This window comes from Macaca nemestrina, chromosome 13 (assembly GCF_043159975.1).
Source record: "Macaca nemestrina isolate mMacNem1 chromosome 13, mMacNem.hap1, whole genome shotgun sequence".
NCBI lineage: Eukaryota > Metazoa > Chordata > Mammalia > Primates > Cercopithecidae > Macaca > Macaca nemestrina.
In genome coordinates this window covers 68,736,797-68,880,975 of record NC_092137.1, presented here as the reverse complement: position 1 = coordinate 68,880,975, position 144,179 = coordinate 68,736,797, and the positions used below count along the sequence as shown (strand labels likewise).

Below are 144,179 nucleotides of genomic sequence, written 5' to 3'. Positions count from 1 at the left end.
CCAAATAAAAATAGTGAGAGGATTAAGCTCAAAAGAAATACCTTGAATAAAAAAAGATAGATTTTAATTAATTTAGGACTAAGTTATTAGATCTTGAAGATGTTAGAACATCTCAATAGGATGACATTTTGTTTTCTTGTTCATAATTTCTTGAATCAGGAATGGTTGTCTAGGTGTCCATCAACAGTTATATTTAGAGCTGTGTTTTGTTTTGTTTTTTTTCCCGTCGTCAATTCAATCATTCTTTTGAATGCATGCCATTTGAAAACCTGCCGCTTTTAAAAGTCACATCAAGAAGAAAAGGTTAAATTCAACAAAAAATTTAACAAACAGTTTATTGACTACTTGACATATGCAAAACCCCATGTTAGGCAGTGCAAGTCTTGAAAGAAGGAAAAGGGAGACAGAGGCAGGGAGAGCATTTCAGGAAAAGAGGATAGCTTATCTAACAGTACAGAAAAACAAAGTGATTGTTCAGAAAGGTTCTGCTAGATTTTTTTGAAGTTAGGTGATTCATTTATTTATTCCAAATATGGTTATTGAGTACATTTTTTTTTCTGTTCCCGCATCTCCTGAAGTAAATTGACTTTTACTTATTTTTTTCCATAAGTTATTGGGGTACAGGCAGTATTTGGTTACATGAGTAAGTTCTTTAGTGGTGATCTGTGAGATTTTGGTGCACCCATCACCTGAGCAGCATACACTGCACCACATTTGTAGTCTTCTATCCCTCACCCCCTCCCACTCTTCCTCTCAGGTCCCCAAGGTCCATTGCATCATTCTTATGCCTTTGCATCCTCATTGCTTAGCTCCCACATATCAGTGAGAACATACGATGTTTCGCTTTCCATTCCTGAGTTACTGCACTTAAAATAATAGTCTCCAGTCTCACCCAGGTAACTGCAAATGCCTTTAATTCATTCCTTTTCATGGCTACCTGGTATTCAATCGTATATATATACACCACAGTTTCTTAATCCACTTGCTGATGGGCATTTCGGTTGGTTCCATGTTTTTGCAGTTGTGAGTTGTGCTGCTATAAACATATGTGTGCAAGTATCTTTTTCAAATAATGACTTCATTTTCTCTGGGTAGATACCCAGTAGTGGGATTACTGGATCAAACGGTAGTTCCACTTTTAGTTCTTTAAGGAATCTCCACACTGTTTTCCATAACAGTTGTACTAGTTGACATTCCCACCAGCAGTGTAGAAGTGTTCCCTGTTCACCACATCCATGCCAGCATTCTCTGTTTTTGATTTCTTGATTATGGCCATTCTTGCAGGACTGAGATGGTATCATATTGTGGTTTTGATTTGCATGTCCCTGATCATTAGTGATGTTGAACATTTTTTCATATATTTGTTGGCCATTTGTATAACCTCGTTTGAGAAATGTCTATTCATGTTCCTAGTCCACTTTTTGATGCAATTGTTTGTTTTTTTCTTACTGATTTGTTTGACTTTGTTGTAGATTCTGGATATTAGTCTTTTGTCAGATGTATAGATTGTGAGGATTTTCTCCCACTCTGTGGGTTGTCTGTTTACTCTGCTGACTGTTCCTTTCGCTGTGCAAAAGCTCTTTAGTTTAATTAGGTCCCAGCTATTTATCTTTGTTTTTATTGCATTTGCTTTTGGGTTCTTGGTCATGAAATCCTTGCCTAAGCCAGTGTCTAGAAGGGTTTTTACAATGTTATCTTCTAAAATTTTTATAGTTTCAAGTCTTAGTTTTAAGTCCTTAATCCATCTTGAGTTGATTTTTGTATAAAGTGAGAGATGAGGATCCAGTTATTCTCCTATATGTGACTAGCCAATTATCCCAGCACCATTTGTTGAAAAGGGTATCCTTTCCCCATTTTATGTTTTCATTTGCTTTGTTGAGGATCAGATGGCTGTATTTGGGTTTATTTCTGGGTTCTCTATTCTGTTCCATTGTGCCTATTTTTGTACCAGGACCATGCTATTTTGGTGACTATGGTCTTATAGTATAGTTTGAAATCAGGTAGTGTGATGCCTCCAGATTTGTTCTTTTTGCTTAGTCTTGCTTTGGCTCTGCGGCCTCTTTTTTGGTTCCATATGAATTTTAGAATCGTTTTTTCCTAATTCTGTGAAGAACGATGGTGGTATTTTGATGCAGATTGCATTGAATTTGTAGATTGGTTTTGGCAGTATGGTCGTTTTCACAATATTGATTCTACCCATCCCACATGAGCATGGGATGTGTTTCCATTGGTTCATGTCGCCCGTGATTTCTTTTAGCAGTGTTTTGTAGTTTTCCTTGTAGAGGTCTCTCCACTCCTTGGTTAGGTATATTCCTAAGGTTTTTGTTTGTTTGTTTGTTTTTGCAGCTATTGTGAGAGGGGTTGAGTTCTCAATTTGATTCTCTGCTTGGTCACTGTTGGTGTACAGAAGAGCTACTGATTTGTGTACATTAATCTTGTATCCAGAAACTTTGCTGAATTCTTTTATCAGTTCAAGGAGCTTTCTGGAGAACTCCTTAGGATTTTCAAGGTAAACAATTGTATCATCAGGAAACAGTGACAGTCTGACTTCCTCTTTACCACTTTGGAAGCCCTTGATTTCTTTCTCTTGTCTGACTGCTCTGGCTAGGATTTCCAGTACTACGTTGAAGAGGAGTGGTGAGAGTGGACATCCTGTCTTGTTCCAGTTCTTAAGAGGGAATGCTTTCACCTTCTCACCTGTGGGTTTGTCATAGATGACTTTTATTACATTAACATATGTTCCTTGTATGCCAATTTTGCTGAGAGTTTTAATAATAAAGGGATACTGGATTTTGTCTAATGCTTTTTCTGCATCTATTGAAATGATTATGTGATTTTTGTTTTTAAGTCTGTTTAGGTGGTGTATCACACTTATTGACTTGCATATGTTGAACCATCCGTGCATCCCTGGTATGAAACCCACTTGATCATGGTGGATTACCTTTTTGTTATGTGCTGGGTTCAGTTAGTAAAATAATTTGTTAAGGATCTTAGCATCTATGTTCAGCAAGGATATCAGTCTGTAGTTTTCTTTTTTGGTTATGTCCTTTCCTGGTTTTGGTATTAGGGTGATGCTGGCTTCATAGAATGAATTAGGGAGGGTTTCTTCTTTCTCTATCTTGTGGAACAGTGTCAAAAGGATGAGCACCAATTCTTTGAATGCCTAGCAGAATTCTGCTGTGAATCCATCTGGTCCTGGCCTTTTTTCATCGGTAATTTTTAAATTACCATTTCAATCTCACTGCTTGTTATTGGTCTGTTAAGGGTATCTAATTCTTCCTGATTTAAGCTTGTATTTTTCCAGGAATGTATCCATCTTTTCTAGATTTTCTAGTTTATGTGTGTAAAGGTGTTCATAGTAGCCTTGAGTGATCTTTTGTATTTCAGTGGTGTCATTTGTAGTATCTTCTGTTTCTGTTTCATTTCTTAGTGACATTATTTGGATTTTCTGTCTTCTGTTCTTGGTTAATCTTGCCAATGGTCTACCACTTTTATTTATCTTTTCAAAGAACCAGCTTTTTGTTTCATTTATCTTTTGTATTTTTTCGTTTCAATTTCTTTTAGTTCTGCTCTAATCTTGGTTATTTCTTTTCTTCTGCTGGGTTTGGGTTTGGTTTGTTGTTGTTTCTCTGGTTCCTTGAGTTGTGACATTAGAATGGCAGTTTGTGATCTTGCAGTCTTTTTGATGTAGGCGTTTAGGGCTGTGAAATTTCCTCTTAGCGCCACCTTTGCTGTACCCCAGAGGTTTTGATAGGTTGTGTCATTATTGTCATTCAGCTTGAAGAATATTTAAATTTCCATCTTGATTTTGTTTTTGACCCAATGCTCATTCAGGAGCAGGTTATTTAATTTCAATGTATTTGCATAGCTTTGAACGTCCCTTTTGGAATTGATTTCCATTTTTATTCCACTGTGGTCTGAGACAGTGCTTGATATAATTTCAATTTTGTTAAACTTACTGAGGCTCATTTTATGGCCTATCATATGGTCTATCTTGGAGAAAGTTCCATGCACTGTTGAATAGAATGTATATTCTGCAGTTGTTGGATGAAATGTTCTGTATATATCTGTTTAGTTCATTTGTTCCAAGGTATAGTTTAAATCCATTGTTTCTTTGTTGACTTTCTGTCTTGATGACCTGTCTAGTGCTGTCAGTGGAGTACTGAAGTCCCCCACTGTTATTGTGTTGCTGTCTATCTCATTTCTCTGTCTATTAGTAATCATTTTATAAACTTGGGAGCTCCAGTGTTGGTGCATATATGTTTAGAACTGTGATATTTTCCCACTGGACAAGGCCTTTTACCATTACATAATGTCCCTCTTTGTCTCTTTTAACTGCTGTTGCCTTAAAGTTCGTTTTGTCTGATACAAGAATAGCTACCTCTGCTCACTTTTGGTGTCCATTTGCATGAAATGCCTTTTTCCACCCCTTTATTTTAAGTTTATGTGAATCCTTATGTGGGAGGTGAGTCTCCTGAAGGCAGCAGATAGTCGGTTGGTGAGTTCTTACCCATTCTGCAGTTCTGTATCTTTTAAGTGGAGCATTTAGGCCATTTACATTCAATGTTAGTATTGAAATGTGAGGTACCATTCCATTCATCATGCTCTTTGTTGCTTGTGTACTTCTGTTTTTTGTTTTTGCTTTTTAACTTGTATTTTTGTTTTATAGGTCATGTGTGATTTATGCTTTAAAGAGGTTCTGTTATGATGTGTTTCCAGGATTTGTTTCAAGACTTAGAGCTCCTTTTAGCAGTTCTTGTAGTGGTGGCTTGGTAATGGCAAATTCTCTCAGCATTTGTTTGTCTAAAAAAGACTGTATCTTTTCTTCATATACAATGTTTAGTTTCACTGGATACAAAATTCTTGGCTGATAATTGTTTCGTTTGAGGAGGCTGAAGATAGGGCCCCAATCCCTTCTAGTTTGTAGGGTTTCTGCTAAGAAATCTGCTGTTAATCTGATAGGTTTTCCCTTATTGGTTACCTGGTGCTTCTGTCTCACAGCTCTTAAGATTCTTTCCTTTGTCTTAACTTTGGATAACCTGATGACAATGTGCCTAGGTGAAGATCTTTTTGCAATGAATTTCCCGGGTGTTCTTTGTGCATATTGTATTTGGATGTCTAGGACTCTAGCAAGGCCAGGGAAATTTTCCTCAATCATTCCCCCAAATATGTTTTCTAAGCTTTTAGAATTCTCTTCTTCCTCAGGAACACCAATTATTGTTAGGTTTGGCCATTTAATATAATCTCAGAGTTCTTGGAGGCTTTGTTCATATTTTCATATTCTTTTTTCTTTGTCTTTGTTGTGTTTGGTTAATTCAAGAATCTTGTCTTTGAGCTCTGAATTTCTTTCTTCTATTTGTTCAATTCTATTGCTGAGACTTTCCAGAGCATTTTGCATTTTTAAAAGTGTGTGTAAAGTTTCCTAAACTTTTTATTGTTTTTTCTTTAAGCTATCTACTTCCTTGAATATTTCTCCCTTCACTTCTTTTATCATTTTTTGGATTTCCTTACATTGGGCTTTGCCTTTCTCTGGTCCCTCCCTGATTAGCTTAATAACTAACCTCCTAAATTATTTTTCAGGTAAATCTTGGTTTGGATCTATTGTGGTCAACTAGTGTGATTTTTGGGGGGATGTTGAAGAGCCTTGCTTTGTCATATTACCAGGGTTGGTTTTCTGGTTCTTTCTCATTTGGGTAGGGGGTTTGTCAGAGGGGAGGTATAGGGCTGAAGGCTGTTGTTCAGATTCTTTTGTCCCTTGGGGTGTTCCTTTGATGTAGTACTCTCCCCCTTTTCCCATGGATGTAGCTTTGGGTGAGTCAAACTGCAGTGATTGTTGTCTGTCTTCTGAGTCTAGCCACCCAGCGAGTCTACCCAGCTCTGGGCTGGTACTGGGGGTGGTGTGCACAGAGTCCTTGATGTGAACCGTCTATGGATCTCTCAGCCATAGATACCAGCGCCCCAGCGCCTGTTCTGGTGGAGGTGGGAGAGGATACAATGAACTCTATGAGGGTTCTTATCTTTGGTGGTTTAATGTTCTATTTTTTGGCTGGTTGGCCTCCTGCCAGTAGGTGGTGCTTTGCAGAGAGCATCAGTTGTGTTATTATGGGGAGGAACCAGTGGTGGGCAGGGCCCTAGAACTCCCAAGATTATATGCCCTTTGTCTTCCCTTACCAGAGTGGGTAGGAAAGGACCATTAGGTGGGGGCGTGGCTAGGAGTGTCTGAGCTCAGACTCTCCTTGGGCAGGTGTTGCTGCAGCTGCTGTGTGGGTTGGGGATGAGATTCTCAGGTCACTGGAGTTGTGTACCTAGGATTACGGCTGCCTCTGCTGAGTCATGCAGGTTGTCAGGGAAGTTGGGGAAAGCCAGCAGGCACAGCCCTCACCCAACTCCCATACAAACCGAAGGGCCAGTCTCACTTCCACCGCCCTTGAAAACCTGCCCTAGGCTATCTACCTCCTAGCTGTGAAAGAAAAGGGCTTGGTTCTTCCCCAGCCTGTGGAATCTGCACACCGGATTTGCACCCTCCCCTGCGTTCTGCTTCTCACCCCTTTCAAATTGTTAAAAAGGTCAGCTATAGCTTTGCTTCTCCCTGTGTAGTTTTACCCACTGCTCCTCTCCCATTGGATCCCTGTGGTGCCAGGCAGGAGTGGCCTGCTAGGGGACCCAGTGAGCTCTCAGGGCCTTTCTGCTGCTTCCTCTACTCCTGTTTTTCACTTGGCTCTCCAAAATTGACTCAGCTCCAGGTAAAGTTGGAAACTTCTCCTGCAAACAGACCTTCAGCTTCTCCAGTGGGGGTATATGTTAGGGAGAGAAGGGTCTCCCTTTCCCACTTCCACAGTTGGGGCACTCACAGTTTTTTGGCAGGGGGTCTCCTCAGTCTTACAAGAGCAATCCGCTTCCTTCAGAGGGTCTGTGGGTCCTCTCAGGACTGCTGGTGTGTTCTTGCAGTTGATCTGGAGCTAAAATTCACAATGTGAATCGCTGCCTGCTGCTCTTTCCTGGGGCTGCGGTCTAGTCCTGCCTCCCATCCACCATGATCTCCCTGGATTTTGATTATAAAATATATGATCAAGTATATATTTGTGTCATTAAAAAAACTCACAATGCTTCTTTCAAGCATGGTGCTGTGAGTAAATTGTATTACTTGTTAGTAATTCTTTGTTCATACCTGTCTATAGGTAGAGTATACTTTTCTAACCCCTCTAGCCTCGCTCCTCAGCCAACTTTGGGATTAATCATACAATTCACTTTGGCCAAGCAAAAGAGTGAACATCCTCTATGTGACCACTTGCATGGCTTGGCTTGACCATATGAATTCCTTCCTTCCGCTTGAGAACAACATGTCTCAGAATGGCTGCTTCTTCAGTCTTGGTCCGTTCAACACTCTCCTGGGACTTCTGGACAATTTAATGCAACAAGAAAAAGAAATTAAGTTCAAGTATTGAAAATGAATAAGCAAAACGGCATTGTTTGCAGAAAATATTATCTAACTAGAAAGCATCTCAGAGGCAGAAAATGAACAAAAAAATATGTGGATTTAAATTCAACAGTTGACAAATTGGACTTAACATACATCTACAGAATACTCCCCACATCAACCACAGAACATGCAGTCTTCTCATCAGCACACAAGACATACTCTAAGATTAACCACATGCTCAGCCATAAAGCAAGTTTCAATAAATTCAAAAAAATCGAAATCATACCAACCAGATTCTCAGACCACCTTGGAATAAATATAGAAATCAATTATAAGATCTCTCAAAACCACACAAATACATGGAAATTAAACAACTTGCTCCTACAAGACTTTCAGATAAACAATGAAATTAAAGAAAATGTCAAAAAATTCTTTGAAATAAATGAAAATAGAAATATAAGATACCAAAATATCTAGAATGCAGCAAAAGCAGTGTTAAAACGGAATTTTATAGAGCTAAATGCTTACATCGAGAAGTTAGAAAGATCTCAAATTAATGATCTAACATCACACCTAGAGGAACTAGAAAAACAAGAACAGACTAACCCTAAAGCTAGCAGAAGAAAAGAAATAATTAAAATTAAACCAGAACTGGCCAGGTGCAGTGGCTCATGCCTGTAATCCCAGCACTTTGGGAAGCTGAGGTGGATGGATCACGAGGTCAGGAGTTCAAGACCAGCCTGGCCAAGATGGTGAAACCCAGTCTCTACTAAAAAATACAAAAATTAACTGGGTGCGGTGGTGGGCGCCTATAATCCCAGCTACTCAGGAGGCTGAGGCAGGAGAATCACTTGAACCCAGGAGGCGGAGTCTGCAGTGAGCCGAGATCATGCCACTGCACTCTAGCCTGGGCAACAGAGCAAGACTCTGTCTCAAAAAAAAATTATTTTTTAAAATAAATAAAATAAAATAAAACCAGAACTGAATGAAATTGAGACCCAAAAATCCACACAAAGGATCAATGTGACCGAAAGTTGGTTCTTTCAAAAGATAAACAAGATCAATGGCTAGCTAGATTTAAAAAGGAAAAAAGAGAGAAGATGCAAATGAGCACAATCAGAAATAAGGGTGACATTGCAGCCAATCCCACAGAAATACAAAAGATTCTTGGAATCTATTATGAGCACCTCTACACACATAAACTAGAAAATCTAGAGGGAATGAAAAAGTTCTTAGAAACATACAACCTCCCAAGATTGAATCAGGAAGAAATTGAAACCCTGAATAGATCAATATTGAGTACTGTGCTTGAGTAAATTTTTAAAAAGTGCTAACCAAGGAAAGCCCTGGACCAGATAGATTCACAACTGAATTCTACCAGAAATACAAAAAAGAGCTGGTACCAATTCTACTGAAACTATTCCAAAAAATTGAGTTGAAGTGATGTCTCCCTAGCTTATTTTATAAAGCTACTGTCACTCTGAAACCAAAATCTGAAAAAAACACAATGAAAAAAGAAAACTACAGGCTAATATCCCTGATGAACACAGATGCAAAAATCTTCAACAAAATTGAACAAAATGTGCTGCATATTGAATCCAGCAGCACATGAAAAAGTTAATTCACTATGATCAAGCAGGCTTTACTCCTGGGATGCAAGGTTGGTTTAACATATGAAAATTAATAAATGTGATTCACCACATAAACAAAATTAAAAACTGGCTGGGTGCGGTGGCTCACACCTGTAATCCCAGCACTTTGGGAAGCCAAGGCGGGCAGATCATGAGGTCAGAAGATCAAGACCATCCTGGCTAACATAGTGAAACCCCGTCTCTACTAAAAATACAAAAACATTAGCCGGTCTTAGTGGCAGGTGCCTGTAGTCCCAGCTACTCGGGTAGTTGAAGCAGAAGAATGGCATGAACCCGGGAGGTGGAGCTTGCAGTGAGACAAGATCACGCTACTGCAGAGAGCGAGACTTCGACTCAAAAAGAAAATTAAAAACAAAAACCCTATGATTATCTCAATAGATGCAGGAAACGTTTTTGATAAAATCCAACATCCCTTTATAATAAGAATGCTCAACAGACTAAGCATCAAAGGAACATATCTCAAAATAATTAGAGCCATCTATGATAAACCCACCGCCAACATCATACTGGATGGGCAAAAGCTGAATGTATTCCCCTTAAGAACAGGAACAAGACAAGGATGCCCTCTCTCACCACTCCTATTCAACATAGTAATAGTCCTAGCCAGAGTAATAAGAGAAAGAAATAAAAAGCATCCAAATAGAAAAAGAAGTCAAAATATGTCTCTTTGCTGATGATATGATTCTATACCTAAAAAATTCTAAAGATTCCACCAAAAAGTTCCTAGAATTGATAAATGACTTCAGTAAAATTTCAGGCTACAAAATCAATTTCAACAATCCTTAGCATTTTAGACAACAATGATGTTCAAACTGAGAGCCAAAAAAAGAATACCATCTCATTTACAATAGCCACACAAAAATAAAATACCTAGAAATACATCTAACCAAGGAGATAAAATATATCTACAAGGAGGAATACAAAACACTGCTGAAAGAAATCACAGATGACACTATCAAAAGGAAAGACATTCCATGCTCATGGATTGAAAGAATATCGTTAAAATGGTCCAACTGCACAAAGCAATCTACAGAGTCAACACTATTCCTATCAAACTACCAATGTTATTTTTCACAGAATTAGAAAAAAAACTATCTAAAATTCATATGGAACCAAAACAGAGCCTCAATAGCCAAGATAATCCTAAGCAAAAAGAACAAAGCTGAAGGCATCACATTACCCAACTTCAAAGTATATAAGGCTATAGAAACCAAAACAGCATGGTACTGATACAAAACAGCCACATAAACTACCAAAATATCTGGAATGCAACAAAAACAAAAACAGTGTTAAGAGAGAAGTTTATAGTGCTAAATGCTTACATCAAGAAGTTAGAAAGATCTCAAATTTGGAATAGAGAACCCAGTCAAAAAGCTGCATACCTACAGCCATCTAATCTTTGACAAAGCTGATAAAAATAAACAATGGGAAAATGACTTCCCATTCAACAAATAGTGCTGGGATACCTGGCTAGCCATAGGTAGAAGAATGAAACTGGACACTTACCTTTCACCATATACAAAAATAAACTGAAGATGGATTAATGATTTAAGTGTAAGACCACAAACTATAAAAATTCTGGAAGAAAACCTACGAAATACCATTCTGAACATGGGCCTTGGGAAGGAATTTATGACTAAGTCCTCAAAAGCAGTTGCAACAAAACCAAAAATTGACAGTTAAACTAAAGAGCTTCTGTAAAGCAAAAGAAACTATCAACAGTGCAAGTAGACCACCTACATAATAGGAGAAAATATTTGCAAATTATGCTTCTGGCAAAGGTGGAATATCCAGAATCTATAAGGAATTTTAGCAATTCAATGAGCAAAAAGCAAATAAAATAACCCAATTTAAAAATGTGCGAAAGACATGAACAATCACTTCTCAAAAGAAGACATACAAGTGGCCAATAAATATATTTTAAAATGCTCATCATTACTCATCACCTGACAAATGCAAATTGAAGCAACAACAAGATACCATCTCACACCAGTCAGAATGCCTATTATTAAAAAGTCAAAAAACAACAGATGCTGGTGAGGCTGGGACTAATGTCTCTATTATTGTTATAAATCAACAGCCCCAGCACTGGCCTAAGCAAAAGGCATCCATTAGTATTGTTGGAGTAGGAGCTGCCTCGGAAGTTTTTCAAAGTTCTTCGATTTTACCACGTCCAGGGCTGGATAGTCAGGAAGGGACCATTTGGCCTATCGTTACACCTATTCCTCTCAATTTATGGGGTAGAGACTTATTGCAACAATGGGATGCTGAAATATCTGTTCCTACAGATCAATATAGTAGTAATAGTAGATAAATGATGAAAAATATGGGATATCACCCAGGGAAAGAACTAGAAAAAGATTAAAATGGCCAATCAGAATCTTTAGAATTAAAAGGGCAAACAGATCGGACGGGATAAGAGTGTCATTTTTAGGAGTGGCCATTGTTGAGCCTCTGTCTCCCATTCCTCTTGTTTGATGAACTGCCAAACTGGTTTGGATGGAGCAATGGCCGCTGAAACAGGAAAAACTGGAGGCTTTAAAAGAACTGGTGCAGCAACAATTGCAAAAAGGACATATAGAGCCTACTTTCTCCACTTGGAATTCTCCTGTATTTTTCATTAAGAAAAAATCAGGGAAATGGAGAATGTTAACAGATTTAAAGTCTGTTAATGCTGTGATTCAACCCATGGGCATGCTACAACCAGGGCTGCCGTCCCCAACAATGATCCCAAAATACTGGTTTCTCATAGTGATAGATGTAAAGGATTGCTTTTTTACCGTTCCTTTAGCTGCCCAAAATTATGAAAAATTTGCTTTTACTGTTCCCGCCATAAATAAACCTTAAATGATTTCCAAAAATTATTAAGAGACATTAATTAGATTCGTCCAACTTTAGGCATTCCTACCTATGCTATGTCTCACCTCTTTTAAAGGAAAAGTCTCCTTTGCAGGACCTCAACAGCAGGTTTTTCAAGCTGACTTTACTTCTGCTCAAAGAGCTGAACTTATGGCTGTGATAATGGTGTTAAAAACTTTTAAACAGTCAGTAAACATTGTTTCTGATTCAGCCTATGTAGTGCAAGTCATGCAAAATATTGAATGTACCTTAATTTGAAATGTGACTGATGAACAACTTAATCTTTTATCTCATTCTTTATAGCAAGCAGTACAATGAAGGCATTCACCTTTCTATATCACTCATATGGGAGTACATACTAACCTCCCTGGCCCTTTAACTAAACTTAATCAAAGGGCAGATGCATTGGTGTCTGTGGTCTTTGCTGATGCACAAACATTTCACTCTTTAACCCATCTTAATGCCACAGGCCTTAGAAAAAGATATGGTCTGTCATGGAAACAAGCTAAAGAAATTGTGCAACACTGTTCTGCCTGCCAAGTCGTGCATCTGCCACATCAAGGAACAGGAGTTAGCCCTAGAGGTTTATCTCCAAATTCCATCTGGCAGATGGATATAACACATATTCCTGCTTTTGAAAATTGTCCTTTGTTCATGTTTCAGTAGATACCTATTCACATTTTATCTGGGCCACATGTCAAACAGGGGAGGCTACAGCTCATGTTAAAAGACATCTTTTATTTGCTTTTCAGTTATGGGAATCCCAGAAAATATCAAAACTGATAACAGCCCAGGATACTGTAGTAAAGCCATGGCAACATTTTTTCAATAGTGGAATATTACCCATACTACAGGTGTTCCATATAACTCGCAAGGACAGGCAATAGTGGAAAGAGCTAATCATACTTTAAAAACTCAAATACAAAAGCAAAAGGGAGGGGACTAGTAATGTAAGACACTGCACATACAATTGCATTTAGCTTTATTAACATTAAATTTTTTAAATTTACAAAAAGATCAGCCCATGACTGCAGCTGGAAAACACCTGACAGGACAAAAGGAAAATAAAAAGACTGGACAAGATATATGGTGAGGGATGCACATACAAAGAGCTGGGGTAAAGGACAGATAATTTTATGGGGAAGAGGATTTGCTTATGTCTCTCCAGGTGACAATCAGGTGACTGTGTGGGTGCCCACCAAACATCTGAAGATCTGTCATAAACCACGGCATCTAATGGACCCACTTGTACAGTGCAAATTGAAGGTTTGAGGATTGCTTTTAAGCTTGAATTTGCTTTCTCTGTGCCTTCTGTTAGAAGGCGCCTGCTTCTCATTATCAACGGTAAGTTTTACACTGCGGTAATCAACCAAAGAGGCAGAAGCTGAGTTACAAATGCTTCAGCAATGGCATGCCTCCCGGCTACAGCCATGAAAGTTTTTGCTTCTGTTTCAGTAGATTTACTAACACGGGGGTGAGGGTATGCTTGTGTTTTTGCAGGAGATGAACAAACCATGTGGGTACCCTCAAGACGTGTATGACCATGGAACCGGAGACTGGAAGGACCCGTGGATCCCAACCATGGACTGGGTTCCCCCAGTACGAGCCATGCTGAGAAACTGCTGGAGCACCAGGGTTCTACCTATAGGTGCTTAATGGACCAATGCTTTCTGACTGAACTCCTCTCTACCCTGAATACAAGAGACCCTAACAGGTAGGCAGGAGTATCATCGCCCCTATTCAGCATGAAGAAGTTACAGAAGATGGACCTTCATCCTTCTGCAACCCCTAGGATTAAGGGTCCTCTTGTAAAAGGGAAAGGGGAGATATGTGGGAAGCATTCAAACCAGAGCGACTCCATTTTGAATAAGGCTTAAGAAAATTGAAGCTGAATCACCAACCAGCAATTAAGGGCTGCACAGCCTGCAATTACTTTGCTCAATTAATTTTAAAAAGAGGCCACCTTATGCTAGTAATAATGATAGCTGTGGCGATTTTACAAAAAAGAGAAAGGGGCATGTTGGGAGAAAAGCTGAGTGTTGGGAGAGAAGCTGAGGCAGGGCTTACATGTCTGCTAGACTTGCTGGCTCCTTGCTTCTAGCACTCCCATTATCTCAAGCAGCCATGTTTCTCATTCACTTGATACACCATTTCCTTTCAACCCACACATCCTCACCACCTGTTTCTTTGTTTGAGCAGCAATAAATAGCCTGGGCTCCCAGAACTTGGGGTCTTCACAGCCTCCACACTCGTGATGGCCCCCTGGTTCCCACTTTCTCTCTCAAACTGCCTTTTTCTCGTTCCTTTGACTCTGCCAGACTTCATCACCCCCATGATCTGGTGTTGGGTCTGATCACCCCAACACATTGGAATCAGACAAATGTAGGTGCACATTCTATGCTGTCATTTAGTACTTTTAACTTCCACTGCAGGAAGGGGAGCATCACTTTACTTTCATTACAGGTACTTGAGAAAGTAAGTAGATGCATATTAGAGGTATTTGAAATCACCTAGAGAAACCCACTAGAAACAAATATTCACCTTAACAAGTCTGGATGCCATAAAACATTTTAGAACCAGGAGTTTCAAACCTACATGTCTGCCTAGAAGGCAATGTAAATAGGTTAAGCAGTAAGAGATAACTAGACTTGAGGTTTATCAAATGCCTCAGGTCTTCTGGTGAGGGTAGAAGTATTTAGTGTTGGTGTTTATGGTGACTAAAGCATCTTCTACCATTGGAAGTGGCAAATTGGACACAGTCATGATGTGTCCATGATGATCTAAATGACTTTTCATTTAGATCAAATAACCATTCTTTTAAGTTAATTAAACTCTGCTTTAATTTAAAGTTTTTTGGTGTGTGCAAAAAATAAAACAATAGCTATTAATGTATTGGCTTCATTTATAAAAGAAAAATTCTTTATAAACATTTTATATTGGTGTCCTCAAATGAGTCCAACTGAAATTCAGTTGAGCTGATTCCAACAAAGGTTTAATCTTTTTTTTTCCACATTCAGAATTACAGTAAATTTTTTGGAAGTTTATTCTAGCAAAGGAAAACATTTGACATTATTGTAAATGCTATTATAAATCCAAGTAATAAGTTAAACACTGAAAATAGAAGTACTTGTTGTGTGTGTCCATCTAAATTTTAATGAAGCTTAGTATTATGGTGAAAACAATGTTCTTATTAAGTTAAGAAACTTATGGAGCAGAAACATACAAAATTAGGTTTTTACACACAAATTCATAATTATAATCAAACTTGCAATATTCTACAAAACAAATAGAAGCCATAGTTGGCACCATTTATAAATATTACATGTATACACAGAATAACATAACTACAACATCTTTACATTGATAATATCATTCAGTTAAAAAAAAACTCTTTAGGTTGGCATCAGGTACTTTTTCTCTTTGCTTTCTGTTATTAATCAGATTTTAGAAATGTTTGTGCCTTTGAAAAACTACTTTATAAATCAGTTTGTCTCAGAAATGTATTAGAATTTTTAATACTTCCTCTAAATTTTGATTGCATTTTGAGCATAAACAATTTGAAGTCTAATTATTCAATGACTATTACACCAAAAGAATTTAAATTTTGAAACTTTTTGCAACATGGAACAAGTCCTAAGAAGGGGAATTTGGTAATATATAATGAAATTACATTTTCCCCTTAACCTAGCAATCCCACATCTAGAAATTTACCCTCAAGGCATGCTTTCATAATTATGAAATAATACATGTATGAGGTTACTTTTGTGGAATTATTTTTAATAAAAACTAGAAGCATCTGACATATCCACCAATAAACTTATTGAGTAAATTATCAAAAAAAATTTTTGAGACCTTTAGAAAATTCCAATTATTGAAAATAAATCTCCTAAACAGAAATGTTGACATTTATTTCTTTCAAAGCTGGAGAAATGGAAAAATTAAATGAGAGCTTTAACTCTGATAGTGCTTTGGAATATTTCTACATGTGAGAAGAATCTTTTTATTTTTTTAACTGTGGAAAAAACACATAAAATAAAATTTACCATCTTAATGTTTAAGTGTACAGCCTCAGTAATGTTAAGTATATCTAAATTGTTTTGCATCTAATCTCCAGATCTTTTTCAGCTTGCAAAATTGAAATTCCATACTCATTAAACAACTCCCCATTTTCCTACTAGCCTTATCCTGTGAAACCGCTATTCTTTTTTAATTTGACTACATTAGCTACCTTATATAAGTAGAATCATGCAATTGTTTTGTGACGGGCTTATTGTACATAAAATGATGTCTTCAAGGGTTATTTATGTTACAGCATGTGTAAGAATTCCTTTTGTTTTGAGGCCGAATAATATTCCATCAAATGTATATGACACGTTGTTTATCCAATCATCTGTCAATTAACATGAGCTGCTTCCACTTCTTGACTAATGAATAGTGACACTATAAACATGAGTGTACAAATACCTCTTTGAGATCCTGCTTTCAATACTTTTGGAAATATGCCCAGAAGTGGTATTGTTGAATTATACAATAATTCCATTTTTAATTTTTTGAGAAGCTTTTTTTTTATAGCATAGTGTTTTCCATAGCAGTTGCACCATTTTACTTTCCTATCAACAGTGCACAGGGTTTCCAATTTTTCCACATCCTCATCAATGCTTATTATTTTCTGTTTTATTTGGTTTTGATAGTAGCCATCCTAATAGATATGAGGTTTTGATTTGCATTTCCCTAATGAGTAGTGATTCTGAGCATCTTTTCATATGCTTGTTGATCATTTGTATATCTTCTTTAGTAAAATGTTTATTCAAGTCGGTTGCCTGCTTTTGAATGGTTAATTGTATTTTTGTTGTTGAGTTGTAGGCATTCTTTATATATTCTGAATATTAAACCCTCATCAGATATAAGATTTGCAAATATTTTCTACCATTCTGTAGGTTGCTTTTGTGTTCTGTTGATTACATCCTTTTGTGCATAGAAGATTTTTTATTTTGATGCAGTCCAATTTGTCTCTTTTTACTTTTGTGGCTTGTGCTTTGGTGTCATATTCAAGAAATTATTCCCAAATCTAATGGCATGAAATTTTGTCCTTATGTTTTCTCCTAAGAGTCTTACAGTTGCAGGTTTTGTGTTTAGGTTCTTTAAATCATTTTAAGTGAATTTTTGAATATGGTATGAAGTAGGCATCCAACTTCATTACATTGCATTTTTCCAGCACTATTTGTTGAAAAAACTATTCTTTCTCCATTGAATTGTCTTGACACTGTTGTTGAAAATTATATGACCATATATATGATAATTTATTTCTGAGCTCTCTAGTCTATTACATTGGTCTGTATGTCTGTGTTATGCCATTTCCACACTATCTGGATTACTGTAGCTTCGTAATAAGTTTTGAAATCAGAAAGTGTGAAACTTCCAGCCTTGATCTTTTTCAAGATTGTTTTGGCCATCTGAGATGCTTTGAGAATTGAAATATATGAATTTTAGGATGGATTTTTCTATTTCTGAAAAAAATATCATTGATATTTTGACAAGGATTGCATTAAATTTGTAGATCCCTTTGGGAGTGTTGGCATCTTGATGATATTAAGTCTTCCAATCCATGAACACAGAATATTTTCCCATTTATTTTTGTCCTCTTTAATTTTTCTCAGCATTTATTTTTTCTCTTTAATTTTTCTCAGTGTTTACTTCTTTAAGTTTATTCTTAAATATTTTATTCTTTTTTATGCTGTTGTACATGGAATTGTTTTCTTAATTTTGTTTTCAGATTGTGTATTGTTACTGTATAGAAATACAACTGATTTTTGTGTGTTGATTTTATATCCTACAACTTTGCCAAACTTACTCATTAGTTCTAATAGTTTTTGTGGCATCTTTAGGGTTTTCTACATGTAAGATCATATTGACTGTAAACATAGATAATTTTACTTCTTCTTTCTTTCCAATTTTGATGCTTTTTAAAAACTTGCCTGATTACTCCAGTTAGGACTTCCAGTACTATGTTACAGAAGTACTAAAAACAAGTATTTTTATTTTGTTCCTGTTCTTAGAGGAAAAGCTTTTGGTCTTTCACCACTGAGTATGATGTTAGCTGTGTGGTTTTCATTTATGACCATTATATGTTAAGGTAGTTTTCTTCTGTTCCTATTTTGTTGAGTGTTTTGTTCATTAAAGGGTGTTGAATTTTGTCAAATGCTTTTTCTGCATCCGTCTTCATCAGGGATCCTAGCCTGTAGTTTTCTTTTCTTGTAGTGTCTTTGTCTGGCTTTGGTACCAAAATGAGTTTGGAAGTGGCCCTTCCTCTTCAACGTATTGGAAGAGGTTGAGGAGGATTGGTGTCAATTCTTCTTTAAATGTTTGGTAGAATTCGCCAGTGAAGGCATCTGGTCCTGGGATTTTCTTTGTTGGCAGGTTTTTTATTACTGACTCAATCTCCTTTACTAGTTATGAGTCGGTTCACAATTTCTGTTTCTTCGTGATTCAGTCTTGGTAGGCTGTGTGCTTCTAGGAACTTATTCATTTATTCTGGTTACAAAATTTGTTAATGTACAAGTGTTTATAGTATTATCTCATAATCCTTATTGTTGTAAAATTGGCTGTAATGGCCCCTGTTTTATTTTTTATTTTAGTTGGGTCTTCTCTCGTTTTTTCTTAGTTAAGCTGAAGTTTTGTCCTTCGCTATTAATTTCTAATTTCATTCCATTGTAATTGGAAAAGATACTTTGTATGATTTAAATTTTCTTAAATTTGTTACGACTTATTTTGTGGACTAATATATGGTCTGTTGTGGAGAATGCGCACCTGAGAAAAATGTGTATCTTATTCTTGTGGGTCGATGGTCTGTATATGTCTGTTAGTACCAATAGTTCTATAGTGTTGTTCATGTCCTTTAGTTTGCTTATTGATCTTTTATAAGCTGTTCTCTCCATTACCGAAATGGAGATATTGAAGTTTCCTACTATTATTGTAGATCTGTCTATTTCTCCTTTCAATTCTTTCAGTGTTTGTTTTGTATATTTAGGAGCTCTGATGTTGGTGCATATATATTTATAATTGTTATATCCTCTTGGATATCTTTTTATCATTAACAGTGTTCTTTTTCTCTCTTGTAACAGTCTTTGACTTAAAGTCTACTCTGTGTGATATTAGTAGTATGCTATTCCATCACTCTTGGTTACAATTTGCAAGGAATATATTTTTCCATGTGTTTAATTTCAACCTATGCATGTCCTTAAATCTAAAGTGAGTCTTTTTTGTCTCTAAAGTGAGACAGTATATAGTAGAATCATGGTTTGTTATTAATTCAGCCAATCTATGTATTTTGATTGGAGAGTTTAACCACTTACATTTAATATAATTATGGATAGGGAAGAATTTACTATTGCTATTTTGTTAATTGTTTTCTGTATGTCTTATAGCTTTTTGGTTCCTCAGAAAAGAATGTTCTGATGGAGCTCCTACTTATAATTAGATAATTGTATACTCTGTGCTGGAATGAAATGAAATTGAATAGGCCTATGATTTTTATAACATCTGAAACTCTGCTAAAAGACTCCAAAAGCGTATACAGACAACTTATATTTGATGCGTCTGTCATGTAAAAACATTCCTTAAGAAAAGATATTCTGAATACAGGTAAAAGACAGTACCTCTAAAAATGCTGGGGTTGACATATTGTTTCATTTCAACAAAAAACCAAATAGATTTGGGAATAGCCTCCATTTAGAAAAATTTTCTTTAAGCTTACTGGGTACTTCAATATCTATACTGACAGTATTTTCTCCATTAATGATATTACGTTCTGCAGAGAAGAAACAAATAAAGGCATAAACAATTTCAAATTGATCAACCATAAATGACAACTGTGAACAAGACCAGATAATTTTATGAAAAAATTAAAAATTAGATAATATTTTTAAAAATACATTATTTAGTAAAATGCTACTGTCACAGAATTAGAGACAAATATGGTTAAGAAACTGATCCAAGTACAAGAATATGTATGAAGAATAAATATTCTGCTTATATATTTTTAAAAATTAAAAACATAATGAAATTTTAAATTTTGGTTAATTTTAGACACAGATGTATTTATATTTTTAAAAACATTTCATTTTTGTAAAATGATTTGAATAAAACTATTTTGCAGGTCTGCTAATACAACAAAAACAATTTGTTGTTTAATAAATAAATATTTTAAAAGCATTTTAAAAGATTGTAGTGTTCTCTTTCATTTTTGAAAGTGTTCCAATGTGGTGTTGAATTACACGGTCACCCTCACTATACGTGACATATCTGCACATCCCTAAACATAGGCTAAACATAGGCTTGTCCTTACCTTGTCCTTAGACTCAGAAATTTTATTTAAAGATGAGGCTGCCTCCTATAGGCAGCTGTATTATTGCACCCTCCACTAACATGGGAGGACTGGAGAAAATCCAAGGTAGGTACCAACCAGACAATAAAAGAACCCCAGCATGTTCTGCAACAGCCAAACTGATCCTAATAAGGAAGGGAAATTTCCTCCCAAGCAATTGGTTCTCTTTGAAAGATCTGAGAAAAGGACGCTGGGATTTCAAAGAAGAGGTCAACCTGCAGAGCCCATAAAGTAGGGGAAAGAAAGGTCACAAAGGCGACTTTGGTACATAAGAAAATAACAGCTGCACTATTCACAATAGCAAAGGCATGGAATCAACCCAAATGCCCATCAATGATAGACTGGATAAAGAAAATGTGGTATATATACACCATGGAATTCTATGCAGCCATAAAAAAGAATGAGATAATGTCCTTTGCAGGGACACGGATGGAGCTGGAAGCTGTTATCCTCAGCAAACTAATGCAGAAAGAGAAAACCAAACACCACATGTTCTCACTTATAAGTAGGAGCTGAATGATGAGAACACATGGACACATGGGGTCGGTGGGGAACGACATACACTGGGGCCTGTCGAGAGGGAGAGCATCAGGAAGAACAGTTAATGGGTGCTGGGCTTAATACCTAGGTGATGGGTTGGTCTGTGCAGCAAACCACCATGGCACACGTTTACCTATGTAACAAACCTGCATATCCCACACATGTACCCTGGAACTTAAAATAAACGTTGATAAATAAAAATAAATAAATGCTGATGAACTTGAAAAAAAGAGAAAAAGAAAATAACAGCTGCAGTTACATGTATTTAGTGCCACCACACCATGTGCTAAGCATTTGATGGGCACACTACATACATCTTTTCTCCTCATCCTTTCAACATTTCTACAAGATGTCCCCATTTTCCAGATAAAAATCTGAAGCTCACCCACGTCTGGGAGCTCTTCGCTGCTACACCACCCCGTCTGCCCCGGTAGAGGGCGGTGGAAAGCACATAAGAAAACAAAAAGAAAACAAAATGAAAAGCACTTAAGTAAAGAAAGGCAAGGAAATCAAGGTTACAACTAGAAAGAATGATTTGTTCTTATAAGCAAGAATGACTAAAGACCTTGACAGACTATGAAAACCCTAGATGTTCAAAATAAATTGGCTTTGGATACACTTGAGAAAAGTGGACTGCTAGAGACCTTATTAAGTCTACCAGAAACAAATATGCCCTCTTTTGGGTGACACATGTGCAGGGAACCAAAGCTGGGTATTAATTACCGAGTGACTTCAACTACCAGCCATCCTCTAGAAGTCCGCTGTGAAGTGGAATGTGAAATAGCACAGGTAATCACAGACACGGGTTGCTGGAAATGATGCAAACACATTATTCTCCCCCAAATTAAAACACTCTACTCATATCCAGAGCTCGAAAATTTGTTTCTCGGTAAAGGTCAAGAAAAGCAAGCACTGCTTGAATTTAATTATTAAGCCAGCTGTCAGTCACTGGCAGTGACACAAGCAGGAAGACATTTCAAGGCAGGAAATCAGCTGCAGTTAGCATGACAGGGTCCTTGCATCTTTAATCAGGAACTCCTCTGTCAGAATATTTTATTTATCATGGAAAGAATAATGCCAAGTTGGCATCTATTTTATGCCCTTACTGTATCTTGTTTTTGTTGTTGGTGTTGTTTTTAATAGCAAATCTAGCAAACAAGACGCTAGTTTACTAAGCTTTGATGGATTTCAGTACGGCTAATAATTGTATTAATTTGTCATTAACGGTCCACATTCTAAAGTAGTGCCCTGAAGCAAGACCAAAACATGAGATACCAATGGCAATTCATTTTGTTTATAAGTTTAGGCATGAGAGTGACTGGTCCAGACAGAAGAACTGGTTTTATACCCTGAATCCTCACTGCCAACTAGCAGTGGCTTCCAAAATTAAAAGAGTGTATGGGCAGAAAACAAGATTGGTAGATGGGAAGGGAGTACTTGGATTGATAGAGAGTGAATGAGGAAGAGGCCTCAAACACCTACCATTGCCTCTAGAACAACCACTGCAACTAATTTTTCCTCTGTAACTTTGGTGAATTCACATAAACTCTTGAATCTTTAATTTACTAGTTGCAAAACAGGAATAGGACACTCAAAAAGGAAGCTACTAGTAATGGTTTGAAGGTGGTGGTGGTTATCAGTAGTTACAAGTGATTTTTATATTGTTCTTTCTGCTTTTCTGTTTTCTGGTTTTTCCAAAATAGAATTTAAAGCATGTTATAAAATTTAAATATTCTTTGATTTTTATACATCAAAGTTTCCTTAAGACTGAGTTGTGGACTAGCTACTGATGAATGTTTTGATGAAAAATCCATGTTTACACATGGGTTTATAATAGGGGAAGGAATTCATCATTGACTCAAATTGTAGTCAATGTTCATCTACAGTCTACATTGCTTCTCAATGAATTCTAAAGCTTCTTCCAGCAGGAAAATTAAATGATTATGATACCTTTACTACTTTCTTCCAATACATATTTTCCAGTGACCATCATGGTACAGAAATACCATCAGGGCTTAATGCCTGACATGGGGTTAATGAACAACATAGAAAAGTTCATCAATTCAAGAGACTACTTAAAGGTCATGATTAATTACATTTTGAATAGTCTTTAATTTTTTTTCAGGACAATGATTGTCATAAAGAAAAAAATGATTTTTAAAATTATATTAAATTAAATTAAAATGATATAACTAAAAACGGAAAACAAAGATGCAAATGTATACCTAATACCAAAGAAAGTCTTATTTTTAAGTTTCTATCTCTCCTCAGCATATGTAATGACACATTTCATTAACATGCATGCACAATCTTCATCATTTCCACTTGGAGTTCTTCTTAAACTTTTGAATAATTTGAGTGCTATTAATGGTTATGATAGAAATGTTTATGCTTCCCACGTATGGATTTATTATTCAGCTGACATGGGCTTGGATTTTGTTGGCTATAGTGTAACTCACTTTCTCTTCTAGAATATTCTAGAATATTCATTTTCTCAAAGTCACAAGATATACATTTAGTTTAGTAGAACAAATATTTACAGATAACCAGACTTGTATACAGCACTGGGCTAGGTATTATGTGAGAAAAAGAGAACACAGCCCATTCCCTCAAGAAAAGTAGACCATCAGTGACACTTCTAACATGACCACTTCTTCCCTATTGAGATAGGGCTGTCAGCTAGAAGTAAGGGAGCCCCAAAGAGCTCTAGATGTCCTTGATAATACTTCCTTTTCCCCACCTTCCGGATGCCACAAGCCTTGGCTGCCCACGGACAAATCCAGGTTGGAAGCTGCAATGAGAGCTCAGTAGTACCCTGTATCACAACTTATCCCAACATGCTGTCACCCCTGTTTGCTTCAGTCACCACCAGAATCCAAGATGCCAGTTCACTTATTCCTCATCTAGTATCTTATACCTGTGTGTTCAACAGTTATAAAAATATGACTCAGTTTTTCACTCCTTCACAACCCTAAACTCTTGCCCTTTGTAACTCACAGCCTGTCATTTGCAAAATCCCTTAAATGCTCACCTCTTCTCTGAACATTCCCATGATCTGGCCCTATACAATCTGGCTCCTGCCTACTTTTGCTAGAGGGAGCCCTCTCCCACCCCTCCTCTACACCTTGATCCTTCTACTGAAAGCACTGTAGTTTTCCTGCTGTTTCTGGAACTCCACAAGCTCCTTCTTGCCTATGGCCTTTGTACTTGTCAGCTCCGTTTGGTATACTCTCTTCCTACACCTTCTCCTGGCCACTGCCTTGTTCATTCAGGTCTGTACTCACATGTCACTCCTCAGGGAGGCCTTTCCTGACCAAGGATTTAAAACAGCCACCACCCCTTACACCCACCACAAGCTCCCACCCCACCATTCTCTATGCTTTTTCCCTGCTGTATTTCTATAGTACTTATTACACATATCATAGTCTCTATTTTGTTGGTGTATTTCCTGTTATTCTGTTGTACTATAAACTCCATTTGTGTTCCATTCTTCATCTATTTCTTTTTCATCTTGTGTATTTCTGCAAGCTGCCTTGGTTCCTTAATGGAATGAGGCAGGAATGTAAATCCACAGAGCAATAGAGTGTTTGTAGGCATAGGAAGACGCAGGCGTGTGTTGACATACTTATTTGTCTGTCTTGAAAAGTTTAATCCTCAGAGCTGAAGGTCATGAAGCACTGCACCATACTGGGTAATGACATGCCATTTCCATTGGCATTTAATGGTAAATTGCATTGCCTTTCACAGTACTAAAACTGTTGTAGAAGAAAGAAACATTTTGGATTTTAGAAATCAAAGCAAATGGGAGAAATAATGTAAACCACCTTATCTATTGGAGGCCAAAGTTGTGAGCTTGTATTCTGGCTAGAACTCTCAGCATTAGCCTAGTGCTGCCCAAACCCATCTGATTTCCAGTCCTCAATTTGCTCGTCCTGAGAAGGAAGGTGGAATGCTTTAAGAATTGCGATCTTTCCCTGAACGTGTTTTAAAATTGAGGACCAGGGAAAAGAAGAAATAAAATGAGTATCAGAAACTTTGCAATTAGCTACTTAAGAGAAATACATCTTAAGTAAGGAGGAGCTAACGGAGTCTTTTGTAGCCTACATAGCTCTGAGCTGACTCCCAAGTTCAGCTCCAGGTATTATCAGCTGTCGACAGGTCAAGAAAGAAGACATGAGAAGAGCTGGCCCCTGCGTACAGAGAACACTAGCCTTGTCTTCCATGCTCATGTGTCTCATCTGCTTGAGAACTTCATTTCTGCCTGTCTTTGGGCTGTTTACCCCCTAAAAGCCCAACTTTGCTATTCTGAGTCTTAGATCCTTGCCCAAGAGACTAGCTATTGCATTTGTGTACATGGCAGGGTTGAAAAACAAAAGTTGTGGGAGGAAAGACAACCAACCATCCTCCCACAAACATGACTTTAGATCTTGGTTTGAACAAATCATACGCTAGAAGGAACAAATTCATACACTAGAAGGAAGTTCCTGGATGGCCTGGATTTCTGTCATCCCAGTACCTGGAGCAGAGCTTAGCAGTAAGCAGGAGCTCAATAAATATTTATTTGTTGAACAAATGAGTGGATGCTAGGAGTTACATAGGCCAGTACAACTTCATAGCATTGGTGTTTAATGGTCACAGATCACAAAGGCACAGATCACGTCCTGTGCTGAAAATGAGTTAACAAATTCAAACAGGCTCAAGCTGAGCTGTCCCCTATTGTCCAGAGCTCCCAAATACCAATTGCTTTCCTTCCTTTGCAGCATTGGGAGGCATTCAGTGACTTAGAAGACGATGTTAGAATGTGAGAGGTCGCACAAAGATATGAGGCTTCTGAGTGTTCAGCTGACACCCCCACCCCACTGACCAGGACGAAGGTTGAATTGCCCCTCTCTGTTTCTACTCCCTGTTTTTTTTTTTGAATCAGGGTCTTCCTCTGTCGCTCAGATGGAGTGAAGCGGCACCATCTTCTCTGCTCACGGCAACTTTCATCTTCTGGGTTCAAGCAATCCTCCTGTCTCAGCTTCCCAAATAGCTGGGATTAAAGCGGGCACCACCACACTTGGCTAACTTTTGTATTTTTAGTACAGACGGGATTTCACCATGTTGGTGAACAGGCTGGTCTTGAACTCCTGATGTCAAGTGATCCACCCACTTTGGTCTCCCAAAATACTGGATTACAGGTGTAAGCTGCTGTACCCCACGTTCTGAGAGTTCTGCTTGAGGCTTCTCCTCTGCAAAGTTACCTCCAACCTTGTCTTTGGCCCTGTTTCTCCTCATGGAGCCAATGTGGGAAGTGGTGGGCAGGGAGCACGTCCTGCCCCCAGTCCCTAGGAAGGTCCCAGGCTGCTCTGCCTCATCTGTCCCTCTCATGCTGTAGGAACTGCCAAGGACAACCTTGAGAAAAGGTTACGGAGCTCCTCAGCCTGCCAGTGGGTGTGACCTGTGTAGCCCTTGCTCTGCTTCCCAGCTTTGGTGGTGTCATTTCTTTACCTATAATGTGTGTTCAACCTAAAACTCCATTCCCAGCTGCTGCAGTTTAAAGCTATATTTAACTGTCTAATAATAAGCTAATATACGTTGGTGCGACACGTTGCACTCTGTGGTCCGAAGATCTGAAGAACATTTTTTTTAGTCCCTATATGTATTTGAGCTCAGGAAGCATTTATATAGCACCTGTATAACAGAATAGACTCATTTCTTGGCACAATGCCAGAATTTCATGTTCCAGCCTTGTTAGACTTTTAAAAGACAAACATTAACTTTGCAACATTTCTATGTCGGCCTGACTCCTTAATTACTAACTTTTGGAGGAAGAACAGGAAAAGAAAGATCTTAATAAGCGATGACCAAAATTTCCTTAATGAAATGACAACTGTAGTGTTCATTATATAGCTTAATCTTAATCTAAACTCTAGTGTAATAACTAAAAGTTGGTTTGTTTCTCCTTATGCTCTATGTAACAGACAGGTCTGACTAGCTTAAGGGAAATATGAAAAGCTGCTGGGGTCGTTTGATGAAAGGAAGAGTTGACCAGTCAGAGAACCAGACAGCTCTGAGGCCTCAGCAATGGAGGCCTGGGGACCTGCTCTCCGAGTGCTGTGGTAGAGAGCGCCTCTGATACGACTCTTTGTCCCTGTCCTTATCCAATAAAAAACAAACAAACAAACAAAAGACCCTAGAAAAAGCACCCGACTGGCCCTGCTAGCCTAAGGGGTCACCCCAAACCAGTTGCTGAGGCCAGACGGGTAAGGTCGTGGGCCTGGGCCATGGCCCCTGGAGGCCTTCTTCTGTGCACCGGCACTGTCTCCAGAGAGCGAATCAGCCAGTGAGGCAGCTCCCCAGGGTCTCCACCAAGGGAAGCGCAAATGTTCTTTAAAATGAACCAACTAGGTGGGGTGCAATGGCTCACGCCTGTAATTCCAGTACTTTGGGAGGCCAAGGTGGCAGGATCTCTTGATCCCAGGAGTTTGAGACCAGCCTAGGCAACACAGGGAAACACCATGTCTACAAAAAAAAAAATTGTTTTTAATTAGCTGGCCATGGTGGTGCATGCCTGTAGTCCCAGCTGCTTGGGACGCTGAGGCAGGACTGCTTGAGCCCAGGAATTTGAGACTCCCGTGAATTGTGATTGTACCACTGCACTCTGGCCTAGGTGACAGAGCCAAACCCTGTCTTAAAAAAATTAAATTAAATTAAATTAAAAAGAATAAAATGAACCAATGGTGGCTTCTGTTGGTGTAATGTCGTGTTGAGAGGAGATGCAGGGAATATCATTAATTCAACACTGTCACTCCAAAAGGCTTGATCTCTCTATGTTGTTAACATTTCTAAGGTGAAGTGCCAATGATTTGTATTGGTTTAGGAGGACAATAGTCAGTGTGCCAGTTTGAAAAAAAAAGTTTGGGGAAAACAAACCTGTATCCTTCCTTAGGGAATATCTACATAAACATTCAGGCTGCTAATTCTACACAGATGTTTATTTCACAGGCCAGGAAGCCTGCTAAGTCAAAAAATGGACATCTCCTTAGCAGGAGACATGCGTTAGTATTTAGGTATGGATGACTAATGCCATTTTGAGATGTCAACCACTAATTAAAAATAACAAGTGCTATATCTAAGAATAAAATAACAGGCAGATTGATCTGTGGCTATTAATTAGACCTACCAAGCAACATGATTTGATCTTCTGTCAGTTAGCTCTTAGTAATCAACATTGTCAAAGGAAAGTGACTTTTATCAGTATGGAATTAAGGGTGCTGGGCATACAGTTTGCTTAATCTCAGTTTTGGAACAACAAATTTCTCTTTCAAAATAAAAGAGATGAATTCCAATGCTATACTTTCCTTAAGCTAGCACTAACACAATCAGGAAGATTCTGGACCTCCCACTTAAGCACTGAGGTGAGGGGGGCAGAGGTTGTTTGGAGTCCTAATTAGCTCAAGTTCTTCAACCCACATTTCTTATCCAGTGATGAGAACCATGAGGAGAAAGCCTCCTGGCTTCTGACTTTTTGGTGCTCTGCTAACAGAACAGAAACAATCCTGAGAGTTCACCTGCTGAGCTAATGATGCCAACACAGTGAAGAGTCCAAGCACTAAGATATCCAGGAGAACTGGATCATGCAATGTTTATGGTGAATGCTGAATATCACAGAATGTCAGCAGTTGTCCAGAAGAGGGTGAGAAGGTGAAGAGTGATGATGTGGCACCGAGCTGGTTCATCCGATTTTACCTTATAATCATCCTGCACCTGCGTCATCCATAAACTCCCTACCCAACATTGCCTTACAGGGTTAAGTTGGTAAATGCCTGGAATTTGGAGGATACTGGGAAAGTTCAACCATCAGATTTGGACTAGGGCATTCATTGCTTAACACCCATGGCATGGGATATGCCTCAAATCCATAAAATCTAAGATTCTACCTGTTAAATTGTTTTAGTTCTAATTTATGTTTTGGAAAAACGCCATGGGACATGGCCTTAGCTAAGAGGACTAGTGCTGGTCACCAAAATAGTTTTCATTGACAGAAATGTTACTGATAGTATCAGAAATAACACAAGGATTGTCTACCAGGCCTCTGTGAGATTCATCTTGAGACTACATCCGGTCTCTTTCACTGCGAGCCTCAATCGTATCTCTAGCAATGTTTGTTTTGACACAGGCGGTACCTGAATACATTCTCGTTAAAAGATTCAGGCCATACATTACAGTGTGATTGAATTTGACAGTCCACCCTTCCTCCCCTTTCCTTCCTCACATTTATTCACATTCTCACATTAAGTTCTATAACAGTTATCTCTGTACCCTCCCAGTGATTTTTCTATTCGCAGGTAAATAAATACACGTTGATACTTCTTTTTTGTGTAAACAGAATCATACTAAGATCATTATTCAATTATTTCCTTTTTTAAAAAATGTGTTTCTTGCCAATCTTTTCACACCAGCATATAAGTCAACCTCATTTTTCTTCAGGATGGCATAATATTCCACACTATGGATGCAACATGTTTACTTCCCCATGATGGAAATCTGGGTTCTTTTTTTTTTTTTTTTAATTTTTCTTTCTCCTCTTATTACAGACACAGCTGGACTTCCCAGTATATTCTTTACACTGATTCACAAATGTTTCTATAGGACAGTTTCCTAAAATAGAAACAACCAGGTCAAAGGGCATGCGCCTTAAATATTGATAGCTATGCCTCAGTTACCTTCCGGGAAGGTTTGACCAGTGAACACTTCCTTGTTATCACTGAAAATTATAAACATTTTAGATTTCTAAACTTGATGGTCAAGAAATATTTCTTCATTTTAATTTGTACCTATGGTTACAAGAGGGGCTGAACTTGTTTTTACATATACATTGGCAAACTGTTTATCTTCTATGAATTGTTCTACGAAAAGAGAAAAATTACCTCTCATCCATTTTTCTTTTACATTTTTAGGAGCTTTTTATATGTATATATTATATGTGCTGCAAATATTTTCTCCCAGTCTGTTGCTTCATTAAAACAAAAGTTCCTTAATTTTTATAAATGAAATACGTCCATTTTTCTTCTTCTTCTTCTTGTTTTTTGAGACAGGGTCTCGCTCTGTCACCCAGGCTGGAGTGCAGTGGCGCAATGATTCACTGCAGCCTCATCCTCCCAGGCTTGAGCGATCCTCCAGCCTCAGCTACCCAAGTAGTTGAAACTACAGGTGTGCACCACCAGGCCTGGATAATGTTTTTACTTTTAATTTTTCTTCTAAAGAGATGAGATCTCACTATGTTGCCCAGGCTGGTCTCAAACTCCTGGGCCCAAGGGATCCACCGCCCTGGCCTCTCAAAGTACTGAGATTACAGAGGTGAGTCACCACGCCTGGCCAATTTTTTTTCTTTATAGATTTTGAGGTGTATACTTTACTTAAAAGCACTTTCCTCAACATTAGGTTAGGGAGCACTTCCTTCCCATATTTTAATTTTTCCTCATGTTTGCTTTTTAATTCACCTAAATTTTATTTTTCAGAATATGAGGCAAGAATATAATTTCATTATTTTTTGAATTGTCCCAATTGGTTTAAAATTGCATTTTTATCCTATATAGAACTGGGTCTGCTTCTGGAGTCTCTCTTCTGTTTTATTTATTTGTCTTTTTCTGCACCAATATCCCTTTTTTTTTAAAAAAAAAAGCACATATAGCTCTATTGTTTTGATATAGACATTTTAACAAGGTAGGCAAGTCTCCCCAATGTTCTTGTTCGAAGATTATTGATTTGCCTAGTGCATTTTTCTTTAAAATGAACTTTAGAATTAGATCATAAAACTTTATATATAAATAATCCATTTGGAATTTTGAGCAACACTGCATGAAATTTATAATTTGGGGAGAATCTGTATCTTTCAACATTGCATTTTTCTATCTAGAAATATGGTGTGTGCATCTCCATTTGTGTCAGGCCCTCATGTCCGTTAAAGTTTTAATGTTTTAATTGTGTAGGTCTTGTACAATTGAGGCAGGGGAATAGGGTCTGGAGGCAGGGAACCTAAGGCCAATTCACACTGACTTCCTAGAACTAAATCAAAAGGAAAACCCCAACTTTCCATGCCTAAGTAACAAAAGGACCAGAGGCTACTCCCTTTGCAAACCCCCACCTTTTCTGGCAGCAGATGGAAAATTGAAAGTATCTCTGATTCGTTGCAGAAAGTATCTCTGATTGGTTTGCATAGAAGTGTAACTTTGTAACTTCACTTCAGCTTCTGATTAGTTGCTGTCTGCAAGCAATCAGACTGAGGTCTGCTGTTCACAACCAGTCAGACTGATTGCTGGCCAAGTCTTTGTTTGCATAGACATGCAACTTTTTAACTTCACTTTAGCCTCTGATTGGTTGCAGGAAGCAACCAGTGTTTGCATAGGAATTCGCATAGGAGTGTGACACTTGTAACTTTACTTCAGCCTCTGATTGGTTGCTTTTCACAACCAATCAGACTGATTGCGGGCCACCATTTCATTTACATGAGGCGAACACCAAGTGACCAATGGGAAACCTCTAGGGGGTATTTGGACAGAAGATTCTGTATCTGGGGTCTTTGAGCCTGCTGCTCAGCCAGCTCCCACACTGTGGAGTGTACTTTCGTTTTCAACTAACCTCTGCTTTTGTTGCTTCATTCTTTCCTTGCTTTTTTGTTTGTGCATTTTGTCCAGTTCTTTGTTCAAAATGCCAAGAACCTGGACACCCTCCACCAGTAACAGTTAGGGTTATTACTAGGCATTTTGGGTTGTGGATTGTCTATATAAGATCTTTATTCTTTACATTTTTCTGACCATTTATTGCTGATATACAGGGAAACTTAATTTGGGGTGACCTTGTATTTAGCCAATTTTTTTAAAAAAAATCTTGTTTTAATAATTTTTCAGTTGATATTCTTGTGTTTCTTTGTTAAATATGTTATGCATAGTACCAGGGTCTTTTTTTTTTTTTTTTTTTTCCTATTCAATACATAATTTCTTAAGGATTTCAGAAGAAAACAAAAGAGTAGAGATGATAGTGGACATCTTTGTCTTGTGTCAGACATCACTGGGAACACTTCTAATCTTTCCCTGTGAGCTTAGAAGCTTACTGTGGATTTCTGAAAGGTACTCATCAAGTCAAAACAATTTCACTCTACTCTTATCACGAGTTTTCTTTTTATTAGTTTGTGTTTTGAAGGGGAACAATACAGAATTATCAATACCTTTTTTGGCCTTTCATGAGATCATAAGTCATTCCTTTAATTTGCTGATGTGATGAATTGCAACAATAGATTTATTGACACTGAACTACCCTTACACTCTCAACAGAAACCCTTCTAGGTCAGGATATCTTAGTGCATTGTTAAAGTCAATTGAGTAGTTATTTAGGATTTTAATATCCATGTTCATATTGAGGTTACTTTGTAAGTTTTCTTTGGCTAATTTAAAGAATTGGAGTTTCCATGTTTTTCCATATTCTACAGTAATTCTTGTAACAGGGAAATTGTTTGCTGAATAAAAGTTTTATATAATTCATTTGTAATTCCCAATGTTTAGTACTATCCTAGGAGTAGAAATGTGAATACTTTCCATTTCCTCTGTGGCTGTTAATCTGTTCACCCTTTTTAATGTTTTATAAAGTATACTTTGGAAAGCTATTTTTTTAGAAAGTCATACATTCATCTAAATTTTCAAATTAACATGAAGTTGTACATACTCTCTTACAAAATTTTAAAACATCCCTTTTTGTAGTTCTAACCCTTATTTTTAATTTTTTTTTTTTTTTTTTTTTTTTTTTTGCTAAGAGTTCTCTTTATTTTTTGTCTTATTGATCAAGTCTGTTGGGTTTTCTTTTTTTAGTCTTTTATCTCAAGATTTTACTTTACTAATTCTGTCCTATCCCTGGCTAATTGTGATGCTCTGCTTTTGTCTAGCTCTAAAATACTCAGTTGATTTATTATTAGTCTTTTTTCTAATATATACATGTAAGACAATATTATTTTTCTTCAAATATATTACTTGCTACATAATAGTAACATAATACTCTGATTGTTGCTTATTTTTAAACAGTTTACAAGTTCAACCTGATGCCTTTTTTTCCAGAGGTGTGATTTTAATCTATTCAGAAGGATGGATTAAAATGTCACATCCATTAGATTTATATTTCCTGTCCTTTGGTGGTTTGTTTCTAATTTCATTACACCATAGGAAGTTTCCACTGTGGGCTCCACAGACAAAATGACACCCATGGCACATACAAGGAAGTTTCCTGACAGTGTAGTTAGCACCAATGTGAGCTGCTAAACTCACAGCTAATGAAGGCTAAAATCTCAAGAATAATGTGTGTCACTGATGGAATTACTGTGTGTATAATTTTATGGTTTCGAAGAGTATTGGCTAATTCTATTCTTGACTTTCCATCTTTTATGCTTTATGAAAAATGAAAATCTCACAGATTAATCCCAAACTTCAGAATGATTAATTTTCTTCTGAGGTGTCACAAACTCTGCTTGCTTTTCATTGTTGGGGCTGGACTGAACTGCTCACTAGAGATATATAAAGTGGGCTTATACTGCCTGCTTTCCAAAGCTGTCCTTCAACAGCATCTAATCCATGAAACAGAGTGTGTGTGTGTGTGCACGTGTGTGTGTATGTGTGCATATTTTAGTACTAATACTAGTGCCCCATCTGAGAGATTGACTCAGTCGGTCTCTCAGGAAACCCAGTACCTATTTTTTTTTAAAAAAGAACTTCACAGGGGATTCTGATGCACAGCTAGTTTAAGGATCACTGTATTAATAAATTTAACTAATACAAAAATGCTACCAGAAGTACAAGTACCCATTCCTTAACTTTCACAACATTGTAATCTCTCTCTGTAGATTCCTTCTTTCTGCCTGTAAAACATGCTCTGTGCTCCCACCGTAAAAACAATGCCACACAAAACAAACCTCTACTGATTTTATCATCTCTAAACTTCCCTGGAGTGATTGCAATCAATATATTTATTTCTTCTCCACCATTTCTTCCTGAACACCCTGACATCTTGCTTGTTTCAAATGTTGAGGAAAGGTTGAGAAGGATGAGGGCTAAGAAATGACCATAGGATTCAGGAGAGTGGAAATCACTGATGCACCTGACAAAAGCAGTTTCAATGGAAAGGTGGTAGGAAAGGCTTGATTTTGTAACCAAGTTCAAACTCATCCTGCGCACCGCACAACAGCCAGTAAGTAGGGAGACAAGGAGTTGGAGCAAGGAAAGCAACTTAATTTTGGAAAGGCAGTAAACTGAGAATATGGCAGACTAACGTCCTAAAATACCATCTTAAATCAGAACAAATTTCAGGCTGTTTTTATGTTAAGGGCAAAAGGAAGAGGAGAGGGTTGGGACCAAAAGGTGACCAATGAGTACAAATATCTGGGCACCAGTAAGGGTCCAAGGGGGTTGGGAACTTCTTTGTGCTTGGTCAGGTCACCATACACCTATAAATCTTTAATAAAATATAGTTGTTTACATATATAATCCCAGAATTAGTTTCAAAAACTACATCATTCCGGTTTTTACATTTAATGTCAGTGCTCTGAAATCCCAGCCTATGTGTAGCAATTGGTAAAGGCCCCTTAAATGAAAATGGAATTAGTTATGTTAGTTCTTTTGATGTTTTTCTGTTACAATTTGAAGGACTTAAAGAATAGGCACTGGTGACAGCGAGTATAGACAACACTTTTGAGGAATTTTGCTGTTAAGGGGAGAAGATAAATAGGGTAGTAAAGCTGTTGGGGGAGTGAATTAAGGAAGTTTTTTGTTTTTTTTTTTTAAGATGTAAGAAATACCATTAAGTTTACATGGTGATGGGAATGAATCAGTACATAGGAAAAAACTGATGAGATGGGAGAGGGGGAGGAATTACCAGTATAAAGTCCTTAAGCACGTAAGAGATGCCTGGATCTACGGAAATGGTTTTAAATAAAACAATAAACAATTTATCTATAATACCAGGGGAGAAGATAAAGAATTTGAGAATAGCTGGTAGGTGGGTAGATGCAGGTGAGAGTTTGTAAAAGTTCTCATCGAAGAGCTTCAATTATCTCGGTGAAGTAGGAAGCTAAATCTAATCTCAGTTCTTAGGCGTGTAACCATTCTATAGCAACTGACAATATTGACTACTTCTTCCTTCTTAATATTCATTCTACTTTCAGCTCCTGTGACACAGAAAGTTCCTAACATTCCTCTTCTTCTAATTCCTCTGAAGAATCTTTTTATTTATCTTCCTATTCCTTAAATTATGACACACTCAAGATCTTGTCCTCAACTCTCTTTTACCACTTACTCCTTTGGCGACGGTGGTAGACATTACTAGTGTCCACTCTGTTTCTCATCTTTACTGGACACCCATAAGACTGTACTTCCCATGCCCCTTCTAGTGGATAAAGCCATGTAACTACTTCTGGCCAATGGGCCGCAAACAGAAGTGATGTCCCTTCAGCCTGAAGCCTTTAATTACACTATAACCCTCTACTTTCTGTATTCCCCTTGCAGTCATGATTACGAAGGTCTCATGATCCAGATGACACAACTACAAGAAGGCAGAGACTCTAAAATGCTGGAATCCTGAGTTGCTACATGGAAGACAGTGCCCTAGAGGGTCACCCAACACAGAAAATCTTGGTATAAGAAAACGTTCCTTGTGTTAAGGCACTGAAATTTTGGGGTTATCCTAGCATAACTAGTCCAACTGAATGCTACAGTGACCTACTGGAGTGGTTCTCAAAATTTTCAGCCTCAGGACTCTTTTCACTCTTAAAAATTACTGAGAAACCCAAAAAGCTTTTGTTTATGAGGGTCGTACTTGTAGACAGTTACCATACTGGAGACTATAATTGAGAAATTTTAAAAATATTTAGTAATTCACTTAAAAAGAAGAGTAAACCCATTACACACTAACACAAACATATATTTTATTTAAAAATTATGTATTTTAAAGAATTTAGTGAGATGAATGGCACTGTGTTAAATTTTTGCAAATCTCTTTAATGTCTGTCTTCTCTAGAAGACATGTAGATTCCTATGTCTGCTCTCATACGTTGTTTTGCTTGAAGTACATGGAGAAAACCAGGCCTTACACAGATATGTAGTTGAAAAGGAAGGAATATTTTAATAGGTTTTTCAGAATAATGTTCCTATCGACATTGTGTGCAGTTTTTATATGGAAATGTTTTCAATTCCTGTGGGTATATACCTAGGAGTAGATTAAGTAACTCTTCAAGGATTAAGTTAGTGACAGAGATGAAAATAAGTTAAATATTACATTCATAGACTTGTTATACTACCAAGGTTTAAGGGACATTATAAGGGGAAAAATAGTTCCCAAATAACAATAAGAGATAAAATCAGAATAATAGGTAATAGTCTAGAGAAATGTTTATCTTATTCTTGTTCCAGTTTAAGTAAATATTAAGTATTATACAATTACTGGGAGATACATTTAAAAGCACTGAGAAATAATATTATAAATATGTTTTGCTCTTTTAAAATATAAATTTTTAAGTTCCTTTAGAGTAGAAAATATTCGTATTTAACAAAGACTCTTTTGGCTTAGTGATTTATGATTTCAATAAATATCTCCTGCTCTGTGTATGCAACCCAACTGTTATTAAAGATTCTAAACTACATTTTAACAATTCAAAGTCACTTAAAATGAAGAGCATTATAGGGCTTAAAGTAGTTTTAGAACAGAAATATAGAAAGATACGTCATGAAACTGAAGAATAAGTGGTTTCTTCTTGATATGGGAGGCCAGAATCTTGAACTTTCAACTGGTAAACAACTTGCTACTTTCATCAGAGGTCAAAAAAACTAAGGCAAAATTCACGCCATTTGAGAAAGCTATGTCATTTCTCTATTCTTAATATAAAGACAGCACATTGAGAGTTAAAATAATCAGGTAGGACTTTAGTTTGAAAAAAAAAGGTCAAATTCTTTGAGTTTTTTGACTTTTAAATTCAAACATACAGTAAATTGCAGATGTGGAACACAAAATAACATTCCCTGCATGGTGAACATTTCTCTTCTGCAGCCTAGTTGAACCTATTTTCAGTATCCATTTGGAACCAATCTTCCCAAGTTTTGAAGGACAAAAGTAGTAAGTGAAATTGCAAAGCTCACATCTAAGGTACTAGAAAAAAAAAGCCATTAAGTAATGGCTGCATTTTAAAAATCCTGTTCTCTTTGGGAGGCCGAGACGGGCGGATCACGAGGTCAGGAGATCGAGACCATCCTGGCTAACACAATGAAACCCCGTCTCTACTAAAAATACAAAAAAATTAGCCAGGCGAGGTGGCGGGCGCCTGTAGTCCCAGCTACTCGGGAGGCTGAGGCAGGAGAATGGCGTAAACCCGGGAGGCGGAGCTTGCAGTGAGCCGAGATAGCGCCACTGCACTCCAGCCTGGGCAACAGAGCGAGACTCCGTCTCAAAAAAAAAAAAAAAAAAAAAAAATCCTGTTCTGCTTACAGAATTACTTCAGTAACAATGAAAAGAGGCATGTTTTCATGTAATTTGCCTGGTTATACTTGCAGAGTACTCCATAAAGATAATCTTTGGAAAAAAACTTACAAAGACCAAAGTTTTGCGCAACCTATGGCTTTTACTTTTTATTACCAATATACAAAGTACATCAAAAATATCCATTTTTACTCTACCTTCTCTGTCTTCCTATTTCCAGATGCTTTATGTAGGAAAGAAAAGGCAAGGCAACAAAAAATTCCATCTATTATACTGAAGGCTGACGTTTCAATGTCTCACTTGTAAAGAGTCAGTAGTAGAAGTCATTAACTATCAAAAGAAGGAAATAACTGTCACTTAAGTACCTCCTTAGTTCATAAATGTTTTCCCACAAAGAAAAAGTAAATGTAAGGCACACATGACTACAGAAGTTAGTTACTATTTTCTTTTCATAAACTGTTTTGCTTCTTTCAAAAGCTCTTCCACGTCTTCCTTCTCTTCATCTTCCTTTCCTGGTTCCCAGTCAGAATCTTCATCTGTTGGCTCATAGTCTTCTTCCTCATCATCTAGAAAGCTGTCGTTCAGGTCATACTCACTGGGTTGCCCAACATTATCATTATCTTCATCTAAAACATTTCTCACTGAAAAACAGAAGATTGGTACAACACATCAATCGCCACTCAACCTGGGATGACAGACATCTACCTATAAAATGTCTTTCTGCATCCAGAGAATTAATTTTATTAATGCATAGCTTATCACTACAGATTTCTGGAAAGGGCACTAAAATGATGCTTTGTTATTTATTATTCTAACTTTTCCTACCATGAGGTTCCTGAAACTAAAATGGCCCATGAGATTAGTAATAATGGTTCCTTAATCTCATAATCATATTCACAACATCCCATCTTCCCATGTGGTAGAATGTATTTTTGTCCCAGTTATTCACTGCCCCTTCCTGTGATATGATTATACTTCCTCACTTCTCAGTGATTGCCCAAAGAAATGTGAGTGGAAATAGTGTGTGTCACTTCCAAAAGGATGCTTTAAGACTCTTTCTCTGGTTCTGCTATTGCCATTTCCCCTCTGCCACAAGAAGCATGTCCCAGATAGAGGCTGATCCCTCAGTCTGGATTCCAGGATGAGAATACACATGGCACACGGCCACAGCCAATTCACAGCTGCAATAAGGAGAAATACACTGAAATAAGTGTATTTATTGTTATAAGGCACTGAAATTTAGAAATGTTTGTTATTACAGCAAACCTAGCAAAAGCTTATTGACACATCAGGGCGTTAGCTTAGATACTTTGGAAAGTTTAGTTTTATAGGTCTAAGATATTCTTACAGTTCATGTTTCAATAAGACTAGGATTGCCATCATAACAGACATTGTAATTTACTGATTTCTAAGTAATATTATAATACTAGAATTATTCTGTCTCCAAATTCATTTCTTCCCTCATCCTACTCCTTCCACAGTGAGCTACAGAGTTGCTTTAAAATAAAGCAGTGAAAGACTCTAGGACAGTGTGGAACATTCAAGAAACAATTAAGAAGACTGTATCTAGAAATCTGAATGGCAGAGGACAGTCCCTGATGAACAGCAAATGTATACGTTAAAAACATTAATGTATGTACTTTAGTATATACTTTGGTTAATATCTTTCTAAAATGTTCACATGCAACATATAGTTATAATTTTAAAAATAAAGTCAATGAATTGGGAAAAATGAGAAAAATGACAAAGGAAGTAACATATCTGTCCTTTTAACCTTTATAGCCCAATACATTTATATTTTTCTTTTTTCTTTTTCTTTTTTTTTTTTTTTGAGACGGAGTCTCGCTCTGTAGCCCAGGCTGGAGTGCAGTGGCCGGATCTCAGCTCACTGCAAGCTCTGCCTCCCGGGTTTACGCCATTCTCCTGCCTCAGCCTCCCGAGTAGCTGGGACTACAGGCGCCCGCCGCCTCGCCCGGCTAGTTTTTATATTTTTAGTAGAGACGGGGTTTCACTGTGTTAGCCAGGATGGTCTCAATCTCCTGACCTCGTGATCCGCCCATCTCGGCCTCCCAAAGTGCTGGGATTACAGGCTTGGGCCACCACGCCTGGCCACATTTATATTTTTCTTAGTATCAGTACTCATTCCAGAAAGGATTTGAGACAGTTTATAATAATAAAATGCTAATAAAGGTAGAAATCAAAAACATAAAAAGCAGAATACACATATGATAATCTCAATTTTTAACACAATTGTTAAAAATAGAGCATCAAATTTATCCCCAAGATTCTTGGTAGCCACGGCTAAAAAGGCAATATAATAACTTGCACAATTCTCATTATAGTAGGAAGCTCACCAGTTCCTTAAGGAAAATCTTGCATTACATTTATCTGTATACACAGCTCCTGTAAACATCTTGAGGGCATGTTTTATGTCTAATCTCAGTTACCCATATTTTTAAAAATAATAACATGCATTTTTTAAAAATTGGAAGGCAGTTTACAGTTGGGAAAGGGAATGAGAAGGAAAGAACATCAATATCTCTATTTTTGTCAATTTTCCTCTTGGAAGTACCTTATACACATAACTTTCTTTTCTAAGATGTGAATGCACATTATCACATAACATGTCCTAATGATATCTCAATAAACAGTTTCCTTTCAGATTCAGAAATCACTTAGCAGCTTTACAAGAAAAACAGATACAAAGCTGAAACAACTCCAGGTTCTCTGCTCACTTCATTGGCTGCTCCTTCTCAGTTTTCTTTGCTGGATTTTCCTCATCATCCTAATCTCTAACTTTTTAGAGCTGGAACTTTTTTTCTCTAACTCACTCCTTAGATGATTTCATCCAGTCTTATGTCCTAAATTCCCAAATTCACATCTTAAGCCCTGACCTACTGCCCTGAATTCCAGACTCATTTATCTGGATACCTAAGCATTATCTGTACTTGGATGACTTACAGGCACCTGGAATATAACATTTCCAGAACATAACTCTTTAGTTGCTTCAGCCAGATCTGGTCATTCTATTTATCAGTCTTGAATATATGACTTCTCTAATCATCCAACCATCTAGTTGTTTTAGCAAGAAATCTTGTAGTCATCCTTGAATATCCCTTACCGAGAACCCAACATCTAATACCTCAAGAGATCCTGTTAGCTTTACCTGCAAAGTAAATCCACCACTTCTCATCACATCCACTCTAATGCCCTGGCCCCAGTACTACCACTTTATTCCTGGATACAATATCCTCCTAACTGTCTCCCTTGCTTCCATTCTAGTCTATTCTTCACAAAAAAAGTCAGAAAACCTTCCAATAGCTGTCTCACTCTAAATAAAATCTAAAGTCTTTATTTACAGGTCTCAGCTTTGAAGACTGTACTCAACTAGCCCACTAGTAGTTTTCTGATCTCATCCTATGCCATTCTGTTTACTTGCACTGTTCCAATTGTATTTGCTCTTTGCTATTCCTACAGTACAAACATGGTCATCACCAGGGATTTTAAACTCATGATTCCCAATGCCTGGCATATTCTTCCTTAGATAATCACCTGGCTTGCTCCCTCCTCCAAGCTTTGGCTCTAATGTCAAATTATCAGAGTGCTTCTTTTACCATCCTATCTGACATGGCACTCCCCATACCATGTACAGACCCTTGCTATTCTGTCCTCCTACACAGTTTATTTTTCTTCTAATTATCAACACATGACATCAAATAATTGCTTATGTGTGCACTGCCCATCTGTGTACAATTCTGCAAGAGCAGGGCTTTGTTTCTATTGTGTCCTTAGCTCAGACAACAGTGCTTAACATGTGGGAGCACTTAATAAATATATTTGTTGAATATATCAATATGAATAAGTGAACCATTTGCAAATCAACTACTGAATATCTTTAGTTTTACAGAAACCCTTCTTATTTTAGCCTACACTTTTGATCACCAGCCTGCCAGTCAATATAATGAATTATGTAAAAGACCTTAATTCTGCTAAATGAAGCCTCAGTGAACCCTGGAAATATTTAGCAACTTATTAAAAAGCCTCATTTGTTGAGGCAGTAAGGCCACATTAATCGGAATAATTTTGTTGGTTTACTCAAAAAAAAGCTCATATCTATCATCACTTACATTTTATGTTTACATTCATGTTCTTCTAACAAGAAGTCCAAAATCTAACAAAACCATCTGTAACAGAATTCAACGTAGCTAATAGTCAAATTTAATCCACCTTAACTCATATGAACAGGTACTTTATACTTTAAGTGAAGACATCTGAAGAGCCAAGTCATGACATGAGCACAAAGTCAGTTCTAGAATTCAGCTCTGTGTCCTTTGTTAGTGGTGTCACACAGATCCTTCATAACAGGGTTGTAAATGCTGATATGTGATTATCCTTGTGGGACCAATTATTTAATAGATTATATTGTGGAAAATTCAATTAATAACTTTAAATATTATATAAAACAAATGCTACCTAGGTGACTTTCCTTTTTTAAAAATTGCTAGTAGAATCTGAAGGTGTTTTTTGAGAAATATCCAATTCTGCCTTTCAGTGTAACTGGGCCAAAAAAAAAAATTAAACTTTACTTACCTGGAAAATACTCTGAATACTGATTTTTACAATGACACACGTATTCTCATTACAATATTCCAAGTAAATTTATCTTAGAAAGTTTCTTTTTTTTTTTTTTTTAAATTTGGGTTAACACTTCTAAGTCAAGGTAAACTTGAAAGAAATAAGTCTTTTCTCTATTTTTGCCTAGAATGCTTACAAATTTCTTCCTGCTAGTTACCTCTGATCTCATTTGATTGTCCATAAGAACCGGAAGTTGTTCCGGCTTTTTATCTGTTTTTCTTTTAAAGCTGTTAAGTGATTTCTGAATCTGAAAGGAAAGTGTTTATTGAGAGATCATTAGCACATGTTATGTGATCATGTGCATTCACATCTTACCCAACAAAAAGACTCTTTAAAATAGCATAGTTTAAGAGAAAGAGGACTAGACCAGGGGTTTGAAGTCCAACTATCTGTGTTATAAACAAGCTCATGACAATGAACAAGTGACATAACCTAATGGAAATTACTTTTTTTTTTTTTTTTGGAGACAAGGTCTCGCTTTGTTGCCCAGGCTGGAGTGCAATGGCACAATCTCAGCTCACTGCAACCTCTGTCTCCCAGGTTCAAGCAATTCTCCTGCCTCAGCCTTCTGAGTAGCTGGGATTACAGGCCCCCGCCACCATGCCCAGCTAAGTTTTGTATTTTTAGTAGAGACGGGGTTTCACCATTTTGATCAGGCTGGTCTTGAACTCCTGACCTCAGGTGATCTACCTGCCTCAGCCCCCCAAAGTGCTAGGATTACAGGTGTGAGCCACTGCGCCTGGCCGGAAATTACTTTTTAAACTACAAATCATTCGATTAAATGATCACAAAGATATTTCTAACTCCAGAGTTCTAATTTTAAGGCCCCAACAGGAACCTTCATTTTCTCTACAAATCAGTGAAGTAAAATGAAATGTGGACAGGGATTGACAGCTTGACTACTTAAAGCCAGAACTGGTGAAATACGCTGTCACTGGTTTGTAAACACTGATGGGTAATACTGAACTACCATTATGAAAAATAACTTTTAGAAAAAATAATAAAATCTTTAACATATTTAAAACAACTCATTATTTACTATAAGGGATTAGAATATGGTAATTTCTGATTTTTTATATGCAGAGGAATTTATAATATGAGAATGACAATTCCAAATTTTTGTCTAATATTTCTTTCACAATTTAAAATTTCACCATTAATTCTTATCTCAAGAACTAAGTCTTCAAACTATTGAAGAGCATACTGTGTGACATACATGCCGGAAGAAATGTTGATTCTGCATGGAGAAAAATCTTTTCAAATTGCAGTGTTTTGTTTTGTTTTGTTGAGACAGGGTGTTACTGTGTTGCCCAGGATACAGTGCAGTGCCACAATCATGGCTCATTGCATTTTTGACATCCTGGGCTCAAGCGATACTCCCACCTCAGTCTCCCAAGTAGCTGGGACCACAGGTGTGCCCATAACCACAACTGGTTAATATTTTTTATTTTTTGTAGAGATGTGGTCTCACTCTGTTGCCCAGGCTGGTAGTGAACTCCTGGGTTCAAGTGATCCTCCTGCCTTGGCCTCACAAAGTGCTGGGATTACAGGCATGAGCCACCACACCCAGCCAAACTGCAGATTTTTACCAATAGTTTTTTGGTGTTAGATCTAAGAGGACAGGCGCTCCACAGCAGATTAATAGTTTAATACTGATAATTCTTCATGTTTTATTTTCTTTAATTTTCTATTAAATCTTAGGACTAATTAGGATATTAATTTTTATTAAGTAAATAAATATTTCGGCTCAATATTCCTAAAGCTGAAAATTTACTATATTTACAAGAACAAACATTTCTAATAATGCTTCATTTTATTATTAAAGACTATTTTTTAAAAATGCACTAAGCAACTAGTTGGTATTTATATTTTAGCTTTTATATATTTCTGATCTACTTTATTATATATAAAGTTCATTTCTTTTTATAATTCCATTGCATCAGGCTTTCTCATATTCCATACATTAGCTTTCTACACATTAAGTAGCAGTTTATAGAATTTCATGTAAATCCCACTAAGCCTCCTTAATAGCTTTCTTTCTAGATCTTTTAGTTTTATCTTCTGAATAAAAAAGTATATATAAGCACGTACATGTATACAATTGTAGAAATAGAGAAACATTAAAGTAGCTATCAGTGGACCATTCTAAATTTTCAGTCATGAATGGTATCAATCACCTAGAATAATACATATCACATAATAATAGAGGCAAGAAAGGAGGATCCCAATAATTAGATAAAATATTGATGATAATTTCCTTTAAATGTTGTCAACAGGTGAGGCAGCTAAAAAAGAATAAAACAAAATCTTCCTGGCACTGGTTACTTTAGCATTCAATAACTTGTGCAAACATTGTAGCACTCTGAAAGCGTGGAAAGTTAAATACAATTTTAAACCAATTATATATACAAGAAACATAACAAATGACAGGAGTCAAACCTACAAGAAACAGAATGCACTATATAAACTGTTACATGTATAGAAGCACTCTATAGATAAAAGTGTTTTAGAGGTATTACAAATCAGAAATTAAACACTAACAGTTTAATGTAGTTATTTTAATGTTGGCACTATATTAATAATTGCATTATCTTGTTATATATGTTCTTATGATACACCCACCTCAAATTCAACATGTTTAAATGAAAGCAAAAACAATAAAACTCCCTAGTTCACCCTATTCTCTATTGTGTGCCTTGTCCAGTCTCCTGATAATGTGTACTATAATCCTGAGTCATCCTGACTTCATTTACCTCATCCCCATATCATAGTCAACTGATTAGTTGGTAAATCCTCTTGATTCATCCTTCAAAAATCCCTCTTATATCCAGTCCAACCTTTCCATGTTCATGACAGCTGCCCTAGTTCTAGCCCTTTATTCTACCTAACTAATCTCCAGGCTTCCCCCTCTCTAATTCAAACTGTTTATCACCAGCTTGATTTTGGTAAAATACTGGCTCATCATTATGTGCCAAAGTGCCCATGTCTTTGGTCTGGCCGTAGAGAGTTCCCATAATCTAGCTTCAATACACCCTTTTAGCAACATCCAAAGCAGCTATACAGACTTCCCACATCAGTTAAAATGATCCACTTGCTAACTCCAACTACAACACTTCTACCTTGATGTCCTTGATTGATCTATTATTCACTTTGCCTGTGATGTCCTATACCAACCTCCTACACAGCAAAGAAACAAAAGTGATTGAAATCCTACCCTCTTAAAGGCCAACTTTTACTTAAAATTCTCATATCAAGTCTACCTGATAATCCCCAGCAGAAAGTACTCCCTCTCTTTCCCCGGAGACTTCAGAGCATCTCACTGCAAGTGGGGAGAGCCAGAGCTGGTTCCCATAACCACAATTATGAGCTGGTTCTCATCTCTCTGTAGCTTTTCTCACGTGGAAGACATTCAACAAATGAATATGTGGATGTGTGAGTAAATGAATCAATACATAGCTGAGATTAAGATTTGAGGGTACTGTTAAATCTTAATGATTTGGGATACAAGAAAAACAAGTATGTTAGAATTCTTTATTAGGTATCTCTAAATCAGAAAAATACAATGATACCTCAACATTTACTATTTGAAATACTCAAAATCCCCAATTTTTAGATTTTGTAGGGTAAGAGATGTTCTGACTATATTGCCACATAGCAACTTCTGAAAGCACATTAAAAATATAAGACTAAACCTATAGCCTTAAACTTATTCCTTTAAAATATATATACTTCTATTAAAAATGATCTTTTCAATAAAATAAAGTTTTTCTTTAAAAAGTTAATTGTCTTAAAATATGTCCTTCATTCAAAAAATACTTCAATAATTTCAAGAAATTTTCAACAAAAATTCAGATATTTTTAACTACGTTACATGATGTGTATTCATAGTTTTTAGGTAAATATTTCCTATTTCTATAAAGTTATATAAAGGTGTCAAATGCTCTTGCATGGGACAATGCTACAATTTGTGAACAATATATACTTTTAATCAAATACAATTACATTATTGCTAGAAAGGAAGACACTTAAACTACCATAACTGCCACATCATGAGATATGAGCACAGTAAAGAAAGTATAATATATAACATGTAACCTCCATACTATGTTAGCTCAGATAAAGGGAATATTTTTATGTCTGGAGTACTAAAGCACTAAAGTGTGTTTCAATAAGAAATATCAAATGGAATTCCCGTATAGTGAAATCATTTACTTTCATCACTTGCTTGATTACAAGTCAGCTGTTTGTATGCACATATAAATCAAGTGAGCACAGCCTTGATAGTATGCATTTTATTTTCTCACTCTGTGAGCAGAAATATTATGTGTGAATCAGCCTCTGTATTATATGAATGATATGAAAAAGCCAGATTTTATTAAAGAAGAAAAATGTTACAGTTTAGAAGCATAAGAAACAGAAGGTAAAACAGATTGAGGTAAGTAGGAGAGATGGACATTTGATGGTTGCTTCTCTGGTGTCTCTCCCCCCTCCTCCCTTCCTCAAAGCTCTAGCTTTTATTGGAGATGGCTGTGGTTCTGATGAAAGTGACTCCACTCTGGTTTCAGGAGTGGCACAAACTAATCAGTGGCCATGGTGATTGGATCAAGGTTAAGAATGTGATCTAATCCAGTAATAAAAAGTGAATTTTCTGATTTTTCCCTGGAATCATGAGGGTCAAAGTTGTTTATGCTCTTTACAGGTGATTATCGTCCCAGCTGAATAAGGATACATAAAGTCCCTCACTGGAAGAGGAGCCAGCCTTAGGATGATAATGACCCCTCTAAAGACAGAATGAAGGAAAACATTTGGGTCCTGGGGGACACTATTGACATTATTAATGAGCCAAAGCAATATAGCTTATATAAATCCAGCCCTAGCTCTGGATGTTTTAGTTACAGAAGTCAATTATCATTTAGGCCAGTTTAAGATTTTGTTTTCAGGTACTTGCAAACAAAAGAATCCTAAGAGATACAAGGTAAATATATATTGTGGACAATGGGGAAAGCATTTGCTATATAAAAGGGTTGCAGTTGTTTTTTCTGTTCGTTTTTTTTTTTTAAGAAAAATCATTAAAATCAGCAATTCAACAAATTCACAAAAGCAGAGATTTTAAAATATTTTCATAATAACTGGAAACTATCTAGGTTTAATAGGAGAATCACTTAAAGGTTTCATTTTGAATTTCCTGAAGTAAAATTACTTACCTGGAAGTGTACTATGTCTATATTCTATCTTGTGCTGAGGATTCTTCCTGAAAGAAGAATGCAAAAATAAGAGCTAGTCTTCCAATTACTAAAAATTGATGACTATTTACACTAAACTAGAACACTGACTAACTTACAAACTTAGGATCCAATAGACCTCTTATGAAAAAGCATTTGTTGTTTAATTACAATATTTCCTGTGTGCCTACTCCACGCCAGGCACATTTCTAGATGCAAAGATAGAGTGATGAAGAAGACAAAGTTCTTACCGCAAGAACTTATACTCTAGAAAGATGGAAAAGACAAAATATGTATTTCCAAAATATATCATATTTCTAAACTGTCATGTATCACATATATTAAAATATAAAATAGAATCCAAAACTCATGACACAAATATCAAACATGTATATAAGTATGTATGTGCACACAGCATACAGTATTAAAAATTTCTAAGGCTCTTCTGGAATCTAAAGAAAGCAGTATTCTTTCAAAAGAACACCAATCACTTGTTATGAAAAAAACACAAAAGTTAATTTTGTTGATAAATTCAGATAACATACTCTGAAGTCAAACAAAAATTAGTGTTTGAAGATCTATTTTTGATTACACATACTTATGGCCCCTTCTATTATTTTGTTAAACAAATGTTTGGGTACCCTACATGTACAAGACATTCTCCAAATGTCCCAGCAGTAAAATCCAAGGCAACTGGTTCATCATGACCAAACTGTCTGGTACCCCTTTCTTAGGGAACTGACGAAGCAGAGCTGGGGTACACTAACAACAGATATGTGCTGAGGTGACAACTTTCAAATATACCTGTGTCAGGAGTTATTATTTTTACATGACAAATGTTCATTTGTTCATTCAGCAAATATTGGCTGAATGTTTCACTATATTCTGGCTCTAAGCAGGCACTGAGGATAAAATATTTAACCAGATACACATTCTTGCCCCTAAGGAGACAGAGTCTGGGGGCAGGAGCAAGGCAGACATTAAACAAGCATTTTTTTCACTGAATAATAATAACACCTTCTGTGAAGATAGGAAATATTCTTTATAATATATCTTTTAGGGCACAGGAACTAAGTTAAGCCTTAAATCTTCCCTTTCTCAGGCGAAATAACATTTGTTCTTCATTTTTTAAATCTTTTCATAGGACAAGTAAGGCAATTTTTAAAAAAATTATATAACAGGTAAAATATGACTTTAAATTTTTCTATAAATCCTCCCATTCAACCCTGTAATTCCACATCTACTGCAATGGAGAAAAATGGCCAGTCTCAGGAAGTGGATCTCTAGCCCTGAACCTAGTCTGAGTCATAGGATGTAAATATGTCCTAGGAATGATCTCAGAGCAGATACTCTGCCTCCTCCAGGTGACCGATGAGCAATGTGAGCCTAAGGAGATGAAGTTCATGCCCAGGGTTTGTGCTTTCCAACTTGGGTGATGACCATATTAAGACAGACGTCCCGGCAAAATTGTGGACTACATTCTTAAAATATCTCTGAAATAATCAGGTGATTAAATGTTCTACTTATAAATTCCTTTATGAGTCTATTGTAAAAAAATTTATCCAACTGCTCTTTTTCACCATTTAAAAAAGTATAGTGTGTTTAAAATATTTCATAATAAAAATTATACTTTAAAAATATTGTATTTCCTCTGTGCCTTCGACACTATTGTGATATTAGTAAACAAAGTAAAATAATTTCTAACACCATAGAACCATCTGCTTGAAAAATATGTGTCTTGTTTCCAGCACTGCCTATTATATTTGCTCCAAATATTAACTTCCTTTGTCTGTCTGTCTATCTATCTATCTATCTATCTATCTATCTATCTATCTATCCATCTATCTTAGAGACAGGTCTCACTCTGTTACCCAGGCTAGACTGCAGGGCACAATCATAGCTCACTGCAGCCTCAAACTCCTGAGCTCAGGTGATTCTCCCACCTCAGCCTCTTGCGTCCAGCTGGGACTGCAGGTATGGGCCACTCAGCCCATCCTAACTTCCTGTCCCTCCATCATAATTTGTTGGGTATTAGGAAGTAATTACAAATATACAAATTTAAATTAATTTATAAAACCCAAGAAATATACAGTGGTACTGCTTTTGAGAGCTGTAATAATCATGAAATCTATTTTCCAAGATAGGTTTTAAGTAGTATTACTTTGAAGAGTTTCAACTGATAACCCTGGAGCCTCTGTAATGCTATCCAACAGAGAACTTTGTGTGATGAGGGAAATTGCTCTGTGTTGTCCAATAAAGCCACTAACTGTATGTGACTGCTGAACACTTGAAATATGGGTAATAAAGCTGAGAAAATGAATTTTAAATTGTATTTAGTTAATTCATATTTAAATGTAAATAGCCACATGTGGCTAGTGGCTATCATATTGGACAACAGTTTCAATTCAAAAACCAAGAAAAGGGAGATCCTCTCTTCTCAGCCAAGATTAATTACAATTAATGCTCCCCAAACCAACAACTAAACACCCTCTTTCTTATGAAGTGACTCTCAAATGAAGTAAAACATTCTATAGGTAGAAATGCTATGATTGAAAGTGTGAGGTTAGGCCGGGCGCGGTGGCTCAAGCCTGTAATTCCAGCACTTTGGGAGGCCGAGACGGGCGGATCACGAGGTCAGGAGATCGAGACCATCCTGGCGAACCCGGTGAAACCCCGTCTCTACTAAAAAAAATACAAAAAACTAGCCGGGCGAGATGGTGGGCGCCTGTAGTCCCAGCTACTCGGGAGGCTGAGGCAGGAGAATGGCGTAAACCCGGGAGGCGGAGCTTGCAGTGAGCTGAGATCCGGCCACTGCACTCCAGCCCGGGCGACAGAGCGAGACTCCGTCTCAAAAAAAAAAAAAACAAAAAAACAAAACAAAACAAACAAACAAACAAACAAAAAAAAGAAAGTGTGAGGTTAGTGACTATAGTCAGAAAGACCCCATTAGAATCCTAACTCAGCCACCTTCGTGCATGCTGTCTGAGCTTCAGTTTTCTCATTTGTAAAAGGGGGATAACAACAGAACCCATACTCACATGAAGCTGTTGTGAGGATTCATGAGATAATGCACAATGGTCTTTAATCTAAGGGCTTGGTAGGTGGTAAATAATGTCAGCCTTTGATGCCTTCATTATTAGTTCAAGAAACAGTTACAGAATACTTATTACATGCCAGGCCTTGTGTCAGTGTGACACTCATTCCTAATCTCTCTTCTTTCTGGTAACTTTTCCTACAATGCGAGCATTAAACACAGTGCAAAAGTGTAACTCCACAGTTAATTAAGGTCCTAATTCAACAGTTTTGAAAAGTGGAAAAAAGATTCTGTACAAGATTGTGTGTTTAGCATAATTAACCCAAATTTGACCTTTTGATGAAAACGAAATTTAAACTTGAAAAAATTAAGCTGAACAACTTAGTTGTGAAGACAGCTGCAAATGAACAAAGCTATGGTGATGATTTGTGGGAAGATCTTTCCTACACTGACCATGCTGGTGCAGGCCACTGACTTAATTAAATCCAGTCTTTATTAAAGTATAATTAATGCTGGGCATCAGGAATGGGGAAAGATAAAAATGGGAAACATTAATACCAAAGATATTTTTCATCTTTACTTTAGAAAAAATGGTTACTAGTCATTTGAGATTATTTCCAGTAACATGTTATTTTGAAAAAATGTCATACCTACTTTAAAAAGCAACCCAGACTAGTACACTGAAATTCATCAAAACTTCATCAAGATTTTTCAAGTGTTAACATTATATATGGCTGCCTTACTGTTATTATCTATCTACAATCATTTCAGAGTAAGGCTTTTCCTCCTTCTTTTAATGTTTGCTTCAGGTACCAAGCAGTTGTCTTTTCCTGCTTTGCCCTTAACAGTTAAGTAGGATAACTGAAAAGTTAAATATAGTCTTAATTGTTTGCTACTTCAAAAGCTGCTTTAGAAATGCTCAAGTAACTAAATGTCAGGCTTTTTAAATAAAGTACAGTAATGAAACCTAAGGAGTTAGAGACTCAACTATGGTTTAAGCACCAAATACCAATTAAACAACTGCTGATATCAGTTGTCAGGCTAGAAAGATTAAAAAGGAGAGTAACTTTTTAAAAAGAGAGAGTGAAGACAGAGTATCACAAAGTGGGGAACTGGGGTTCAACTTAAAGTTTCAGAAGGTAGTTCCTCATTCTCTATTATCTTGGAAAACATTTACAGTTGCACTCGTATGCACCATCTACATCCGCCAACCTCACACACTACTTAGGAAAAGGCAAGCCATTTCAGAATAAGTGAACAAAAAACTATGAAAGAAGTGTTACATTTAGTCATTCCAAACAGGAAGAGCAGAAAATGTAATGTGAAATTTTATATTTTAAAAATAGGAAAAAATTTTCAGGTACATGTACAGGTTTTCATTTGCCTTAGAAGGGGAAAATTGCTTCTTTGAGAATCTTCCATCTTTTCCTAGAACTTGCTCTTTTCATAAAAAGACAGGTAAAAGACTATAATGCAGACCAAAGAAACTAGCTGAGTTGGTGTTTTTCAACTGGACAATGAACTTCCAACCTAAAGCAAAAGAAATAGTATCAATAAAACATTGCCAGCTATTTCACCGAAACTGAAGGAAAAGAATATCTATGACAGGCTCAAAAATTTGCTGTTGGGGTATTTATTCTCTTTGATGATAAATACAACTCACAGAATAGATGGACTTTAATAAGAAAATGAGCCCAAACAGAAAAGATAGTTTATCACACACAAAATCACACACTCAAAAACAAATTTTAGATATGTTTAGTTTACATAAAAATGGAAATGATAAATTGAGTCTTCTGAAAGTTAAATTTCTTAAATTATCTTTCCCTTCAAGGTCCTTCATAATCTCAGTGCCAACCTTTATTAGCAGCTCAATCTTTTGTTTCTACTCTAGGGGAGTACTTTGTGATTTTTTCCCCATTTTTAGGAACTTGTTCATAGCTCTTTTTGCCAAGTATATTCTGACTGTACTACTACCTAAGTTCAAATCGTGTCTCCTTCATGAAAGTAACTTTGGTAATCACTGGGAAATAGCTCCAGAATGTATTGTCTATGTTTACCACTTCGTACCTACCATGCCATTTCTTGTCCTGTCATCTAAATTTTCAGCACACACAAACACACACTTGTACATGTATGCATTATCTCTATCATCTGTCAAATGAGCAGCTGGAGGGCATGAGATTTTTCTTAAACTTTTTAATGTCTTTCATAGCACCTACAAATGTACGTCTCTCCAGCTGGTTTTCAATTATAGTTTTCACAGATCAATCCATCTACTAGAATATAATCAACCTTTTTCCTTCAAAAAATGTTTTAAAATAATCTTACACATGAGTTTTCAAAATGAGTTTTATATCCTTTGACCAATACCTCTCCAACCCACCCCTCCTCCCAGCCTATAGTAACCACCATTCCTCTTCTATGCGTGGGAAGTTCTTAGATTCTACATATAAGTGATACCATGTGGTATTTGCCTTTCTGTGCCTGGCATATTTCACTTAACATAATGTTCTCTAGGTTCATCTACCTTATCACAAATGATATCATTTCCATCTTTTTAAAGGCTGAATTATATTCCATTGTGTATATATACCATATTTTTTTTTACCCCTTCATCCACTGATGGACACTTACATGGATTCCATCATTTGCAACACAAACCAGAAGTTTAAAACGCTCATTGGTTGGAGTACAAAAAACAGTTTCTAATAATTTCTGGACTAAAACTTTCTCGAGTTAATGCTAACACTTATAATTTTTTATTTTTAGTAAACCCTAATCTATAGATTTTAATGATTTTCAGAAAGCTACCCTTTGAAAAACAGTTTTTCTGTGGGATATATTCCAGAGAATGGCTATTCTCATTAGGTTAAATATACTGTCAATGTGCTGAAATTTCTCTGCACTCACACCTATAAAGTTAACAATCAAAGTACTCATTGAATCGTGTTACACAAACCCAAGACTAAAATATGTCAGAACTTCCTGCCATTAACACTGCATATTACTTCCTCAGGAAACAATGAAAATATGACACTCATATTAATCTGACTCTATTGCAATCAGATTCCTGAGATACAGACTGCTCAGCATTGTAAGACACTTAGCTCTAGTCAATCAATCACTCAGGTCAACCAGAAACACCAGGAGTCCTTCACGAATGCTGAAGACATAGATGCCACAGTGTCTTGGGCCTGTTCTCATCTGGCAATTTAAACTTTGGATCACCAGCATTTTGTTGTGGAAGGAGCTCAGATTTTAGGATCAGAAGAGCTGAGCCTAATTCAAATTCTACTATTTATTGTTGTACAAGTTAGGGCAACTCCTTTGAACCAACTCTCTTTCCTCATCTGAAAAGGAGGGATAACACTGTCTACCTCAAATAAGATTGTTCCAAGGGTTAAAGTAGTGTGTATAAAAATCTGTATGCTATTAAGCATTTTAGAGATATCAGTTATTCAGATAGACATAAAAATCAATTTTAGTTTAAGATATCCAACAACGGCTAGAAATCCTATGTGCTAGTAAAAATCACTGTCAATTAATATTGAATAGCTGAATTTTTCCTTCAATAATATATAAAATTCCTGTTGAATATTTTCCCTGTCATATCTCACACATTTATATAATATTTTCTAACATCCGTCTATGCATATTCCATTTTCAAAAGTCAGTTATTTCATAACAAGGCAAAATACCTTTTGCATGTAACCCTAAGTCAAAGCTAAATGGCAACTCTGTACAGCTCTTCAGGGGAATATGAGCATTTGAACTTTCAAAGGCAATGCCAAATTCCACAAGATCTTTTTCCTAACAATGAAGGGGATTACTTAATCAGAGCTCATTCATAAAAGATTTATATCAACCTTTTTCTCAAATGGCATTTTCTGTAATTCAGTCTGTCTCAAAGTCCTTTTTGTTTTTTTCATTGTTGTTAATTATTAACAGTTTGAGATCTAAACATAAAGCTATACAACCATAACCACATCAGATTTTTGTGAGCTGTTATATTTTAAAATATGTATTTTCAAAAACATTATTCTGATTTTAATGATGTAGGTGCCTAAGTAACAAAAATTTAGATAACAGCATATTTAAATACTGTAAGGACATAGTGGTTTATAAATTTTTACATTATGACAAAGTTATAAATCCTTGTAATTATAATGAACCAATGGAAAATTTGGCCCTTTCTAATATTGCCTGATGATGCTCCTACAAACAATATTTAAACAGAAATAAATAAAACAGTCCTATTGCCATCCATTTCACTCTAACAATAAAAATTCACTGAATACCTACTATATGCCAAGCGCTGTTCTAGGTTCCAGAGACTCAGTTAGTAGTAAACAAGCAGAGAGTCTCTGCTTTCACGGGGTTTATATGCTGGTGGATAAGACGGGAAACAAATATGTATTTATAATTTCAGGAAGTGATTGCTATGAAGAAAAATAAAGAGAGGGACATAGAGAGTGACTGAACGTATAGGTAGAGAGGTCAGAGACGGCATTTCTGAGGAAGTATATCACATACATATCTGAAGGAAGAACACTTCAGGAAGAGGAAATAGCAAATGTCCTTACATTTGTTAAGGCCCTGATGTGAAAACAAGCTAGGATATTGGGTAAAACACAAAAACATAATGAAGACTGATACACTTCAAGGGGAATGAGTAAAAAGGAAAATAGTAGGAAATGAAGTCAGAGAACTTATAAGCCATGATAAAGTTTGTTATAGGAAGCCACTGGAAAGTTATGAGTAAGAAGATAACATGAAACAACTTATCTTTAAAGAATTGCTCCAGTTGCTATGAGGAGAATGAACTACATGAGGACAAAAGAGAAAACAGGGATGTTGGGAAACTATTGCAGTATTCCAGGCAAGAGAGGATGGTGGTTATGACTGGGGTGGTAGAGGGTGAAGGTAGAGACCTAAGAAATGAGCAGGCTCCTATTATATTTCAAAGGTTAAAATGGCAAGGGCTGCTGATAGATTGAATGAGTGATGTGAAGGAAAGAGAAGAGTCAAAGGTGCTTCTTGCTGAAGCACCTGAGTACTATGTGAATGGCGGAGTCATTTACAGAGGTAAAGAACACTTGCAAAAGAGTTGTTTTCATGATAAAAATCAAGAGTTCTGACTTGGAGGTGGTAAGTTTGATCTACCTATTATAGAAAGTGGAGGCATTTAAACATATGAATCTGAACCATTAAATTGAATTAGCTCACCTAAGAAATAAGAACAGAAAGGAAGACATCTGAGAACTGAGCCCTGTGGCTCTGTAATATTTACAAGTACGGAAGAAAAAGAGGAGACAGAAAAGAAGGCTAAGGAAGGGTAGCCACGCACATAACTGAGCTGACTTTATGAATATGAAGCTACTGCTCTCTGCTCTAGATTTCTCCATAGTGAATTGAAGACCCCCCAGAGCACAAGCAATCTACCTCTGTATTTTTCATGTTTTCACAAGAAACTGAAACCCAGGAAAATCAACTAGCTGATGCAAAGTCATGCTACAGAATTAGCATAACCATAACTAGAACCTAAGTCTGCTAATTTAAAAACACTTTATCACTTTGTCATAAAGGAGTACCTAAAGATTAACTAGACAGTGGTAGCAACAACAGAGTAATAGTTTTTAGTTGTATTTACTTCCAAAGATTTGCTAACTTAACACCATGATTGTAAATGAACCTAAAGAACTGTTTGAAAGCCAAACACCATATGTTCTCACTCACAAGTGGGACCTGAACAATGAGAACGCATGGACACACTGGGTGGAACAACACACACTGGGTCCCGTCGGTGGTGGGTGGTGGGTGGTGGGTGGTGGGGGCATAGGCGGAGGGAGAGCATCAGAAAGAATAGCTAATGGATGCTGTGCTTAATACCTAGGTGACGGGTTGATCTGTGCAGCAACCCATCGTGGTAAATGTTTACCTATGTAACAAAGCTGTGCATCCTGCACATGTACCCCAGAACTCAAAATAAAAGCTGAAGAGAAAAAAAAAAAAGAACTGTTTTACATCAGCTCCTAGATCAGTGACTAGAACACTTTAGATGCTCAATATTTACCCATTGAAGACATGAACATACTATATTTTGTCCCATCAAAACAAACTAGTTTATCTTGCATTTTTGAAATTCAGTATGTATTTTAAAACCCAAAGCAAAACCATAAATCCCATTATTATCACATATCTAGGTCTCAAAATTCAGAAGAAAAAGGAAAATGTTTAAATACGGTCTTTATTAAATAAAAATCAAGTAAACCAGCATAAAATAGTAAAAAGTACTCATTTGTTACCTGATAATCACTACAATTTACTATGTATGCCAAAAGAACTCTGAAAATTTTTATCTATGTATAATTAACAGTAAATATAACAAAGAACAAATTTATTATTATGAAAATGAATGCACATTAAAATAAATGAAAAAGAAAAACAAAACCACAGAAGACATTCCAGTAAATTTTGTCAAGCCTACATGAATATAATTGATGTTGTTACTGTTATTTCTAAATGAAGTTTAAAAAAAATTATAGCCAAGTCATATATAAAACTGTGTAGCAAGTGATTAATATTTAAGATACTTTTTTTCCAAGATCATATTCTTATACACAATTAAAGAACTGTAAGCATGGCAAATGATGATAAGTTACTTTCTATATATGCAGAACCTATAAAAATGGATTAAGGTGCTGTCAACTTTGACTATTCTTTTTTTTTTTTTTTCAGATGGAGTCTCATTCTGTCACCCAAGTTGGAGTACAGTGGTGTGATCTCAGCTCCCTGTAACCTCCACCTCCTGGGTTCAAGTGATTCTCCTGCCTCAGCCTCCTGAGTAGCTGGGACTACAGGTGTGCATCACCACATCAATTAATTTTTAGTAGAGACGGGGTTTCACCATGTTGGACAGGCTGGTCTTGAACTCCTGACCTCAGGTGATTTGCCCGCCTCGGCCTCCCACAGTGCTGGGATTACAGGCATGAGTCACTATGCCCAGCCAACTTTGACTATTCTTAACTACAAATAGATTGATAGCATCCCACGACTGATTCTGAAAATCTTAACTACCTGACAACTAGAGGTCTCCTTATGAAGATCTATTTTTGCTTCATGAAATAGAATCTGGATTTATAATAAACAACACACATTCTTATTTTTTGTTAAGAGGTCTCTAAAAATCATTATCTTGCAGCTTGAAGTGTACATCTACAGATACAGTCAGCCCTCATAGCGGGATTCAGCATCTGCAGATTCAACCAACTGCAGATTGAAAATGTAGTTAGGCCTACAATGATTGCATCCTTACTTGACATGTATAGACTTTTGTTTCTTGTCATCATTCCCTAAACAGTATAGTACAATAACGATTTACATAGTATTTACATTTTATTAGGTATTTTAAGGAATCTAGAGATGATTTAAAGTGCATGGAAGGATGTGTGTAGGATATATGCAAATACTATACTATTGTACATAAGGGACTTGAGCATCCCCAGATTTTGGTATGCCCTGGGGTCCTGGAACCAATCCCCTGCAGACACCAAGGACAGATTGTACTTTCTGTCAATTAAGATAACCTTATGACGACTTGGAACACTTTTCAAAAACAGAAGAGGAACTAGTAAAAAATTTTAGATCATACCAGGATCAGCAAATAAAAAATTATTAATTTACTCACTATCACCTATATGTCTTGAGAAAATGATATTGTGCTTGTGGTAAAACATTGTGTTCTTTCACATACACAGGCCATGTTGCAGATTCAATATTACACTGAGAGCACTTACAGTTGATAACTGACACACCTCCTAAGGCCTTCCCTCTCAGAAAACATTATAATTTAAAAAATGACACTAGCTTCTGAAAGACATCAAGACACCGACATTTTCATCTGCATGACACATGGCAGCCTAAGGTTTTGTAATCCAAGGCAATGTACACGAGTGTGACTTTACATTCTTACACCAAGTTGGCTGAAAATAGACTCCATTCATATCTGTTTATATTCTAAGATAAGTGCTTTCTTCAACAAGTAAGAACAGGAATACGCACTGCATAAAATCCTATTATTCATCAGAGGAATTGAATGAGTCAGAGGTAGGAACAGCAATCACTGGACATTAAGTATCCAATGTTCTAATTCAGACAAGTGCCTTAAACTAATGACATCCATTAAATTGAGTCAGTCTTTGATAAACAGCAGTGGACAGCACAAAAAGAATAAATTAGTTGACAGGCAAGATCTTCTTTTTTATTAAATTTTTTTATTTCCATAGGTTATTGGGGAACAGGTGGTATTTGGCTACATGAGTAGGTTCTTTACCGGTGATTTGTGAGATTTTGGTGCACCCATCACCCGAGCAGTATACACTGCACCTAATTTGTGGTCTTTTATCCCTCACACCCTTCCCACTTTCTCCCCGAGTTCCCAAAGCCCATTGTGTCTTTCTTTCTTATGCCTTTGCATCCTCATAGCCTAGCTCCCACATACAAGTGAGACATAACATGTTTGGTTTTCAGTTCCTGAGATACTTCACTTAGAATAATAGTCTCCAATCTCATCCAGGTCACTGCAAGTGCCATTAATTCATTCCTTTTTATGGTGGAGTCGTATTCCATCATACACACACACACACACACACACACACACACACACACACACACACACATATATACAGATATATCTCACAGTTTCTTTTTCCACTCATTTATTGATGGGCATTTGGGTTGGTTCCACATTTTTGCCATTGCAAATTGTGCTGCTATAAACATGCATGTGCAAGTATCTTTTTCATATGATGACTTCATTTCCTCTGGGTAGATACCCAGTAGTGGGATTGCTGGATCAAATGATAGTTCTAATTTTAGTTGTTTAAGGAATCTCCACACTGTTTTCCATAGTGGTTGTACTAGTTTACATTCCTACCAGCAGTGTAGAAGTGTTCTCTCTTCACCACATCCACACCAACATCTATTATTTTTTCATTTTTTCATTATGGCCATTCTTGCAGGAGTAAGGTGGTATTGCATTGTGGTTTTGATTAGCATTTCCCTGATCACTAGCATTTTGATTAGCATTTCCCTAATCATTAGTGATATTGAGCATTTTTTTCATATGTTTGTTGGCCATTTATATATCCTCTTTTGATAATTGTCTATTCATGTCCTTAGCCTACTTTTTGATAGGATTGTTTGTTTTTTCTTGCTAATCTGTTTGAGTTCATTGTAGATTCTGGATATTAGTCCTTTGTCACATGTACAAATTGTGAAGATTTTCTGCCACTCTGTGGGTTGTCTGTTTACTCTGCAGACTGTTGCTTTTGCTGTGTAAAAGCTCTTTAGTTTAATTAAGTCCCAGCTATTTATCTTTGTTTTTATTGTGCTTGCTTTTAGGTTCTTGGTCATGAAATCCTTGCCTAGGCCAATGTCTAGAAGGGGTTTTCCAATGTTATCTTCTATAATTTGTATAGTTTCAGGTCTTAGATTTAAGTCCTTGATCCACCTTGAGTTGATTTTTGTATAATGTGAGAGATGAGGATCCAGTTTCATTTTCCTACATGTGGCTTGCCAATTATTCCTGCACCATTTGTTGAATAGGGTATCCTTTCCACACTTCATGTTTTTGTTTGCTTTATCGAAGATCAGTTGGCTGTAAGTAATAGGGGTTTATTTCTGGGTTCTTTATTCTGTTCCATTGGTCTATGTGCCTATCTTTATGCCAGTACCATGCTGTTTTGGTGACTATGGCCTTAGAGTATAGTTTGAAATCAGGTAAAGTTTTATAGCTAAGGATACAGAGACTTGCTTGTCACATGAAAGTTGGGAAAGCCCTGCCAAACAAGCAGAAGTAAAACAAAAGTGTACTGAGTTTTAATAAAACTCCAAACTAGCTACTATCTGTCTAAATTTCCGACTGGACAGAGATGACTAGCCCCTACCTGCCAAGTAGAGGTGGTATCCTTACTAATGGAAGATAACATCTAGGGTACCTATAGTTCTTTTTATTAAAAAATGTTAGAATTGCAATAAAGGGTTGCTAGACACAAAGAGGCAGAAAAATATGACCCAACAATCAAGGGAAAAAAAAAAAAAAAGCAGAACCAGAAATGTTGGTTCACAAATAAGAACTTTAAAACGACTAAGATTAATATGTTTTTTAAAAAAAGAGTAGAAAATTGGGGAAAATGAATTAAAAGATGGATAGTTTCACCAAAATTAGAACTGGCGAAGAAGAAGAAGAAGAAGAAGGAGAAGAAGGAGAAGAAGGAGAAGAAGGAGAAGGAGAGGGAGAGGGAGAGGGAGAGGGAGAGGAAGAGGAAGAGGAAGAAGAATTAAATAAATATCCTAGAACTGGAACATACAGTATCTGAAACTAGGAACTCCATGAATGGGTTTAACAGCAGACTAGAAGAAATATGTGGGACATGGTCAAAGGGTTTAATATATGTTTAATTGGAGTACAAGAAAGAGAGAAAAGATAAAATAGACACAATATCTGATGAGATAATAGCCAAGCAGTCTCCTCAAACTAATAAAAGGCATTAACTTGCAAAAAAGCTCAGTGAACCCCCAAATAGGATGAATACAAAGAAAAATATACCTAGGCACATGTTAGTTAAACTGTTAAAATCTAAAGGCAAAGATAAAAATCTTAAGAGTGGTGAAAGAAGAGGCACATTGATTTAAAAATATAATGGCAATAATAAGATAGACAACTGAGTTTCAAGAGAAACTATGGATGCAAGAGTCCATGGCATGACACAAATGATAAAAGAAAAAGTATGCTAAGCTAGAATTACATACCTAGTGAAAAGAGCCTTTAAAAATTTAAAATAAGAACACTTTCAGACACACAAAAATGTAAAGAATTTCTTTTTAGTAGATCTTTGCTATAAGAAAAACCCACTTTGGGAGGCTGAGGTGGGTGGATCACGAGGTCAGGAGATCAAGACCATCCTGACTAACACAGTGAAACCCTGTCTCTATTAAAAATACAAAAAATTAGCCAGGTGTGGTGGCAGGCGCCTGTAGTCCCAGCTACTCAGGAGGCTGAGGTAGGAGAATGGCATGAACCTGGGAGGCGGAGCTTGCAGAGAGCAGAGATCACGCTACTGCACTCCAGCCTGGGCACAGAGCAAGACTCCATCTCAAAAATTTAAAAAAAAAAAAAAAAAAACCCAAAGAAGTTTTTAAAATTAAAAGAAAAGGATCCCAGATGAAAGGATAAATGTTTAGGAAGAAATAAAGGGCACTCAAAATAATAAATATGTAAATAAGGGGAATGTTGATGCTTAAAACAATTTTAAAACAATAATTACAAAGTCTTGTGAGTTAATACACAAAGGTATAACTACATGATAACAATGATTTAAAAAGACAAAAGAGGAAGTAAATGAAATTAAAGTGATGTAAGGTTCCTGCACGGTTTGGGAAATGGTAAAAGCACCAACAGTAAGGTAGATTGTAATAAGTCACAGATGCCTATGGAAATAAAGTGTGGCTACTGAAAAGTTAACAGAGGAGAAAAAAATAGAATGAAAAACACTTAATCCAAAATAAGTCAAAAAGAGGAGAATAAAAAACAAAGAATATGTAGGATAAATAGAAAACAAATACAAAAAAGTAAAAATTAAAATATATCACTAACAGTATTAAATGTAAATGGGGTTGGTGTGGTGGCTCACACATGTAATTCCAGCACTTTGGGAGGCTGAGGTGGGCAGATCACTTGAGATCAGAAGTTCGAGACCAGCCTGGCCAACACAGTGAAATCCCATGTCTACTAAATATACAAAAATTAGCCGGGCGTGGTGGTGAGTGCCTATAATCCCAGTTACTCGGGAGGCTAAGGCAGGAGAATTGCCTGAATCTGGAAGGCAGAGATTGCAGAGAGCCAAGACTGTGCCAATGCACTCCAGCCAAGACAACAGAGTAAAACTCCATCTCAAAAAAAAGAAAATGTAAATGGACTCTATACTCCACCTAAAAGGCAGAGACTATTAGACTCGATTAAAAATAAACACCAGTGAACCAACTATATGCTCTTTATAAAAGACATGTTTTAAATATAAGAACACAAGTTGAAACTAAAAGGATTAAAAAAGACATTACACAAACACTAACCACATAACTTTGGGTAGTTATATTATATTAGACAAAACAAGAATTCCACTTTCAATAATGACAGAGTAGATTGTATTGGACCAACACTCTGACAGGTAACAATTACACTCTGGAAAAAATATTAAAAACAATAATCGGAAGGCAGTGGATAGCTACCAAAAGCAAGCAGAAACTGGAGAGTCAACATGTGGAAGAAAGATACAGCTCTGAGTAAATTTCCCACTTTTATGGCTTTTTCACTGAGGACAAATTTACAGCTGGAGTACTAAGAAAAACAGACAGAATTAAGCAGAGAAATAGACAAACCTACAATCATAGTGAAGGTTTTAATATTCCTTTCTCAGTAACTAGCAGAACAACCACGGGAAAAAAAATCAACTAGCAAATATATTAAAAAATCTGAAAACACTATAACCATTTTAACAAATTGACATTTATAAAACCTTACTTCCATTCCAGCAACTAGAGAATACACATGTAAGTGCACACCATATGTTCAATAAAAGTCACCCATATGCTGGGCCAAAACAAATCTCAATAAATTTCCAAAGATTTAATTTCCAAAGTGTTTGCCATATAACCACATGGAATTAAATTATAAATCAATAATGATAATTATAATAGATATTACAGCAATTCTCAAACATTAATAAATATCAAAGTAGACTTTCAGGTAAAAACATTTTAGAAACTAAGAGGGAAATAATATTCAAAGGACCAGGCAACTTTCACAATTTTTAGAACTGATAGCTGATGAACCCTCTAGTTCAAACTATAAATTATTAGGAAATACAGGAGAATGTGATTAATGACATCCTGAAAATACAATCAACAAAATGCAAATGATGGAATCCTCTTCAGAACAAATGATTATCTTTTTTCAACAAATATATAGTGAGGAAAAACACGAAAACTATTGATTAAATAAATTAAGAGACATGGCCATCTTTTGCCATATAGAACTTAAGCAGATCCTGATTCAGATAAACTGTAAAAAAAAAAAAAAAGAAAGAAAGAAAAAGACACTATAGGGAAATGTAGATACTTGACAGGATACTGAATAATATTAAAGATTTATTTAATAACAGTGTTGTGGTAGGTTTTTATAATGTATTTTTAGAGATACACCCTAAGATACTCATAGATAAAATGGGATGAAAAGATATGAGGTTAGGTATTTGCTTCAAAAATAATACAGGGATGGGGTAGCAAGTGGTTTGGTGGTTGATGAAACAATATTGGTCATGAGTTGATAACTGCACAAACTAGGTGGTGGATTTCACTAGAACTCATTCTACATTCTCTCCACTGGTGTTTATGGATAAAATTCTCCGTTACGAAAGTTTTTTTTAACAAATGAAAAGGCTTATCACCACAGTGCCATGAATTATTATATACGACATGAGTTATGAAAGGTGGCTTTGTTCCAAAAATATAAATAAATATATACAAGTATGTTTGTTCTACAAGTACATCTCAACACTGTTTCATCAACACTTGGCATTTGATGATTCTTTGGAAAAGAATTTGTTGAATGAATAAATAGGAGAAAACAGTTACTTCAAGGTTGTAGGTTTATGTGTGTGTGCACGTGTGTGTAATTTCCCTGATTACTAATGACACTGAGAACTTTTTCATATGTTTTTAATATTTGGATTTCCTTTTGGGCAAAAAGGCTATGTATGTAACTAAGCAAAAAGCAATTGCAACTTAAAATATTTTTTCACGTGTGCTAGATAGATGCTACTGTCAATTATGTGGGTTGTAAATGTATTTTTTCTTACTCTGCACTTTTCTATTCTCTTAATGTTGTGTACCGATGGATTAAAAACACCTTACTTTTAATGTAGTCAAATAATTAAATGTTTTCCATTTGAATTATTTTTTGTTTCTTGTTTTAGAAAATAATCCCTGCTCTGAGATCATGAAACAATGCCCTTATATTTATTTTTAAAGCTATATTACTTTGTTTTTTACATTTAGTACTATGAGTCATCTGAAATTCAGTTTTTGACTACGGTGTTACATAAGGGTCAAATTTTATTTTTTCTTTAGATGAATATCTACTTATCCCCTTATAATTAATTGAAAAAATTCATTTTTCTTAATACCTGCAATGTCCCCTTTCATAAATATGTCACCTTACATGTATAAGTCTATTTTGAAGTACCATTCTGTTCTGGTCATGTTACTTTATCTTTGTGCCCATACCACACTGCTTTAGTAACTACAAAGTATAACACATCCTGCCACCTATTCTTCATTATGTACGACTGTCATGACTATTGTTATCCTTTGTAATCCATATACATTTTAGAATCACATTATAAATTTCTTTATAAAAGCTAATATGATTTTGAATCAGTTTGTATATAAATCCATTTGAGGAAAACTGGTATTTTGACACTATCGAATAATTCAATCATGAACAATTTGATCTTCATAATTATTTAGGTCTTTCTGAAAAATATTTTCTCATTTTACATTTAAAGTTTTACAGTTTTCTTCATAGAGGTTTCTACACCTTTATATTTATTCCTAAGGACTCTTTATTTTTGATGTTACAATCTTTAAAAATTTTTATTTTCTTACTGGTTAATGTTGGAATATAGAAATACAGTTGGTTTTGTATATTGATTTTTGTATCCAATAACCATCCTAAGCACTTTTTAAATTTATAACTCATCAGTGGGCCACCTTGTATTTACTGCATATACAATAATACCATCTGTTAATACAAAGTTTTATTTCTTCCTTTGCAATCCTTATCCATTTTCCTTTTCTTATCTTAGTATACTGTCTTGAATCTCCACATAATGATGAACCAAAGTGGTAATAACAGGCATTCTTGTCTCATTTCTGATTTCAAAAAGGAAATTTTAAATATTTTACTTTAAGTATAATATTTGCTATACACTTTTTGTAGATATTCTTTTTGAAATTAAAGAAATTCCCTTCCATTCTTACTTTATAACCAGTTTTTTTCATAAATGAATGCTGATTTTGGTTTGTCAGGTTTTTTCTTTCTAGTCATCTATGGAGATGGCTTTTCTACTTATTCTGATGATATGGTAAATGAATTTATTTTTTAATATTAAAACATGCATTCCTTAGATAGACCCCATTTGGTCATATTATATTTTCCTTTTTATTTATCACTTGATTCTCATAACATTTCCCCTCCTCAGGATATTTAAAACTATGTTCAAAAGTAAGCTTATCCTATACTTTTTCATTCTTGTATTATTCTTGCTGGGTTTTGGTATCAAGCTTGTGCTGGTCTCACATCATGAATTGGGAAATACACCCTCTTTTACTTTCTCTGGAGTAGTTTGTGTAAAAATGAAGTGTTTCTTCTTTAAATGTTTGTTAGAACTTGCCACTAAAACCAAACAGATCTATCATTTCTTTGGTGGAAAGCTTTAAATTGTGTATTCAATTTCTCTTATATTAACTCAATTTTTGATTTTTTTCTTGTATATGTTTCTTAAAGTTGTATCTTTCTAGGAATTTGTTAATTTCTCCAAAAACTGTCAAGTTTATTGGTAAAGGTGATCATAATGAACACTTACCTTTCAAAAAATGTATAAGCCATTTTGTCTTGTCCCAGAAACTTACTTTGCCTTCTCATTGAAAACCACAATCATAGAAATAGAAACAACTTCAAATAGCCCAGTAGGTTCAGCAATCTGTATTTAAAATTATCTAAGAAAGATGGCTGTCTGGAATTAAAGCGCTCTAAAGCTGAAATCACTACTTCTTTCTTTGGTAGTTTGTTTCATTTCAAGTTCATTCATTTATTAAGCAAAGTTGCAAGATACAAAGATGAGAGTCCTTGCTGTCAAGATACTTGCTGCCTGTAGGAAGAGATGTTCTAATAAAGAAACAAACATAATCTCATGAGATAAATACTACTCTGTGTATGATACAGACAAGGACAAGATGCCATGAAAACTGAGAGAAGTATTCTTACTCTTCTTTTAGGATTGGACTTTCTGTGTTGGCAAGAACAGTTGAGCAGTAAAAGTTGAGGAAGCAGAGGGATGCAGAGATAACATCCCAAATGGATGTATATGTCATACCTAGGACATATAGAGTGAATTAAGTGTATGTTGGGGTACCATCAACAGCTTTTAAGTGATCTAATTTGCATTTTAGAAAGTTGGAAATAAGGAAAAATTTCAGGCAGTCATAGATGTGTAACTTCAGTAATTTAGAATTAGCTAAAAGAAATATAATCCTACCTATTACCAACATGAAAACCTGTAATCTACAGAAGTTTAAAAATGAAAATTAAAAGGCTTGAGATAACAAGCTGCTTCTCCTAGATAAGTAACAGAGATAAGAGATAAAGTAACTTGAGATAACAAGTCAGTTTCTCCTAGATAAGTAACAGAGATAAGAGAGAAAAGGAGTACAGTCAAACATTTCAGTTTCTATACCTATAACAGGATGGTCCATAGGGACATTCAGGCCGGTCATCAGTCTCATCTTGGTCCACGATTTGTACACCTCCATAATCACTATCACCAGGATGGCTAAAATGTTGAAAATGAACAGGATTCTTCCTAGGAGGGTGACAAATATACTGTCAGAAAAAATAAATAGTATGTTCTAGATTTTTAGTGGATATAGCAATCCACATCTGACTATTCCTGAACATAAACCAACATGCTACATTGATGACAGAAGCACAGATTACATCAACATGCTAAATTGATGACATAAAGTTGATGACATCAACTCAGTACAGGACTCTCACAGTAACATAATACATTTCTGGTGTCATGTGATAAGCCATGAGTATCAATAGACAACTTGCAAACAGTACTATATATGAGACACATATGTATGTAAGCATATAACATAAATATCATAAACATATATAGCTTTTCAAAACTTTTAATAAAATGAACACATATATTGTTCCCTCTGCTAAGATAAAAAACAGAACATTGGCCGGGGGCGGTGGCTCAAGCCTGTAATCCCAGCACTTTGGGAGGCCGAGATGGGCGGATCATGAGGTCAGGAGATCGAGACCATCCTGGCTAACACGGTGAAACCCCGTCTCTACTAAAAAAAAAAATACAAAAAACTAGCCGGGCATGGTGGCGGGTGCCTGTAGTCCCAGCTACACGGGAGGCTGAGGCAGGACAATGGTGTAAACCCGGGAGGTGGAGCTTCCAGTGAGCTGAGATCCGGCCACTGCACCCCAGCCTGGGTGACAGAACAAGACTCCATCTCAAAAAAAAAAAAAAAAAAAGAACATTTCCAACATCCTAGAAAGGTCCCATGTGCCCTCTTCCAATCACTAAATCCATTTTAGTACCCAAAGGTAACTATCCTAACTTCTAAAAGTGTGTTTCAAACTTTTCGGTCTCAAGACTCCTTTATAAAAAAAAAAAAGATTAAAACTCCAGAGAGCTTTTGTTTATATAGGATATTTACCCTATTAGAAATTATAAATGAGAACTTGAAAAAGTGCATTTATTGACTTAAATAGAACAATAATAAACCCTTTACATACTATCATAACATGTCTTAACATAAATAATTATTAACTTCCAAGAAAAAATTCTTGTTTTATACTATGGAAATTTCTTTAATCTCTACTTTAGAGAAGGCATTTGGCTTCTCATGCCTGCTTCTGCATTCAATCATTAACAACAACACATAACGTGTGGCCTCTGGGAAACTCCACTGTACACATGTGAGAGAGTGAATGACAGTAAAAAAAGGCATTCACAAAAAGTCACAATATTATTATGAAAATACTTTCGGGTTGGGTGTGGTGGCTCACACCTGTAATCCTAGCACTTTGGGAGGCTGAGGCGGGCAGATCACTTGAAGTCAGTAGTTCAAGACCAACCTGCCCAGCATGGTGAAACCCCATCTCTACTAAAAATACAACTAGCCGTGCTTGGTGGCGCACGTCTGTAGTCCCAGCTACTCAGGAGGCTTAGGCAGGAGAACTGCTTGAACCCAGGAGGCAAAGGTTGCAGCGAGCCAGGATTGTGCCACTGCACTCCAGCCTGGGTGACAGAGCAAGACTCCATCTCAAAAATAAATAAATAAATAAATAAAATACAATTGACCTAACAGATTTCTTAAACGTGTTCTGGGGACATCCAGGGATCTCTGGATCATACTTTAAGAAGTGATATTATAAAACAACAGATCAGTATTGTCTGTCTTTGAACTTAAATGAAAATATATACTAGTATATACTTCTTTGAACCAGCCCTTTTATGTTTATATGATTAATTCATGTTGTTACATGTAGCAGTAAGTACGTTTTCAATACCATGCAGTAATAGCATCACCCATTTGATGATGGTATTATAATTTATCCATTTTACTACCGATAAATTTTTGGGTTCATTTCAGGTATTGACTTCTATAAATAATACTGCAAAGAGCATTCTAGTATAAGCCTTTTGATGCACATCTATATGCATTTTCCTGGGGATATAGTTAAGAATGGTCACAGGGTACACATATGCTCAGGTTTGATAAATACTGCCAAATTGCCAAAATGACTGTATTAATTTTCACTCCCAGTAGAAGGTTATTAGAGTTCCAGTTTTTCAACAACCTCACCAACATTTAGCACTGTTACGTTTTTTGTTTTTTGGTTTTTTTTCTTGTGGCAGTATTTATAGCAGAGATCGGCAAACTATGAACAGCAGGCCAAATCTGGCCCACTGTTTTTTTTAAACTGTGCTAAGAATATATATGTAACATAAAATTTACCATCTTAACAATTTCTATGAGCACAGTTCAGTAATGTTAAGTATATTCACACTGTTGTGCAACCAATCCCTAGAATGTTTTCATCTTGCAAAACTGAAAACTCTATACCCATTAAATAACAACTTCCCAGCTCCTGCTCTCCTCCCCTGGAATCCACCATTCTGATTTCTGCTTCTCCCCACAGCCACTGGTAACTGCCATTCTAATTTCTGTTTTTATGAATCTAACTACTCTAGATACCTGCTACAAGTAGAATTATGAAGTATTTATCTTTTTGTGACTGGTTTACTTCACTTAGCATCATGTCCTCAAGGTTCATACACATAGGAGCATGTGTCAGAATTTCCCTTCCTTTTAAGGCTGAATAATATTCCATTGTATGTATATACCAAATTTTCTTTATTCCTTCAATAATTGATGGACCTGTGGGTTCCTTCTACCTCCTGGGTATTGTGAACATAGTGCTGCTATGAACTCTTTGAGATTCTGCTTTCAATTCTTATGGATACAGACCCCAAAGTGGAACTGCTACATCATATATTAATTCTATTTTTAATTTTTTGAGGAACTACCATACTGTTTCCCACAGGGGCTACACCAATTTACATTCCCACCAACAATGCACAAAGATTCCAATTTTTCCACATCTACACCAACAATTGTTACTTGTGTTTCATTTTGTTTTTGAAAGTAGCCACCCTAATAGGTGTGAGGTGATATCTCAATGTGGTTATGGTCTGCATTTCCCTAATGTTTAGTGATGCTGAGCATTTTTTAATATGCTTGTTGGTCATTTGTATATTATCTTTAGAGAAATATCTATTTAAGTTCTTTCCCCCAATTTCAAATTGGGTAATTTTTTTTTGGTTGTTTAGTTATAGTTCTTTATGTATTCTAGACATTAATCCTTATCAGATATATAATTTGCAACTATTTTATCCCATTCCATAGTTGTCATTTCACTCTGTGTTGATTTTGTCCTTTCATGTACAGAAGTTTTTAACTTTAAAAAGTCCAATTTGTCTATTTTTGCTTTTGTTGTCTGTACTTTGGTGTCATATCCAAGAAATCTTTGTCAAATCCAATGTCATGAAGCTTCTCCCCTAATTTCTTCTAAAAGTCTTATAGTTTTAGATGTTTACAGTTTTATATTTTAGATTGTTTGATCCATTTTAAGTTATATTTTGAAAACAGGTGTAAGGCAAGCAGACAACTTCATTCTTTTGCATGTGAATATGCAGTTTTCTGAGCACTCTTTGTTGAAAAAAAATCTGTCCCTTCCTCTTTGATTTGTCTTGAGACTATTGTTGAAAAATTATTTAACCATATATGTGAGGATTTATTTATAGGCTCTCTAGTCTATTCCATTTATCTGTATGTCTATCTTTATGCCAGTACCACACTGTTTGGATTACTGTAGCTTTGTAATACATTTTAAAATCAGAAAGTGTGAGGCCTCCAACTTTGACCATCTTCAAGATTGTTTTGGCTACTTGAGATTCCTTGAGATTCTACATTATTTTAGAATAATTTTTTTCTATTTCTGAAAAAAAAAATACCATTAGGATTTTGATAGAGATTGCATTAAATACTACCTTGAGTAGTAGTATTAACATCTTCACTGCCTGTGCTGTCTATGGCTGCTTGCACACTATGACAGCATAATTAAGCAGTGGCAACAAAGACTGTATGGCCCAAGAAGCCAAAAATATTTACTGTCTGGCACTTTTAAAAGTTTGACAACCACTGATCTGTAGTATTATTTTTTAAAATGTGTTTCCCTAAATGACTAACAAGCATTAAACCTTTCTTGTATGCTTTTTGGCCATTTCACTATCCTCTTTTGTGCAGTGCCTTTTGCTCATTTTTTTTTCTTAACTGAGTTGTCATTTTCTTATTGGTTGCTAGTTATTTACTTTGGATACAAATTATTTGACATACGTATAACAAATATCCTCCTCTACTTTGTGCCTTGCCTTTTCACCCTTCTAATGTTATATTTAAATATAACATAAAGGGTAATTTTAATTTTAATTTTAATTTTGTCCAGCTGATCAACTGGATAACATGATTATGATTACTTCATTTTATAACATGCTTAAGAAATCTTTGCCCAATGTCATGAATATATTCTATGTTATCCTCTGCTACCTTTACTTTATATGTTTTACAAAAATCTATCTGAGATTTATTTTGTGATAGGTGTAAGGCAGGAGTTAAGATTCATTATCTTTTCATATGAATATCCAATTGCCAAACACCACTCACTGGAAGTTCATGCTTAACCCACAGATCTTCAGTGGTAACTTTGTCATACACACAGACATATAGGTTTGGTTTTGAACTCTTTAATCTTTTGCACTGATTACTGTTTATCCTTGAACCAATATTAAACTGCATTATATATGGTACCTTTATAATAAGGCTTTCTACCTGGTCATGTCTTTCAAGATTGCACTTGAAGATTGTATTCAGAATTCTAGGTCCTTTGCAATTCCTCTATAAAGTCAGCTTGTCAACTTATACACATACACACACATACACACGCATGCACATACACACACCCTACCGGGATTTTGATAAAGACTGCTTTAAATTTACAAAGCGATTTTGAGGAAATGTATATCTTTACAATATTGATTATTGCAATTCATATACCCTTCCTCCCCATTAATTAAAGCCTCATTTATTTCACCATAATGTTACCAAATATGTCTTTCAGATCTTTTGTTAGATTTAGTTCTAGGTGTTTAAGGTTTTGGTACTATTGTAAATGTTCCCATTTTAATTTTTCTAATATTTATTTTTAGGATATAGAAATATATTTATTTTTGAATGTTCATTTGAATCGAATGACTATGCTAACTTCATTTATTAATTCAGATTATCTTAAGATTATTCTGAATCTTCTCTTATTCCATGCTCATGGATAGGAAGAATCAATATCATGAAAATGGCCATACTACCCAAAGTAATTTATAGATTCAATTATTCCCATCAAGCTACTATTGACTTTCTTCACAGAATTAGAAAAAACTACTTTAAATTTCATATGGAACCAAAAAACAGCCTGCATAGCCAAGAATCTAAGCAAAAGGAATGACACTGGAGGCATCATGCTACCTGACTTCAAACTATACTACAAGGCTACAGTAACCAAAACAGCATGGTACTGGTACCAAAACAGATACATAGACCAATGAAACATAACAGAGGCCTCAGTAATAACGCCACACAGCTACAATCATCTGATCTTTGACAAACCTGACAAAAACAAGAAATGGGGAAAGGATTCCCTACTTAATAAATGGTGTCAGGAAAACTGGTTAGCCATATGCAGAAAACTGAAACTGGATCCCTTCTTTATACCATATAGAAAAATTAACTCAAGATTGATTAAAGACTTAAATGTAAGACCTAAAACCATAAAAACCCTAGAAGAAAATCTAGGCAATACCATTCAGGACACAGGCATGGGCAAAGACTTCATGACTAAATTCCAAAAGCAATGGCAACAAAAGCCAAAATTGACAAATGGGATCTAAATAAACTAAAGAGCTTCTGCACAGCAAAAGAAACTATCATCAGAATGAACAGGCAACCTACAGAATGGGAGGAAATTTTTGCAATCTATGGATCTGACAAAGGGCTTATATCCAGAATCTACAAGGAACTTAAACAAATTTACCAGGAAAAAAAAAAATACAACCCCATCAAAAAGTGGGCAAAGGATGTGAACAGATACTTTTCAAAAGAAGACATTTATGCGGCCAAGAAACATATGAAAAAAAGCTCATCATCACTGGTCATTAGAGAAATGCAAATCAAAATCACAATGAGACACCATCTCACGCCAGTTAGAATGGCAAACATTAAAAAGTCAGGAAACAGCAGATGCTGCAGAAGATGTGGAGAAATAGGAATGCTTTCACACTGACGGTGGGAATGTAAATTAGTTCAACAATTGTGCAAGATAGCATGGCAATTCCACAAGGATCTAGAATCAGAAATATCATTTGACCCAGCAATTCCATTACTGGGTATATATCCAAAGGATTATATATCATTCTACTATAAAGACACATGCTAATGTATGTTTATGGCAGCACTATTCACAATAGCAAAGACTTGGAACCAACCCAAATGCCCATCAATGATACACTGGATAAAGAAAATGTGGCACATATATACCATGGACTACTATGCAGCCATAAAAAACAATGAGTTCATGTCCTTTGCAGGGACATGGATGAAGCTGGAAACCATCATTCTCAGCAAACTAACACAGAAACAGGAAACCAAACACTGCATGTTTTCACTCATAAGTGGGAGCTGAACAATGAGAACACATGAACACAGGGAGGGGAACATCACATACTGGTGCCTGTCAGGGGGTGGGGGCAAGGGGAGGGATAGCATTAGGAGAAATACCTAATGCATGTGGGGCTTAAAATCTAGATGGTGGGTTGATGGGTGCAGAAAACCACCATGGCACATGCGTGTATACCTATATAACAAACCTGCATGTTCTGCACATGTATCCCAGAACTCAAGAGTATAATAAAAAAAAGATTCTGAATTTTCAAAATTATACAATCATGTCACCTGTAAATAATTACAGTTTTATTTTTTCCTTTCCACTTTACATTAGTTATTTCTTTTTCTTGCCTTAGTGTACTGGCTATGATCTCTACTACAATGTTGAATAAGAGTGGTGATAGCAGACATACTGGTTAGTTCTCAACATCATGGGAGACACTCTAATCTTTCACCATTAAGTATGAAATTAGCTGTTGGTTTCTGTAGATATTCTTGATTAAACTGAAGAAGTCTTTTCTATTCTTATATAATTAAGAATTTTTTTCATAAACGGGATGTTGAATTTTATCAAATGACTTTTCTCTATTGAGATGACCATTACGAATTTTCTCTTTTAAATTGTTATGAACTGAATTGTTCCCCGCCTCCCAAAATTCATATGTTGAAGCCCTAATTTCCAGTGTGACTAATTTGGAGATAGGGCCTTTAAAAAGATGATTAAGGTCAAAAAAGGTCACAAGGGTGGGGCCCTAACCTAATATAACTGGTGTCCTTACAAGATGTGGAAATGAAACCAGGAAGGTATGTGTACAGAGAACGGGCTATGTGAGGACACAGTGAGAAAGTGGCAGTCTGCAAGCCAAGAAAAGAGGTCTCAGGAGAAAACAAACTTGCTGACACTACAATCTAGGACTTCCAGCCTCCAGAACTGTGGGAAAATACATTTCTGTTGTTTAAGCACCCAATCTGGTATTTTGTTATGGCAGCCCTGGCAAATTAATACAATCCAAGGTAACAGAAGGTTTATATACTTCTATTCTGCAAGTTTTTACATTATGGTCCAGATGTGAAACTAAAGCCATTGCATATGTACGAAATTGTTTCAAAAAGCATAAATCAGAACTATTCAAATTTAAAAATATGAGTTATTCAAGTGCTAAAATGGCAAAACATTTTAAAGAGAATATGAATGTGAAATTAACAGAATATGTTAAAATATACTATTGCAATAAAGGTATCTATCTTCTAGAAAATCCTGCCATAGGCTTTTAAGGTACATGGGGGAACTGAATGTTTTATATGTACACACACTGACTAGTGTCTTCTTGACACAAAAGACAAACTACTGGAAAGGATTGCTAGGATATTTGGTTTGGCAAGTTGGAATGGCAAACAAATCTTTCTGAAATAGGGCTGTGTAATTATAAACATGTTACTATAAACACTATGGATGAAAGTATAGTCTAAAACTAAGAGATTATAATTCGAATTATCAAAATAAGACATTAGAGTATATAGGGCAGTGTAAATAAATGAAGCAAGTATAGGAGCAACCCATCAATCCAGGATTATTATATTCAGTTGTTTTAGAGGGTACTATGATGATTCAACACACCATTAGAAAAATATAAAGAAAAACGCACAAGTATAAATAAGACAGCTAAACACAACCTAAAATTATAGTTATACTGTATACAACAACTGTTTAGGAAGCGATCTCTCTAATATTTAAGAAAACACTAAATAACAGGTATTTCGATCTGAGGGATTCAGTTTTCATGTCTGGATTCCCAGTATTCAGATCCTCACATTAGTCAGCATGTCTATACATAAAACATTTAATTCTCCCACTGTATCTTAAAAGCCTTAAAAGGATTTTCTAGAAGATATACTGATGAAGTACAAACAGCAGAAACACGATAAAGTCCCTAACCTTTAGGCCAGTGGGTTTTATTAGGTTTTTAACACACTGTAGCATGTATCTACATAGCTACATGCTATCAAAATAATGGAACTAAATGCTACTGTAATTTCATTTTACCTATAGCAGTTTGCCCCATACATGCAGGATGTCCTCTTGACCTTGTTTCCTTCAGAACCTTGTAGAACTGAATCAGTCGCCTTTGCATGCAAAGTTTCAGGACTGGAGGGATTAGAGCTGGACTCAGAATGAGACCCTTGAGACTCATCCTGGAATGACTCGCCCTGGGCACTCGAGCAATTTTCAGAACAGCTCATTGCCTCATCTTCTTTATGTGGTGTTCTTTTAGTGGCAATTTTATGTTTAGAAACTTTACCAAGTTCCTCTATTGGAAGTTTGTTTCTCTGTGCACTAGTCTTAATATTATTTATCTCTGTGTTACTTAATGTGGTTGCAGAAAATGATTGTGGCATTTCCTGTAAAACAAATATGAAAAACATCAGAAATAAATGAAAACTTTTTTTTTAAAGATATGAGCATAATAGCACAAAACTACAAGACCCATGCAAAATGTAAACTTAAAACTTCAAGATTCACATTTTAAAGTTATCAAATGCCACTATTTTCTATGTGCTTAGTTTAATAACTTAAAACATTTTTAGTTACTAGAAAAGGAATTTGGCCAGGCGTGGGGCTCGTGCCTGTAATCCCAACACTTTGGGAGGCTGAGGCGGGTGGATCACCTGAGATCAGGAGTTTGAGACCAGCCTGGCCAACATGGTTAAACCCCGTCTTCACTAAAAAATATAAAAAATTAGTTGAGCATGGTGGTGGGTGTGTAATTCCAGCTATTTGGGAGGCTGAGGCAGTAGAATCGGTTGAACCTGAGAGGTGGAGGTTGCAGTGAGCCGAGATTGCGCCATTGCACTCCAGCCTGGGCAACAAGAACAAGACTCCATCTCAAAAAAAAAAAAAAAGAAAGAAAGAAAATAAATTTACAGTTGTATCAAAACTTTACAATCATGTCAAACATTCAGTGAAAAATAACCAGAAAATACAAATAAAATATAAGATACTCGCTTTCATTTGAACGTAATCTTTAAAATCTCTTAAAAGTCACTGTTCAACAATGTATCATGTTCTTAACAGGCTGACCCTCACTGGCAACATTCATGTCATGTCTATCTAAAACATATGCTCTTTGCTCCCAGGCTGCACAGGTACACCCCAATCTCAACCCCCCAACTACAGGACCAACTGGCCTGTGCCAGCAACTGGAACTCTCGAGTGAGAATTGGGCAATCCTAACCCACCTCCCTACTTGGCAGTCCCCGCTGGGTCAGTTTTCCCCAGTTTTCTTTTTCCTTGTTCAGGTGGCAGTGGGGTAGGTCAGCAAATCCACTGGCTAACTGGTGTTCAATAAAACATATCTCTTGTTTCTGCTGGCATTTCCAAGCTCCACAAGTAATTATCTTAGAATGCCCCTCTTCTCTTGATTTCAGAAAAGGAAGAAATAATTTCCACCATAAACACTGCACTTCCCTTAACCTTAAAACCTTTCGGCCTCTCAATTCCCTTTGTATCAAGCCTAGGGGGTTGGGATGGCAATCGCTTTCATACCTTTCAATAAACCATAAAGGGAAAGGGCTAGTTCTTACTGCTGAGGGCTCCTTAACATGGGATACTTTATTAGTACTTCTATTCCCAGCTTTGAGCCTTAGCAGCAGTTCTGGGACAAGGAAACAATCCCACTCAATATCTTATCACATAAAAAAAAAAAGGGGGCACAACTAGGGAAGTGGTTAAATAAATTATATTATATTCTTACTATGAAACACTATGCAGACATTAAAATAATAATGACACATCTAAAGATGTTTTTTAACTAAACAAGAACAATATCTATACTGTGGTGCCATTTAGCTTTTAAAAAGTTCCTTATATATCTATATGTGCATTCACTTGTGTAAATCCAAATGAAAAGAGTTAGAAGGAGACAAACCAAAAAATTAGTAAGGCAATGAGATTGAAGGACGAGGCAAATGGAGGTTTTTCATTCTTTACTTCAAATGCTCCTGATACTTCCATTTTTGACAATAAGCATCTATTATGTTGCCATTTAAAAATAAAAAATAAACCAATGAAAATGAAATATAAGAAATAAAATCCATAGTATCATATTTCAACTCTGTCTACTTCTGTGAATTAGAGAAGAGTTTGCTTTATTTTTAAATCCTCACAAGGAGTAGGTTTAACATGTTAATTTATTCTAAAAGAGAAAGAAATGTTAAAGTCCCAAATATCAATACTATGGATCAGGGTAATCAAATATATTTTAAGAGGCACAAAAGCTGGAAATCATAATGCTCTTTATGGAACTCCATGAAATATTGATTTATAGTACACCCTTGGCATTCAAGAATTTAACATTCATGGTTTAAATTATTTATAAATGACCCCAAAATCCATTACATGCAGTAATTTGTAAGTTTGCTGAGACATAAATTTGCACTGTGCCAATTACAAAGCTCAGGAGCTAGAGTAAGCCACTGAACTGGCGAGTGAGCAAACAGGAAAGATGGAAGGTGTTCTGTACTTGGAAGAAGTAGGAGAAAGTCAGAGAGCTCTATATTTCCTAAGCATCCCACATTGCTTATTTCTTAGATTAGATGAAAATGGGCAGCATTAAATGTGGAAAGCTGGCGACTCATGATAGAGTGGCCAAATCCCCTACAATGTAAATATACATGTTAGAAACCTGAGGGACAGAAGAGCATGAGCTGGTAGAGGGTGACCTGGGTGTTTGGAGATGGCAGGAATGTATTATTAAGGCTATTGAAATAGCCGGTTAACTTCCCAAATAAGCCCTTCCCCTGTACCTCAACCATCTGAGTGTTAATGTACTAGAAGGGACAAGATAAAGAACTTCCACCTAGAACAATTTCAATCAAGTAATGTATTGCTGTTTCCAAACTGCTCCTGGCAAGAATGTCTGTGGTGATAAATTACCTTAAAAGTCCTGCCTCAATTGCATTAACACTGACGTACTAAAGACTAAAAACTCCTAACCTGTAGCCCCAACTTCACTCCTGAGCTTCACACTCAGATTTTCAACCACTAGCTAGACATTTCTTTCTCAATGTTCTATGCTCCTCGAACTCTAAATGTCAAAACTGACATTCTGCCTCTGTGTTTTCTGCCATAAGTTTCTGCCAACATATTTCATCTATTCATGCTAGCCAGAAATTTAGAAGTCTTTTATTCTCTTCTTGCCCTCTCTCCCCAGATCCAAGCAAGAAGTCCTACAATTTTATTCCTGAATGCTTTTATAATCCAATACTTCTTACCATCCTTAAAGTCACTGCCCTAGCTTAGATTCTCTATTTCTTCACTGTGTTAATGCCACAATTTCTTTCCTTACCTCCAAGTCTTTTATCTTGTTCTTTTGCAATCTGTCCTCTAGTGAGCTGCAGGGATTACCTCTGTGACTGAAAACATTTCAAGGACCCTTCTCTATTAACTGGTCACAATGCTGTCTTCACCCTCATCTCACAGTGCCATCTATCTGAGACCTGGTAACTTGCTCTGACCAAAAGAATTCAGCTAAATAACAATTCTAGTTCTAGGCCTTAAAAGATCTAACAGCTTTGACATCACTTTCTTGGGGCCCAGCTGTCAAGTGAAGATGCTCAGTCTAGGCTACTTCACGGTACGGTGACGGAGGTGGGCCCAGCCATTCCACCAACCTTTGCTGAGGCACCATTCACATGAGTAAAGCTATCACAGATGCTTCATCTTCAGCTGAGTTCTCAGCTGAATGAAGCCCAGCTGACACCAAAAACATGTCATAAAAGAATTGCCCAGCTGAGCCCAGCCAACCCACACAATTATAAGACAGAATATAATCATAATCACTGACATAATCATGTTGTGTTAAGTCACTAAGTGTTGGGGTAGCTTGTTTCACAGCAATAGACAGCTAAAACACTTTACCATACTATTTTCACTTATGTCGTTTTGGTTAGGCTTCCTTCTGTCATTTATAAGAGTTCTCATTAGATTATAATATAATATAGATTATAAAGGAAATACATTGTCTTAGTCTGTTTTATAGCTGCGATAACAGAATATCACAAACTGGGAATTTTATAAAGAACAGAAATTTCTTATCTCACAGTAGTGGGGTCTGGGAAGTTCAAGATCAAGGCACCAGCATCTGGTGTGAGCCTCCTTACTGCATTGTTACATGAGGGAAGGTGGAAGGGCATGAGAGGATGAATGCTGTGCCCTTATACGGCAGAAGAGTGAAAGAGTGTAAACCCATTTCTATAAGCCAAGCCTCCCACCATTTTTTTAGAGATGAGGTCTCCATATGTCACACAGGCTGGCCTTAAACTCCCGGGCTTAAGCAATCCTCCTGCTTCAGCCTCCCAAGTGGTTGGGACTACAGGTGCATGTCACCGCATCCAGCTTCACAAGCCCTTTTTACAGCAGCATTATCCATTCATGAGCACGGAGCCCTCATAACCTAAATAACCTCCCATTAGGCCCACCTCCCAATACTGTTGCACTGAGGATTAAGTTTCAACATAAATCTTTAGAGGAGATAAAAACACTCAAACCATGGCAACCATCCTTTTCGCTAAAGTTAATCAATTCAAGTACCCTCATTTTCACATCTAAATTAGAAAGTTACATAACTGGGAAGGAGTTGTAGAAAGACATACAAGAACTGATGAAAAATATAGACTATTTCTGACAACTGTCTTATGAAGAGAAGTTACTAGAGTCACAAAACTCTTTACATAGTCTAATATGTATGGTAGAAAACTTCATTATACCCAAAATGAAAATACACCTACATTTGAAGCCAAGGTTACTAACAAATGTGATCTTGGGCCTCAGTTTCCTCTGAGATGTTCAATGATGGTACAACAGTAGCTCTCAGTTTTGAAGGGACACTAAAATTGGGAGAGTTTATTTAAGATACCACTGATACACAGGCTCCACACACCAAATGAATCAGAATCTCAGAAACAGGGTCCAGTGGGGCAAAAGTGATTTTTGTCCCTTCTCTCCATTGCTTCTCCTACTTTTCCCAAAGAGAATGTAATTTTTTCCAAGTACATTGATCTAAATGTAGGCCTGGCCAAACTGTTACTGGTTTTTTGTAGCTGGCAACCTCCTGCCATTAGACTAGATAGGTGAGCCTCACCTCTTGTTTTCTCTCTCACCTGCTCTGCACTATAGCCATCCCTTTAGGAGTAGCTGTTCTAAAGGTTCAGTGTTCAGACTCAAACTGGGCAGGGATGGAGGGTGGGGCTTGGAAAGGCTCTGCTGGGATTTTCAGTCTAAGTCACATTCTCTGGCTCAGCTTTACCAGAGAGCCCTGCATAAAGGATCATGAAAATTTAAGCCTTATTTTTCCTGGGCTAGAAGAGGTAAATCTTCCTCACAAGGAAGGGAAGGAAAAGCAATTGGTCAAACAGAACTTGGGCATTCCTCAGACCTGGTTGTAATACTCCCTTGATGTCATCAAAACCTCACAAATAGCTTGAATATCTTGGATCTGCTCCTCTCTATAATCCATCAATTAAGATGTTTCTCAAAGTTTTTCTTGTGATTATCAAACCTTATGGGTTGGGATAAACAGAGGAAAACATGTATACTACAGATTTTCTTCTGAACACAATAATTTCTCTTGAAAAAAGGCAACGTCAAGTGACATGTTCAGAGTTCAGAGAATACAGTATATGAGGGCCCAAAGTTTATACAAAACAAATTTTGTTTTAATAAGTTTTATGGCAAATATATCTGAGCCAGAAAACATTTTGTTTTCATTTATTAAGCTTGCCTCCATAAGTAAAGCAAAGGAATTGAGTGTATAGTGACCAGGCCCCACTTCTCTAGCTGGAACACAGGCTCCAGTGAGAAGTGGTTCCTCTCTCTGGGAGAGAGGATAGGAGTGAGAAGAATATATTCGAAGACTGACCTCTAAGGTAGATGTTGGCATTTCAGTCATTTTGGTGCACAGTCTTCCATGAACAATCCTGTTCCTCTGGTTTTCCCTGAGACTGAGACAGGGATCCACAGAGCTCAGCCATGGGACTAAAAGGATCATGAAAACTGTCATCATAAGCTACCCCTCCCTAGAAAGGAAGCATGCCTGAACTTTCTGTCCTGGGGCCATCTCTATCTTTCTCTCTCTTTTTAAGTACTTCCAATAAATAGTCCTCATTTTCTTTAAGAACCCAGTGTTACAGAATGCGTATTTCAGCCAAACCATTCTAGTGAGTTAGCAAAAACTGAAAGAGGAAAGAAGGTCTACAAATATTGTCAGTTAGCCCAGAAGTGATCCTGAAACAGGCTCTTAAGAACTATCCCATCAATTTGTTTTTCTCATCACACTTAGCAAGAAAATGGTGGTTAAACGCAATCTGAGAACAACCACCAATGGAATAAGAGAAGCCAGGTTTTCAGAACAGAGGTGCCAAATTATGACCAGAGTGAAGTGGTCTCCCCCCCTTTTTTTTTTCCAGTCTGAAAATTTCTAAATTTTCAACAAATACTGTATTAAACAATACTATATTAAAGATTAGTTTCAGTAAGTCTGAAAAAATTGGGCTAGTTTTTGTCTTCATAAACTCAGCAATAAAAGGCAGCTTTGATTTCTCCTTATATAGCATATGATTAATTTCTATCTAAAATACCTAACGAAGAAACAATCAAATAATGAATTTTTAAAAATCACCTTGGATGAAATGGTAGACTCTTCCTGATCAGTATTTTTGCACTTTTCTCCTGTATCTTGTTCTGCTGATGTATTTTCTGAACTTCCTGATGAAATTAATTGCCTCCTTCCTTGCTGTGTTGTGTTTAGTTGGGTTTTATCTTTGCAGATTTCTTCTTTTCCACTTCCCTGGATTACATTACCTTAAACACACATAAAGAAAAAGAAGAAAATTATCTTCTGTATCTTCAAATGTCAATAATCTATACCAAAAAAAGAAAAAAGAAAAAGGATTCGAGACCAGCCTGGCCAACATGGTGAAACCCGGTCTCTACTGAAAATACAAAAGATATCCAGGTACGGTGGTGTGCACCTGTAGTCCCAGCTACTTAGGAAGCAGAAGCGTGAGAATCAGTTGAACTCAGGAGGTGGAGGTTGCAATGAGCCAAGATCACACCACTGCACTCCAATCTGGGTGACAGAGTGAGCCTCTGTCTTAAAAGAAAAAAAAAATGCTAACTTGGAAACACTTATGTGCAAATCTCAGAAAGTATTAAGCAGTAAAATGGCTAAGAGCTCCAGGCCTGCATTCTACCAGGCTGAGATGCAAATGGGGACTCCATCCCTTAACTATTTCATCTCACCTTTCTGAACTTTGGTTTCATCATCTGGGTAATGGGAATTATAATTCATGGAATTATTAGGAGAAGTAAATGAAGTAAGATATGTAAACTATCTAGCAGAGTACTTGATACATGTTATTTTTTTTTAATTGTAGAACTGAATTTCTCTAACAGAAAATCTGACTTATAGCTATCCAATGAACTTTACATATACTACTTATTTTTTTTTATTATACTTAAAAGTTCTAGGGTACATGTGTACAACATGCAGGTTTGTTACATATGTATACATGTGCCATGTTGGTGTGCTGCACCCATTAGCTCGTCATTTACATTAGGTATATCTCCTAATGCTATCCCTCCCCACCCCCACCAAAATAGGACCCGGTGTGTGATGATCCCCTTCCTGTGTCCAAGTGATCTCATTGTTCAATTCCCACCTATGAGTGAGAACATGCAGAATTTGGTTTTCTGTTCTTGCGATAGTTTGCTAAGAATGATGGTTTCCAGCTGCATCCATGTCCCTACAAAGGACACGAACTCACCGTTTTTTATGGCTGCATAGTATTCCATGGTATATATGTGCCACATTTTCTTAATCCAGTCTGTCACTGATGGACATCTGGGCTGAGTCCAAGTCTTTGCTACTGTACATATACTACTTATTAAACCCTAACATCTACAGTGAGGAATTAAACTTAAGCTCTTTTTTTTTTTTTTTTTAAATGAAATAGAGTCTTGCTCTATCACCCAGGCTGGAGTGCAGTGGCACGATCTCAGCTCACTGCAACCTTCGCCTCCCTGGTTCAAGCAATTCTCCTGCCTCAGCCTCCCGAGTAGCTGGGATTACAGGTGCGCACTACCCTACACCTGGCTAAATTTTGTATTTTTAGTAGAGACAGGGTTTCATCATGTTGGCAAGGCTGGTCTTGAACTCCTCACCTCAGGTGATCCGCCTGTCTCAGCCTCCCAAAGTGCTGGGATTACAGGCAAACCCAAAATAACCCAAACAGGGAAGTGACTTCTACAGACTTTGCCGATGAAGTAAATAAATCTCAATAACAATGGATATTGTATCCCATAAAATACTTACCCAAAGTTTAATGCAGTTGGCAAACCTAAGTCACTATCACATTTTTTTTTTTTTTTTGAGACGGAGTCTCGCTCTGTCGCCCAGGCTGGAGTGCAGTGGCCGGATCTCAGCTCACTGCAAGCTGCGCCTCCCGGGTTTACGCCATTCTCCTGCCTCAGCCTCCCGATTAGCTGGGACTACAGGCGCCCGCCACCTCGCCCGGCTAGTTTTTTTTGTATTTTTAGTAGAGACGGGGTTTCACCATGTTAGCCAGGATGGTCTCGATCTCCTGACCTTGTGATCCACCCGTCTCAGCCTCCCAAAGTGCTGGGATTACAGGCTTGAGCCACCGCGCCCGGCCTACATTTTGTTAACAAATTCATATTGTCCAAGGCAAATTGTCCTTCTCCTCTACTTGCGAACGATGTCTTCATGAAGGCATAAACTTTACATGCCTTGTTCACCGTACCTCCCTTGTCTCCAGTACCTTCAACTGTGCCTAGCACAAAACTGATGCTCAATAAATATTTCTGACTAAATGAATTTTGAACATAAACAATTTGTCCAAAGATTTCCTTAAGAGCCAGGATATAGGTATGTAAAGCAATCTGTAGTCATTATTCTAATGTTCTAAAGCAGGGATTAGCAAACTTTTTCTGTAAAAAGCCAGAAAGTAAACAGATTAAGCTCTGTAGGCCATACAGTGTCTGTCAGTACTACCCAACTCTGTCTTTGTAACATGAAAGCAGTCACAGACAATGCACATACGGTTGACCATGGTCATGTTTCAATAAACTTTATTTACAAAAACACGCAGTGGGCCAAATTTGGCCCATCGGCTGTAGTTTGCTTAGTCCAGTTCTAAAGGACATTCAAGTAGCCTAAAATAACATTCCCTCATTCAGTTCAGGAAAGAAATGCCAATAGAATACTGTCCATATTATCAAACAGGAATATCAATTGAACCAATATAAAAATAATACATTTATCAAATGAAACTGAGGAATAAACTATTATAATAACTAAATTTTAACTAAATTATTTAAACATTCATCAAGAATCTAAATTAGAAAATAGTTCATATCATTTTTGGAAACTGTCATAAACAGGACTTAATAGGACTGTGTAGCTTGGTACAACAAATGACCAAATGCTGTAACAGTTACGAATTAAACCAAGTGACATACTGAACTAGTGGTATTGCTGATTATGCTAAGAACTAAAGTAAATTAAACAAGACACAGCTTCTACACAAATGGTAGTTTATATATTCCAAGTGTCACACATGTACCCAAAATTCTAAATTAAAAAATATATATATTTAAAATAGTTCTTCAAAACTCCAAATTCTTTACTACAAACCGCCTCTAGGGACTAGAGCTAATTTTTTTTTTTCCTGCACGAGAAGCCATTTTGGTATTATTAAAATGCTCTTCACGAAGAGTGTATAAAAAACGAATAGCTTAAAATGGCTAACAACAGTCTTTATATCTGGTATGGCAAATATTCTTCTGAAATCCAAAATAGGTACAGTCAAGTGATAGAAATATAAAAGAAATTAACTATTAATACAAAACAGCTTGATTTTAACTATTACCAAAGGCACTTATATGAGCTCTTACACTAATACTACATGAACGATAGCTCAATTATATATATATATATATATATATATATATATATATATGTATCATTAAAAATACATCCATCCAATCTTACCCTTTAGAGGAACTACTCCCAAACAGCTAGATTAACTATTGCATGTGTATACTTCTCAATTTTTTCCTGTGTTTAAGCAAATATATCTACAAATACATATGCATAAACATATACAGGACTAAAAGTACAAATGTTATTATTTCTGTGGTTTAAATACCTAGGATTGCAATTTCTGGATCAAAGTGTATTGTATATTTAAAAATTTAAGAGATACAAGTGATTTTGAAAGGCTGTACTAATTTATACCTCCACAAGTAGTGTTCCATAATACTCCTTTCTGCCAACAGTGGATATTATCAATTGCTTAAATGTTGATAAGTTAATGAACAAAAAATACTAAGCAAAAAGAACAAATCTGGAGGCATCACATTACCCGATTTCAAACTATACTACAAGGCTACAGCCAGCAAAATAGTATGGTACTGGTGTAAAAACAGGCACATAGACCAATGGAACAGAATAGAGAACCCAGAAATAAAGCCAAATAATTACAGTCAACTGATCTTTGACACAGCAAACAGAAATACAAAGTAGGGAAAGGACACCCTATTCAAATGGTGCTGGGATAATTTGCAAGTCACATGTAAAAGAATGAAACTGGATCCTCATCTCTCACCTTATACAAAAATCAACTCAATATGGATTAAAGACTTAAATTTAAGACTGGAAACTATAAAAATTCTAGAAGATAACATCAGAAAAACCCTTCTAGACATTGGCTTAGGAAAAGACTTCATAACCAAGAACCCAAAAGTGAATGCAATAAAAACAAAGATAAATAGATAGGACTTAATTAAACTAAAAAGCTTCTGCACAGCAAAAGATAATCAGCAGAGTAAACAGACAACTCACAGAGTGGGAAAAAATCTTTGCAAACTATGCATCTGACAAAGGACTAATACCCAGAATCTACAAGAAAAAACAAATTAGCAAGAAAAAAACAAATAATCCCATCAAAAAGTGGGCTAAGGATATGAATAAACAATTCTCAAAAGAAGATATACAAATGGACAACAAACACATGAAAAAATGCTCAACATCACTAATTATCAGGAAAATGTAAAGCAAAACCACAGTGCGATATCACCTTACTCCTGCAAGAATGGCCATAATTTAAAAATCAAAAACATAATAGATGTCGGTGTGGATGTGGTAAAAAGGGAACACTTTTACACTGCTGGTGGGAATGTAAACTAGTGCAATCACTATGGAAAACAGTGTGGAGATTCCTTAAACAACTAAAAGTAGATCTACCATTTGATCTAGCAATCCACTACCGGGTGTCTACCCAGAAGAAAAGAAGTCATTATATGAAAAAGACACCTGCACATACACTTTTATAGCAGCACAATTTGCCATTGCAAAAACATGGAACCAGCCCAAATGCCCATCAATCAATGAGTGGATAAAGAAATTTATATATATCTATATCTATCTATCTATCTATATATATAATCACATAATAGCACTTGTTAAATGAAAAAAAATTAGGGTGGTATTTGATAAATGGCACAAAGTAATAGCCTATGTTTTAAATTAGACTTCATGTTCACAACTAAAAACAACTAGGCTAAGCTATACATTTACACAACCTCTATCTCCATAGAAATAGTTTATAGTTTTTCTTCAGAAAAACTTTCAAATTCTGTTTACTGTTTTCTTGAAAGTCAGCATTAGTAGAAACAAAAACCTACCTCCACTGATTGCTGGTACTGAAAGGTTTTGATCACTTAAACGTTCTGCTAACATCCAAGCTGGAAGGATTCTTTTCCTCTCGGCAAGGATTCGCTGCTGCTTACTGAAGTCTCTATTTTCACCTAGGAAAGACTAAAAAGGCACCTATAAATTACTAAAAATAATCACGTCTTTAATGAATTTGCAAAATATTTGCTTTGCAGAATACTACCATTAAAATACCCATATGCAACTGTAGACTGAGTTCATCAAATTTCTTGAACAAAGAAATTATTTCTATTAGTTTAAATGTTGGATTACTGCCATATTCTCTAGAGCTTAACTTAAAATCAGCAAAAGTAGATAAATGCTAGCAATATTATCATAATAGGCCTAATTTCAGTTGTCTTTCCTGCCTTCATCATAATTTGAAGAACATATTATAAATGGATGAGATCTCAAATTTCTCACCACACTATTTGTGGGAGTCATCTGGGTCTTGGCTATTTCTGTGCTTCCTTCCAGTTGTGAGGCACCAGTAGTCTCATGAGGTAAATTAATCACGGGGGATTTTGGTGTTTCATTCAATATATTATCTTCATCAAGCATTTGACTGTTTCTATAAGATAAAATAGAAACTTGTCTTTAATTTTAACACTCTTCTGCTGCCTTAGAACTACATCTAAGTTATGTCCCTTTTCTCAGACTTAGCAAAAACAAAAAAGCAAATTATAGTATATTAGAATAAAATATATAGACTAGAATATGTTCTTTATTTCCTACCTGCTGTATTGCCATAAAATACATCAATCTTTCCAAATCATGGGCCTAGAAACCACAATTATTTTTGAGATGTGTGTCAGCCATCTTTCTTAAGGCATAAGAGCTCTTTATTTAATATTTGTCCAGATGGTCCACAAAAATTAAGATCACTACCCAGCCTCTAGAGAGAAAATGTAAACTGCAAGGGCATCAGCTAAGCTAGTTAGATGCTTGGAGAAAAAAATAAATAAAATTCTGAGTTTAAGTTGACACACTGCTACTGAAGTTCAGGGAAGTATTAAAGAGCTACTTATGAAATATCCCCAAACTTGTAGTGTAGCTGCAAGCTAAATGTTCTGGAACAGGAACATCCATGGTCACATGTGGGACATGCCAGCAGAACCAATTACCTCATACTCCTGCAATATGCAGTAAGATCATCCAAAGTTGTTGGGTTATTATTACTTACGTATGCATAGACATGATCCAACAAATTTGTCTTTTTGAAAATTTGAAACTACAGATGAAATACTACTCAGAAATAACAAGGAGTGAACTTCTGATGTGTGCAAGAATATAGATGAATCCCAAAGGCATTTTGCTAAGTGAAAGAAGTCAGACACAAAAGGTATATTGTATTACTCCATTTATATGACATCATGAAAGGTAAAGCTAGAGTGACAGAAATCATATTAATGGTTGCCAGGGATTAGGGGTGGAGTGAAGGGACAGACTACCAAGAGCCATGAGAGAACATCTGGGGAAATGGAAATGTTCTATATCTCACTCTAGTAGTATTTTAAATGACTATATTGTCATTTTTAGTGCACTGAATTGCACATTTAAAAGGGATGAATTCTACTGTGTGTAAATTGTCCTCATTAAATGTGAATTTTTAAAAACTAAAGACATAAGATTTTAGAAGTGTGTCTAGCTGAGAAGAGTCTAATTAACCATTTGTTTTGTTTGTTCATTTTAGTATTTCTTATACGGGAATAATCTCCTTCAAAGGCAGTCTTCAATTTCAATGGCAAGAATTAGCCAAAAGAGCAAATTTACTTAGAGTAAATTACTATGCAGCATCACATTTTTTGTTCATTCAGTCAATATTTTTAAAACTTCTACTGTGTGTCAGACACTGCGCCAGGTGCTGGAAACATATCTTGGAAATGTCTGATTGTCCTATCTATGAAAGTTCACTCCACTACAATACCCAGACCCATTTTACTCGTAGGTTACAGATGTACTTCCAAATTATAATTTTTTTCAAGTTTTCTTAATATTTAACATGAAAAACATTAATAAACATTCAAGAGTAGTGATGATTTTTCACAATTTATAGTATTAGGAATTAAGTAACATCGTCAATTCCATTTCTAGTTTATTTTCTATTCTGGCATAAGTCTGAGATGAATTCATACACACTCTATAGTCCATATGTAATTTGTATTAATAGTTACCCACAATAAATGTAATAACAAAAAAATCTCAGAACAAAATTCTCTTTAACATTTCATTCAAAAAAGTACAAGCACAAATTATTCTATTACACATTTATTTAAATATCGAACACTGTCACTGTGATATATATTTTTATTTTATCTTCAAATACTTGTATGAGTAATCAACTATCACAGGATTTATAAAGTATCATTACAGAATATTTTAAATAAAAAATTAAAACTTGGAAAGTTAAATGCAGTCTAATAAAGGTAATAGAGTTATCCTTTTTTATAATCACTTTATTGAAAAATAATCCATATAGCCATAAGATTCATCCTGTTAAAGTGTACTATCCACTGGTTATTAGTATGTTAACAGAGTTGTGCAACCATCACCAATATTTAATTTTAGAACATATTCATCACCTCAAAAAGAAATTCCATATGCATTAGCAGTCTCTTCCCATTGCCTCTTCCTCCTGCTCCTGGCAACCATTAATCTACCTTCTGTCTCTATAGATTCGCATTTTCTAGATATTTCATATAAATGAAATACAGTATGTGGTCTTTCATGTCTAGCTTTTTCACTTAGCATAATGTTTCAAGATTCATCTGTGTTGTAGCATATGTAAATATTTCATTCCTCTTTATGGTCAAATAATATTCTACTGTATGACTACACAATACTTGTTTATCTCAACAGTTGTTGGACAGCTGAGTTATTTCCACTTTTTGGCTATTATGAATAATGCTGCTGTGAACACAGATGTACAAGTTTTTATGTGGGTACAGGTTTTCAATTCTTTTGGGTATATACATAGGAGTGGAAATACTTAGCCACATAGTAATTCCATGTTTAAACTTTTGAGGAACTGCCAGAATATGTTCCAAAAAGGCTATACCATTTTATAATCCCACCACAATGTATAATAGTTCAGTTTCTTCACAACCTCACCAACACTTGTTATTATATTTTTGATTATAGCTTTCCTAGTAGAGGCGAAGTGGTATCTCATTGAGGTTTTAATTTGCATTTCCCTGTGACTAATGATGTTGAACATTTTTTCATGTTCTATTGACCATTTGTATACCTTCTTTGGAAAAATGTCTATTCAAATCAGTTATGCATTTTAAAATTGGGTTGTTTGCCTTTGCATTGTTGAGAATTCTTTAGATATTCTGAATGTTAAGTCTGTTATATGTGATTTACAAACATTTTCTCCCATTCTGTGGTTGTTTTTTCACTTTCTTAACTGTGTCCTTAGAAGCACAGAACTTTTAAGTGTAATGAAGTCCAATTTACCTACTTTTTCTTTGTTTGCTTGTGTTTCTGGTGTTATAACCATTGCCTAATGCAAGGTCACAAAGATTTATACCTGTTTTTTTCTAAGAGTTTTATAGTTTTAGTACTTATATTTAGGCCTCTGATCCATTTTAAATTAATTTTTATATAGTGAGCAGCAAGAGTCCAACTTCATTCTTTTGCATGTGGATATCCAATTGTCCCAGCATCATTTGTTGAAAAGACTATTATTTCCCCCATTTAATTGTCTTGACACCTTTGTCAAAAACCAACTGGCCCTAAATGTGGGGGTTTAATTCTGGACCCTCAATTCTATTTCCTTGATCTATACGTCTTTCTTTACACCAGGACTGTCCTGATTACTGTAGATTCATAGTAGGTTTTGAAATCAAGAAGTGTGAACCCTCCGACTCTTTTCTTCTTTTCTGAGATTGTTTTGGCAATTAAGTTATTCTTAAGTCTTTCAAATATATTCCAAATTTTGTTTAAATATGTTATGCATTTTCATATCTTTAATATAAAATATGCTACTATTATGAATGAGCTGGATCTAAAAATACATTTTAAATAATCATAAATGAATTCAGAACTTGCATGTTATCATACTATCATGACATTTTCATTAATGTTTTATTGTTTCTTCAATATCAGTGATTAAAATTAGTATTTACAAGGAATCTACGTACTTAGATTTTCAACAATTTGAAAAAAAAGTAATGACATATAGCAAAGGATTTACTTTACTTTCCTCATAAGTGTCTTAAAATAAATAATCTCCCTAGAGTGAAAATGTCATACTTCCTCATCAGCAATGAAACTCAGCTATGAAAACAAAATGTTATACTTATCACATTATCACTCAATTTAATATCTTCAGATATTTCATTAATGCATTCAAAAAACCAACACTTACTAAACACCCACTATTGGGGAGGAAGAATTAATATTAGTGCTTCTAAGTGAAATGTGCTATAATTGAATTTACTAAAATATAAAACCAACTATTCTCTTTCTTATTTGGTTTTCTCTTTGACTTCTCAAAAAAGCATGGGTTTTGGTACTCCTGGCAGAATAATTTCACAGATACATATGTAGAGAAAAGAGTGAAAAATGAACAAACTAGAACTGACATGTATAGACTTAAACGTTCCTTCAAAATAGGTAATGAGTAGGACTAGTTATACAGAATCTAAATACTATATAAAAAACATTTTAATGTGAGTAAAAGGAAAAACTAAAGAAATGACAAGCTTTTCTATGGTTGGTTTGTGGTTCAGATCCCTCTCTTAAATTCACACTGGTTGGAAGAAAAGAATTATGGCAAGGGAGTCCTAACAACTTCTACAAAGCATATAAACTTTTTTTCTATTCTTTTTTAATGTCTTAAATATTTAAACATGCAAAAATACAGAGAATATATGTAGTCTATCTACATATCTATGAATATAAATACTTGTGTATCCACCACCCCAATAGAAACATTTTCTCATATTTGCTCCAGATTAATTACAAATACAATTCAAGCCCTCTCCATACCAGCCTCAATCTTGCTCCTTTCCCTCCCATTCCTTCTCCAAAAGTAAACATTAACCTGAATTTGATGCTTATTATTCCCATGCATGTCTTTATACTTTCATTATTTGTACGTATGCATCCATTATTTTATAGAAATTATGTATGTTTTATATGTTCATAACCTTTTTGATTTTTTTACTTCAACATTATGGTAGGGAGATTTATCCATGTTTTAACCTGAACTCTCTCTGAGTTCATTCTCGTTCATATAATTATAGGACTACACCAAATTTATTTAGCCTTTCTGCAGGTGTTTTCACAATTCAAATGAGTGCTATAGTAAACATTCTCATACAGCAGGGGGTAGTTGGTAAGAGCATCAACTCTGGAAACAGCTGGCTTGAGTTTGGATCCCACCTCTGCCATGTATTAAGCTGTGACCTTGGGCAAGTCTTAATCCTCTGTGTCCCAATTTCTTCATCTGTCATATAGGGATATTAACAATATTTAGTCCTCATAGACATTATTATGAAGAACAAAAAGTTCATACATGTAAAGCTTGTACAACAGTAAGCAGTGTTTTTATGCGGTTGACCCTGCAAAACAGAGCTAGTTCAAAAAACGGGAAAATCCCAACGATATCAAGAAACGTCTAAAAGTGTATTTCAATGCTTCCTATCTAATATATATCTAATACCACTTCCCCTTGCTAGCAGACAGTGGACTCTCCCTCTCTGGAAATCAGGCAGCTGCCTCCCCTGGGGTAGACATCTCTCATGATGATACTCAAATTCAAGATCTGCCCCCACCTTCCCTCATGGCTTCTAGTCTAATAACCAGGGTTACCTCATCATTACCTGACTACAGAAGTACTGTCCTTGCTTCAATAGGAAACTAAATACTCATTAAAAAGCTACAGGACCTAGCTACTGGCAGAAACCACAAGAATGTGCCTGTAATGGTGTGACATAGTAAGAAACGCATATTTTGGTCTTCATTTCTGGTTCCTGGCTAGAGCTCCAAAACAAATGAAAGGAGCATCTTTTGTTATTCACAATATACCCCTTTAAACCACACCTGAATGTATGTTAATGAGGTGACTTTTGGAAAGCCTCTAAGGATGAAGGGCTAGTTGTTAGGAAAACCAATCATGATTAGAGGGTAGGAACTCCCAGCCTCACCACCAGGGAGGGAAGAGTGGCTGGAGATTGACTTAATCACATTGGCCAATGATTTACTCAATCATGCCTTTGTAATGAAGCCTCCATAAAAACCCAAAAAGACAAAGTTCAGAGGACTTCCAGGTTGGTGAACAAGAACGTGTCCATGTGCTGGGACAGTGGTGTACCCCAACACTCCACTGGAACAGAAGCTCTTGTGCTGGGGACCCTTCCAGACCTCACCCTATGTATCTCTTCATCTGGCTGTTAATTTGGATTCTGTAATATAGCACTTGTAATAAATCAGTAATCTAGTAAGTAAACTGTTCCTGAGTTCTGTGAGCCCTTCTAGCAAATGACAGAACCCAAGGTTTAAATAGCCTGAGAAAAGTACAGTGCTGTGAAAGTGAGTTTATTTTCAGTTTCATCAATATGAAAAAATACAAAATTCACTAATCCCATAACCTGATATATTTAAAGTGTGACACTGGCCTTAAAGACACTGGTCTTTCATACTAAGGGAATAAGCTAATTTGAATCAATATAAATGAAATTTAAATAGACATATAATAGTTTAAATACGTTATCAGGCAATGATCATACTGTGTTTCATAAGGATGCACATTTTCCTAATTTTTGAAAAAATTATGTAATTCTATTATGAAAGTTTATTGTAACAAAAAAAATCAGTTCTTTACATGTCTCATTTCAACAGCTAGTTTAAAATAGCATGCTTCATACATGTATGATAAGAGAAAAAGACATGCATTTTAATGTAGTAAGCAATGGTTAATGAATTTCATTTAACTAAAAAGCAACTTCTTGACATTTTTTTCCACTTACATTTAAGCATTTTTAGATATAACTTATATATGAAATGCACATATCTGAAGTGTGAAATTTGATTAGTTTTGACAAATGCATACACCCACATAATCTGCTCCCTTAACAAGACACAGAATATGTCCATATTTGTTTAAAAGCTGAAACAAAGTCAAACAAAAAGTTCCTTTGTCGCTTCTTACTAGTCAATCCCCTTGGAAACAACCATTGATTAAATTTCTCTTTAACAGATTAGTTTACTTATTACAGAATTTAATATAAATGTAATCATATAATAGACACTGTTTTGTGACTTGCTTTTCTTTTTGGTAGATTCCTCAGGATTTTCTAAATACACAATCATGTCATCTGCAAATAAACACAGTTTTACTTCTTCCTTTCAAATCTGATATATTTTATTTTTGTTGTATTCCCAATCTTAGGGGGAGAACTTTCAACATTTCACTAATAGGTTTTTTGTAGGAAAAAAGTTTCCTTCTTTTCCTTGTTTTCTCAAAAATTTTAAAAATCATGAACAGGTGTTGAATTTTGTCAAAATTATTTTTGAGCATCTATTAAAATGACAGTTCTTTAGTCTGTTATGGTGAATTGCTTTGATTTTTATATGATAAACTAACCTTGTATCCCTTGGACAAGCCCCACCTGGTAATAGAGTATTATCCTTTTCACATATTGCTGGATTTGATTTGTAAATACTTTATTATGAGGAATATTGATCCGTAGTTTTGAGGGTTTTTTGTAAAATCTTATCTGATTTTAGTATCTAAATTATAGAAGCTTCCTAAAATGAGCTGGGAAGTATATCCTCTTCTATTTTTTGAGAAAAAAGAATAATATTGGCAATATTTCTTCCTTGTAAGTTTAACAGAATTCATTAGTGAAGATCCTTATGGGAAATACTTAAATTATGAATTCAATTTTTTAAATAAATATAGAATTCATCAGATTTCTATTTTTCCTGAATCCGTTTTGTTTTTTAAGAAATGTACCCATTCATTTCAACTGCCAAATTCATTGGCATAAAGTTTTACATAATATTTCCTCATTACTCTTCTAAGGTCTGTAGTATCAGTAATGATATCCCCTCTTCTACTGTTGATATTGATAATTTGTGTTTTCTCACTTTTTTCTCGGTAAGCCTTACTACAGTTTCATCAATTTTATTAATCTTTTCACCAAACCAGCCCATAGCTTTACTGATTTTCTTTTTGTTCATTTTCTATTTCACTGACTTCTAGTTCTTACTTTTTTTCTATTTTCTTTGGGATTAATTTGCTTTTTGTCTATCCTCCCAAAGTAGAAGCACAGATCACTGGTTTTATAGATTTCTTCTCTTCTAATACAGGCATTCGACTATAAACTTCCCCCTAAGGGCCAATTTAGCTGCATCTCACAAATTTTTATGCTGTTTTCAATATCACTCTGTTCAAAATGTTTTCCAATTTCCCTATGACTTCTCTTTGACCCAAGGGTAATTTAGAAATGTGTTATTTAATTTCAAAATATTTGTATATTTGTGTAGCTATTTTTAATGATTTCTGAATACCACTGCTATCAGAGAACATACTCCGCATAATTCTGTCCATCTACTTCTATAAGTCTAGTTTATGCATTCTATAATTTAAAAGCTGAAATGAAGCCAAGTGATCTTCTAATGAAACTAAAAAACCTAGTGTATGAATTTTAACTGTAAGTCAGACATCAGTATATTTATTCTAATACCTCATTTCCTCAGTTTCTCTGTTCTATAGTTTCTGCTATTTTTATAAGACAGAGGAGTTAGACAAGTGTAAGTTGGAAGTTAATACCTTAATAAAATTCAAAAAGGTAAAAAAATGAAGAAAAGGTAGTCAATTTCAAATTAACTATATTGAATACTGTTAGATGGAAAATACATTCTGAATATGATGGTAAAAGACACCACCTATGGGAGCAACTGCTATCAAGGCATAGTAAGTTTCCAAAGTCAAATGTTTTCTAGAAATAGATACACATGTGCGTGTGCACAAAACACACATACATGCACATGCCCGCACACACACACGTACACACACATTACACACCTACTCTATCTCCAGTTTAATGGTTTCTACTGGTTCCTACCAAAGGATTTGTGATGGCTGAGGAATTAGATTAAAAATAACATTCTTACTCTCATTTCATCAAGACTTACCTTAAGGTACATTCCATTTCCACTTCAGAGGGTATAGAGAGAACGCGGAAAATGTATTTGTCAACTAACAAAGAAAAACTATCTCCAGGATTCAAATAGCACCATAGATTTGTCTTCAATGGTAAGAGCTGACTCTTCTCTGAAGACTGATAAAAACACGGATTTGTGTGTATCTAACAAATTAAAAAAGAATATAATTAAATGTTAAAAAAATATAATACAATAATGTTGTAACTCAAAATTATGACAAAAATACAATTAAATATGAATTCACAACTTTGGTATCAAAACAATTTAAGCATAAACTTAGACTTAAAAGTTTAATAAATCTAACTCTTATGAGTACCATAATTATTATTTATATATAAAAGAGAAAAGAAGCTATGGTATACCTCCCATTTCTCCAGGAATCAAAGAAAAAAAGCAAAGTTATCAACTAACTGGTTAAAAGAGTCTTCTATTTTGCTTAATAGAGACAACTGGACATCACAAGAAGAAACATGAAAAATAATTCTTAGTATGGAAAAACTGAGTCCCCCAACTTCCATATCCAAAACGCACTAATTTCCTGACAATGGCTAGTTTCCTTACCATTTATTTTCTCCTACTAATTTCTTACTACAATTAAAAAAGAAGAAACTACAATGCTATGGTTTGAATGTGTCCCCCAAAGTCCATTTGTTGGAAACTCCAACCCTAAGGCAACAGTGCTGACAAGTAGGACCTTTAACATGTAGGTCATAAGGGAAATGTCCTCATGAATGGATGGATTAATGACATTATCACAAGAGTGGATTCATTATCTCGGGAGCAAGTTTGCTATCTCAAGAGCGAGTCTGTCATAAATGCAAGTTTGGCCCTCTCTTGCTTACTCTCTCATGCATGCTCTCTCTCCATGTAATGCCTTCCACCACGTTATGATGCAGCAAAAAGGCTCTCACCAGATGTGGCCCCGGCATTTTAGACTTCGCAGGTTCCAGAACGGTGAGCCAAATAAATGTCTGTTCATTATAAATTACCCAGCCTCGGGTATTCTGTTATTGCAGCACAAAATGAACTAAGACATATGGGAAGGAAGATTCTAATCAAATCTCTCAGACAAACAACATGGCTTTCTTTCTACCTCCTGAAAGAGGAATCGCCTTATTTGTTTAGATGAAACTCCCACTATGAAGATCATCCACATTCAAATCAAAGTAGTAAACAGATCTCAAAGTTAGAACTATTGCAATATCCACTATTTTAAATTATGTTTGCCACTATTTCCATGTTAGCAAAGATAACAAGAGTTGCTTCAAAAAACAAAAAAGACCTATTATAAGGTGCCTTAAAAATTCTAACCAGATTCAAGCTAAAATTGGCCATTTCCATAAGTCAAATAGTCTTTTTGTCATCAATATCACTGGGTTTTTAAAATAAATAAGCTTTAGGATATGACAAGGTAATCTACATAGTGCAGATCTTTGTGTGTGTGTGTGTTTTTTTTTTAAAGCACAATCTTATATAGAGCACCTATCTCTATTACCCTTCCTTCTATCTATTTCATCAGTTTAAATGAGACTTTTTCTGGAGATATCACAGCAAAGTAATTACCACCCTGGGAATGGACATATGCTGAGCAATAACAACAACAAAAAAGACACATTTGAAGCTAGAATGAATATAATCCACCTGGTTCTGACCATTCAATTTCATGAGAATCTGGCCATACATTATATTTCTATCCTTTAAATCTGTGTTACAAGAAAGCAGTAAAATAAAACTCGGAGATAAAGAGCAGAGGTAGAAATTTAAAACAGAGATGACACAAATTTGGTCGGCCATTATTTTATTAGTCAAACTATACATAAGATTGCATAAGAATGGAGATGCAGTATGATTTATGCAATATTATATTCCTAAAAAGTGTAGTGAATGTTTGATTTTTAAATTCAAGTTATAATTTTAACAATGTTTACAAATCTTTCACCATGCTAACAGCCACTCCTAATTTCTCTCTCTCAAAGCTGTCCTCTGGCTCTTGGCAGGTTAAGCTTTTGAGTGCAACAAGCACATGACAAATCCACAGGATCTAAGCTTGTGTCCACTGCTGAACTTGGGAATCGTGCCCTGTATTCCTCAACCTTTTGGGCAAAGGCTCCCTTTCCTTGAGTATGTCATGGTCATCAGAGTCAGGAATGTTGAACTAACAAGAGAAGCAAGAGTCAGAACAGGAATCCACACAGCTTTGGTCTGAACTCTGAATATTCTTTAAGTGAGGCTTGCTTCTGATTATAGGCTAAGGCCATATTTTTATTCATGAGCATTAAAAAAATTCAGATGAGTCTCTAAACAACGTTAAATACTGACATAGTCCCAAACTTACAAAGGCTAGGATGTTAAATACAATGGCATAAAATTGTAAGAGTGGAAAAGGTAAAATGCTTAAGGAAACTACATTTCTTTACAAAGGTATCACAAACCCAAAGATAATGCAATATTCTGTTTGAGTATATTTTCCTCAGTGGAAAGCACTTAATATTTAAATTATAGTTGGTTAAACATTGGTAGTCAGCAAATCCAGCCACAAAGAAAGTGAACCCATGACTACGGTCCATGATCATCTTTTCCTTTTCCTAAAACTGTTCATACAGGAGATTCCAAAATGAAGAATAAAAATGACATTAAAGTCTAATGTTTGATCCTCTAACGTAAACCTAAATTCACATTACTCACTGAATAAGTTAAAAAATCAATGTCAAACTACGATATGCTCCAACTAAAATGCTACACATACATGAAGTCCAAAAGGTAGTTTTTAAAAAGTTACAAAGTATACAAAATCTAACAATATTAATAAACAAAAAGGAAGATTACACACCAAAAAATTAGGAATGAAAACAATGACATAATTACATAAAAAATAAAAGTTTTGAAAAATAACAGAATACTGTAAATACTTTATAGCAATACATTTGTAAATATGGCCAAAATAGACAATTACCTAATAACACCAAGTAGATTTTTTTAAAGTATGTTTACGTGTATGTATGTGCAGCCTGTTTGAAAGTATTTAATTTTTTTTTCTTTTTTTGAGACAGAGTCTTACTCTGTTACCCAGGCTGGAGCGCAGTGGCGTGATCTCTACTCACTGCAACCTCTGATTCCAGGTTCATGCAATTCTCGTGCCACAGCCCCCTGAGCAGCTGGGACTACAGGCGCCCGCCACCACAACTGGCTAATTTTTGTATTTTTAGTAGAGATGGGGTTTCACCACTTTGGCCAGGCTGGTCTCAAACTCCTGGCCTCAAGTGATCTACCTGCCTTGGCCTCCCAAAGTGCTGGGAATACAAGCATGAGCCACTGCACCTGGCTTAAGAGTATTTAATTATTATAGAAAGGAGATTGAATTGGACTTGTAATATTTCAAAAGTACAATCAATAATTAAAAATCTTTTCAATCCCTGCCAAAACCCCTTTTTCTGAATATTCAAACTTTTCTTGATACCACAAAAGTGTTAAGGATCCCCAACTGCTTCATGAGACAAGTTTAACTTTGATTCTAAAAGCAAACAAGGGCAGAAAAATATTGGCAAACCCAACCTCACTGTGATTAAAAGATATAACTACCTACACGAGAGACGTAATGTTGGTGTGTGCCTTTTAACAAATTCATGAGATTATAAATTCAAACTTCAATAGGTTATGCTATAACTTTAGAAGTGGTGCAAAGGATGCATTATCCCTGCAAAAAATGGAACTAAAATACAAATCAATTTCCTACAGCTTTCTCTTAGAGTTATCATTAAATATTAAAGAATGATAGATGTATACCCCCCAAAAGCACCTTAATTTCAGTGTTTTTTTTTAAATTTGGATAGCTTTTTTTTTACAACAAAATAAGTTGAGGAAGGCTATTATTATAGGATTTTCTAGATATTTCACAAGTACACTTTTAATTTCAAGAGAAGAAAAACAATCTCAATTCAAGAACTTTGTGCAATAAAAAAAACCACAAGCACCCAAAGATGTATATATTGAGGGTCAATAACAAAAGGCAAAAAAGAAAAACTACAACTTATATGTAGTTATAGAGCTACTGCCTCAATCATCCAAGACCCCAAGTGAGTAAGATTTTATTAAAATGAAATAAAAGCACCGACAGCTATGAATTTACCCTGAGGGCATAACCAATCACTGGTGATACAGTCATTTACAAAGAACATCATCATCAGTTTGCTTTTGTAATGTCTTTTCTCTCTGCTGATACTAGGCTGTAGATTAAATTTAAATGACATATAAAAAAGCTAACATCCTCTCCTCATGAGCTAGCATCATCTCCTCATGCACCATTTCCAAGAACTGCTGGAGAGCTACAGCATTTTTTGTAGGAGACATATTAGAGGGAAAAAGGCAGAAAGTCATTCAATGTAAAAGTACAAATTAGTAATTGCCCTAATTGCATTGAACTCTCCTTGTCAAAGCTATTTTTTTATTTGGTGGTAAGTTTAGATTTCCAAGTTAAAGAAAAGCAGAAAAACATTTAATCACTTAAATATAATTTGGGGTATGCAGTATACAGATGGGATCATCATAACAAAACATTTGCTATATTCATTTATGTAATTTTACAAATATTTTTAACTAAAATTTCCCTCTTGACATTTCATTACACTTGTATAGATACCTTGCTTTAGTAGATCAAAGAATTTGTGACTGATGAGGGAACAGAGAATAAGTGATATTTAACAAACATTAAGATAAAATGAATGAACTAGAAGTCACTTGTCCATCTCATTCTGATTTTCAAGATCTTTAAACTTCCACTAACAATTAAAATCAGTGTTAGAAATTCTCTAAATGTCTTTAAATTGCACCTTGTGGACAGTGCAGCTACAATAAGCTGCTAAATAAACACATCAATCTATTTCAAGATAATGGGCATTTTATTGAAACTATATTAATATAAACAAGGTTATTAGCTAGTCAGGTTTCTAAGGTGCAACTCAAGTCTTTAGCCCATTTTTCTACTGGATTCTTTATTTTTTTCTCATTGATTAAAGGCATCTGTCATATGTTTTGGATAGCACTCCTGATATAGCTCGGATATGTGTCACTGGCCAAATCTCATGGTGAACTGCAATCCACAATGCTGGAAGTGGAGCCTGGCAGGAGGTGCTTGGATTATAGGGGCCGATGCCTCATGGCTTGGTGCTGTCTTAAAGATAATGAGTTCTCATGAGATGTGGTCATTTAACTAATACAGAGCGGCAACTCCCACTCTATATTAGTCTGTTTTCACCTAAGACTGGGTAATTTACTAAAAACAACAATAACAAGAGGTTTAATTGACCCACAGTTCTGTAGCCTGTACAGACAGCATGGCTGGGGAGGCCTCAGGAAACTTTCAATCAAGGTGGAAGGCAAAGGGGAAGCAGGCAAATACTATATCGCTGGAGTAGGAGAAAGAGAGAGAAGGGAGAGGTGCTACAAACTTTTAAACAACCAGATCTTGTGAGAACTCACTCACTATCATGAGAACAGCAAGGGGGAAATCCAATGCCACCATGATCTAATCACCTCCCACCAGGCCACTCCTCCAACACTGGAGATTACAATTCAATGCAAGATTTGGGCAGGAACACAAATCCAAACCATATCACCCTCCTACTCTCTCTTGCTTGCTCCTGCTTTCAACATGTGATGTGCTGGTTCTCCCTTTGCCTTTTTCCGTGATTGTAACCTTCCTGAGGCCTCCCTAGAATCCGAGCAGATGCTGGCACCATGCTTCATTTCATGTAAAGCCTGCAAAACTGTGAGCCAGTTAAACCTCTTTTTATAAATTACCCAGTCTCAGTTTATAGCAACACAAGAATGGCCTAATACAGAAAATTGGGACTGGAATTGGGGCATTGCTACAAAGATACCTAAAAGTGTGGAAGTGACTTCAGAACTGCCTAACAGGCAGCAGTTAGAAGAGTTTGGAAGGCTGCGAAGAAGACAGGAAGATGAGAGAAAGTTTGGAATTTCTTAGAGATTGGTTAAATGACCAAATGATCAGCAAATTTGTGACCAAAATGCTGATAGTGATATGGACAATGAAGTCCAGGCTAAGGAGGTCTCAGATGGAAATGAGGAACTTATTGGGAACTAGAACAAAGGTCAAGTACGTTATGCCTTAACAGAGACCTTGGCTGCATTTGGTTCATGTCCTAGGGATCTGTGGAAGTCTTACCTACAGAAAGATGATTTAGGGAATCTAGTAGAGGAAACCTCTAAGCAGCAAAGTGTTCAAGAAGTGGCCTGGTTGCTTCTAACAACCTGCACTCAAATGCATAAGCAAAGAAATGACTTAAAGTTGCAACACATATTTAAATAGGAAGCAGAGTGCAAAAGCTTGATAAATTTGTAGCCTAGCCATGTGGCAGAGAAATAAAAAGCTTTTTCAGGAGAAGGATTCAAGGAGGCTGTGAAGCAACCACTTGCTAGAGATATGTGCACAACTAAAAAAAAAGTCAGGCTAGGCACGGTGGCTCACGCCTGTAATCCCAGTACTTTGGGAGGCCAAGGCGGGTGGATTACCTGAGGTCAGGAGTTCAAGACCAGGCTGGTTAACATGGCGAAACCCCATCTCCACAAAAACTACAAAAAAATTAGCTGGGCATGGTGGCATGTGACTGTAATCCCAGCTACTTGGGAGGCTGAGGCAGGAGAACTGCTTGAACCCAGGAGGCGGAGGTTGCAGTGAGCTGAGATCATGCAACTACACTCCAGCTTGGGCGACAGAGCAAGCCTCCATCTCAAAAAACAAACAAACAAGTTATAATATGCAAGAAAATGGAGAAAAGGCCTCAAATGCATTTCAGAGACCTTCATGGCAACCCCTCTTATGACAGGCCCAGAGGCCTATGAGAGAAGAATGATCTCATGGGACAGTACCAGAGCCCAGCTGCCCTGCATGTTCTTGGGACAGTTCTATCCACATTCCCACTGCTTTGGCTCCGGCCATGGCTCAAAGGACCCACATGCAGCTTGAGCTGCCACTTTGGAGGACGCAAGCCATAAGCCTTGACAGCTCTCACATGGTGTTAAGCCTGTGGGTGCACAGAGTACAAGAGTGGTGGATTCTTGGCAGCCTCCACCTAGATTTCAGAGGATGTATGGAAAAGCCTGGGTATCCAGGCAGAAGCCTGCTGCAGGGGCAAATCCCTTACAAGAGAACTTCTACTAGGGCAGTGCAGAGAATAAATGTGGGGTGGCAGGTCCCACACAGAGTCCTCACTTGGGACGCTGCCTAGTAGAGCTGTGAGAAGAGGGCCACCGTCCTCCAGACCCAAACATAGTATATCTACCAACTCCAGCCTGTGAGAGCAGCCTCAGGGGATGTACCCTGTAAAGTCAGAGGGGTGGAGCTGCCAAAGGTCTTGGGAGCCCACCCTTTGCATCAGTGTGCCCAGGATATGGACATAGAGTCAAAGATTACTTTGGAGCTTTGAGATTTACTGACTGCCCCGAAGGGTTCTGAACTTGTGTTGGGCCTACAGACCCTTTGTTTTGAAACAGGGATGTTTACTCAATGCCTATACTCCCATTGTTTCTTAGAAGTAAATAACTTTTGATTTTACAGGCTCATAAATAGAAGAGATTTGCCTTGTCTCAGGTGAGACTTTGGACCTCGGAGGTAATGCTGGAATGAGTTAAGACTTTGGAGAATTATTGGGAAGGTATGATTGTATCTTGCAATGTGAGAAGGATATGAGATTTGGGAGAGGTCAGGGGAAGAATGATATAGTTTGGGTATTTGTCCCCACCTGAAACTCATGCTGAATTGTAATCCATAAATGCTGGAGGTAGGGCCTGGTGGGAAGTATTTCAATCACGGGAGTGGGAATACCTCATGGCTTGGTGCTATCTTCTGAACAGTGCATGAGTTCTCGTGAGATCTTGTAATTTAAAAGTGTGTGGCTTGTTCACAATAGCAAAGACATGGAGTTAACCTAAATGCCCATCAATGATGGACTGGAAAAAGAAAATGTGATATGCATGTGTGTGTATATATACACACACACACACACACCATGGAATACTATGCGGCCATAAAAAGGAGTAAGATCATGTCCTTTAAAGGAACATGGATGGAGTTGGAAGCCATTATCCTCAGCAAACTAATGCAGGAACAGAAAACCAAATATTGCATGTTCTCACTTACAAGTGAGAGCTGAATGATGAGAACACATGGACACAGGGTGAGAAATAATACACAGTGGGGTCTACTGAAGAGTGGAGGGTGGGAGGAGGGAGAACATCAGGAAGAATAGCTAATGGATGCTGGGCTTAATAGCTGGATAATGGAATGATCTGTGCAGTAAACCACCATGGCACACGTTTACTTATGTAATAAACCTGCACACCCTGCACATGTATCCCTGAACGTAAAAGTCGAAGAAAAAAAAAGTGAGTAGCACCTTTCCTTCCCTCTCTCTCCCTTGCTCCTGCTTTCGACATGTGACGTGCCTATTTCCCCTTCGCCTTCTGCCATGATTGAAAGCTCCCTGAGGCTTCACCAAAAACCTAGCAGATGATGGCACCATGCTTCCTGTAAAGCCTACCCATGAGCCAATTAAACCTTTTTTCTTTTCTTTTTTTTTTTTTTTTTTGGAGACAGGGTCTCACTCCGTCTCCTAGGCTGGAGTACAGTGGTGCAATCTCAGCTCACTGCAATCTCTGTCCTCCTGGGGTTCAAGCAATTCTCCTGCCTTGGCCTCCCCAGTAACTGAGATTACAGGCACCCACCACCACGCCAGGCTAAATTTTTTTTTTTTTTTTTTTTTGAGACACAGTCTCACTCTGTCACCCAGGCTGGAGTGCAGTGGCATGGTCTCGGCTCACTGCAAGCTCTGCCTCCCGGGTTCACGCCATTCTCCTGTCTCAGCATCCCGAGTAGCTAGGACTATAGGCGCCTGCCACCATGCCCGGCTAATTTTTTATATTTTTAGTAGAGACGGGGTTTCACCGTGTTAGCCAGGGTGGTCTCGATTTCCTGACCTCGTGATCCGCCCGTCTCAGCCTCCCAAAGTGCTGGGATTACAGGCATGACCCACTGTGCCTGGCCAAGCCTGGCTAATTTTTGTATTTTAAGTAGAGACAGGGTTTCACCATGTTGGCCAGGCTAGTCTTGAACTTCTGACCTTAAGTGATCTGCCTACCTTCACCTCCCAAATTGTTGGGATTACAGGTGTGAGCCACTGCACCCAGCCTAAATCTCTCTTCTTTATAAATTACCCAGTCTCAGGTATTTCTTTATGTCAATGCATGAATGGCCTAACTACATGTGCCAATTACATGTATTTTAAACATCTTCTCCCTGTTGTAGTTATCATTTTCATTATAGTGTCTTTTGATAAATGAAGTTTCTTATTTTAATTTCATTGGCTTTTTCCAACTGTTTTCATGGTTCATGCTTTTTATATCTTGTTTAAAAACCCTTCCCTACTCTAAAGTCATAAGGGTTTTTCCCTATATTATATTCTAAGAGTTTTATAGTTGGACTCTCACATTTAATCTACCTGGAGTAGATTGTTGGGTCTGCAGTAGGGGTCTATTTTTTTTTTCCAAACAGATAACTGTCCCAATACCATTTACTGATAAAAATTCCTCTTCCCCACTGACACACAATGCTAGCCCTGGCCCAATCAAATTTCCACACACATAAGTCCAAATCTAAGGTTGCTTTCAGTTCTAAAATTTTATTCAACTGAAGGCACTAAAACTTCTTGTTAAGACAGAACATCAATCAGTTGTAACTTAAAGAAATATTTTTGAAGAAGAGACACCCAATACCAAGAGAATCCTGACTTCAGAAATATAACAACAAGAAAATACTACACAGAGTTCAAAGAACCTGAGCTCTCATTCCCATTCTAGAATTTGCTGAGTATTTAAGATCAGACATTCTCCAGAAGGCTGTGACATTCTAAGTTGTCAAAAAAAAGGTACTCAAAAAAGGATAAAAAAGATCTACCTTCTCCCATGTCCAAACATCACACTTACGGGAAAGTTTAGAAAATTACACTAAATAATATTTAAATGATCATACACAGAGGTAAAACGTAAATAAATCATTCCAAATTTTAGTTTTATATCTAATCTCATGAGGAATTTTTGCTCTAGCTTCTAGCATTATTTCTACTACAGTTTTGTACTCAAAAGACACCTGTTAATGTAATACATAGTGGTTTTATGATCTGAGTACCATCTAATTAAAGACTCAGTAGAAGTGAAGAGTATTTTCAAAAAGGAGCCTTTTTATAACTGAACACTGCTAAAATCCCACATGGAAATTTGGCTCACTACATACTGGATAAAATTTAACTCAAGATAAGATTTTCGACTAATAAAATCACCTTTAATGTGGGCATACTTATTTTACATTATTAGTATTCTTTTGAATAGCCACAGAAGTACAAAATATAACTGAATAATTTTCAGCCAAGTGTAGACACAACTCCAACTAAGCAACTTTATTAAAAGCCAATTTATAAAACATTTTAAAATATAAATGTCCTTGATTAACACTGAGAAAAAATGTAAATGTTTAAAATATTCATGCATTAGTAAATATGACAGTTTTCTAATGACCTATTTTTGATATAAAAAAATTTAATGCCATGTCAATTTTGTTATAAGAAGGGTTTCTTCTTATCACTGAGTAAATAAAGAGTGTAAAGAGAAAACCTGATACCTACTGAGTTGTCCACAATTCCACTGGTTAATTTGCTCACAAAATAAATGGACACAGTGGCACAGCAGACACTGGAGACTCAGAAGGGTGGTAGTGTGAGAGGTGAGACAGGGTTGAGAAATTACCTAATGGGTACAATGTACACTATTCAGGTAATGGTTACGCTAAAAGCCCAGACTTCACCATTTCACAATATAACCATGTAACAAAACTGCATTGTACTCCCTAAATCTATATAAATAAAAAATAATCATTTCTATATATGTTAAGTTCCTAAAATGAATCACTCACCATTTACAAATATTGTGCTACTACAAATTTTTCAGATATCACTGGAGCAAAAGCAGAGGTGAAAAAAAAAAAGCTATAACAGGAGTTAAAAGGTATTAACCAAGAGCTTGCCTTCATAACAGAGTGAAAAGTACTACTAGTTTATTGATTTGTTTTTCTATAACATCCGCATAGTTATCAGCAGGATTTGAATATTAACAACACAAACCAGAAAAGTCTATTCATCTACTGCAGGAGCTGATACTTTCTGGTTTGGTATAAAAAATAACTAGAAATCCACTCATTAAGGACTATTTAAATGATCTACTTACAAAAAATTAAGTACTCGCTATAAAGTTCCTCTTTTTGTTAACATGAATTATAGAGCAGTAAATCTAAATCACGTAGAAAATCAGTGGTAACTAATGGTTCCTTCACTTGAGGAGGCAAGGGTAATATTAAGCCAGAATTGCTATTTTGAAAAAAGTAAATCTAATAAACATGTTCTATTAGAAAAGGTAGGATAAGAATTTCAAGATCTCTCTATTCTTTCCTTTAATATGCTTTAGTAACAACAACAAAAAAAACTTATTTTAAGCCATGGTAGTCCATTGGCAAGGTGTTAGAAATTGGGCACTAGAGAATAACATACTTTTGTAAAAATCTATCATGTTCCCACTCCTAGATGTGCCATAGATAGTTCTCACTACAGCGTTTACTCATGCATTCAGCAAATATTAATTAAATACCTACTATGTTTTAGGCACTATGATAAACACTAGGGATACAAAGATTAGTCAGAGTTCCTATATTCAAGGACCTTGTGATTCAGTATGTCATCTCAGAAGAATAAGTTATCTGGAGAGGATACAGAGATGAATAACTAACGGTAAATACAGTGGCTCCTACAGGAGTATTGACTCCAGATATTAACACTTTTTCAAGACACTAAGATAATGCAGAATGACGATGAGACATAAACCCTTTTAAAAATTATTTATTCAAGGTTGAGATAAGGTGAATACATTGAATAATTTTTTATTCAAAAAATTTCCAAGTACTAAAATTTAAAAGATGCTTTCCAAATTTGGAAACAGTTAAACATAGGATAAAAAAGCAAGTACTATCTGTGTAAAAGAAGGAACTAACGCTATAACAGGCGGTTGTATATAAAATATGAAAATACAAATTGGTTTAAAAAGGTTATAAATTAATGAATTTAATTCCATGAAATTTTACCACCATACGATCTAGTCTAAAATAAATGGACCCTCATGCACATATTTCATTCTCTTACACAATAGACTCTGCAAAAGAAAAGGAATAATCACATTGTATATTCTTAGAAACTGGCTGTCCCCGCATATCATCAGTGATTTTGCAGCAGGAAACTATAAAGCAAACAATTAAAATTCTAGCCCTCAACAAAAACTTTCAAATTAAAATCATTTTTCAAACCTCAAAGTTGAACAAGGTCTAAATTTCAGAACTATTCAACTCTACACACAGTGATACAGAATGTGTTAAAATATCCCTATAACATTTAAGTTACTTTGGTCACTACCCCAGCTCAAAAAAACAACCATTACATAGTTATGGGCTTTCTTATTGGGTATTATTTGGCGTATTCAATTTTAAACCAAATCGTAATGTACACATGAACTGGCAGTCACCTTTCATTAAAATTCTAATTATGTAAATGTGGCATTGTCCTATGAGAAAATATACAGTTTTACTCATAGTTTAGATCTTTATCTCCTAATTATTTTCTGGCAATGAGAAGGATATGTTCTGACATTAATTCCCTATTCCCATAACCTTAGAAAATAGGCACCTCTGCTTGGGAACTGAAAGGGTAAGAGATAAAAGTTAAAATGAATCATTAATAACATATTTACCGGTTTGATTCGCAGCTGACCACCTGCCACCTCAAGAATGGCATGTCTTCTGGATACTCTCTTGTCTGTTATCTATACAGTAAAAAAATTAAAAGATTAAGAATGGCCACCTTCTTAAAAAGCAACAAAACAAAAAGGCAAACAAAACCCCTGGCAATGTTTCTGAAATCACTAGACTAGCTATGAAATACATCATTCATTCAACAACTATATGTTGAAATGATTGTCCTCATTTAACGAATAATGAAACTCAGAGATTAAAAAAACCTGCCCAAAGTCATGGAAGAGTCAACAACAGAGCCTCAAGCCTAGAATCTAACGGATCCCAAAACCTTGCATGATAGTTTCCATTCATGACAGACATCTACTGGAGATTATTACCAAGAAAATTCAAAAATAGGAAAAGTATCTATATAATATATACTTACCAGAAAACATTTCAAATACAAGAAACATATAGTATGTAACGATGATAAAGGTTTTCAAAGGAAGAGATCCCATGCTCAAGGATCTGGTAAGTGTAAAAGGGTCTGACTGTAGGCTTTGGGGTCAAAAAGACCCAGATCAGGCAGAACTGCATGCAAACTCGGGGGCCACCAGCAGCACTTACGAGTTCAGGAAGGCAAGAAGCGGAATGGTGAAAACCAAACATTGGCAGTAAGAAAGAAATTAGCATTTTTTAAAAATATCTATTTGCTTCCTGTTTTGAGCCAACAGTGTTCTGCTTATGCTCACAATAATTCCTGCATACCAAAGTTCAAAAATTGTTTGCATTTTAAATGCTGACAGTGCCAATCAAAGCTTTCCCTTTTCACTGTAAACGCAATAGTTAAGATTGCCTTTTTTATTTATGGTTGATTGATAATGAAAACATGTTAAGCACCAATTTCACTAACGCCATAACTACCGACCCCATCTCTTGGTAACCTTGGTATGTAGCACTTGAATGGGGCATTATCCGAATGAGGACCAAAATTATCAGTAAAAAATAGACCATGCCAACACATAAACTCAATTAAACCTATTAGTTCCACAAAAAATGTGAAACTGCCAGTAGTCAGTACTCATTTTTTTAACCAGAGAGCAGTTCCACACTTAAGGCTGTGACATATAGACAGTAATATCAAGCATCACAATGAGTATCACATGAATGAATTTTTTATAATCTATTGTTAGCCACAATGGCCATCCAAGAAGTACAAACTAATATCTATTCTTTCAGAAAAAAAGAGGCTAAAAATGTAAAGATTCCTTTCTTCTTCCCAGAATGTACCTTAGCCGGCTAAAAACAACAGCAGTTATCTGATGACTCATTGCATCATTTGCACAGAACTTTCGCTTAAATGTTGTGATTCAACATAACATTGCCATAGCTATTATTCACACTTTACATAGAAATTCAAAGTCCTTGGCCGGGCGCGGTGGCTCAAGCCTGTAATCCCAGCACTTTGGGAGGCCGAGACGGGCGGATCATGAGGTCAGGAGATCGAGACCATCCTGGCTGACACGGTGAAACCCCGTCTCTACTAAAAAATACAAAAAACTAGCCGGGCGAGGTGGCGGGCACCTGTAGTCCCAGATACTCGGGAGGCTGAGGCAGGAGAATGGCGTGAACCCGGGATGTGGAGCTTGCAGTGAGCCGAGATCTGGCCACTGCACTCCAGCCTGGGCGGCAGAGCGAGACTCCGTCTCAAAAAAAAAAAAAAAAAAAAAAAAAAAAAAAAGAAATTCAAAGTCCAGAGAATTTAGGTAACTTGGGTAGGTCACTCTCCAAGTAGGCAGTACTCCAAAGCCACACTCTTTTTAATAAAAATAGGTAATAGGGAGGGTGCGGTGGCTGCAATCCCAGCACTTTGGTAGGCTGAAGTGGAAGGACCGCTTGAGCTCAGGAATTTAAGACTAGCCTGGGCAACACAGTGAGATCCCCATCTCCACATAAAGTAAAAAATTAGTTGGACAGGGTGGCATGTACCTACAGTCCCAAATATTAATACTTGGGAGGCTGAGGTAGGAAGACTGCTTGAACCCAGGAGGTCAAGGTTGTAAAGCCATGATGGGCACCACTGCACTCCAGCCTAGATGAAAGGATGAGACCCTGTCTCAAAAAAAAAAAAAAAAGGTAATAAATGTGAGAACACATTTATACATGACTATACCTACATGCAATCATTCAAAAGTAATTTCAAAATATGCACATTATTCTGTGACTGAGAGTAAGCAATTCCTATTTCTGACTTGGATACCAAAATCTCATTACTTCAATACAAACCAATTTTCTAACCAACAGAGTAATAAGCTACCAAATATAAAACTATGGCATATAAAGATGGTTCCTTTAACAGTCCACCATCTTTCTTTCCTCTTTCTTCTTTCCTCTTTTAAACTGTATTTTTTCAGGAAGCAATAAATGAACTTTTCCTATCTCTGTCTTTCTTTGAAGTAGGCTTCACTGACACTACGAAGATAAAAGACATTTTAAGTAATATAAAAGTATAATGTGACCTCTAGTGGACATATAACTCCACAACAGTGTAATTTCATTACAAGCTATGTGTCTTTATAGAATACAAAAAGAATTCTATAAACGGTCTTTGAAATTAACATCACTCAGACATTTATAGTGTTCCTTTTAAAGTAAACCCCTAAATAGTGAATACGTGATAAAATAACCATTTGCATTTTCTCAATGGGAAGTGTAAAGGTTTAATAAATTATCATTAAAACATTTTAATTTCAGGATTGATATACGGAGAGGGGTAGGGAGCAAGTGACAAACAGATTATCCTAAAGATCTGATTATCTGCTTTAACAGCCTATCACTGCTCCTTATACAGAGTGAATATCCAACACATTTTTATTATTTATTAATTAATATATCAACTGTAATAACAATCAATTATCAACAGCAAAGCACCATTCTAGACTTGTCATGTATCATCTTTTTCAGTCTTCACAAAACCTGTGAAGAAGATACTATTATTATACTTCACTTCATAGGTGAGAAAATGGAGGTACAGAGAGTTTAAGTAACTACTCAGTTACACAACCAGTAAGTAGTAGGGCCAGGATCTGAACCTAAGGAATCAGATTCCAGAACCATTCATGCTCTAAATGTTGTATCTCATCCTTCAATATCATTACATGAAACCTAAAGCAAAACCTCAGTTTTTAAGATGATTTACCCAGTTTAACTGTCAAACTAGAACATAGTAAAGAACTGAAAATAAGGCAGAAATGGCCATTTAATAACCAAATAGACATTCAGAAGAGATTCAGATCCTAAATAAAGCTCCAAGAGGCCCTCAGACTTTCATTTGGTCCTGCTTATCTAATGGCATACCTAAGTCTAACAAGATATGTCATCCAAATTCTTAATTCTCTATTCGTAAAGTGGATAGGATTTAGTAGACAGCATACTGACAATAGGACAAAATGACTGATGTTAGTCTACAAGTGGAAAGAGAAAGGCTACTAAAAAGCAAAGAAACCCAAGGACTCAAAAAGAATACACTGGTTAGAGGCCATTTAGGGTAGGACAAATAGCATAAATTACTTCAAAATATACTGAAGGCTTGCCCAAGTTTACTTACTTATTACTAGAGTCACCAAGTTTAAATTAAAACTTCAACTGAAAGTCAGACATTTCACATCTTAGAAAGCCATAAAAATAGTTAAATTGAGGAATTCCAATTTTTATAGAATAGTTATAGTCACCTAAATTCTAATCACAACACACATTCTTCAAAGAAATAAACAAATAGAGCAAACAAAACCACCCATATCTCATCCCATATCTAATGCAAAACTAGGAGATGGAGATTACAAAAAACTTTAAACTTACATGTAAGAGAGATGAGAAATGCCAATTTCAGAAGATCAAGCCCCAGAACTTATGCTGGAGCAGAGAAAATCAGGTGGCAAACGACAGAAAAAGAGGAGAGAGGGAGTGGGAATCTAGGGGTGCTGAAGCACAAGTATCACTCCCAGAAAAATTAAGTCACACTTTTAGTGGGAAATACTAAAAACATATTTCAGATCCAACATTACAGAGGCCAAGCTAATAGAGAATCCAAAAGAGAGGCATAAAAATATGTGGAACCAGGTATAGCAAGCGCAGTAAAGGCACCACTTCTCAGAAAGGAGAAGGATACTTGGAAGAAAAAAATAAATCCAGTAGTATAGATTTTGGCTTCAAAATACCATTCCCCACTAAAAGAAACCAGAGCTCTTTTGAGAAATGTCATATTCCAGGTCTGAGGCACAAAAAGTATAATGTGGACCTAGGATATCTTCTTGTGCCAGAGGACAAAGAAATGCTCAAAAATTGATGGGTGCATGTCAGAAGGACAGAGAAACCAGTGCGAAAAAACTCTCACTGACCAAATTTAGAATGATTTGAGCACCAAAATAGTGATAATACTGGAATACAGGAAATTGAATCGCAAAATAATCCATGATTCCGTACCAATCCACATAAAGTAAAAAATTAGTTGGACAGGGTGGCATGTGTTTATAGCTCCAAATATTAATACTTGGGAGGCTGAGGTAGGAAGACTGCTTGAGCCCAGGAGGTCAAGGTTGCTATGAGCCATGATCACGCCACTGCACTCCAGCCTGGGGGACAGGGTGAGACCCTGTCTCAAAAAAAGAAAAAAAAAGATAATAAAAAAGATTCCATATGAATCATGGATTATTTTTTGATTCAATGTGCTGTATTCGAGTATTATCAGAGGGTAAGGCTGGGAGAGATGCTTTTCTTTATAAAAGAATGCCAGCTAAAGTAGAAAAAATGGTAGAACCAAAAAAATCACTATTTTTTAACTATCAATGTAAAAATTAAGTTAGGAAAGGATAAAAGGATGTTGATTTCCTAATAATAAAAAGGTTTGTTGGGAAAAAATACTCATGAAGTCTCAGTATCACTCCACAGATTACTGACAAAGGAAATGGCAGATGAACTGTGAAATCCGGCAGATACCACCTTATCAAGGTGATTACACTTACCACATCACCACAACAGGACAAACTGATAGATGTGCTTCCTAATGCAGTACTCTGAATAAACATCACCTACTTAATATTTTCACCAAAAATGTTTAATGTGAATCAAATTATGTGCAAACAATCAAACAAAAATTGTGGGACACTCCAGGAATAATTGGCCTGGACCCACAGATGCACCGATGTCATTAAAGACAAAAGGCAAGAAAACCATTCTAGATTAAATGAAAAAAAATTTAACTGGATCATGATTTTTTTTAAAAAATGCAAAAAGCACATTACTGAAAACGATGTACAAAACTGAGTATGGAACATTAAAATTTATGGTACAGTTACACATTTCTAGAATATAATAACAGAATATAGCTATATAGAAATGTCCTCATTCTCAGGTGACACATGTTGACATATTTAGTGATGAACTGCCATAATGCATGTATGTACTTTCAACTGTGTTCAGGAGAAAGAAAAAAATGTGCACGCGCGTACACACACACACACACACACACAGGCATATTACAGAAGAAGAAAAATCAATGCCTTATTTGATTAAATTGCTGTTTGTCAAATTTCTGTTACTTGTAGTCAAAAGCAACTGTGATTAATACACATTCCTCTAACCATTGTTATATTTATTTTTTTTTTAGAGATGGGATTTTCCCATTTTGGCCAGGCTGGTCTCAAACTCCTGGCTCCAAGTGATCTGCCCACCTGGGCCTCTCAAGGTGCTGGGATTACAGGCATGAGTCACTGTGCCTGGTCTTAAACTGCCTTTTTTTTTTTTTTTTTCAGGCTAAGCTTCGCTCTGTTGCCCAGGTTGGAATGCAATGGCACAATCTAAGCTCACTGTAAACTCTGCCTCCCGGGTTCAAGCGATTCTCCTGCCTCAGTCTCCCAGGTAGCTGGGATTACATGCATGTGCCACCACGCCTGGTAAATTTTTTTTTTTTACATTTAGTAGAAACAGGGTTTCAACATGTTGGTCAGGCTGGTCTCGAACTCCTGACCTTGAATGATCCACCCACCTCGGCCTCCCAAAGTGCTGGGATTACAGGTGTGAGCCACCGTGCCCAGCCCTAAACTGAATTCTTAATATTGTTTCTTGAATGTGAACAGGTCTATTCTTATATCACTTTTGTAGTGATACCATGAGGATCCTTTATATTTGACTTTCTGGTTTTAAATATTAATAGAATACTTCATCCACTATGATATACATACAGGTCCCTTCTCTAGTTTTAAGATACGAAGATTATACCAGAAGAAAAGATAAACACATGAAAACATAAAAGAACTGTTTATGATCTGTTTGTTACCAAATACGTATTTTTGGTATTTACTGAAGTCAAACAAAACGGAAATTATCTTATGATGTGACGAGCAGAAAAATTTAGCTATTTTGAATCAAAGTCTGTGATCTCTTTGTTTAACTGCAATTCTCAAAATTCTAAGAACTAAAGAAACAACCCTGAATAAAGTAAAAGCAGAAAAGCTACTGGATCTTGAAATAGAATAGGGTGGTACCTTTCATTTCATTTTTTGTGTATATACAATATAGACAACACAAGTTAATTTTTTGTAAAATGCTTTTCTAGAGAAGTTTCTGAACATCATAGACCGTTATATCACATTAATTCAATGTTCTCATGTAACTTGGTTCCTGTAAATATAAGAACAGAAAATAGTTCGTTTTTCAGTATAAACTATATTACAAATTGTTTTTTAGTATAAACTATATTACACAGGATATTATTATAGTACAAATATAGTACACAGGATGTATATTATAGTACAAATTGGTTTTCAGTATAAACTGTATTACACAGGAAAGGTTAAGACAATTATATGATACTTTATACTTTAATTTTATAAAAATTATCTTGTATGAATAAAATCAGAAAGATGGCTGACTAGAGGTGCCCGATGCGTGCCCTTGCCCCCTAAAAAGGGACCCAAACACAGAATTAACAACTACAATTCAACTGGAGTGTCTGAGGGAGAGCACTGAAGTGCTGCAAGGGAGTGGCAAGATCCCTGTGGAGCACAAAAGCAGGATGAAAAGAGGTGCAAGGCACCCTGCCTCTGCTGTCCCATCTCCCCAGTGAGACTGGCTGGGAGCCAGGAGGGACTTCTTACAGGGTAATGGTAAGCACAGGGCCCCATCCACAGAAACTTGCAGTCCTCACTGCAGGAGAATCCCACAGTCCTTACAAGCCTTGAGCTGTTTGGAGAGCTACCTGGAATTTACAAAGCTACATTACTCCACAGTAGGAGCTCGTGTTATGTACTCCCCACCCTTGCATAACCTAAGCTGCTACAGCATAGCACCTTCTTGAAACCAGAGACACTGCTGGAGGGTGTCCTGCTCTGGGGGCCAGTAGCCACTGTGTCTCTCTAGCTTTGAGGTTCTACCATCATTCCATAAAGACCACATGAAGGACTGCAATGCAATGACTCCAGTTACTGAGAGCCTGGGCCCAGGGACAGTCATGACTCTGGTACTGCATAATGGGGAAGCCAAGCCCAGGCTGGCCAAACCACCACATGCCTGTGCCCCCAGCTGCAGAAACAGCATAGCAGCCCACCCCCGGTACGCCCTTCCCCAAGCTAGCCAAACCATTGTGAGCTCACATCCCAGCCAGAGAAACAGCAGACCACCCCCAAGGGGCATGCCACCAAACTGGCCTAATCATTATGTGTCCATACCCCCAACTGAGGACACAGTCTGGTGGAACCACCCTAGGCGGACATACTCCACAAACCAGCCAAACTGCCCCACCCCTGCAGCCCTAGCTGGATAAACAGCCTGGTGGCTCTTTCCTCAGTGAGCCAGACCCTGAGCAGCCAAACCACAACATGTCTGCACCCTAAGTCTCATAAACAGCCCAGAGAGCCAGTCCCTGAGCTGACCAACCAGCTGCACACCAGCACCCACAGCCTGAGAAGCAGCCTAGCAGACCTGCCCTCAGTAACCCAATCTCCAAGCCAGCTGACTATGTGTACATGCATACCCCTGGCCCAACAACCAGCCTGGCGAGCCCATCTCTGGCAAAGTCATACCACCACCACCACCACACACTTCCACAGCCTAGGCCATTGAGGAACTTGCAAACATTACTAATATGGGTTACAGCTGAGGAAACTGTACAGAGACCACACTACTGTGCTCACTCAGAACCAAAGCCAATGCACTCCACCCATCAGACACCATAAGACCCATCTAAAGGAATAGGTCTTTCCCTGTGAAAGCTACTTCATCAAATTAGAAGAGGCAACTATTCCACCAGATGAGCAGATATCAATATAGGGACACAAGAAACATGAAAAAAAAAAACACGACACCCTCAAAGGAACACATTAATTCTCCAATAGCAGACTCCACAAAAAGAAAGAAATTTATAAAATGCCAGAAAAAGAATTCAAAATAACCTTAAGAAAGTCAACAAGATAGAAGACAATGCGGATAACCCAATAATTCATTAGCTAAATGAGAAAGTCAACAGAGAGAAACATCATAAAAAAGAACCAAACAGAAATCTTACAGCTGAGGAATTCAGAGAATAAGAAAAAATAAAATCAAGCCTTCCCCAGACTATATCAAGCAGAAGAACTTCTGAACTTAAAGACTAAGTCTTCTGAAATAACCCAAAGCAAAGAAAAAAGTATTTAAAAGAATGAAGAAAACCGATTGAATTTATGGGACACCATTAAGCAAACAAATATTCACATTATGAGAATTCCAGGAAAAGAAAATATGGAAAAGGCATAGAAAACCTACTTAATGAAATAATAGCTGAAAACCCCCCAAGTCTTGAGAGACAGAAGGACATCCAGATGCAGGAAGCACAGAAGTTCTCAAATAAATTCAGCCCAAAAAGGTCCTCTCCAAGGCACTTATAGTCAAATTTTCAAAAGTCAAAGACAACAAGAAAATTCTACAAACAAGAAAAAATCATCAAGTCACATAAAAGGGAATGGCCATTAGACTAACAGCAGATTTCTCAGCAGAAACTTTAACAGGCTGAGAAAATGGGATGATATATTTAGTGCTGAAAGGAAAAAAACAAACAAACAAAAACCTGCCAGCCAGGATGTAGGATACACAGTAAAGCTATCCTTTAGAAATGAAGTTTTCCCAGACAAGCAAAAATTAAGGGAATTCCATCACCACTCAACAAGCCCTACAAGAAATACTTAAAGGAGTTACTACATGGCTTCACGCTGAATTCTACCAAATTTTTAAAAAAGACTAACACCAATTCTTCTCAACCTATTCCAAAAAATTAAAGGGAAAGGAACTATTACAAGTTCATTACATAACGCCAGTATGACCCTGAAACCAAAACCAGACAAGGACACACAAACACACAAAAAAAGAAAATTACAAGCCAACATCCCTGATGAACATATAGATTCAAAAATCCTCAAAAAAATACTAGCAAACTGAATCCAAGAACACATTAAAAAGATTATACAGCATGATCAAGTGAAATTTATCCCAGGGATACAATGATGGTTCAAACATACACAAATCAATAAATGTGATACATCACATCAACAGAATTAAGGACAAAAACCATATGATCTCAAGAGATTCAGAAAAAGTATTCGATATAATTCAACATCCCTTCATGATAAACACTCAACAAATCAGGTATAGAAGAAACATACCTCAACACAATAAAGGGTATATACGACAAACCCACAGCTAACATCATATGGAAAAGGGAAAAGATGAAACCTTTTCTTCTAAGAATTGGAACAAGCTAAGGATGCCCCACTACTACCACTCTTATTAAATATAGTACTATTAGTCCTAGCCAGAGCAATTAGGTAAGAAAAAAAAAATCAGCCAGGCATGGTGGCTCACACCTGTAATCCCAGCACTTTGGGAGGCCAAGGCAGGTGAATCACAAGGTCAGGAGTTCAAGACCAGCCTGGCCAAGATGGTGAAACCCCATCTCTACTAAAAATACAAAAATTAGCTGGGCATGGTGGTGGGTGCCTGTAATCCCAGCTACTGGGGAGGCTGAGGCAGAGAATTGCTTGAACCCGGGAGATGGAGGTTGCAGTGAGCCGAGATCATGCCACTACACTCCAGCACTCTGTCTCAAAAAAAAAAACAAAAAACAAAAAAACAAAAAAACAAAAAAAGAGCATCTAAATGGAAAGGAGGAAGCAGAATCGTCCCTGCTTGTAGATAACATGATCTCACATCTAGAAAAACCTAAAGACTCCACCAAAAGAACTCTTAAAACTGATAAACAAATTCAATAAACTTACAGGATACTTTAACTTAAAACAATATGGGGCTTAGGGGAACCAACCTTGACTCCCCCAAAACTTAACTACCAATAGCCTACTGTTGACTGGAAGCCTTAATCAATTATAAATAATTGCTTAACACATATTTTGCATGTTATATGTATTTTACAGTGTATTCTTATAATAAAGTAAGCTAGAGAAAAGAGAATGTTTTAAGAAAATCATAAGGGAGAGAAAATATATGTACTATTCATTAAGTGGAAGTGGATCATCATTCAGATCTTCATCTTCATTGTCTTCACCTTGAGTAGGCTGAGGAGGAGGAGGAGGAGGAATAGGAGGAGCTGCTCATGCTGTCTCAGGGTGGCAAAGGTGTAAAAGGTAAAGGAGGTAGAAGGAAAGGCAAGAAAGGCAGACATACTTGGTGTTTTATGAAAATACATGATAACTTGCCTAACTTTTTTGCTTTCCATTTCTTTAAAAAAAAAAAGTTTTTATACATTTCCAATCCTATTCTACCATTTGTTTAGTTTCAGGGTCTGTATCATAGAAAGGTCCATGTTGTAAAAGAAAAGCAGTGTTGAATAAACATAACCCTTCTGCCAGAGTGTTTAGTGTCGGTTTGTTTACTGGCACTGCTGCTTCTACATCATCTTCCTCATTTCTGGCACTGGTTCAGAAGCATTTGTCTCCATCAAGTTGTCTTCTGTTAATTAGTGTTTATTAGCTCTTGAATTTCTCCAATATCTATACCTTGAAATCCTTTACCCCCGACTTTTTGGCCATATCCACAATCTCTTTCATAATTTATTTGATTGGCTTTGTCGTAAACTCTGTGAAGTCATGCACATCATCTGGACAGTTTTCTTCAGCAAGAATTCACTGCTTCAGGCTTGATGGCTTTCATGAATTTTTCTGTAACAACAATGGTATCTTCAATGGTGTAATCCTTCCGGACTCATGATGTTCTCTCTAGGGAGGTTCTCTTCCATAACCCTGACAATCTTTTCCATAGAGTACTGTGTATAATGAGCCTTAAAAGTCCTTATGACTCCCTCATCTAGTGGCTGAATTAGAGATGTTGTGTTTGGGGGAAAGTAGACCACCTCAGCACCTTCATTACTGAACTCATGGGGCTCTGGGTGGCCAGAGGCATTGTTCAAAAGAATTCTAAAAGGCGGTCTCTTACTGGCAAGGTACTTCCTGACTTCAAGGACAAAGCATTGATAGAACCAATTCAGAAAAAGGATTTTCATGCCTAGACTTTCTCTTTGTACAACCAAAAGAATGGCAGCTGGTGGTTATCTTTTCCCTCTAAGGCTCAGGGGTTAGCATCTTTGTAGATAAGGGCAGTACTAATCATAAACCCAACTGCATTTGCACAAAACAGTAGAACTGCCTATCCTTTCCTGCCTTAAATCCCAGTGCTCACTTCTCTTCCTTACTAATAACTGTCCTTTGTGGCTTTTTTTTTTTTTCCCCCCGAGTAAGGCACTTTGATCCACATTAAAAAACCTGTTCAGACAGACATCCTTTCTCCTCAATGATTATCTTAATGACATCTGGGAATACATCTGCTGCTGCCTGGGCAGCAGAAACTGCATTTTCTGTTACCTTGACATTTTAAAAGCCAAACATCTTTTTTAAATTATTAAACCATTCTTTGCTGGCATTAAATTCTCCAGCTTTAGATCTTTTACCCTCTTTTTGCTTTAGGTTGCCATATAATGACTTTGCTTTTTCTTGAATCATATTAGAGTCTATAGGTATGTTTTTCTTATAGCAAGCCTGTATCCACATAAAAATTGCATTTTCAGTACAAGATAAAAAGGTGTTTTACAAAAAGTGCAAGGTTTTCCCACCTGCTGGCATAGCTGCAGTGAAAGCTTCATGAATTTCCTTTTCTTTTTTTTACAGTCATCCATACGCTGTATTCATTTATTTTGAAATGGCAGGCAACACAGCTGCAGACCTTAATCTATTATATGTATCAAGGAATTCAACTTCTTGTAATTTTTCTCTGCTTTTTTTTTTTTCTGCCATTATTTTTCTCCGCTTTTTGGGAGAACTTCCAGCATCACTAGTGGTATTATTTCATATAGGTCCCATGGTCCCATGGTGTGTTAATCAAGGTTTACGATATTGCACTAAACACAATAGAAAAATAGAAGACTCACGAGAGATCCCCCCCCCCTTTTTTTTCTAAAGACATTGATATAGTATAGTTTGGCTGTGTCCCGACCCAAATCACACCTTGTACTGTAATAATCCCACATGTCAAGGGTAGGACCAGGTGGAGATAACTGAATCAGGGGGTGGTTTCTCCCATACTGTTCTCAGAGTAGTAAATAAGTCTCACCCCTGCACAAGCTCTCTTGCCTGATGCCATGTAAGATGTCTGACTTTGCTCCCCATTCACCGTCCGCCAAGATTATGAGGCCTCCTCAGCCATATGGAACTGTGAGTCAATTAAGCTTCTTTCCTTTACAAATTACCCAGTTTTGGGTATGTCTTTATTAGCAGTGTGAGAACAGACTAATACAGACAGGGTCTCACACTGTCACTCAGGCTGGAGTATAATGGTGCAATCATGGCTCACTGCTGCCTCAATCTCACAGGCTCAAGTGAGGTTCCCATCTCAGCCTCCAAGTAGCTGGGATTACAGGCATGCACCACCATGCTCAGCTAATTTTTTGTTTTTTTTAATTTACTTTTTGTAGAGATGGAGTCCCATTATGTTGTCCAGGCTGATCTTGAACTCCAGGCTCAAGCAGTCCTTTGGGAGTCCTTCAGCCTCCCAAAGTGCTAGGATTACAGGCATGAACCAACACACCCAGCTGAGATCCATTTTTATTATGATACACAATTTACTGGAGAGTTGAACTGCTTAAGCTGAGATGATTCACATCACATGTTGTTGTAAGCAGATACCTGCAACAGTAGAGCTCACCAAAACAGCAACAAGAAGTGGCCAGAAATTATTACAGAAGTACAGTATGTACTACAGTGAATTTTATGCTTTACATTTGTCTACATTTCTCTCAACTGCAAATGGCACTATGTACAGTCTGTGTTTGTGTGTGTATGTTTTGATAAATTTTACCTTTTTACAATAGATTTGAATATATTTTATGGTAGTAAATGATAAGCTAGACTACTACCTACATATATTTCATTTATTCATTACGTATCTTCTTAATTTTTCAATGTTTTTTAAATATAGAGTTTGTGAGTTTTTTCAAATTGTCACAAATCTCCAAAAACTTTTCCAATATATTTGTTGAATCTGCATAGAAGTGGACCTATGCAGTTCAAAACCCACGTTGTTCAGGGTTAACTGTATTCACAAAATTGTGCAACCATCACTTCTATTTCCAGGATGTATTCATCACTCCAAAAGGAAACCTCATACCCATTAGGACTTTGGGTTTTAAGTGTGACAGTAAGCCACTGGAAGGTTGCACTGAAAATACTATTTAGAATATTAATAACAAAATTTATAATATTAATGAAAAATCAGTGGTAACTATTGCACAATACATATACTGAGTAAAATATATATACCTACGTACACAGATTCAATACATGAAAGAACTACATTGAATGTTTACAGTGCTTATGTCTTGGTAATTGACTTCGAAGTGCTTATTTTGTCTTCCTGCTTACTTGATTTTGGTGAAATTCCTACTTTTTTTTTTTTTTTTTTTGAGTCTCACTCTGTTGCCCAGGCTGGAGTGCAATGGCACAATCTCAGCTCACTGCAACCTCTGCCTCCCGGGTTCAAACGATTTTCCTGCCTCCGCCTCCCAAATAGCTGGGATTACAGGTGTGCACCACTACACCCAGCTAATTTCCGTATTTTTAGTAGAAATGGGCTTTCATCATGTTGATCGGGCTGGTCTCGAACTCCTGACCTCAGGTGATCCGCCCGCCTCGGCCTCCCAAAGTGCTGGGATTACAGGCGAAAGTCCTACATTTTCTACACTGAGTATATAATCTTGCAAAATTGGGAAAGAGCATAATACATATAAAAAAAATTACTTTACACAATACTTCACAATTTACAGTACTTTCCCAAAAGACTATCTAGTTTGCTGTATCAACAACAGACAAAAAAAGACAAATTCAAATTTTCATGGTAGAGAAAAACAGAAAGTCATCTAGTATAGGGTTTGAGCCAGTATTATGGTGAAATGCACAAACCTAAAAAACAAAAAACAAAAAAACAAAAAAAAGCATGGGATCTATTTTATACATAATTTTATTAGATTATTTCCTCCCACTTTTGTGGAGCAGAGGGTAAGTTAAAAAAAAATTATATATATATCTATAGAAAGACTCAAACTGAATCCAGACTGGTTACTATAAAGAAGTCTACAAATCATAAAATTTTCTTATCTAGAGATCTTCCCAGTGCCAAGTCCAGCACACATTCCAGAGTTCAGTTATCTATGCTGAGACTCTGCCATAATATTTGATGAGAGGTCAGTCTTATTCCTCAATAGAGCAAAAGTAGTTGATATAAGATGTTTAACATTATTGTATCTGGAATGTACCAAAGTCCAACTTCTGATGTTAAGAAGGGGCAAGTATGAAGAAATAGACTTGATTTTGCCCAGAGACTCTCCATATACACTTCAATTCAGAAATCAAGTTCTCTTTAAAAGGTTAATATATTTGAGGTGAAATGTTCTTTGGAACTTGTGAATATGCTTTCCCATAAGAATAATGGTATAAATGGTAGGTTATCAGGCAACCTCACAGACACCTGTCTAATTCACAATACTGATTAATATGGATCATTTAGATTTTAAAAAGTAAATCCAGTAGTTTTTGAGCTCGAATTCAAGGCTGCTGAATTGTTAGCCAATATGATGAAATTGTGCTGACTATCAAGATGTCACTGAAATTTCAACTCATCCTACCTGTTTGGCTTGCAATGCTGCTTACACAGTGAATGCTGCACAAGTGTGAGAACATCATCATTAATAGATGATGACAGAGGCAACGCAGTAAGTAAAGACATAAAGAGAGCTTAAGAAGACAAAAGTGGGTTTAAAGCACCACTTGGGACTGGAAAATTAACGTGTCTAAGTAGTTATTTTGCTTATTCAGTTCAGTTCAGCAGACATTTCTTAAAGACCCATTGTGTGCCAAGTACTCTACTTAGTGTGTCTAGAAGTGGTTTTTAACTCTGGCTTTGCAGTAGAATCATCTTCAGAGCTTTTAAAAATACAGATACCCACCCGGGAGCGGAGGCTCACGTGTGTAATCTCAGCACTTTGGGAGGCTGAGGTGGGGAGATCACCTAAGGTCAGGAGTTCGAGACCAGCCTGATCAACATGGAGAAACCCTGTCTCTACTAAAAATACAAAATCAGCCGGACATGGTGGCACATGCCTGTAATCCCAGCTACTTGGGAGGCTGAGGTAGGAGAATCTCTTGAACCCAGAAGGCGGAGGTTGTGGTGAGCCAAGATCACACCATTGAACTCCAGCCTGGGCAACGAGAAAAAAAGTCCATCTCAAAAAAACACATATACCCAGATACTACCTACAGAATCAAATTACCAAAGAAAGGAACTCATGCAAAAGTATGAAGACATGTGAGAAGATAGCTTATTCATGATAAGTAGTAAATGGGGGATGACAATTTGAAGGCATTAATTCAGGGGAAGATATATATAATTGTAAAATATAGTCTTTGTCCCTGTTGCCTGGCATAACCACTAAAATCCTCAGAATCTCCCCAGTGATGTCTTTTTGTATACTAATGAGTTAAGTGACAGCCAGCAGCCCCTAGATAGCTTCAGAGTGGGAGCCAGTCACTGGAAAGACCAAGGTGTGATTAGAGAATTGGGACTTTCAGCCCCAAGCCCCAGCCTCCTCTAGGGAGATGAGAGGTGCTGAAGGGTTAGCTGATCACTAATGGCCAACGGTTTAATCAATCAAGACTAAATAATGATGACTCCATAAAAACCCAAAGGGGACAGGGTTAGGAAAGCTTCCAAACAGGTGAACATGTAGAGGTTTCTGGAGGGTGACACACTTGTTGAGGGCATGGAAGCTCAGTACCCCTTTCCATAGCTTGCCCTATGCATCTCCTCATCTGTATCCTTTGTCATATCCTTTATAACAAACCAGTTCTAGGAGCTGCTCTAGCAAATTAATAGAGTCCAAGGAAAGGGCCATGGGATCCCCAGTTTACAGCCAGTGGTTCAGAAGCACAGGTAAAACAACTTGGGGCTTGTAATTGGCATCAGAAGTGGGGGGAAATCTTGGGAACTGAGCCCTCAACCTGTAGGAGCTGATGCTATCTCCAGATAGATGGTGTCAGAATTAAATTGAATTAGAGGATACCCAGTCGATGTCTGCTGCAAAAGTGACTGCTTGCTCATTGGTAGGGGGAAATCACCACATATTCAATGACACAGGAGTCATCTGTGTTGACTCTTGTATTTTTGTCCACTCAGAATATATATATGAAAAGTTATTTATCTCACATCTATTAGAATGATCAAAATTTAAAACACTGATAACACCAAATGTTGATAAGGATGTCCAGCGACAAGAACTGTCATTCATTGCTAGTGGGAATGCAAATAGTACAGCTGCTCTGGAAGACAGTTTGGCAGTTTCTTACAACACTAAACATACTATTACTATACAACTTTACTATCCAATCCAGCAACTGTGCTCCTTAGTATTTACCTAAATGAGCTGAAAACCTATGTCCACACAAAAATCTGCACCCAAATGTTTGTAATTGTATTATCCATGACCACTAAAACTTGAAAGCAACCAAGATGACCTTTAGTAGGTGAATGGATAAACCGAAAATGGAATATTATTCATCACTAAAAAGAAATGAGCTATGAAGCCATGAAAAGACGTGGAGGAACCTTAAATACATATTACTAAGTGAAATCTGAAAAGGTTATGTACTATATGACTAGAACTCTATGACATTCTGAAAAAGGCAAAACTATGGAGAAAGTAAGAGTCCAGTAGTTGCCAGGAGTCCCAGGGAGCCTCTGGGGGATGAATAGGCAGAGCACAGAAAATTTTAGGGCAGTGGAACAATTCTGTGTTACACTGCAATGGTAGATACATGGCATTATACATTTGTCAAAACAGGATGTGCAATACCAAGATTAACTCCAGTGTAAACTATGAACTTTGGGTGATAATGACATGTCAATGTGGATTCATCAATTGCAACAAACATACCATACTATGCAGAATGTTGATGGTGGGGGAAGCTGTACATGTAAGAGGACAGAGAGTATATGGGAACTCTCTGTACTTTCCACTCAGTTTTGCTGTGAACCTAAAACTGCTCCATAAAATAAAGTCTACTTTAAAAACTAATATATTAAAAAACAATGTTTGTAAAAGTTAAACGAGATCATTGACGTAATGTGATCATCCCACAAGCCTGGTCAACACTTACCCAATTATCCAACACGCCACATCTTAGAGCCTTAAACCACACAAGCCCTTCCTTACCCCACCCACTCTTCACCTACCAAAATTCTAACTGTCCCAACACACCACAGTCAAACTCAACATGCAACCAAGTTCATGAAGCTTTCTTCCCCTGATCCCACCTCTTAACTTCAGGTTCCTTCTTATACTTCTCTGTACCCTGTGACATCATTCTGTCTAGCTTGAGGACTAAGCTCTGATTTTTTTTTTTAATCTTGCCTAAATTCCTTTATAAGGGGTCTGGGAGGTCATGCCCTACAAACTATAGATTATCATCAGATGAGTTTTATTTAACCCTGTATAACGTGACTTACTTTCCAGTCTGACTCAGGCATAACAAGGAAGAAAATCAAAATGTTTTACCCTAAAATATATTTCTTTGCCATACCTTGGAATTGCCCTGCAAAGTCTCTTGTGGGAAAAATCCACATTCTACAGGGAATCCCTTTTCCCCCTTGTTTCCCTTCCTTCCTTTCCAGATCCAGGAGATAATCAATTAAGAGCCAGGAACCCTTTCCTGTCTGATAAGAAACATTTTGCAACCTGCTATCTCTAAAGTCTGCGATCTGAGAGCTCTGCACAATAAAACTTGGTCTCCATAAGCCTTTATCTTAACCTGCACATTTCCTTTGATCTCAGGTCTTCAGATAAACTCAACCAATTGTCAACCAGAAAATGTTTAAATTTACCTATAGCCTGGAAGCCCCTGCTTTGGGTTGGCCCGCCTTTCTGAACCAAATCAATGTATTTCTTAAATGTATTTGATTGATGTCTCATGCCTCCCTAAAATATATAAAAACCAAGCTGTACCCTGACCACCTTGGGAACATGTTCTCAGGACCTCCTGAGGGCTGTGTCATGGGCCATGGTCACTCATATTTGGCTCAGAATAAATCTCTGGAAATATTTTATAGAATTTAACTCTTCATCAACAGACTCATAGTATTTAAACAAAACTTTTAATAAAATGTGACCTTATAAAAATCAAGGATTATATCTAAAAATTCAAATTTCTTACTATTCTTAAAAAAACAGTATGACAGTTATCAAGTGGGAATAGGGGAAAGTAGCAGGGATTGCACAGAGACCCTCTCCTTGTGGCCTTCCTAACACTGAGGCAGAACTGTTGTCATTTATCACTGTCCCTATGTTGTTTCTTCTTCCCTCCCACTTCGCTCACTCCAAGTGTCAGCCTGGCTCCAGTCCCCGTGTGAGGCTGTAACCTTGTTTAGTTATTAATACTTGTTTATTTGTCTCTCAAACCTACAAAACTGTAAGTTTCTTGAGAGCAAGGACTTGCTTCTCATTCATCTTTATTTCTCCTATACTCCCTCCCATCCAACCATAGTACTTATTTATCAACTATTTCCTGAATTTAGCGAATTATCCATCAACAAAATAGGAAAAATGTTAAAACTTAATTCATTGTGAATGTTACTCCTTAAGATCTAGCAGTTGGTAGGACTGCATCTTTACTATATTTAAATTCACTTCAAAACTCAATGATAACCCTTTTTCATATCTAAGTCACAAATAGGCTCTTTTTGAGGGTAGAGTGAATGAGAGGCTGAGATGCAGAAATGGAAGGAAGAAGAAATCATGTGTTGAAGGCCTACTATGTGCTAGGTACTGGTTGTAGGCTAAATAATAAAATGAGGGAAGGGCAAATCTAGAAATAAAGGAAGTGTCAGGGAAGAAACCTACGTTGGAGGGGGTAGGAACAGCATTCCAAGACAGCCAGGAGGATTCTGCAACAAGCAGTTCCCGAGTACAGAGCTGCCAGGTCAGGGGATAGTTACTTTGTGTAAACTTTGTAGAACATTTACAACATTCTTAGAAGTGGTGAACTGATGCCACCTGAAGAGTCTATACTGAAGCCTATGACCTTCCCTGTTCCCCCAACTGGGGACTCTTCTCTTTTTAATCAAAGCAGTCAATTTAATTACATCTACATTGAGAAAGTCTCACTAGATATCCCTAGAAGGGAAATCGATCATAAGGAAATGTGTCATATAATCCCTGCTGTCAAAACAAAAGAAGAAAAATCTGAAATCAAAAATAGTAGATTTCATTTAACAGTGTAACAGCTTGAATTAAAAATCATAAAGCAAATACTTTGGCCTAACAGTGCTTGACATGTTGTTCTATAAAACCCTTTAAAATAAAATTTTCTTAAGATAATGGTAGATTCACATGTAGTTGAAAGATATAATATAGAAATATCTCTTGTACCATTTATCCAGTTTCCCCCAATGGTAACATCTTACAAAACTACAGTACAATACATCAACCTAAGATATTGATACTGACACAGTCCAGACAAAGCACATTTCTGTCACCACAAATATCCCTCATGTTGCTATTTTATAGCCATATCCATTCCCATCTGCCCTCCTGCCTAATTTTTTAACCTTTGGCAACCACTAATCTGTTCTCCATTTTTGAAATTTTGCAATCTGCAATTTCAATAATGTTATATAAATAGAATCACACAATATGTAATCTTTTGGATTGGCTGTTTTAACTTAAGTTCTCTGAAGATAAATCCTGCTGTAAAACCATCTAACTGATGCCAATCATGAAGCAGAATCAAAATCTAGTAAACAAAGAGCTGGGGTTCTCTGATGACTCACGTGAAAGCAAAGGGCACAAGAAAGATTAAATTTCATTGTCCTTTGTTTGTGACAGGTTTCTCTGTGTTTTCCTACCACCGTAAAAATATAAAAATATTCTCATTGTCAAACTGTTTTACTACCAAGACTATTTTACACAGTGGGATTATAAACTTTTATGTTTGTGTGGCCATCAAGGTTTGTGAAGCTTGTCTCAGAAAAACGTGCCCAATTAAGAAAGTTCAAAATCATCCTTATTTATATTAATCATTTCCAATGTATACCAATTTACAATGAACTTACTGAGTTTTCCACTTAGAACTCAGTCTTCGCTCTCTCACAAAACAAAAATAAGTCTCACTGGAATTCCTGTTGTTGGAAACAGGGGCCCTTATGTTGTGTTTTAACCACTGCGGAGAAGAATCGAGTGCATCTGTCAGCTCCAAAATCGAAAAAACTACAAGGTGATTTGTTTGTTCTCCAAATTTTTCCTTTAACACACTTAGGATGTCATTCATAAGCACTTCTGATACCTGCCAACCTTGGCAACAGAATCTCATCCCTGAATGTTATTTTAAAAGGAAAAGCAAGATCTTGACCAGATAATTGCCCAGCTTTCACTCCCTATCATTTTAAAAAACAGATACCAAATAGGCTCATCTCACATTAGCAAGTCGACAACACAAAGAACAAGCTACAAATAATGAAAGGGTATGCAATCTGTTGCCAAGTTTCTACAACACGGCTCTAAAATTCATCCATCTTTTAACCAGACCCAGGTACTCTACTGGTGACAATGTCTTAAGCAAGTCAAAACTCATTAGTCACCAGACACATGATTACTAGATGAAACACATACTCTAAGTTTCTAACCTACGAATTTAAAAGAAAAACAGAAAAATAAAGCCTCCAGTTCCTTCCAGTGTTTGTAAGGCTAATAAACGACGAAAAAAAAATTGAAATGATGTTAAACATTTAAATAATCACTTGTCAGTTAAAAAAAAGAACAGCAATTGAATATCTACTGTCTCAATAACCGTACTACATGCACATGTGTATGTACACAACACACAACACACACACACGCCTTTAGGACCAATTTCCATAACACAATCTTAAACTACCACTCCTTTCCCTGCTCCCAGAAGGGACCTAAGGCAAGTACCAATGGTTCCATTTAGACTCTGGAAGTCAATCAGGATAACAGTAAACACTCCTCACTCTTTGGTGTTAGCTCACTGACACAGGTGTCTCCCAGTCCCAAGAGAAAACTCCTAGCGGGCAGGGACCCATGTTCCATTCATCTTTGTATGCCCCACAGTGCTAGAATCTGCAAAATGTTCTACACAGTGAGCACTAAAAAGAAATGCTGAATGTTAAAGAAAAAAATTAAAAACTAGATGTACTTAAGAAGAGCTCTATAGAATTCTGGAATGCAATATGCAAATGTTCTCATTCCTAAACCTCCCAAAGAAGGTAGAGAATATTTAGTTTTGTGGCATTGTGTCCAAAAGCTTATGCATGGACCTTAAATAACGTATGTATGGCTCAATTTTCTCATCTGAACAATGAGGATAATAAAAATACTTGACAGTTAAAGATGTTGGTATAGATAATGTCTCCTTAGACCAATGACTCGAACGCTATACACATTCCTTATTAAGGATTAGCTACTCATTTTACTGGAAATAATAAATAATACAAATAAATAAATAAGGTCCACACAGCTCTGCAAAGGAGACCAAAGCTTAAATTAGCCTAGAAGACATAATATCACGGTTTGGCAAACTTTTCTGTAAAGGGCCAGAGACTACCGTAAATATTTTAGGCTTTACAGGACAAGCCACAATACCCTGAACCCCTGCAGCAATATTCTCCCGGAAAAATTGGTAGGTTTTTTGTTTATATTTTACATTTTAGAATTTAAGAATCATTCTTAGTTCACGGGGCCATACAAACATAGGCTGGATTTGGCCCCCAGACTCTAGTTTGCCAAACCCCGGAAAAGATAATAATGGTAATACAGTCAGTGTTTTTAAAGCAACATAAAGAAATGTTTGTGAATTGCTTAAAGGTAACCGAAAAACTTGCGGCCCCAAACTTATAAAATCCAGACCGGCGGACCAGCGCGGTGGGGAATAGGGCTAGGACTAGGGCCGGTCTTCAGGAGCCGGAGCGGACCTCCACGGCTTTCGGGGTCCGCCGAGCCCCCGCCCACACTTACTCCCAGCAGCGGCCCGCGGCCGATCACAGTCTCCCCGGGCGCCAGGGCCACCCGGGGACCGCCGTCCCGCGGCTGCAGCTCGAAGCCCCCGGGCATGGCGGGCAAGGATTAGGCCCCTTCGCCAGGAGACTGGCCCCTCCGCTGTTTCCGCGGGGAAAGCCCAGGACTTGGGAAAAACAGCGGGGGAGGGCCGCAAAGGCTACCCGCGCCTGCGCCGGTCCTGTCAGAGCCCAGCCCCAGCGCAGTTTCCCGAGTCCCGTCCCTCCACGCCTACTGATGACGCAATCGGGGATTCCCCAGTCACGCCGCCTCAAAATTATTGTTTAAAAACCCCGGCTTATTCCCCACCACCCTTTTCACCTCCCTCCCTTCTTGGAGGACGCCGGGCCTTGTAGTCCTGGCGCCTTTCTTCACTTCCTTTCCCGAGCTAAGACGCCCTGGAAAAAACTACCAATCCCCAAAGGCACTACGCGCCCCCTCTCGGCGCCTGCGCGAGTTCCGAGTCAGCAGGGTGGGGCTTAGGTGGGCGGGAAGAGAAGAGCTATGGGGAAAGATTCGAATTCCGGAGGATTTAAATCGCGGGAGGAGAAGCCATCGCGGCCCAGTAGGTAGGAGGATCTTCCATTCCCGTTGGCTTAGATGTCTACGCTCCCGGGGACGCGGCCCTGACGCAAGCTCAGCCTTCCCTCCGCGGCCTGGAGCCGCAGTGACAGCGCTGACGGTTGTTGTTGTCACTTGTCAGTGCTCCGTGTTCTTGGCTTCCAGCAGCTGCAACCCGCGCAGGACACAAGGAAGGTGGCTCAGATGGGACGTGGGGTGATTAGCCCTGACCCGCGGGATGTGGGCGGAGTGGGGCTCCCCGCCCCACCTTCTGCGCTGCCGCCAATCTATCCCTCCGAGTGATAGTTGAAAGGGAGACGAGCTTTTACCTCACTTGAGAGAGAATTCAGCAAAGCTCGATTCATAAAGGAGAAAGGGCAGAAGAGGGGTCGTTTCCAGGCATCCAGGCGAACCTGGACGTAGAAGAAAGATTCCTAGTGGGATTTTAGAACCTCGCCAAGGCATCCCCTGCTGTGAAATTCAAAAACCTTCATTCCCGTTGCAGGAATTCCACAAGGGGAGGCATTTTATTCTCCCAGTAAGATGCTGGGAGAAGTGGATAAACACACCGTAACGTTTAAATACACTGTAACGTTTTCCTAATGTGAGATTCTTTTCAAGAACCTTGTGGTTTGGCTTTGGTTTGTATTGGTGGTGGGAGGGGCCAAGGTGCATGGCAAAAACTTGCTCTTGACTCACTCGTTTTTACCAGTTTGCTTTCTTACTTCCCCAAACCCTCAAGAGGAAGACCTCTGTTGAACACAGACTACAGTTCCAGCCACCACAGCTAATCTGGATCATGAATAGGAACCACCGTGGTCTTGTGAAGTCCAGAAACATAGCTGAGTAGCTCGTCTAGAAAAGAGATTTGTGTTCAGCTGAGTTAAAAGAAGTATTTAGCTGTATCTCAAACCCCTCCTCTTGCACATCCAACCCCCATTATAAAAGGAAGTGCAAAATGGAATAAACTGATTTTAAGTGAATACCAGCTGTCTTTATATACAAAAGTAACTCAAGGGTGGTGATGTACCCAGTCATGCTTTCAACTGATTTGGGAAGCCTACACCATTCACCTTAGGTAAATTAGCTGAAGCTGAGCTTTATATCTGGGCTTCAAATAGTCACATACTATACCTAGCTGAGTTCTCAACATTGTTTATAGTTGTCACTCACTGTTGCTTGATGTCTTCAGTGACTGTTACCCTTAGCTCGTAATTAACTATGCATATAGGATAGCTTCAAGGGGCCATTTCTTAAAACACCACTCTTATGACTGAGTTGAATATTTAAGACTTTGTTTCATAATCCAGATCTCATCTTCTTGTCCATTTCAGATAGTATTTGTGTCAAATGTAAGCACCTACCTACCCATTAGATACAAGTAATAAAATTCTTATACAACTAGAAGTCCATCTTGTGATTAAGCCACAAATTGCAAATTAATGATGAGGCATCAGTTCCTATATACAACAAGTATTCAGGAGTTTAATAGGATTGACTCATACATATTTTCAAAGGCACGAAAGTACCGGGTGTGGTGGCTCCTACCTGTCATCCTAGCACTCTGGGAGGCTGAGGCAGAAGGATTGGTTGAGGACAAGAGTTCGAGACCAGCCTGGGCAACATAGCAAAAACCATTTCTCCAAAAAACAGTTTTTGGTTTTGTGTTTGTTTGTTTAAAAAAAAATGAGGGGATGCTGAGTCAAGAGAATCGCTTGAGGCTGGAGGTTGAGGCTGCAGTGAGCTATGATGACACAGCTGCACTCCAACCTGGGTAAGAGTGAAGCTAATATGTTGAGGTGCCTCCCAGGTGCATTTCAGATGTAGGAAGACTAGGTGTTTTACACACTATCACTGTTAATCCTTGCAAGAACTTTCAGGAAAGGGGCCGCATTGGTCCATTTTACAGACTGAGAAGCAAAAGTCAAGAAAGAGTTCTGAAATTATACCCAAAAAGCATCTGACTCAAAGTAGGATTTCTACTCCTATTTGGAGACTGAGCATGTTTAAATCTTGCCTTTTAGGTTACATATGAGGATAATTTACTAAAACATTAAGCTATGCATAAAAACTCCAAGAGAAACAGTAATTCAAGAGTTTCTCACACAGAAGTGAACTCTGTGGATGCTGAGAAGGAAAAAAATGAGAGTGAAAACAACTTTGTTGAACTGCTGCCTCAAGAACTCACTTTTAAAATTTTCAGTCAGCTGGACATTCGGAGTTTATGCAGGGCTTCATTGACATGCAGGAGCTGGAATTACACCATAAGAAACAGTGACTCTTTATGGAAACCTCACTGCATGACTGTAAGAGCTGTGTGCCGAAGAGAAATAGATGATGATCTAGAAAGTGGTTATTCCTGGAGGGTAAGTTTAATCTTTGCGATCTGCAGTGTTGTTGACGGTGTTATGATAGCAGGTTTGAGTCAGTTCTAACTTATGCTTGGAGGAGACAGAATTGCATATGCAGAATAACACAGACAGTGTGTTGACTTTTGGAAATGAGTTGAGCCTTTTCCTGCTAACCACACTCTTTCCACACTATCTTTCATTTATCCTTTTGCATTTTTTAAATTCTAAATTAGGGAATTTTCCCCTATTAACCAGAAGGGAATTAGCTCCTTCTTTTCACTTCACCTTATCCCAAACCCCCAGTAAACTGTATGGCGCACTCTGTATAAATACACATATACATACATACACATACACAGACACATAAATTTATTAAAATATGTGTATATCAATGTAAATACTTACTCTTTTTTTCAGCCCTGTCAATCTGTTTCTCTTGCTTTAAACACATTCACTAACCAACCGCCTACTACAGTCTTTTTTAATGGTGATTTACCTCTTTCAGGTAATACTGCTGAGGAATTACCAGAAGAGTAAAGTGAAACACGAATGGCTAAGTGGCAGATACAGCAACATTTGTTCTCCCATTAGCCTACCAGAAAAAACCATGTACCCAATGGATGCAGATACATGGGGGGAAATTCTAGAAGCAGAACTGGAAAGATAAGGAGGAAAAAAAATCACAAATAAATCTCAGGTCTTTGAAAATTTAAAACTCAAATGAGTCTTAGGTTGCAAAAGCTATATCTTTATCCATTCATTTTGTTGTTGTTGACCTTTTTAAAAGAAAGTGAAATGGAAATATTATAAAAGTAAAGCTTTATTTTTGTTTTGCACTTTAGTAAAATTTTTCTGCTTTTATTGTAATGTGGAAAAATCATGAAATGTTATTTTTATAAGAAATAATATACTGATAGAGTGATTTCCAAATATAATGTTTCATGTATTTGTGTTAATATATTCGTAATACTAAATGAAAGAGTGATTTGTATGTTCAGCTTAATGATAATTCAAAATTTCAGGAAGCCACTTGAAACTGACTTAAAGATTCATTAAGTGGTGGATATAACTAGGCTCATGGGAAGACTAGCTAAGTGAAATTAATAGCAATACATTTAAATTAATACATTGGCATTTTAATGACTTTAACATTTCTATTTCAGTGGAATCAGATTGAAATATCAAATAGTGAAACTATGTTAAATGTGTTAAGCCTGTGGTTTAGTTTTAAGTTAATGTCATCTTAGGGCTAAAGCTTGTCCAATTGAGATTCCCATTACTTTTATATAAACCTGGAATGGCTCTCAGGAGCTGAAAGTATGTGGAAAGTTTCCAGAACACTTAACTACCATCAGAATGCCACACTAGCCTGGTAAAACTCTCTTTCTGACAGCCTTATAGCACCATCTAGTGTGCTATTCTTAGATACCAAGACAAAGTTTTCTCCATATTAAAAACTATTATTCTAAAGAATCCTTAACACTTGTCTTTGTTAAAGTTTATAACTTTTTAGGAACCTTTATTTTAATTTTTTAAAACTTTTGTTTCTGTTTTTTCATAAAACAGATGATATACTACTCACTATAACAAATTGTTTATTCTGAATCTGTGGTTACCACCATAGTAAAAAGTGTCTACAAAACGCTTTAGTTAGTGTGGGGTTTTCTTCTTAAAAACTGTTCTCTATAGCATTAAATATAAGAATCCAGGAAACCAATATTTAACAAATAGGCAAATATTAGAAAGATGCCCCATTATATGCAAATTCCCTATGTTGAATAGAGCAGTAGATAATTAATTGTCTCCTACTATCTTCTTAGAGTTGGAAGATTCCTTGAAAATCAGGCAGTCAAGTCTCCAGGACTATTCAGTAATTTTCTCAACAGGAACACTGTCAGTCAGCCAGCCCAAGTTCAAATCCTGTACTTCTACTAATAGCGTATATGTTATGTCACAGAACAGTCCAGTTGTAGTCTAGCCTTGAACTGAAGACCACCTCTCTGTAATGTTTGCCTTCTAGTCCCACTTCCACCCTCTAGAACCGGGCTGATTCAGTCCTTCCTCTCTATGATTGCCTGATATTTGAAGACTGCTAGCCTGTCTCTTCCTAGGTCTTCTCTCCAATTCCACTGATGATTATAGAGTATAATTGCTAGACCCAACAACATTCTGTTCTGCCCATTTACTCTTAACAAAAGAAAGGGGCTGTGTGCCATGGCTCACGCCTGATATCCAATCACTTTGGGAGGCCAAGGTGGGTGGATCACCCGAGGTCAGAAGTTCAAGACCAGCCTGGTCAACACGGTGAAACCCGTCTCTACTAAATATACAAAAATTAGCCCGGCGTGGTGGTGGGCGCCTGTAATCCCAGCTACTTGGGAGGCTGAGGCAGGAGAATCGCTTGAACCTGGGAGGCAGAGGTTGCAGTGAGCCAAGATCACGCCATTGCGCTCCAGCCTGAGCAACAAGAGTGAAACTTCATCTCAAAAAAAAAAGAAAGAAAGGTATACTATTAATTTTATTTCATAAAAGATAAGAAAGCACTTGGAAATATTCAAAGTACGGGAAAGCTATAAGGCCTGATTATATTCCAGACTCTGGTCCCAGCCATTCCTCATCTGCTTCCCTAAGTTAATTCAAATTCAGTTTCACCATCATACTGGGACCCCCACCTGATGTGGTTTCTTTGCCCATTTTTCAAATATGTATTATTTGTGGCTTACATTAGCATCTTAGATTTCACTCTGACTTCCTCACCAGTCGGTCTTAATCTGCTATAATATGGCCATCACTCTATATGGTTGAAACTGTTGGTATCCAAATTACAAGTGACTTAATGTCTAAATCCACTGGATGCATTCTACTTGTTAATATATTTCACACACATAAACACTCACACTGACACACATAAACACTTCTTAAAACTCTCTCCTCCATGGGTTGGAGCTATAGCCTCTTGGACTTTTCTTTCCCTACTCTAACCCATCTTCTCAGTTTCCTCCAAAGACTCACTTTCCTTCATCTACTCATTACATGTTAGTGTTCCCCAAGGTTCCGCCTGTTGTCCTGTCATCTTTATACTCTAACATCCTTGGTGATCCCATCTACTACTCCTGTGTTCACTACCATGTTTGGTGCTGATGGCATCCATGTCTGTGTCCCAACACCAGATCTCCCTGAGATGCTCCAGAAATACATATGCTACTATCTTTTGGATATATATATGTGTGTATATATATATAAAATTATTTATATATATAAAAATAATTTTTTTGGATTTTATATAATGTATCCAAAGATAGTTTATATATAAACACCTGAATCAAAACTTACCATCTCATGAAATTTCTTCTTCCAGTTCCTATCTCAGTGAATGACATGTCCTGTTAGAAAATCACCATATTTTACTTGTCTCCATCATTCTCCATGTCCAGTCGAGTCAATTCTTACTGATTTTATCATCCAAATATCTAAGTAATTCACCTCTTCTCCATCTTTATCTCTGCCTCATTGCTTAATTCTTGTCCTTATTTGAAGTTAGGCTTTCTAAAATATCCTCTTACTGATGTTCCTGCCTCCAGTTCCTTCCTTTTACTGTTAGCAGTATAATCTTTTTTAAACCCCAAATTTAGCACATCACCCCTAACTTAAATTTCTGACTGCATTCAGGTAGAAATCAAAATTCCCCACTAGAGCCCATAGGGCCTTTAATGATGTGGTCTGGCCTACCTCTCCAGCCTCTTCTCTCACCACTGTCCCACCCTGTATCTTCTAGTTCAGTCTTACAAAACTATTTCATAAAAATTTTCTCACTTCTCTGCCTTTGCACAGGCTGTTTGATATGCCTGGACTAACCCCCACCATTGATTCTTTTCTTGGCAATATCTATTGTAAAACTTATCATCTTGGCCTGGAAACAATCCATGACTACTACTGTTCTGGATTAAGTGACTTTTTAAATGTTCCTGTAGTTCTTTGTATAGACCTCTCTCAAAGCTGTCATGTAACATTAAGTTGTCTATTTTATTTGTGTGTTTGCCCCTTTACACTGTGAGCTTAATGGCAGGGACCATTTTTTATTTATTTTTGTGTCTTCAAAACCTGGCACACACTAGGTGCTCTATAAAGACTTGTTAAATTATTTCTATGGTTATTTATTTTAATCCCACCCAGAATGTATAAAAATAATTTACTATATTGTTAGTGAAGAAGATTGTATCAAAATGCAGTGTACAATCCTTAAGGTATGTGGGATGCTTGATAGTAATACAAATATATGAATAATTGTTCCAGTCTTCTTGAAACCTGTAAGAGGGAAATAGGAAAATAAAAATGTTTTGTTTTATTTTTTTGAATTCTTGAAAATAAACTTAACCTCAGAAATATCACTTATTATTTTGAATTATTGAATCACTCCCATCAGTTTTAAGTATTAGCTTTGCAAATTATGTGAATGAACATTAGCTTCTATTTTTTTAGTACTACTGCACTAAAATAACTCTAACAAATTATGTGCTATGATCACGGTCTACACTGAAAGGAAACCTTTGGAACTTAGTGATAAATTTATGGTATGGGCTTAGAATGAACCATGCATTTATCAGGCCAAGCCATTGGCATCTGAAAACATGAGTAGGTGGAGCAGCATGGAAGGAAGGAATGTTCTCACTCATAGATAAAATAACATGTTAAGTGTGCACCCTGTGTACAAGAAGCGAGATTCTTGGGGAAGAGTATTAAGGAATTTTGAGTGTTTTTAATCATTTTAAGATCTAGTATTTAGAAAAATAAATTTAGAAACCTTTTTTTAGTTTCTTCTGGTTTATAACCCAATCTTAGACCAGAACATAATCATCATTAAAATCTCTATGAATATAAACTTTCAACCTGAGGACACTTGCATATGTACAAACCTAATTTTAAAACTATGGCTGGGTGCGATGGCTCACACTTGTAATCTTAACACTTTGGGAAGCTGAGGCAGATGGATTGCTTTAGCTCAGGAGTTCAAGACCAGCCTGGGCAACATAGTGAGAACTTGTCTGTACTAAAAATTTTAAAAATCAGCCAGGTGTGGTGGCGCATGCCTGTAATCCAAGCTACTCCGGAGGCTAAGGTGTGAGGATTGCTTGAACTCGGGAGACAGACTGCAGTGAGTCATGATCGCACCACTGCACTCCAGCCTGGGTGACAGAGTGAGACCCTATGTCAAAAGAAAAGAAAAATGTAACATACCCCTGACCACTTTAACTTCATCTTTGCTTTGACTTAATATCATGTCTTCTCTCCAAGACTTCAAATGCCCTAATAATATTAACAAAAAGTAAGATGAGTAGTAACTTCAGGAAATGGATTGGGAAGAATACATAAGATGGAAGATCACACATTTTTTATTTGTAGTTTAAGACCGAAAACATCAAATTGATGAAATCAAATCAACAATGGATGAAGCTGATTGATTATAACAGCCGACAGTCATTAAATGCATTCTTGTACCAAGCATTGTGCTTATACGTTGTATGCTTACTCTATATCCATTTTATGGATGAGGAAACCAAAAGAGAATGATCTTTTCCATCTATTTCATCACCACTTCCCAGCACTTACAAGAATATGTCATACATAGTAGGTACTCAATAAATGTCAAATGAGTTCAGAAACTTAGAATGAATAACTTAGATGAAAGAGCCAAGAATGTTCCTCCAAGTTTTTCATTTGAAAAATTTCAAACCAACAGTAAAGTAAAAATATATGACAAACCACTATTTTGTACACCATCCACCTAGAAATACAAGTTATTAACATGTTTCTATGTTTGTTTTATTTATTTATTATTCATCTTTGCTGAAACATTGAAAAGAAGTGGCAGACATGATGATACTTCACCCCTAAATACTTCAGCATGTATCTCCTAAGAATACACTCCTACATGCAATATCATTATCACATCTAAAAAATCTTATATTAATTCAATAATATGTAATTTACAATCCATATTTAAATTCCCCAGTGGCCCCCAAAATATCTTTTATAGATTCTTTTTTTCAGTTCAGGCTGCAAAAAAATATTTATACATGCATCTGAGTTTTTTGTCTCTTTAATCTCTTTTAACCAGAAGTGTCCCGTGGCTTTGGTTTTATTTTGCAGGATATTGACTTTTTTTTTTTTTTCTTTTGAGGCAGAGTCTCATTCTGTCACCCAGGCTGGAGTGCAGTAGCACAATCTCGACTTACTGCAACCTCCGCCTCCTGGGTTCAAGCAATTTTCCTGTCTTAGCCTTCCGAGTAGCTGGGACTACAGGCATGCACCACCATGCCCGACTAATTTTTGTATTTTTGGTAGAGACAGGGTTTCACCATGTTGGCCAGGCTGGTCTCAAACTCCTGACCTCGCGATCCACCCACTTCGGCCTCCCAAAGTTCTGGGATTACAGGCTTGAGACTGGTTATCTTATAGAATATTCTGTAGTTGATTTATCTGATTCTCTCTTCATAATTTGATTCAGAGGGCAGGAGTGGTGACTCACACCTGTAATCCCAATACTTTGGGAGGCCAAGGTGGGAGGATCACTTGAGCCCAGGAGTTTAAGACCAGCCCAGGCAATGTAGTAAGATGCCATTTCTACAAAAAATTTTAAAAATAAATTGACTGGGCATGGTGGTGGGCGCCTGTAGTACCAGCTACCTGGGAGGCTGAGGTGGGAGGATTGCTTGAGCCCAGGAGGCCAAGGCTGCAGTGAGCTGTGATTGCAATGCTGCACTCTAGCCTGTAAGACAGAGTGAGGCCCTATCAAAAAAAAAAAAAAGATTCAGTAAAGCATATTTAGCAATTATAGTACATAGCAATTATACTGTAAGTGATGAAATATACTTCTCATTGCATCACATAAGAAGCACGTAATGTCTGATTGTTCTACTGTACAAGATGGTTAAGTCTGATCATTTGGTTGAAGTAGTAATCACGAAGTCTCTTCACTGAAAAACACATTTTTCCATATAGCCAATGTTTGTTTTCTTCAACAACCCGTTTCTAGAGTACTCCCTTAAGGCCAACTCTATGCTAAGTGTTGTATGGATATCTGACATATGGCTAGTTTTCTCATCAAGACATTTACCAAATTCTGAAGCTCTGAGGGATTGAAGGCTATGAAGCTAAGCAGAGAGCCTCTTAGAAGCAAAGGAGTTTTTGCCCAGTCTCACACTACTGAGGACACAATGATTACAGTTGAGGACCCAGTGGAGGGAAGGTAAACAACTCAGGTTCTCAGTTGAAATCTTCTGTGGGTTCTGTACAAAGGACTCCAGCCTCAATTCAGATAAATCTCCGACTTGATTAAGGTGAGCAAACCCCACTGCCTAACAGAGGATAAGGTGAATTCACTCTAGAGGAAGATGACATCATCTGGAGCCTCTACAGTTTTTCATATACAGTGTCTGCACTCAAAACATTATCAAGCATCCTAAAAGACAGAACTAAATGATTGGAAGTCACAGGTTGGGTGGGGTGGAAGAACACAGAAGCAAAGTCACAGGGATTTAGTTACTGGAGTTTGCAGGCAAGAATTTTTAAATAGCTATGATTTCAAAATCCAGGCAGATGGATGAAAAGATGAAGAAAATAGATTAATATGAAGACGTTTACCAGAAAAGTAGAGAACTAAATGGAAATTCTAGAACTGAAAAATGCAATAACAGAAATTTATGCATAGGCTTAATAGCAGATTATAACATGGAAAAAGAGTATTTATGTACTGGGAAATATGACAATAGAACAATGCCAACGTTGAAGCACATAAAGAAAAAAAAAGGATTTAGAGATTGAAACAGAATACAAAGGTTCAACATGTTCATATTGGATGTCCAAAAGGGATGGAGGGAGAAAGGTAGCTCTCAAATTTCCCTCAGCTTAGGGATATCGGAGTGAGTTCCCCCCACCCCATGAGATAACTGTAGAAGTAGCTGAGAACACAGCAAAGGAGCCACAAAGCAGAAGCCGTGGGATTGACAACCTAAATGAGGAGCCAAATAGACATTTGCTGCAGAGTCTTTAGAGTAACAGTAGTCACAGTGCAAATTGAGGTGGGCCAGAGGCAGCTGAAGGAAGACTCCTATACCTCAATCCCTGATTGTACTAAGAAAACTGACTGCAAATTACAGTAACCAAGAGTGCAGTGAGAGGAGAGGATTAGTGGAAAGTGGAAGATTGTTAGGAATGGAAGGAAGCATGCAGGCCTGGGGCCTTGCCCTGATGCCCTGCTGTTACTTCAGCCGCCTCTCTGCATGGATGTCAGGAAAAAGGAAGAAGGGAAAAAAGAGGGAGGAACTCCAAGTAGAGGTGCCAGATTTAGCAAATAAAATACATGAGTTTCAGATAAATAGCAAATCATTTTTTGGTATATGTCCCCAATGTTGCAAAGAACACACTTATACTAAAACAATATTCATTTTTATCTGGAATTTAAATTTAACTGAGCATCTTGTATTTTCTCTGGCAGCTCTAACCCTGAAAGACTGAGTAATGTGCTGAGCCTGAGTTAATGTGGAAATGACTGGAGTACCGTTACCCCTCTGAACCCATGTGTTCTGCATCCACAGATGCAACCACAGTCAAAAGTATTAGGAAAAATAAAAACAAATTGAAATACACCAATAAAAAATAATATAAAAAGTAATACAGTATAATAACTATTTTCATAGCATTTACATTGCATTAGTACTATAAGTAATTTAGAAATGATTTAAAGTATATGGAAAGATGTGCACATGTTGTGTGCAAATATTGCACAATTTTATATAAGGGACTTGAGCATCTGCAAATTTCGGCAGATACCAAGGGATGACTGTACTTTTAATGGGCAAGATTAAATTTTACAGGATGTCTCATTCCCCTCCCAACTCCACACTGCTCATGGAACAGAAAATAGGAGTTGACCAAATGGTGATATTGTAGGGTAACTCAATCTCCTCTCAGGCCCACTCTGCCTAAACACCCTACAGCACACCCCATTTCCACTCTACTGTGATTGACACATACCTAAAACAAGTAGCATGTGCTATTTGTCCCACTGTTTCCAGGTGGAAAATACAGCAGAAGTCCGTTCTGTCATGAAATCATCAAACATATTTGTGGCTTTCAACACTGGGGGAAGGTGGAGGTAAGACCTCTTGGAGATGCCTCATGTAACCCTCCTTTACTCTTCTTGGATTGTCTTCTTCCTGCCAACCGGCAAACTTCTCAATCCCTTTTGGGGTGGGAATGCTGTACCGCACTTCATTCATATCCTATCTTTTTCTTCCTTCCTGTGTCTGGTACTTCATTTAATAAACACCGTTCTAGATTCTCTAAAGGGAATAATTTGGAATTAAAAAAACCT

At 36.8% G+C, this 144,179-nt stretch overlaps 2 protein-coding genes across 3 annotated transcripts; one reads left to right on the top strand and one right to left on the bottom strand.

The window, feature by feature from the left end:
• Nucleotides 1-37,321: 37,321 nt before the first annotated feature.
• LOC105465189 (aprataxin and PNKP like factor) lies at nt 37,322-132,062 on the bottom strand. 2 transcript variants are annotated; one of them, XM_011713462.2, is made up of 10 exons: nt 131,856-132,059; nt 109,267-109,338; nt 96,379-96,551; nt 87,652-87,799; nt 87,201-87,333; nt 82,114-82,295; nt 75,483-75,838; nt 66,811-66,936; nt 47,182-47,228; nt 37,322-37,983 (listed from the first exon to the last, which is right to left on the bottom strand). In XM_011713462.2, exons 1-10 carry the CDS (start codon nt 131,949-131,951, stop codon nt 37,781-37,783), a joined length of 1,536 nt encoding a protein of 511 aa, XP_011711764.2. In that variant the 5' UTR covers nt 131,952-132,059; the 3' UTR covers nt 37,322-37,780. The 2 variants fall into 2 exon arrangements, with proteins under 2 accessions (XP_011711764.2, XP_011711765.2); XM_011713463.2 differs by lacking the exon at nt 47,182-47,228 and having other exon boundaries at nt 37,832-37,983; nt 131,856-132,062.
• Nucleotides 132,063-132,355: 293 nt separating this feature from the next.
• Nucleotides 132,356-139,194, top strand: LOC105465187 (F-box protein 48). The gene is made up of 3 exons (XM_011713461.3): nt 132,356-132,463; nt 134,480-134,821; nt 135,312-139,194. The coding sequence occupies exons 2-3, from the start codon at nt 134,516-134,518 to the stop codon at nt 135,471-135,473; spliced, it is 468 nt and encodes a 155-aa protein (XP_011711763.1). The 5' UTR covers nt 132,356-132,463; nt 134,480-134,515; the 3' UTR covers nt 135,474-139,194.
• The last annotated feature ends 4,985 nt before the right edge of the window (nt 139,195-144,179 follow it).

Bases quoted from the DNA above. Each gene is read 5' to 3' on its own strand.
- LOC105465189 (XM_011713462.2), bottom strand. From the start codon at position 131,951: ATGCCCGGGGGCTTCGAGCTGCAGCCGCGGGACGGCGGTCCCCGGGTG. The intron at 75,839-82,113 runs GTGATTTTTAAA...TTTGTTTTACAG, and splicing joins AGTCTACCATTTCATCCAAG to GAAATGCCACAATCATTTTC. The intron at 37,984-47,181 runs GTAAGTAATTTT...TCTGTTTTTCAG, and splicing joins TAGACATAGTACACTTCCAG to TGAGAAATGTTTTAGATGAA.
- LOC105465187 (XM_011713461.3), top strand. From the start codon at position 134,516: ATGCATAAAAACTCCAAGAGAAACAGTAATTCAAGAGTTTCTCACACA. The intron at 134,822-135,311 runs GTAAGTTTAATC...TACCTCTTTCAG, and splicing joins AAAGTGGTTATTCCTGGAGG to GTAATACTGCTGAGGAATTA.